Source organism: Zonotrichia leucophrys, chromosome 15 (genome assembly GCF_028769735.1).
Source record: "Zonotrichia leucophrys gambelii isolate GWCS_2022_RI chromosome 15, RI_Zleu_2.0, whole genome shotgun sequence".
NCBI lineage: Eukaryota > Metazoa > Chordata > Aves > Passeriformes > Passerellidae > Zonotrichia > Zonotrichia leucophrys.
In genome coordinates this window covers 2,439,242-2,541,165 of record NC_088185.1, presented here as the reverse complement: position 1 = coordinate 2,541,165, position 101,924 = coordinate 2,439,242, and the positions used below count along the sequence as shown (strand labels likewise).

General features: G+C 49.6%; 8 protein-coding genes across 12 annotated transcripts; 3 read left to right on the top strand and 5 right to left on the bottom strand.

Moving 5' to 3' along the window:
* Positions 1–4,213: 4,213 nt before the first annotated feature.
* Positions 4,214–12,600, bottom strand: ANAPC7 (anaphase promoting complex subunit 7). The gene is made up of 11 exons (XM_064726951.1): positions 12,375–12,600; positions 11,102–11,288; positions 10,516–10,635; positions 9,311–9,422; positions 8,900–9,053; positions 8,651–8,793; positions 8,310–8,427; positions 7,767–7,963; positions 6,935–7,159; positions 5,873–6,023; positions 4,214–5,010 (listed from the first exon to the last, which is right to left on the bottom strand). Exons 1-11 carry the CDS (start codon positions 12,473–12,475, stop codon positions 4,821–4,823), a joined length of 1,698 nt encoding a protein of 565 aa, XP_064583021.1. The 5' UTR covers positions 12,476–12,600; the 3' UTR covers positions 4,214–4,820.
* A 539-nt stretch (positions 12,601–13,139) lies between these two features.
* Positions 13,140–17,708, bottom strand: ARPC3 (actin related protein 2/3 complex subunit 3). The gene is made up of 7 exons (XM_064727067.1): positions 17,589–17,708; positions 16,518–16,617; positions 15,510–15,586; positions 15,180–15,248; positions 14,770–14,896; positions 14,394–14,488; positions 13,140–13,654 (listed from the first exon to the last, which is right to left on the bottom strand). Exons 1-7 carry the CDS (start codon positions 17,592–17,594, stop codon positions 13,592–13,594), a joined length of 537 nt encoding a protein of 178 aa, XP_064583137.1. The 5' UTR covers positions 17,595–17,708; the 3' UTR covers positions 13,140–13,591.
* A 1,321-nt stretch (positions 17,709–19,029) lies between these two features.
* Positions 19,030–23,048, bottom strand: GPN3 (GPN-loop GTPase 3). The gene is made up of 8 exons (XM_064726848.1): positions 22,911–23,048; positions 22,717–22,825; positions 21,761–21,928; positions 21,249–21,373; positions 20,507–20,622; positions 20,109–20,205; positions 19,658–19,786; positions 19,030–19,268 (listed from the first exon to the last, which is right to left on the bottom strand). The coding sequence occupies exons 1-8, from the start codon at positions 22,956–22,958 to the stop codon at positions 19,206–19,208; spliced, it is 855 nt and encodes a 284-aa protein (XP_064582918.1). The 5' UTR covers positions 22,959–23,048; the 3' UTR covers positions 19,030–19,205.
* Positions 23,049–23,173: 125 nt separating this feature from the next.
* On the top strand, positions 23,174–29,018 carry DENR (density regulated re-initiation and release factor). Of its 2 annotated transcripts, XM_064726849.1 has the most exons (9): positions 23,248–23,383; positions 23,895–23,966; positions 24,312–24,426; positions 25,126–25,145; positions 25,261–25,345; positions 25,959–26,048; positions 27,363–27,479; positions 27,955–28,094; positions 28,720–29,018. In XM_064726849.1, exons 2-9 carry the CDS (start codon positions 23,958–23,960, stop codon positions 28,762–28,764), a joined length of 621 nt encoding a protein of 206 aa, XP_064582919.1. In that variant the 5' UTR covers positions 23,248–23,383; positions 23,895–23,957; the 3' UTR covers positions 28,765–29,018. The 2 variants fall into 2 exon arrangements, with proteins under 2 accessions (XP_064582920.1, XP_064582919.1); XM_064726850.1 differs by lacking the exon at positions 23,895–23,966 and having other exon boundaries at positions 23,174–23,383.
* Positions 29,019–30,188: 1,170 nt separating this feature from the next.
* On the top strand, positions 30,189–43,677 carry CCDC62 (coiled-coil domain containing 62). 3 transcript variants are annotated; one of them, XM_064726847.1, is made up of 11 exons: positions 30,189–30,444; positions 30,728–30,920; positions 31,497–31,663; positions 31,942–32,043; positions 32,339–32,510; positions 32,596–32,697; positions 33,640–33,728; positions 34,465–34,565; positions 38,895–39,063; positions 39,697–39,816; positions 43,489–43,677. In XM_064726847.1, the coding sequence occupies exons 1-11, from the start codon at positions 30,409–30,411 to the stop codon at positions 43,516–43,518; spliced, it is 1,281 nt and encodes a 426-aa protein (XP_064582917.1). In that variant the 5' UTR covers positions 30,189–30,408; the 3' UTR covers positions 43,519–43,677. The 3 variants fall into 3 exon arrangements, with proteins under 3 accessions (XP_064582917.1, XP_064582914.1, XP_064582916.1); XM_064726844.1 differs by lacking the exons at positions 38,895–39,063; positions 39,697–39,816; positions 43,489–43,677 and adding an exon at positions 35,162–35,979 and having other exon boundaries at positions 30,288–30,444; XM_064726846.1 differs by lacking the exons at positions 31,942–32,043; positions 38,895–39,063; positions 39,697–39,816; positions 43,489–43,677 and adding an exon at positions 35,162–35,979 and having other exon boundaries at positions 30,288–30,444.
* A 1,383-nt stretch (positions 43,678–45,060) lies between these two features.
* Positions 45,061–64,290, top strand: HIP1R (huntingtin interacting protein 1 related). Its single transcript, XM_064726887.1, has 32 exons — positions 45,061–45,823; positions 50,719–50,782; positions 51,175–51,317; positions 51,614–51,670; positions 51,860–51,940; positions 52,027–52,103; positions 52,390–52,451; positions 53,504–53,644; positions 54,091–54,148; positions 54,236–54,311; positions 54,456–54,593; positions 54,667–54,725; positions 54,794–54,866; positions 55,195–55,378; positions 55,452–55,540; positions 56,125–56,241; positions 56,643–56,744; positions 56,986–57,180; positions 57,356–57,503; positions 57,776–57,862; positions 59,002–59,109; positions 59,406–59,542; positions 60,065–60,175; positions 60,293–60,351; positions 60,500–60,530; positions 60,648–60,710; positions 61,174–61,274; positions 61,888–61,993; positions 62,659–62,782; positions 62,917–62,978; positions 63,081–63,266; positions 63,357–64,290. Exons 1-32 carry the CDS (start codon positions 45,731–45,733, stop codon positions 63,360–63,362), a joined length of 3,138 nt encoding a protein of 1,045 aa, XP_064582957.1. The 5' UTR covers positions 45,061–45,730; the 3' UTR covers positions 63,363–64,290.
* Positions 64,291–68,206: 3,916 nt separating this feature from the next.
* On the bottom strand, positions 68,207–82,599 carry VPS37B (VPS37B subunit of ESCRT-I). Its single transcript, XM_064726958.1, has 4 exons — positions 82,453–82,599; positions 74,890–75,061; positions 74,223–74,305; positions 68,207–72,638 (listed from the first exon to the last, which is right to left on the bottom strand). Exons 1-4 carry the CDS (start codon positions 82,555–82,557, stop codon positions 72,177–72,179), a joined length of 822 nt encoding a protein of 273 aa, XP_064583028.1. The 5' UTR covers positions 82,558–82,599; the 3' UTR covers positions 68,207–72,176.
* Positions 82,600–88,289: 5,690 nt separating this feature from the next.
* Positions 88,290–101,672, bottom strand: ABCB9 (ATP binding cassette subfamily B member 9). Of its 2 annotated transcripts, none has more exons than XM_064726942.1 (12): positions 101,588–101,672; positions 99,478–100,168; positions 99,056–99,170; positions 98,474–98,604; positions 97,219–97,424; positions 96,626–96,823; positions 94,955–95,083; positions 93,655–93,843; positions 92,949–93,122; positions 91,406–91,565; positions 91,178–91,314; positions 88,290–90,090 (listed from the first exon to the last, which is right to left on the bottom strand). In XM_064726942.1, exons 2-12 carry the CDS (start codon positions 100,088–100,090, stop codon positions 89,731–89,733), a joined length of 2,412 nt encoding a protein of 803 aa, XP_064583012.1. In that variant the 5' UTR covers positions 100,091–100,168; positions 101,588–101,672; the 3' UTR covers positions 88,290–89,730. The 2 variants fall into 2 exon arrangements, with proteins under 2 accessions (XP_064583012.1, XP_064583013.1); XM_064726943.1 differs by having other exon boundaries at positions 99,478–100,165; positions 101,588–101,664.
* Between the last annotated feature and the right edge of the window lie 252 nt (positions 101,673–101,924).

The following is a 101,924-nucleotide window of genomic DNA, read 5'->3' as shown; positions in this document are numbered from 1 at the left end:
CGTTATCCAAACGAGGTGACAGCTCTGAGACCCTTCAAACGCAGCAGTGCGAGGTTTAAAAATACAGGGGTGGAATTCCATGGTGCAGCAGCTCTATAGGATGGTGGAGGGTGCTGCTGGCAGCTGCTTCCTACTATGGCAGCGCTGTGCGGGCAGGCTGAGCTCTCTCAGAGCCTCCCTTATCTCCCACAGCCGGATCTGGAGCGGGGCCGTGTCAGCACCGCCCCTCCCGTGCAGGGCGAGCTCGGGGCAGGAGGGGAAAGAGCCCCCCGAGCATCCCTGGCCTTCCACAGCCTCAGCCTGCCTGGGAAAGGGACGTTTCTCAGAGCTCCCTCCAGCCCAGCTGCTCTCCTGCCCCTTTGCTGCGTGTGGAACTTGTCCCCAGCACCGGGGCCAAAGGAAAGCTCAGCCCCGATGGGAGTCGTTATTCAGCACCGAGCTGCATTCCTGGGCTGGTGAGCAGCTCCTGAGCCAACTCACACCTCAAACATTGCTTTAACTGATGATCTGCAAGTTTGAGCAGAATGAGTCCCCAGCTGGAGTTCAGCCATGTGAGGAGAACGTGATGCTCAGTGGGTTGCCAAGGTGCTCAGTGCAATATGTGGTAAGAGATGCTGAAATAAACAGCTTCATCTTCCCCCTCCTCCTCCTCCTCCTCCCTGCAAAGCCCCAGCTCTAAAGCAGCACATGGATGAGCCCACTGACAGCACAGAAACCACTCCCCACAGCTCAAGCTATGAGGCATTATGGACATATTACATGAAACTCGAAATACTGAGGGCAGGCAATTCCCTATTTTTACCTCGAGGTGAAGCTGAGTGTGATTAGAGCCCACATCCACCCCCAGCAGAGTGGGTGAGAAATGAGAGAAGCTCTGAGCACCTGAAGAGGTTTTCTATAAGATCTCATCCCAACAGTTTACCCACATGGAGGTGCAGAGAACACTTTGGGCAAAAATGTATCAGGCCCCAGGATTTTACCTCATACCCCAAACCACCACCCCGTTTGCCACATTGCTGCTTTGATGGGATGATGGGTGAGGAAAAGGAATCTGATCTCCAAACTCAGCAAGTCCTTGGTCCCTCAGGAAGCTCTTGGAAAGGGAGAGGCTTGTCCAGAGTAAACATCCACTGGGGACCCACTCCCACAGCCCAGACTCTGCACAGCAAAGGCCAGCCTCAAGCCAGTAAATGAAAACAGAGATTATTCCTTCTATTTTGTTGTTCCAGGGCTTTCCTTAATACATAAATTGTTACACTGAAGTTCCCAGGTGAACATTTTATTTTTCCCTCTTTGCACCAAAATAACTGTTTTATTATCAATTTCCTCCCCAAACACCTAGTCTTATATACATCCTTGCCTCCTCTTGGCCAGCTTCCACAGGACACTTTAACCAACTAAGACTGTTTAGTTTGAAATCACAGGTTTATACTGAGTTTAAGGCCTCCTAAGGTCACTAAATTTAAGACAGATTTGGGTTTTTAAAATATATTTGGTTGTGGTGTGTTTGTGTAACTCAAAATAAGAATGGCAGCCACAGCTTTTGAGATTTCCTTACCACTGAGATCTGAGTGAGGGAGTAAGGTTTGCTGAATCAGAAATCCTGCCTGCTTCTGCCCTGCCTGGATCAGTTTCCACATCACTGAGCTCCTGAAAAGCAAGAAGGGAAGAATCACCACACAAAGAGGTTTAATGAGGGAGACAGTCACTGAAGGGGGGCAGTCCTGGTTAATCTCTCTGTAAGCAGCAGCAGCAGCACCTCAGTTCCACAGAGAACACTGATACTGGCCAGCAATCCTCAGTCCCTCCTTTGTTTCTGCTTCACAATTCCTGAATTCCCATGATCTAGAAATCTTCAGAACTGGAAACACTGCCAGTATTGCAGGTATCAGCACATGAGAGGAGTAAATGCATTATTTAGGCAATTTCTAAGCACACCATGAATGTGTGCTGCCCTCAGACTCTGGTCAGTTCTGCCTTTCAGCCCTTAGCCAAGTCCATGTACAGTCTGAAGAGATTCTGTCCCTTTCCCATCACTTCCTGTTAAAGTAGGAGAGTTAAAAGTTGGAAATGAAATATGTGGTTTAAATTCCAGGATTTCAGGCAAACAGGGGCACTCTGCCCTTACCCAGCACCTCGGACACACCAACACCTCACAGTACAACTGGATGGCAACAGATTTTCTGCCTCATGTCCAAACTGTTCCATTTCCATCACTGATCTAACACAGCCTGAACTTCAGTTCTTGCCTTTGTGATCTTTTCTTCTCGGGAGCAGAGCATGTGACTGAGGCAGGGAATGAGGTCAGCTGCTTATTAAGGGCTAATTGTTATATTCCCTGAACTAAATGCCTGTAACTGCACTGGAGAGTACCAGAGCTCTGCAGAACCAGAGATCACATTCTAAAATTAAAGCAGTAATGAAGGCTCATTAATAGGCAAGCAGAATCCCTCTAGAGTTCTGAAGTGAGGGCCAAATAAATCTTTCTTTACAATCTCAGCATGTGCAGCACCTCAGAGCTCCACAGCCACAGTGCAACTCCTAGCAAGGATCACACTCAGCCCATAATCCCATCAGGCTGCACCTGCACGCTCTCCCAACTCCCCATTCCCAGTAAGGACCCAAGTTCTCAGAAAACCAAAGCTGTGAGGATACAAATCCCTTCTGACAGCCATCTCTGGCTGTTCTGAGCTGTGCCTGGACTTGTTTGCTCAAGCTGCACCCAAGCACTCATCTTGAAGTCGTTTTAGTTTCCTGCCTGTTCCAAAAGCAGAGATGATCAGATTATCTACAAACACACTACAGAATGGTTTCAATAGAACTGTGGCTCTCCAGTTTCCTCTTCTAAATACTTCAGAGAAATGTGCAAAGCCAGTGGTTTGCACCTGAAATGAATGACCTATTCAAAGGAAACATTAGAATGAAATGGCTGAAAAATACAGCACATACCTCATACACTCCTCATCAATGAAATGTATCCTGCCTTTAGTTTAGTAACACAAACAACTCCATTTTCATTCCCAGCAGAGGTCTGGAATACAACTGGAAAGCGAATGCAGCTACCCAGCTTTCAGCTGCTGAATGCTGAGTGTGAGGAGAAAGCAAAGGGTTTTTATATAAAAACAGAAGCTTTGAATATCTTGCACGTTTTTTCTGTTATGAGACATGTGATGAGCTGAAATCCATTCACTGCATCCCACAGCAGAGATGCACAGGACCACAAGTCATCAATGAGATATTTGCTATTTGCTGTCCCTGAGATGCTCACACTGGGTGAATGTGCTCACTGCAGAGCAGGAGCAGCCCAGGCCAGCCCAAGGCCAGGACATTTTGCTTTGCTGCTCTTCCCCCAGCACCTTCAGGGAACCAGAACTCACTCGGGTGTTTTGGAAACCCTCAAGCCCACAGAATTCCAGGGAGAACAGACAAGCAGCTGTTTTCTTTGCTTAAATGGATGAACTATTGGTCTCCTCCTCTGTAGGCCATGACACACCAGAACATTTCCAAACCAGACAATAATCTGCCTCTTTTGTTGTGCATTTTTGATACAACATCACAGAGGGATCTTTTACCCTTATCTGCCTTTCAGGGAGAAGCTTCTTTTCCATGCCATGTGTTTGTAACAAAGCCATTTCTCCTCCAACTGATACTCAAAACTATTTTTTTAGCTGTCTAAAAAGTCTGGGTGCTCCAGCATACCTGTGGTAACAAAATAAATACACAAGGAATTAAACTCTCGATACAAAGATTATAAAACCACATTTTGGTAAAGACTAAGGAAATCAGAACTGTAAGAAAAATAAGTAATTCCTCTTCCCACACATCAAGCCCACAGAACTGAAACAGTTTCTAGATTACCCAAAGCAGTTCACCCTTGAAATGCTCAGGTTGGAAATTTGTACATGAAGCAAATTTGTTTTAAAAGGTGAGGGAAAAAGACATGAATTCAAAAATTACCTGACAAAGCCAGGAAGTATATAAACATGGAAAAAGCAGGACAATATGTGTATTTGCATAATTTAACATTTCTCCAGCAGTGCAAGGGAAGAGGGATTAATTCTTTTTATAGCATTTTAAATGTCAGCGCTGTACACAGAATGTAAAGTGCTTTGAGTCACTGCTGCAAAACCTTCCAGGAACATACTGAAATAAAACTAAACTGCATTTTAAAATAAATGCTCATGTACAGACTTCAAGTGATTGCAGGGTTAGTAAGGGTTGAGGAAATAACTTTAATTCTCCACCACTGGCTCAATTCTGTACACAGAGAAATCAGCTACAAAAAGTGTCCAACAAGTCCAGGTTGCCTATTGTCCCAAATGTATCCTGGACAGCACAGGTAATGCCCTAGAAAAAGACAAATGAACTCAACAAACACAGCAAAAGGAAAGTGCTGCTTTCAGCCACACTCCAGTGGCTCCCCCAGGCTCCAATGGCTGCACACACATGGGCAAGGCCTTACAAACCACTGCATTGACACCTTGCCCAAGCACTCAGCCCTGGACACAACTCAGACATTGTCTTCATCACAAACAAAAGGCTCATTACACACCTCAGATTCTGATGGTTTGAGTTCTAGCAGGAATTTTTCAAAATGGAAGTTGTAAATAGCCTTGGATGCAGTTAGTCCTGTACACTTAATAAATAAGAAGCATCAAGAATCTCCACAGTATTGAGATGCACAGAACTATTAATTGGTTTCAGAGTCTATTAAAACAAAAAAAAGTCCTTTATTACTGAAAAACCCCATAGTTTCTGCTCTTCTGAGAAGAGTGGCCCTAGTGGTGTGTTCCAGTGCCAGAAGCAGCAGCAGGAGGCTTTTACTGCATCCCAAACCACTGCTCCTGATCTGCCCACTGAGCTGCTTCACTGTCACTGCCCTCCAGGTCCCCCTCTTCTCCACTGCCCTCCATGTCATCCACGTCCTCCTCCTGGGTGGCATCTGTTGGACTTTCCTCTTTCTCCATTTTCTGCAGTCCTTCCAGTGACTTCTGATCGTTTGGATCCAAACTGAAGAAAGGAACAAAAATAAAGCATTGTCTTCAAACTTTTTTCTCTTTGTGGCCTCAGTGTAAAGAGTAACAATAAAATCTCATCCTGTTGTCTGCACTTCCTGTTTAACATCATCAGGAAGCTTATTTTAGATGATGATGCAACTTCCCCTTGAGCTGCTGTAACACTGAGTCTTAAATCTCTTTATAAAACAGTTCTGATCCCCAAGAATGCATTTATCTAAACATCCCACTCTTCCAGAAAACTTAGTCACCTCTCCCAGCAATACTAATTATAAAGTAACACGAAAGCAGTAAAAATTTAAATGACTCTGCCTAAATATAATCTAAGCAGGCAAACACCAGCTGACCCATTTAAGCTATGCAAGTTTGCAGGGGACATAAAGTGCTGGGTTTAAGGCAAATTGAAGATGTTGCAATCAAAATATGGGAATATTTTAAAAAGTAACACCCTAAAATAGCATTTAGATTATGTTAAGTTGAATCATACTATTTAAATTTATAGAACAGCTCATTTTTATATGCACCTTCTAGTGTAAAGGAATGGATCCTAAAGTCTGACTATAAAATAATTAATAACTATAAATAATTCCAGGCCTTAATCCTTTTGTTAGTCAAGGAATCACAAGCCTGGTGACATATTTAGCATTAATACAGTCCCTACATTTTGCACTTCTCAGTTTGAAATCTTAAGACCAACCAATTCACGAACAGGGTGGCATTTGTGTGGCTGTGCTATTTTAATGGAGAATGACACAAAGCCACCTCTGATTCTCACCCTGATCAATCAGCAGCTCATCTGTTTACCCAGAGGAGCTGCTGGGGGGCTGTCCCAGCCCCTGCAGGCCAGGGTGCTTTACCTCAGGGCAATGCTGTACTGGTCCATGGCCTCCTGGTACTCGTTGACGGCCACCAGGAAGTCGCCCAGGATGCGGTGCAGGACGCAGTCGCTCTGGTTGGCCAGGGCATTCCTCAGCAGGGCAATGCCATCCTCGTACTTCTGCTCTCTGCCTGGCCACAGGCAAAAACACTGCTTTAATCAACAGCTGAGACAAATCTATAGAGTCACAGTGTTATGGTCTTGCCAACACAAGGCCATCGTCCCTCCAGAGCAGTCAGTGGAGCAGGGCTCTACTTCTTGCCAGATTAACTCTAAACAATGACTTCTTGTTGCAATAGCTGTTACATTCACAACTACATCTGTTGTGGTGTGTTGCAATATCCTGTTTTACCTTCTCCCTTCCCCCTCGCCCCTCGCTGAGTGTGCCCTGTCAATCAGGCTAACATACCAGCAAGGCGTCGTGTGATAGGTGTCCCTCGTCCCTTGAGACCCTGCCCCTTCACCTGGTTGGTGGCTCACCTGTCCCCTCTCCTTCCCCTGTCCTGAGCTTAAAATGTTAATGAGACCATGCGGCCGCCATTCTGTTACCAGCAGTGGCCCAGTGCAGACATCTCTGTACCATGGAATAAACATCTGGCAACCTTCTAGCAGAATCCACTCCCTTTCTCTCCACCATCGCCAGAAGCTCTCTCTCCTGAGGTAAACGGAGTCCTGACAAGCCTGGACTTGCCCCTCTGCACTCTCCAGCAGCCAAGGTATCTCTGGGGTAAAACACCGCAGTGCTGCCTTTGGCCCAGCAGCGAAGGTCAGAACTGGCCCAGGCACCATCTAACTGGTTATATTGGGATTCATATTCCAATATACATCTACTTTGAAGCCAAAACATTTTGTTTGCAATTGCTTTAAGTGTAATAGCTGCTGGATGCAATTAATTCCTGAGATTTTTCCTTCAGGACAGAACTGCTAAACCCCTGGGCTGTACCAGCACTGTCACATCCTCCACATGGATGTGGCTCCAGAACACCTTTCCATGTACAAAGGTACCTTTAAACAAACGAACACAGGGGGAAAAGGAACTTACTGAGAAGTTCTGCTTTCTTTACCACAGCTTTAATGTAGTCAGGTCTTTGTGTGAGAGCTTTGTCCAGCAATGTTTTTGCCTTCTCCTGCGTGACTGGGTCCTCCAGGCAGACTGTGGCCAGCAGGGTGAGGGTCTGTGCGTTTGCCCCCAGGGTTTTGTACACGTTGTTTGCCATCACCATGGCCTCACGGATGCTGTTGGATGCCAGGTAACACTCGATGAGACCTGGGGGGGTCACACACAAACACTTCAGGGGCTGAGCCAGCACCACAGGCACTCAGCCTTCACTGTTATTTGCACTTAGGAGCACTCAGGTGCTGAACAGCTGACACTCCAATAAGCAAATACAAATTGCAATTGAGAAAGTGAATCTGTGCTTGTCAACATACTCATTCTACAGATAATTGACTTGGTGTTCATTAATGGTCAGGCACTGAAAAAAACCTCCAACCCTAAGTACACCTCATCTCATGTTTCTGTCCAATTCCAATACTGAGAGAATTAATACTTCACCTGGACTCTTTCCTACTTGAAGCTGCTGTTGAGATCAGCCAGATTTAAATATTTAAACAAATACACCAAAACAAAGCTCCCAGCAGAACTAACCAGCAGTTAATGTCATCATCCAAAAATGAGCTGCTGAAGAAAGTTTGTTTAACTCCAGATTAAACAACACAAAAACCAAGAAAACCCCTTTCTGAACATCATTCTTACAAACCCACACGTTCTCTTGTATTGCTCCCTGATCACACTGTAGGTTTTGGGGTAACAATGATTTCCAGAGGCAAGAACTGCTGTGCACTCCCTCGCCTCCCTCCCTGGCCAGGCTCACCCTCGTAGCAGTCCAGGCGGCAGGGTGCCAGCCTGATGGCCTCCCTGAAGTGGATGATGGCCTCCTGCACCCGGCCCATGTTCCTCAGGGCAGCTCCCTTCAGCAGCAGAGCCTGCACACTGTTGCTGTTCAGCTGGATGGCTTTGGCTCCCAGGTACAAGGCACGGGAGTAGCGTTTGCTGTAGAAACTGTGACACCTACAGAGAAAGGAGAGGGATTGTAAACACACCCAGCCTGCAGAGCCTGTGTGCACTCACGGGGTTCTGAACTTCTTGTATTTGAACTTCTTGCATTTGAAGTTAAGAAAAAAACTTCAGAAATTTTGAAAACCCTAATATAGATATTAAAACTGTTACTATTTAATATATTGTTGGTACTGCACAGGTATATAACTCTAATAGATTTAAACAGAAAAAAACCCAGTAGATATTTGCAGAGAGCTAACATAAATTACCCAGGATCAGAACAGAACACACTGTGTCAGCTGTAACCCTCCACATTCAGCAAATGGAGAGCTGAGGTGAAAAAGGAAAGAGAACTCACCCAGACACCACCCAGGGCTCTGCATGCTGGTCAGAAATGTTGAAGAGCCGGCAGCCCAAGTTCTCCACATCCTCCAGCCGACCCTCCCGTGCCAATAAATAACCATAAACATCCATTCCTAAAGAGACACGGTGGAGGATCAATCCTCAAGAAACAGAAAGTTCATTCACAAGAAAAAAGCCACAAAAACCACAAACACCTTCTTTAAACTGTGCAGTTACCTAGAAGGGCTCAAGACATGCAGCTTCTGAATGTCAATTTGAACTGAAAGCTGGATAAACAATATACAATATTCCACTGCATGTTCCTCCTCAGGTCAACCTTTCTCAGGATTTACTCACCTTTTATGAGGTAAGGATCCAGCATTTGTGCTTGTTCAAATTTCAGGATAGAGTTTTTATTATCTCCAGCTCTGAAGTACAGATCTGCTAAGCTCCCCAGCAAGTCCACATTATCCCTCAGCAATGACTTCTTCTCTAAAGAGCTTGAAGGGAAAAGAAATGCCTGTTATTTATAAATGACACTTTGAATATCATTATAGATAAGAATTTATGTATTATTTGATTGCACCATGCTCTTCCAGCTCTTACCAAATGGTGTTTATTGCTCTGGTGTTGTCTCCAGTATGCACAAAGGCGTAAGCCTTGATCCACACCGAGAGCCAGTCCAGGTTGGGAATGCTCTGGATGATGTTGATGGTCATGGAGGCCACTTCTGCTCCCTTCACTGACAGCGACAGCAAACCTGTTTAGAGGGGTTCATACATCGGTTTAGAGGGGTTCACACATCAGTCTCAGCCACCCAAAACTGCTTCTGATACAAACTGTCTGAGGGGCAGAGACTCCATCCCCTGACAAGCACAAGCAGCTGATTACAGGGCGTGCTACAACTTCTATAATGCAGGTATGACATGCAAATGCAAGACAGCTACAGAAGTGTAATTAAAATTACACTTCATTAAAATTTTACCAGGGCTGAGCACTGAGAGTGCAGACACCCACCCAGGATGGCATCCAGGGCCAAGGGACACTGCCTCAGCACCTCCTTGTAGCTCGTCACCGAGGAGCGCTCCTGGCCCGCCTTCTTGTACAGGTTTGCCAGCATCATGTTGATCTGCAGGCAGCAGAAACGTGGGGACAGCCGAGTGTGAGGGACAAAGAACCACCCAGAAAGGTCACAACTCTGTCTTCAGGCCTGCCTGCCTCTGCTCTGGGCAGAAGACAACATAACCTGCATTTCTGAGAACACTCCAAGGTACCATAGAGGACAAAATGGAAATTGTGGCTTCCCTCTGAGCACAGAAATAAAATCTACATTCTTTTGTAGGTGCACAGTGCACCTTGAAATCTGTGTTTTGCAGCAAAGAAGTCAAAAGATGGGCAAGTACACAATGCCAAGAAGGATCAGCACATCCCTTCATCAGTCCCTTCCAGGAATCTCTGTGTCCATGGAAGTGTTTGAATCAGCTCAGCAAGTCAGAGAGTTTCCATTCAGCTTCTGAATGGAGCCATGACTGACCAAAGAACAGAAATGATCTGAGCTCCTCACAACACAAGTAGCTGCTTTCTGCTGCAGCACTTCATTTATTGGCCTATATTGAGAAAAGTTTGCTTTTCTCAATCTTTTCTTCTTTTTCTGCTCTGCAAGTTGGTCAGAACACTCTGACATTAACTGGAGTTTAAGCCTGTACACTTCTAGGACAATTTAACATGAAACACAGCTGACTGATCTGATGTGTTAATCTTTTAAGCCCTTCTGAGTAACAGAGCCAGCAAGCAAAGACTCCACAGATTTGGCACTGCAGACCACAAAGGGATCTAAATATTTAACATTATCTAAACTGTTGTTGAAAAGGATTAAAAGATTTTAAAAGATGGAGCACTAGCAAACTTTGTACTTGCCAAAGTCTCCAGCCTCTCAAGGATTTGCCACTGCTCCAACTACACAAGAAGTTAATAAAAATGCACAAAACATTTAACTCCTCTCATTTTTTTCCTCAAATTCTTTCTAACAGAGGAAATACAAAATTGGTATGATTTTAATGAAAAGGGTCCAAATTTAAAATTTGGAAATTTTAAAATTAGGAAATTAAAATTAGGAAATGCTACCAAACAACATTTAACTAATGAAAAAGACATAATGCTATTAAACCTACATAATATGTTCTGCCCTAGAGATACACTGACAAAAACCTGCCAGAATTCACCTTTGGAGTTCTCTGCCTGGAAGGAATCCCATCAAGAATAGCAATGGCATCTTTATCTTGCTTCAGCATTGTGTAACATTCAGCCATTTTGTATTTCACTTCAATTTCTGACGGTAAACACTGAAACAAAAAAGAAATATTTAAATATGATGTTGGTTTAACCAGGTATGAAAATTTTAATAAGGTTTCCTCATAAATATTTATACTGTGTTGAAAAATATTTGGTGCATGTAAGTTAACAATGCAGCTCACTGCTAGCTCACAGTGTTCCTGTCTTCAAATTAAAAGCATGATGCACATATACAGAAAAATTTCATGCTGGAGACTGTTTAAAGTTTTGCATTAGAAAACACCACAGATATTACCCAACTAATTAGGTTTATTTACATGATAAATGCACAATCTGAGGTGGTTAGCAGACATGTGAAGGTGATGCTCAGGGATGTGGTCAGTGATGCACTTGGCAGGGATTCACCCTCAGGGATCTTTTCCATCTCTCAGTGATTCTGTGAATATTGAGTCAGCAACATTGACTGCAAGGGGGAATGTGATCACTTGATGCAGCACATTATCAATTCTCAAATACCTGGCTCTGGGGTGTTGATGCAGCATTCCCAGTGGAAGGCCTGACTTTGGAGGTTTTACTTAAGGCTTTTTTCTGCTGTAAGGCCATGGTGTACTTGCTGACAGCATTCCTGTACTCCTTGTCGTGGAACAGGGAGTCTGCATGGTACACAAGGAGCTGGTACTTCTGGGAGGGAGAGAACAGCTCCCTGGAAGACATGCACCCAGAAAGGCTGAGGTCAGGTGGCTGCAAAAGAATCAAAACCTTACAGAAACAAAGGGTTTGTGGCTTTGGTTTGTCTGGCTTCAACTTGCAACTGCTGCAGCCCCCTCACTGCACCACTGAGTAACAGCACTGACTCCTCACACAGGGCTTATCTCACCAATTTCTGTTATCTGTAAGCAAACAAACACAGCAGCCACTCCTGACACCTCAGCAGCAGCAGCAGCTCAATGTTTGGCTGCTTGGCCACTGCCCCCATCCCTTCTGTAACAAGCCACAGGCTGTAAACATCCATTACACTGCATCAACTTTCTCCTGGGATTATTCACCTTTTATTAGCTAAGGATCCAGCATTTAGCCTGTTCAGATTTCAGAACAGTTTTGTTTGGACTCAAGTTTAAAATTCAACCCAGCTCCTTGTACAGCTGTTCTGGTCCTAATCCCTATTCCTACATTATAAAAATCCCCCTCTATAAAACTCCTAATATCTGTGCAGACCAAATGACCCAACTGTGGCCCTCCAGGACCTGAAGGGAGCCAGCAAAAAGCATGGAGAGAGAAAATTTACAAGGGCCTGGAGTGCCAGGACAAGGAGGAATGGCTTCACACTGACAGAAGACAGCTTTAGATTGGATATTAGAAAAAATTCTTCCTTGTGAGGGTGGTGAGACCCTGGCAAAGGTTGCCCAGAGCAGCTGTGGCTGCCCCATCCCTGAAAGTGCCCAAGGCCAGGCTGGAGGGGCTTGGAGCAGCCTGGGACAGTGAAAGGTGTCCCTGCCCAAGGCAGGAGGGGTGAAACAAAACAATCCTCAAGGTCCCTTCGGTGATTCTATGATTCTCTGCCAGGACACTCATGTTGTAGGGAGCACCCCAAAGGGACGCTGAGATCCGAACAGAGGCGGGCTCCATCCCCGGCAGGGACAGAGGACAGGGACAGGGGTAGAGAAAAGGACAGGACAGACCAGGGGAAGGCGCCAGGACAGGACAGGACCAGGGACAGCCCAGGGGCGGCCCCGCTCCCTCACGTCCCTCACGGCCCGCGCCGCGCGCCCCCTGCCGGCGGGGCACTCACGGGTTGTTGCCGCTCATGGTGAGGAGCAGCCCGCTGAGCAGCCGCACGTTCGAGTGCAGCCCGGCGGCCGCCATCTCGCGCACGTGCTCCACCACACTCATGCTGCCGCCGGCAGAACGGAGGGGACGGGGGGGAACCGGGAGAGACCCCGAGCGAGGCACCGGGCACGGAACTGCCGCCGCCGCCACTCCAAAATGGCGCCACCCAGGGGTCCTCGCGCGCCACCGCCTATAGGCGGCCAAGGCGTTGCCCGCGCGGCCCGACAGGCGCGCGGAGGGCAGCCCGCGCTAAGGACCCCTCGCGGAGGCGGGGACAGCGTGAGGGCAGAGCGGTTATGGGCAGGGCCGTTTAATTAATTAATAATTAATTCGTTTCTCTGTGGGTGCTCTGGTGCGGGACACATATTCCCCGTGCCTCCATAGCTCCCGAAGCCGCCCCTTGTCCTTCTGCCAATACGCTGATGGTTGCTGCAGCTAAATGTGTCTGAGGTCTCTGAGATAACGACGCTCCTGCCTATAAAAATTGTTAAAGGAGGAAAAAGACCGTTCAAAACCTACATTTCCTCATATTTTTTCCCATAATCCAATCTAAAGCTGCCCTCTGTCAGTGTGAAGACATTCCACCTTGTCCTGGCACTCCAGGCTCTTGGTGGCTCCCCTCAAGTCCTGGACGGTGACAATTGGGTCACTCCAAAGCCTTTCACCAAGAAGAAAAAACCTTTGATTTCTCTGAAGGCTCTCCATAAGACACACAGTAGTTACCACGTTAATTACAAGCAAATTTTATTGAAAACAAGGTAAAAATCACTGCACTGGACAACACAGCGTGAGAGGTCTGTTTTCCCTGGACACACGACACCGACTCCAGCCAGCAGAGCAATGACACAGCTCCCGTGCCCCACAGCCAAGCCCATTTCTTCATTTCTTCTCTTAAATACAAGCCCTGTTTTAAATGCTGTAGCCACGATTACAAAGCAGCTTGCATCTGAAACAGCACGTTAGAAATCACTTATTAAGCACCAGCTTAATAATATTTGCTTACACAACTTATCTTTTTGCTCTCCCTCTATCACTCATTGACAGGTTTGGTTTTTTTCTTTTTTTTTTTTTTTAATTCATAAGCACTTAATTCTTTCTTGGTACAAAATGTATCCAAAACAAAGGCAAAAGACTCAAACATCTTGCTGTGGAAATGCTTAAAGTTGTTGCCACTTTGCTTCACTGCCCAGGGCCTGAGAGACTCTTGTTCATGAACTGCCTCTTCACAAAGCAGATCCACCACTGCAGAAGGAAGTACAGAGTCAGAAAATCAGAAGTGGTTCCCATTGACTTTAAAGTATTCAATCTCTGACACACAACAAATATTAAGGCTCCAGTTTTACAGATAGTTTTCCACACTTGAATTGAGGTGAACAAGACAATAGGAATGGACACAATGAGTTCATATTACAGGATTTTGAATTAATATGTGAAACTACTTTGTTCTTATTTTACTTTTGTTATATTTTATCCCAATCCAATCATAAATGAGGGATGCATCAGGAAGCTATGCCTTTGAAAGTAAATTAGCCTAAGTGATTTCAACATGAAATGCAGTCACATTTGCACATGAAACACGAACACTCAGGAGGTGACTCATTCATTGATTAGCGATTTTTTCAATCTGGACATGAGGCAAAACAATCGACTTCAAAGCAGCTCTCAAAGCAGAGCTGCCTGGGAAGAGAAACAGCAGCTCCCGTGCTTGTGAACTCCTTTTGCAACCCCAGGCACGAGCAGATGTGCAGTGCTTTGAAGAGCTGAGCCAGACCCCTCTCATTACTGCCCTGCTTTTGAAATGGCACTCACTGTCACATCACATCAGATTACATTTCCTGATAACTTGCAGCTGCCATTTCACTGTAAATTCAGTCAGGCTTGGCTGGAGTCACCCTCACCCATCATTCCCTTCTCTGCACACGAGGCTGAACAAACACCCCCAGCCTCTCCCTGACTCTGTGTGATGGCACTGAGCTCTCACCTTGCTTGGCTTGTCGCTCTGAGGATCAAACACTTTGTCACACAGGCGGAGGCCGGTTTCCTGCCTCAGCTGCTGCAGGTAGGCCCTCATCACCTCTGAAAGCAGCACAGCAAAACCAGGGTGAAGTGGGCAGCACCAACCAAACTGGGTTTAACAGGGACACCTCAGACATCACTGCTTAAAGCAGAGAAGGAGTTTCACATCTGCAGGCTGCAGCTGGCTGAGTGGATTAGCTCCATTTATCTATGGAACCAGGGGAATCCTCGAGGTCAGAAAATCCAGCTTGTGCTGCCTTCAGAAGACAGACTGCAGATTTAGAAGATTTGGGTTTAAAGTTAATGAAGTGTGACCCTCAGAGGCCCTGGGTCAGCCTTACCTTCCTCCTGCTTGTTGGCAGGTTTGGCGTAAATGGCGTTCAGAGGAAAGCCAGGCTCCCCTGGGATGGGGAAGTTGGTGATTCCCAGTGTGTACATCTCCTTCTCTCCCTGGCCTTTGGAGTTACACTGGAAGAACCAGGCAAACAATGGGTTAGCAGTTATGAACAAAAGCTGACAGAGAATTAGAATCAAATATTTTACAAATCTGGAACGGGAAAATTAATCAAGAAGAGCAACACAGCACATCCACAGCCTTGGAATATTTGAGGCTCTGACAACTGGGACTGGGGTCCATGAGAAATCTCCTTCCAGGATTATTTGTTCCCCTGGAAGGAGAATATCAGGAAATTCTTTCCTTAGAACAACCCTCAGACTGTTTCCCACCTGCACAGGAATTCAGTTTTCTTACCTTCTGCAGCTTTTTCAGGCACTCAGAAATGTAGAGGGTGACATAGATCAGTGTTCTGTCAGCCTCATTCTGCAAAACAAGAGCAGGAACTCTTAGATTACAGGACTTTATGGAACTGATAAAGCCTGAAACAGGAATGAATTCAAGCCATTTTGGGCTATAGTTTCCCCATGAGAGAGAGATTTGCAATTCATGACATTTACCCAACTTTAAAGATTAAGTGGAAGGGGAGTTTGTGATCTTCTGGAATTACTTCCTTGAAAATAAATTTATATTCACAGCACCAACCCTCCAAAGAACTAGAATATGCTCAGTATCTTAAAAAATTACCTTAATTTCATAATTTTTGAAGAAAACATTAGCTTTGAAGTAGTAGATGGCTTCATCTATAATATCTGTGTCCTTAGCTATAAGAAAGAGATACAGAGTTAAGCAGTGCACTGTTACATTACATTTGTCAGAACTTTTACTCACTGAAGTACATAAATAAGGTTTACTGCAAAAGCAAAACCGTGGTATTTACAAAAAGGAGAAGTCAGCACCACATAACAGAAACTTCTGAAACACCCTGAGTTCAGACTGTAATATTTAAGCTTCCTACTCCCTTCTCCTTCCCCTCTGTCACTTCACCAACAGCAATTCAGCAGTTCCCCGCTTTTCTACCACTTTTGAGTAACTCATCAGAGTTTTAACATCATAAAATGATAGAAAAAAGCTTTTGGAGAAAGCACAATCACTCAGATTCCATTATCCTCTTCAAATAAAGGAGGGGAGCAGAACACAGTGACAATCTGACTTTTGCTACCATCCAAGACTGCTTAAATCCAGAAACATTTCCTTTACATTTCCCTGCTCAAACTGAACCCACATTTCTGGGGAACAGCACGCCTGGAAGTTCAGGTGTTGAAGGGGAATCTGTCCTGGCTGCCTGTGGGCCCTGTTGGGGTCGGAATTTCGTTTCTGTTTTTGCAGCCCCACACCCTGAGTGCTGCTGTCCCTCAGAGCAGCCCAGAGCGTGAGCTCTCTGCAGCTAAACCTCCACTTCCTCTGACAGAGGCTTCACACCAGCTCAGCCTCCTCAAAACCCTGCTCAGAGCACAGGGGGGGTACCAGAACAGCAGCCAGAGGCTTGGGTTACTGAAACCACCAACTCAACATGGGGCACGATTATCTGTGCATAATTATTTTCTACCATTTGCACAGCTGAAGTTGTTGAAAACTTCCCCCCTTTCTGCAAAGCTTTCCATTTCCCACCAGTGACTCTTGCTGGGGCTGGCTCAGAGCAACCCCTGAGATGATGAGCTACATCCAGTAATTCAGAGATTATAATAAACTTACTTTCTCGAGGTGCTGGGCCCTTGAACTGGCTTCTGATGGGTAACAGTGCCATGTTCCCAATTAGCTTGGTGTCTGAGTCCATTAAAGTGGAGTGGTAAGCCTAGAGACAGGGAGAGCTGGTTATTGATCCTACTGAAAATAGACATTTCCATATCCAATCACGTGTCTTCATCAAGCAGGAGTCACAGCCTAGTTCATTATGATGCTTCCAGCATTTCATCCTTGCACAAACAACTGTTATTTTCTATTTAAGTCCAGATCTTGGTGCCATTCTGGTGAATACCAGGAAAGGACTGGGAGATTGGATAAAATCTGTATTGTTGGTCTGCAGGGAGAGTTCATCCCCAGGCTGCCTGACCCCACCTTGGCAGCCCCACTCATCTGCCTGAGTTTTGGGGCATTGCACTGAAAGTTAGTTGTCATTAAAAAATATGTAATTTATTTCCATGTCTGGCTATTAATAGTAGATAATTATAAATAAAGCCAGGCTTAATGTAGTAAAAAAAAATCCCAACAAAACTGATTTAAGTGAAAAACAAACCAGCTTTATGCATACAACAAATTCTTCCTGGAAAGGCGATTTTAAACAACTAATGAGTTCAGTTTTGGGCACTTTCCACGGCGCTGTGCCAGGCCACTGGGAATCCCTCATCTCCGTTTTGTGAGGGGCAGAGGAGGATGTGACTGGGAGGGGCTGGGTGTAAAAAGCAGTTTATTTCTCTGAGGGGACGGTGGTGCGAACAAAGCCAGAGCAAAGCCCGGCTGTGACCCCCGTCTGCCCCGCGGCTCGCACCCTCCGGGCCGCGGGTGGATCCCGGCAGGGGAGGAGGAAGAGGAAGAGGAGGAGGAAGAGGAAGAGAAGGAAGAAGAGGAAGGCGGTGGCCCTGCAGCAGCCTCCCATGGAGAGCCATTCCCCGCTCCCCGCAGCTGCAGCCCCCGTTTCCCCCCGCAGTGCCCCCGCAGCGAGCAGAGCCCCAGCCCCGGCCCGCATCGCCCCCGCCGCCCCCGGCCCGGCCCCGCCGCCCGCTCCCTCCCGCCCGCGCTGCCGCCGCCGGGCGCGGAGCCGCTCACCGGCATCTCGAAGGGCAGGAGGCGGCTCGGCGGAGCCGGGCGGGAGGGGAGCGGGGCGAACCGGCCAGGAAAGCGGGCACAGAGCTTCCTCCTCCGCCTACGCTGCAGGAAATGAGGCAGCGGCAGAGGCGGTGCGAGGAGGGGAAGCGGGAGCCGCGCACCGCCCTGCGGGCAGCGCACCGGGAAGGGAGCGCGGGCGGCAGCGCTGTGCCCGTGCGGGGAGCGGCCACCGAGAGGCACTGCTGACCGGGGCACTGCTCACCGGGGCACTGCTGACCGGGGCACTGCTCACCAGGGCACCGCTCACCGAGGCACCGCTCACCGGGGCACTGCTCACCGGGGCACTGCTCACCGGGGCACCGCTCACCGAGAGGCACTGCTCACCGGGGCACTGCTCACCGGGGCACTGCTCCCCAGGGCACTGCTGACCGGGGCACTGCTCACCGGGGCACCGCTCACCGGGGCACTGCTCACCGGGGCACTGCTCACCGGGGCACCGCTCACCGGGGCACTGCTCACCGGGGCACTGCTCACCGAGAGGCACTGCTCCACTAGGGCACCGCTCACCGGGGCACTGCTCCACCAGGGCACTGCTCACCGGGGCACTGCTCACCGGGGCACCGCTCACCGGGGCACTGCTCCACCAGGGCACCGCTCACCAGGGCACCGCTCCACCGGGGCACCGCTCACCGGGGCACTGCTCCACCAGGGCACTGCTCACCGGGGCACCGCTCCACCGGGGCACCGCTCACCGGGCACCGCTCCACCAGGGCACTGCTTACCGGGGCACCGCTCACCGGGGCACCGCTCACCAGGGCACCGCTCACCGGGGCACTGCTCCACCAGGGCACTGCTCACCAGGGCACTGCTCCACCAGGGCACCGCTCACCGGGGCACCGCCGGCACCGGGAGGGTTCCGAAGGGTGCCGTGATGCTTCGCTCCCAGCTGTTTCTCTCCCGTGCCTTTCCAGCCCAACCCAGCCGGCGGCTCGGGGCACTCCGTGTAAGGAACACAAGAGGGCTCCAAACGTGCTGTGTCCAGACAGATACAGCATTTTAAGGTGCACATTCCAATTGCTGTCAAACCATTACCTTCCCTGACACCCAGCGATGCTGAAATTGTCCCGTGGTATCTGACTGCCGGCTTGAGTCAGGGAGACAAAATGGGGAGGTTTGGAAACTGAGTCACAATAACTCAACTGCAGGGCTGGGGTTTATCCTTTCAACATGCCCCAAGCATGGCTCATCCCAAGGCAGTCTGGAGGTGAATTAAACCATGGTGGTTTCCCCAGCTTTCAGCCAGATCAAGACTTTTCTGAGCCCTTTTCCTCTAGATATGCAGAATTTGCAGGTCTGTTGAACCTCTTGCCCAGTTCTGGCTCTGCGTTTTTATACATACTAACACTATTCTATATATTTTATAACACACACAAGCATAATAAAAAAAAATTGTTTATTAAAGTAGTTACAAGGTCATGTAACTCACTCTCCATTATAAATATTATTTATTTTACAGATAAAGTATCAAATGTGTTTGTGTAGGGGTTGGGGTTTTTTAATTTTATTTTTATTTTTTACTAAAAACAAAATATTTTCCTCCCAGTTTGAACGTGTTTTTTACTCATCCACATGATCTTGAAAGTATTCATCCACAAGAGGAGATTTATCTTCTTCACATTCCTGTAAAAAAAACCACAGAAAAATATAAACCTTCCTGAGATGAACACAGGAATCATTAGGAGACTTTGAACAGTCATGCAGGAAAACATCTAAGTGATCTCAGTGGTCCTTTCTGGCATTTGAAGGTTAAAACTCTGTTAATTTTGAAAATCAAAGCAATACTTTTAAACAACCATTTGATCAACTTGCATATGCAAGATGATATTAAAGAATTTCATTTTTATAACTAAATGAAGATGATACAAGCATTGTCACTGAAAGACTAAACATGGCTTACTTGGAACTGTGCTAAGACAATAATTTATTAGCAAGGCAAAGAACATATTTATAGCACAACTTCTATTATGGCTACTTTTTAATTTTTCATCTTCTCACCAACAATCCCTTACCTTTGGTTCTTTAAATTCCAGATCCTCCCCGTACTGAATGGTGAAGTCGATGTGCTGCAGGACGATGTTGATGCTCTCCTCGTCAGAGCGATCCAAAGGCAGGAACCGAACCATGCCATAGTCATCAATCTGCACAAGGATTCAAGGGAAATGCAGGGAAATGCACAAAGTTCACTCTCAATCACAGCACTCAAAGCCACTCTTTTCCTGACTTCTAAAATACCATTTAGTCACACTGCAAACCAATGGCAGTTCCCTCCTCACAACACCTGAGCTCTACACAGCAGCAAATTCCCAAAATTGCCAACAGAAAAGAATTCAAAGAAAATGTATTGGCTATGATCCAGATATCAAGAATCTCATGCTAATCTGAAGAACTAAAAAACTGAGTTAACAGAGGCAAAAAGTGATAGTGAATTTTAGGGTACCAGCTCAAAAGCAATATACCTACCAATCCACATATAGATTTGGTCAGTTTTTTAAACCTTTTGCTTTTCAGTATATTTGTAGAATCTTCAATCATAGAATACATATCTGGATCCAAGTACCTGGAGAAACAAAGTCATCATCATCACTGAAAGTCTGTCATTCAGAATGACACAAAAAATCCAAGATAAGTTATTTACAGAAAAATCCTGAGATCAGTACAAACATGGAGCTATTCTTTTGACTCTGACTAAACTAAACATCTTACCCAGATGTTTAAAGATTATTGTTTGAAATAAACAAAATCCATCTTCTCCCACTCCAAAAGAGTATGTTTTAATTGTGGGAAACATTAGACTCAACTTTCAGTGAACTTTGCCTCAGTATATTGTACTACAGAGCAATTATTTTTTTGGAACTTACTTTTCTATTTCCTTCTTGGCTTTCTTGCTCAGCAAATCCATTTTGGTCATGACGTTAATCTGTGGGATCTCCAAAGAGATCATTGCACTGAGAGCTGCCAGGATTCCAGAAATAAACTTGAAGAGGATGAAAAATGATGTATTAAAGTACAGAAAAGCACAACACAAACATGCAGGACAAGCACAGGCCAAATCTGGTCAGGAATATATGGAACATGGACACAAAGCCATGTGAGGAATCATTCTCTGTGGGAAAAAGAAGATGCCAAGTACCCCCTCAATTTTTGGAGCCTCAAATATGGATCTGCCACTGAAAAGGTCATTAAGAAAACCCAAATCCTTCTTGGGACAGTTACTGCTAAATGGGGAAGTTGGCCTGCTTGTTCTTGGGATCTGAGAAAGCTCTCATGGAATCACAGAAGAATTTAGGTTGGAAGGGACTTCTGGAGGTTACCTGGCTCCTACAACTGCTCAAACAGAAGCACTTCCAGGTCAGACCGGGCTGCTCTGGGGTTTGCCCAGTCAGGTTTTGATTCTGTGAATGCCTGTCCCAGTCTGAGCACTCTCACAGTGCTGTCTGTCCATCCATCTGGGCCTGTCCTGTGCCTGAGGCAGCTGATGACAGCAACCACATCTCCCTGGACCTGGCCATTTCTTCCTCTGGGCAAACCCAGCTCCCTGAATGGCTCAGACTTGTTGTTCCTTATGAAAATGAACTTTATCAACAGATTTCAAATGGATACCTTGAAAGATTCCACCATGAACTGAGAATCCACGAGGAAAACGCCACAGACACGGAATTCCCACTGCTGCAGCTGCTCCACCAACTGCTTCATCACTGGCAGGTGTGTGTAGAGCTCGATCTGACCTGGGGCACACTCAGCATGTTAACAGGTTGGAATGGGAAGCAAAAAGGAACAGTCCACAGTTATAAGTAGACAGGGGAACTGCATTTAAATAAAAACTGGTGAGGAAAGCACCCTCTTTTCAGGCAGCTCTGTGTTTGGGTGAAATGGAAAAGAAATAAAAGGGTTTTTTTTCCTCCTTTGATCTCCAGTGAGTGTTAGTTTGCAGTTGCCACCAAACATCTGTGCAGCCACCCAGATCAGCCCAGGACCAAGTTCACTCCTGAGACACCTGACAGTGACTCTGACAACTGTTAACAGCTCAACAAAATGGGAATCGTCACAACAGTCTACACCCAAATTTTCCAATGCTTACGAAGAGTGATACCAAAACATTGCCCTGTGCTTACCTGGGCAATCAAACAAAACATAGTCATCCTCCACGTGCCCGAGGCTCTCCTCCAGCCAGCTGAAGTTATTGGCAAAGTATTCCATGCAAAACACCAAGCCACCATTGGGGCCAAACCTCAGGGACTCGTCTTCCATGACATCGTCCACTTCTATCAGCTCACGGATGTCTGTGACACACAAAGGGCACCAAAGGCAGGGAGTGAGCTCTGCAGGGAGGGAATGGGCTCTGAGGGCAGGGAATGGGCTCTGAGGGCAGGGAATGGGCTCTGCAGGGAGGGAATGGGCTCTGAGGGCAGGGAATGGGCTCTGCAGGGAGTTCAGCAGCTGAGAAAACCAACAGGATTTCATAGCAGTGCTGTGGGATCTGCCTGGCACAGCCAGGTTATGTACAACAGGTTATGTTCATGAAACTTACACAAATGCCTTAATCCCCCAAGTAAATATATGCTAAATACTTCCCACGACTTGTTTGGGGGGTTCTTTTGAGGGTTCCTGGTGATTGTCTGGAGAACATCTCATTCCCCAGATTTTCCTCTTATGCTCCCGCATCTTCTAATGAATCTCTTCTGAGAGTATCTCAGCTGTGTGGCCAGGTCAAGATGCACCTATCATCTTTGTTCAGACACAAACACTGTTGTTGTTCTCAAAGCTGAGGCATCTGCCAGTACATGGTATAGGTAAATACAGGGACTGAGCAGGAGCTGGCACAGGGCAACAGCCCCTGGTGCGGGGAGGTATCCCTGGTACTAGAGTGCGTTCATCTCTGACATCTCTGAGCACTACTTGCTACCAGACTAGAATTATTCACCGATTTAAGGATCACACGCTATTTTATTGAAACGATTTTCTCACATCTTCCCCCAGGGCTGCACGGGCTCCGTTTTGGAGGCACAGAACCGGTCCGGTCGCACGGGCAGGGCCTGGCTGGAAGCCCAGCCGTGCCCGGGCCGCTCACCTGCCATGACGGGGTAGCTGAAGAGCTCGGCCGCCGGGTCCAGGTTCACCACCTGCACGGCGCGGCCCAGCGCCTCGCAGTGCTGCACCATGGTGGAGCAGTACGTGCTCTGCAAGGCACACGCGGCCGTCAGGAGCCGTCACGGGGCTCCCGCCGCCCCCGTTTCCCGCCGCTCCCCGCCGTTCCCCGCTCACCTTCCCGCTGCCCGCCGGGCCCATCACCAGCTGCGCGTACCGGGGCATGGCTGCGGCGGCCCGGCGGGGAATGGCCGCTGCGGCGCCCCGTAGCTCGGCCGAACCCGTGACGGCTCAGCGCATGGCCCCGCCCGCCGCGGTACGGCGAGCCGGCGGGGTCAAACCGTGCACGCCCCTCTCGCGAGACGGCGGCGCTGGGGCGGGCGCACGTGCGCGCGCGGTGAGGGACCGGGACCCGCCGCGGCCCGAGGGGCCTCCGGTAACACCGACACCGCCCCCGGGCCCCCCCGCCCCGCTCCGCTCAGCCTCCGCCGGGCGGCTCCCGCACGCGCCCGCTCCCTCTCCTCCGGAGCCGCGGCGCCGCCGCCGCCCCTCGCAGGGATCCCCCCGGTGCTTGTACCGAGCATCCTCCCGGCGCCCTCCGTACCGTGAGCCCCGGCACCGCCCCGCCCTGCGAGCCCGCCCCTCCTCAGGTACCCGAACCGCATCCCCCCGGCTCCCCCCCATCCCCTCAGCTCCTCATCCCCTCAGTTCTGCCCTCACCGATCCCCCCGCTCCCCCATCCCGCCGTGTCCGTGATCCCCGCCGTGTCCGGTGTCCCAGCACCATTCCCGACCCGCCCTCACTTCTGCCCCCGGAGCACCGAGCGCCCCCCGGGCCTGTGTGGGGTCTCAGGAACACCCAGCACCTCACCTGTCCATCTGTCCCTGTCCCTCTGTCCTGAGCCCCCCTGAGCCTCGGCAATTTCCCTCAGCGTTCCTCGCTGCTCAGCACGGCCCGTACGACGCCCCAAGCTCCCTCACACAGGTCCTGTCTGTTCCCCCAGTCCTGGGGGATTTCCTGTGTGTTCCAAACTCTTTCCTTGTTGACTCCTGTCTTCTAAGTGCCTTGCTTGAAAACGTGTGTGTAAACCACTATTACATCCATTAGTGGCTTGAGTTTGCTTTCCTTGTTTTATGCTCTGTTTTTTGGTTTTTTCCCCAGTGTTCTTGGATCAGATTGTGGCTCTTCAGGCACTGATTTAAATGACCCCTTTGCTTTGCTAATATGCAAGAGGTACCTGCCCCCAAGTACCCCCACTGTTCGTGTGCCACTGATTTAACATGATACTTCACTAAATTGTCCTTAACTCAACGTGTTCTCTAATTCCATGTGGGTTTCTAAAAGATTTTTCTTCATTTTGTGGCTCTTTGGCTTCTTTCCCCTTATGTGCTAGAGCTCCAATACTGCTTGGTATCCTTTGTAGCAGTTTTCCCTATGTTTTCATTATTTTTGACTCCCATTTTCCTGTTCTTCTCTTTGACACTTGTCCCTATTTCCTCTGGGATTCTGGAGCTGGGTGGGCTGTGACTGACTCAGGCCCAGAGCCTGGGTGCTGATTGTGTCCCCTGTGTCCCCCAGGTCGGTGACATGGCCACGGATGTGGCCGAGCCCGTGGTCCCTGAGTGCAGAGGGGACGGCAGGAGCGGAGCCAGGTCCGATGCTGATTATCCCCTGAGGGTGCTCTACTGTGGAGGCAAGTGCTGGGACAGGGACAGGAATGGGACAGGACTGGGAGCACACATCCCTTCCTGCAGGAAGCCATTAGCACAGAAAAGCTCTGAGCATTAATATGATAGCAAAACATGGAATACATTAAACTGTGCTATACTGTGATTAGAAGTGTTCTTTCTGTTTGTAGTTATATGGGTGAGATTTAAAGGGAAGTAAATTGTCTTGGCAGGTGTGTTTTGGATAGGAATGTCATTTTGCTTCAGGCTGGAAAGCAGCAGGAACCAGCCCTGCACAGTTGGTTTGGCTGTCCCTGTCCCCTCTCTGGGACGTTGGCAGCTCGTGGAGAAGGGAAAGCTGACCAAACCACCTGGTGCCTTGTTCAGTGTCTCCCTTGCCTCAGGTAGAAGTGGTGTTTTGTTCTGCAGCTTTTCCCAACCTTGGGCTTCTCCTGCCCTTCCCTCAGTGACTGGCAGCTCTTGCTGTGATGGTTTTACCCTAATGCAGAGCGTGTGAGCACAGGTCTAATGAGAGAGGAATTAAAATGTGGAGTGGCAACAATAAGGAAATGTTTTTGAGTCAGTGTGTGGTTATAACCAGGAGTTATGTAAGAACCCATCCCTGACTTTGAAACACCGTTTGGAATTTAATTACAAAGGCTGTAAGTAAAAAGTAAAAAATTGCTTTTGTAATCTGTTCTTTTTTTTCCCCCTTCTTTCTCCAGTCTGTTCGTTGCCAACAGAGGTGAGTAATTTTTTGTTGTCCAAGTTTCCTTCTCTCCTATTATGTCCTATTTTGGTGTATTTCTGATGTATTTTGTCATTCCTCCACTAACAACATTCTTATATATTTTCTCTAGTACTGTGAATACATGCCTGATGTGACTAAATGCAGACAATGGTTAGAAAAGAATTTTCCAGATGAGTTTGCAAAACTTACAGTAGGTAAGAATCTTTTCTGTTTTCTAACTGATGTGTGTCCTTGGACATATTTGGAACTATCTGAGCTTGTCCAGTTCTGATCTCTTTCCTTTTCCTGCTGTATCCTGTGAAAGTTAATGCTTTGGATGCTCTGAAATAGGTTTTATGATGTCAAAAAATACTAAATAATCAATTTGTAGTTTTATTAATAATATTTGGGGTTACTTAAGGTTCCTGCCATAAACATCTATGCACTTGTTTCCCATCAGAGTTAGTTTATTGGATTTTGTGTATTTCCAGTCTACAGTGGATGGCTGGAGGAAAGGTCATTAATAATGGGGAACTTATTTGTTTGTATTTGGAATTTCAGTATTAACATTATCATTAATTTCTGTCTCTCTGTGCAAGAGCCTTTATTGGAATTGTCATTGTAGCTTGGAGCTGAGGCTTTTCTGGAGTCTTAATTTGTACAAATACTGTAATGGAGATGTAACATGCATCAGTCAAAAGGCTGCTGCACTAAGTTTAATGATTTATCAAAATATCGCTTTACTTACTCTCTGTTCCTGTAAGGCTGTGGGTGTTTGATCACTAATTTTGTTCTTCTTTCCCCTCACTCCTTTCTGCTGCATTTTAGAAAATTCACCTAAACAGGAAGCTGGGGTTGGAGAAGGCCAAGGAAATGTGGGAGGAGGAGAAGAAGAGGAGAAGAAGAAGCAAAAGAGAGGCAAGGTCTAAATGGTTGATTGTGGTACTGATTTCAAAGCAGTTTGGGGCATCCCTCTCTCACCTGCTGGGCTGGAGCAGGGCACAAATTCCTTGCATTTTGGTGTATAGGGAATATGTAGGGAATATCTCCCTCCCTGTGGTCTGTGCCAATGAAATGTTGGACAGGAGGGACAGGCACAGGCAGGGAGAGGTGCCCTGCTCCCTGTGCCCCCTGTTCCTGTCACCACTGTCACACCCAGGGAGCAGCTCCTCCCCAGCTGGCATCAGCTGGCATTTCTCCCAGCATGCTGAGCCCCGTTGAGCAGCACTTCATGGGCTGCTTGCAGAGTGGAACAAAGGCTGCTCCCCTCTGGTAATGCCTCCTGACTCTGCTCTGCCTTTGTTCCTTCCACCTCTCTGCATTCACAGAGCAGGATTTGCTTTTGTGCTTTTAAATCTGTTACCTGTGCGTCCATCAGCAGCTGTGTCTCCTCCCAGCAGTGCTAATGAAAAACACTCTCAGAACTTTGGAAGATATAAAGTTATGTGGAACAATTTAAACACACTTTTATCTTCAATCATTGGAGCTCTTTCTGCTGAATTAATTAACATGCTTTCCACCATAAATCAGAGCTCTGGAGCTGTTAATGTGTATTTTCCTGTGCAGTGTCAGTTCTGTGTAATGGTCCAGAAATTATGGCTAATACCCAGTAGTTTCATATTTTATGGCACATATATTTTTGTTTTATTTTTGGTATCTTGGTAACCAGTTTAATTTACCTTCTCAGCAGGCAATGTCTAGTGACAGCAGTAATTTATGTTCTGTAACTTGGATGCTTTTCCCAGAGATTTCAGGACATTTTATTTCAACATTAATTTGTTGTGAGGGGTGGTCTGATTAGTTTTCAGTCTGGTATTTGGTTTTAAAATAAGAATTTAAAATATTTGGTGATTTTTCTCCTAGAATCCAAAGTTCCATGAAAACTTACAGCATGGGGTTAAGTAGGATGGTGTAAGAGTGACCATAAGAGTGTGAGGGAAAACAAGCACAAACTTCATGAGACATTGCTGAAACTCACAGAAGGAAATTTGAGGCAGAAATTTACTGTCTAAAAATTATCAGACACCAGTTTATAATAAAACAGAATTGAAAGTGCTGCATGTTAGAAACAGAAACATCCACAGAACCACAACAGTGTTGGGGAGTTAACAGTTTCTTTGTTTGTAAGGGCAAAATCTGACCTTGTATGCTTTTTTCTTTGATGAACTATGACATAATTAATCATGTAACCTTTTATTAATTAATCATGTAACCTTCTGCTCTGTTTTAAAGGTGGAAGAGGTCAGATAAAACAGAAGAAGAAGACTGTACCACAGAAAGTTACGATAGCTAAAATTCCCAGAGCAAAGAAAAAATACGTCACGAGAGTGTGTGGCCTTGCCACATTTGGTGAGTTTGGGTTCTCCTGGTATTGGATGTGCCTGCCTTTACCCTCATGATAATTCTTCTGGTTGTTTTCCACTGGGGAATCTGCTTCCAGCTGTGAGATGGAAGTCCCAAGGTGCTTTTTTTTAGCAGTTCCAAAGCTAAAAGTACACTGACTTTCCACAGGGATAAATTATGAAGGTACTTATTGCCTTAAAGACAAAGAGGGTTACAGGTTTTTTTGAAACAGGGTGCAGCCTCACCTCAAGAGAACGTGTAGAGGACATTCAGCAATTTCTACCTTGAAGCATTTGTAGCTCAGCAGAGTCAGATGTTTTGGGTGTAAACAACAGACTTGGCTTTCAGTGGAAACTCTAGCAAAGCTTCAGCTGTGAAGTGCCACTACTTTTTCAAGTTAAAACAAGATTTTGGCTTTAATCTTGAGAAAATATTTTTATGACAACAACTGTACTTAAATTGTTCATTTTCCCCTGGGCAGAGATTGATCTTAAGGAAGCACAAAGGTTTTTTGCTCAGAAATTTTCCTGCGGTGCCTCAGTAACAGGAGAAGATGAAATCATCATTCAGGGGGACTTCACAGATGACATTATTGATGTCATCCAGGAGAAGTGGCCTGAGGTAATGAACCTTTCTTTCTCTCAGGTAGACACACACTTTTCCACATTAGCCTGTGATTTACCAATGATTTTGGAGAAGGGATGCATCTTTGGCAGCACAGATTGGTGCACAAAAATAAAAGAGCAGTTGTTGCATTCCCACCCTGCAGTGAGGGAGGCATGTCAGAATAAATGCAGCTGTCAAATATCTGTGCCTTCTTTGTGACCATTTCTTAACAGTGTCTAAGTATTCTTTCATTGCCATCCTATTTTTCAACACCTCGTAAAATATTGCAGAATTAAAACAAACAAAAAAGCCCCAAGCCTCACACATTTGTGCTTCAGAAGAGATCAGCCAGTGTGGGTTGGACTGAAATTTTAAGCTGAGAGTTGTATTTGCAAGGGCTTTCTCTGACTCTGCCTTGTCCTGGCATTTCCCAAGTGGAATTCTTTATGGTTTAAGTCCATAGGGCTGTCTTTATTCCCAGCCCTGCAGGCTCAGCTGTGTCCTGGCAGCACGTGTCCCTCACCCAGGGTTTACAGCAGGGGCTCTGCAATGGGGCTCTTCACTTCTTTACATTTACAGGGGTGAACATTAAAGGATGTAAAAAGAAAATACTTAATTTGTTGTTGCTGTTTCTCCCTAGGTGGATGATGACAGCATTGAAGATCTTGGAGAAGTCAAGAAGTGATAATGGAGGACTACCTTTATTTAATTATATGGTTATAAATGATATAGCAAAAGTGAGGCTTCTAAATCCATTTGCTCTGCAGTGAAACTGTGGAGAACCCATGTCCTTGGCATTCTCACTGTTCTGTATAGGCTGCTTGGTTTTCTTTTTTGTTTTTGGGGGTTTTTTTTTGTGATATTTGCCAAAGTTAAATTGGGGTTCTACCATGCTTAAGCATGAAGTAGATTTAAATAAAATTACTGTTCCTCACTGAATAGTTTCTGAGGTTTTTTACATCTGCTTTCCTCTACCTATCTTATGGGAAAATAAGAATTTAAGGCATTCAAAGTTTGTTTTTCATCTGCTGTCCTTTCTGCTGAGCTTAACTGAATAAGGCACGTGGCTGATGTTGGCACTTTTACGTCTCATTTACCTGGAGAGAATTGAATCAAATGGACAAATTCTAAATTGTTAGAATGAAGAACAGTGATCCTGAAAGTTGTTCTACACCTGCAACTGAATTAATGGAACAGAGAATTGTGAATATGACTTAGAAATTTATCCTATTTTCATAATTCCAAAGATCTCTAACCTGGGTTTGTAAGGCAATGTAATGGCTTTAATTTATCTTATTTTTCATTATTTATTATTTATTTATTTTAGTTATTTATTTTATCTTTTAACCTGCAGCTCATTCAAGAATGGTAGTAACGAACACAAATTAATAGTGAGCACTATTCCACAGGCCATGTTAGCAGAATTGGGGTGGGGTGCTAGCTCTGCTGTCTGTACTCCCACAAACAGCCTCAAGCATCGATTTGGTGCTTTTTGTTTCACTGTTCCATTTAATAACAATAAATGCTCCCTGGTGGCAGGTCCTGGAAGTGTCGTGCTCGGTCACTGCAGAACCTCAGTGAGCTGAATGCCAAGGGGGTGATGTGTCAGACACTCTGTTCCCTTCCTGTAAGGTTGCTTTTTTCAGTGATTTCTAATTATAAACCATGGGTGTGTCTGGAGAGATAACTCCATCCCTGTCAGTGGAAATAGTGTCTCTCCAGAGCTGCCTGCATTTCTACAGTCCTCCCATTTAACACTGGACAGGGAAGTTGCCTCCAGCCCTTGACATTCCAACCTGGTTCTTACTCATCCCGTATTAACAAGGTTATTAATTATCACAATTTTCTAGCAGCTCGATCCCCGGGGTGAGGCGGCGGCTGCGGGATTCGAACCCGCGGCTCCAGGAGTCGAACTGGCAGCCCCAGGATTCGAACCCGCGGCCCCTTCGCTGAGGGGGGCGGAGCTTCTTCCAACGGCGGGCGGGGCCGGGCGGTGCCGGTGTGTCGGGGGCGGCCGCGGGTAACCGGGGCTAACCGGGGGTCATGAGCGGGGCCGAAGGGCAGGGGAGGCCCATGGGCTTAGGAAGGGCCGCCCCAGCCGGGCGGGACAGTGGGGAAGCCCTGCCCGGGAGCGGGGGTCGCTCCCCGGGGGTGGCACCTCAGGGCCCCCCTCAGGCCCTGCGCCCCCGGCCCGTGCGCTCCAAGGCCGCTTATGCTCCCTCAGGGCCGTGACGGGTGTGCGGCGGGGGAGCCTCCATGCTGAACGTGACATCCTTGAAGCCTTCCCGGCTCCACGAATGCCTGGCAGAGCTCTGGCCCCCAGTCCCCTATGAGTTCATCAGTACAGCGTTCTGCTTCGCCCCAGGTAAAAGATGAAAGTGCCGTTAACAATCGGCTCTATTTTCGGTAGGAGGGTGCTCACTGTGCTGCTGCCGCGTTGAGTCATGGACCGCAGGTGGTACCACCTCGTTCTGCAAAGGGCTTCAGTCAAAGGCCACAGGTGGTACCACAAGCATAAGGAACTTCTTGGAATGGTCTCTATTTATAATAGAAACATAGCTCAACTAAAAATAAACCCCTCGAGTTTATTATGAGAGAATTTGTCACTTCCTTGTGTTGAAATGCATTCCATGTCTCACCTTTTGTAGGCATTTAGCCCCGATCACAAGAACAGCATCATTAGGAGGCAGAGACAGGAGCTCAAGCTTTTAATTTCAGAACTGAAAGATCGTGACAAGGAGCTCAATGACATGGTGGAAGTGCACGAGAGACACATCCAGGCCTGGGAAGATGATCGCCAGAAAATACTGACTTTAGCAGAACGATGCAGCGTGTTAACTAGTGAGTGCTGTGATGTAAAGAATGACATCTTGGTCTGTTAAATATCTCCAGGTGCTTCAACCCCTCAATAACAGTTTTACATCATATAAGGAACCATTTCCTACCCTTTAGCCTTAAATTTTATTGTTCTCTGGGATCTAAACTTGCACACTGGTGCTGAAGTGATCTGATCTTGAAGGGGGTCTGATGATCAGACTCTTTCTTGTCTGAATGTGTGAATTGCTTCTGTGAATTCTTTTAAAAATAATCTGATTAAATAAATGTGTGGGAAGAGGAAAAATGTGCAGCCTGCTGGTGATTACAGAGCCGTGTGCCCTGAGGCTCTGCTGCACAGCTCTGGACAAACACAAAGCACCTGGTGGCTCTGAACAGTCTCAGTTCCTGCAGTTCATGCAGTTCCTGTTCCATCTGACCTGGGCACCCAGGGAATCCTCCTTCAGAGTGTGCAACATAAGAATCCAGATCTGAATTGTGTGATTTTAAAACACTGGGTGAAATTATTTCTGAGATTTAAGAAATTGCATTATAGCCTCTGAGCTCTTTTCTCACATATAACTTTGTCTCCTTCCTTTTTAGGTGAGCTGAACGAGAGAAATGCCATTATAAAATCACTGACCAAAAAGTTAAAGTTATTAGAATCCCAGCATAATGACAGTAAGATAACACTCGAAAGCACACAACAGAAGTTTAAAGAGCTCACTCAGAAAGTCACAGATTCATCTGTTCACTGCCAGGCTCTGGAGGTAGGGGTTGAGTGATGGTCTGGTTTTGTAGTCCATGTATTTGCAGGGTGCCTGTGATGAACTGTAACATTCCAAAACTGAGACATGCAGGGTGTTAAGACCCTTGATCACAAACAAGTTGGGGAGCAATTTTTATTCCAGTCCTCTTTTCTCCAGTTTGCTCAGGATCCCACATTGCCACTCACAATGTTTCAATAACGTTGTGGACGCATTTACTGGGAAAAAATAAAAACTTTGAATCACTGAAATAATGGCTGACACTTATTTCTGTTCACTAGGAGAAAAATCAGAGTCTCCACTGCTCAGTTTTGGAACTGTCTGCTAAAACAGGCCAGCTGCAGGCCAGGGAGCAGGAGCTTCTCTCTATGCTTCAGATGAAGGTAACATCTGTAACATCTGTAACATCTGCCAGCTCCTGGGCACTGAATGTGACTGTGCCACAAGGCTTCTGTCCCTGGTGATCTCACTCATGGTTAATTCTTAGGCTTGTTTGAGAAGGGAAAAATGGTCAGCAATAAACTGCTTTGTTTTCATAAACAAGCTTGCTTCCAAGATTTAATTTGGTGGGTTTTTTCCTCAAAATCTCAGAAGGAAGTTGGGGATCACTTTACTGTTGTTTTGTCCAAACCCATCCATGATATTAAAAATTAGATTTCATTGTGTTGCCTATTTCAGGACAAGGCCTTAATTGAAACAACTGATCAGATTACTGAGGTTACCTCTAAGTTTAAAACCCTGGAGAATGCCCTGCGTACAGCAAAGCTGGATGAATTCACTCGCAACAGGGAGCACCAGGACCTCAAGGTGACACTCAACGATGTCATGAGCCAAGTAAACAAGATGAAAGGTAAATGTTTCTGCTGGGCACCTAATTTAGTGTAGGCCAGCACGATTCCTGTTCACTCTGGGAAATGCTACATTTTGTTTTGCAGACATCCTCTCTGAAAAGATGAAAGAGAGCAGCAAGAACCAGGAAGAAATCAGTCACCTGAAACAAGAAAATGGCTGCTTGAGGAGTGAGCTGATCCTGGCAGGTGAGGGTGGGCAGTTGGCCTTTCCTGCCTTGGCTTTCAGCAGCTCAGAGACTTCTGGGCGGCAATTCACTGATCTCTGTGAAGGAGGCAGCTTGTTACCTGCAGTTTAATAAAAGTACATCCCTGGCGTGCCATTCTTCTGTGGAAGCAATATCTGGGGCTTCTGCAGGGACACTTTATAAAATCTTGTCAAAGCACAAAGTCCACCAAAGTGATTACACAGGGAGGAGTGAGTGGCTCAGGGGACTCTCCTGAAAATGTTGAGACTTTCTCTTCTCTGTTGCTTTCTTTAGGTGATGGGATGGCTTTATGCAGGCCTTGGTAAACTGCATCTTACTCTCCATGATACCTTTGGTTTTGGGTGGAAGAACATCTGGTGGATAGGAAAGGTCACTGCAATATTCTTGGGGACAACCACAGAGACCTTGAAAGATTAGGTGGCCAAAGGTGTCCTCTGCTGTCAGATAATTTCCTTGCCTATCATTTTTAGTCTGCTGTTTGACCTTTGTCAGGTACTGATGCCATGTCTCATTATTTTAAAACCAATAAAATTGGGAATTGTTTTGCTGCACTTCTCTCTACGTGCATGAAGTAAAATTAATTAACTGAATTTCCTTTATGCCTTCCTCTTTTTTTTTTCCCTCTTTCCCTTTTCTCTTTTCCTTTCTGAAAATGCTAAATAAATCAGTGAGTGAAGCACAGTATTGCTGCTAGTAACATGAAGCCAGCTGCTGAGGAAAAGTCCAAGGAAAATACTTGAATTTTTGTTTTCTTGTGGGTTTTGTGCTCTTTTTATCTGCAGGGGAAACAGGTCCCATTGATTTTAAGAAAATGCTTTTGTTTTGTTTCGGTACCACCTCCTACAGACACAGCATTAGCAGTGCACTGACTTTGTGTCTGTTCACCTGAAGTAATAAAAACAATTATTATCTTTTGAAACAGTGGAAGAAGCCCAGAGGAAGGATCAACTTTTTCAGTTTGCCAAGTCGAAGCAAGTGCGGATCGAGAGGGAATTGTCCAGTTTGCGACAGGTACAGCCCCGGTTGTGCTCCTGATCAGGTCAGAGGAGCATTTGCAGGAACATCAGACCTGTGTGGAGCAGTGTAAAAAAGTTAGATCTACAGAGTATTCATTAAGGACCAAAAATCTGTTTGTGCCTTGCTGGGATCCCCGTAGAATGTTGATTTATTTCATTTGAGTGACATGAAGGGCAGCAGGATTGGGACCACACGCCTGCCCAAGGACAGCTCAGCACAGTAAGGGACACAGTGTCCTGGCAGGTCTGTTTTTCACAACCTAAACCCTGTGAGTTCACCTGCTCTCCGCTGAGGTTCTCAAACCATGTTCCATTTTTTAATTGCAAATAATTGATGGGTAGTTACCTTCTCCATTAGCTTCACAAAAAATCCCCTGCAGTCCAAGCCAAATCCCATGATCATCATCCATGTCCTGTAATTCTGTAGCTATGAACAACATTATAACAACATGTATTAAATATCAGGTAACAGTAATGATATTTTATTTATTGTTCAGTGTGGTTCCATCTTAGAAGAATATTCTAATCTTCTAATAGAAATCCTGTTTATTGCTGCAAAACATTATTTTCCTAAATATATGCAGAGACGGTCTGTTAGATTTGGAAGTCTTTGTCAATAATTTGACTACAGGCATTGGTTTATAAAAACATTTTGGGGATGTTTTTGGTACTACCTGGTGATGATTTCCTGCACCCAGACATTCACCAGTGCCCCTCACTGCCTCTGACAGGTCTGTGTGAAACAGCAGCGGGACTTGCACTTCCTCCATGTCAACTTTGATAGCTCTCAGGAATCCAGGCAAAAACATGAAAATGCATCCAGTGGAAAGAGGTAAAGACATTTTAAAATGTTTTTTTTCTTAAATACTTTGTCCTCAAAGAGAGACTTCACTGTTGAGCCCCAGCTAACATCCTAGCAGGGGTGTGTGCTGGGCCAGGATGGCTTTGCTGGACTCGACCACAAACATGCAGTGAAGCTGTCAAGTACCTTGTGTTTTATTTGGTCAGGAGAGACCATGGGCACCAGGCACAGAGCAAGTGTTGTAGCAGGCCAGACAGCTCATGATTTTTTTTAGAAAGTGAAATAGTCTGGTGGTTGGGGTGTTAACCTGGCTCCCGACTGCTTTTATTTAAAAAGCAAAGTTTATTTTAGGAAGTCAACTTAGAGAATGGGTGCACACCCTGGAGGTTCAGCCAGAATCACCATACTGTGATTAAAACACGAGGGGACTCTCAGACTGGTTTTGAAAAGTAACAGCCAAATCTGGGCAGATTTTCTGTGGGGTTTTGGCAGGGTACAGCTGCCTGGTGGTGTGTGAGCTGCTGCAGAACCCTGGCAGAGCCTGCGTTCTGTAGAGCTTTAGGAGTGCACTTGGGGATGCTCTTTACCTGCAGTGTTTCTGACTTGTTTTTGTCGTGCCGTTGTAGCTCAGGGGCCACATTCTCTGCCTCTGAAAGCCCCAGCAGCAAGACAGACAAGGGTAGGACTGAGGGCAGCCACGGGATGTGCGAGGAGTGTGGAACTGCACCAGTTCCAGCAAGTAGGGTAAAATCCACCCCTGAGATGTGTGAAGTAGATAATAGACAGTTACTGAATGCTTCAGACTTGGAAACTGCCTCAGCGTTGTTAAACCACTGTCAAAAGGCTGTGAAAGGCTTGGCCCTGCCTGTGGAAGAAGGAGAAAAGCAGGATGTTACATCAAGCTTTGATGAGCTAGACAGTGAAAAATTTCATGAGGTAAACAACACGAGGCCATTGAGAAACAGGGAAATTGGAGAGAATGAAGTGAAAAGCAGAGACCAAAAAACCTTTGAGGTGTCTTTGCCTTCATATGATCGTTGGCTTAAAATCAAATCTCGTGTAGATTTGCAAAGCACTTTAATCCAGAGCAGCACCACGTCTGACAAAACTGATAATGGAAACAAAACCTGGGAAGAGAGATCTGACACTGAGTCTGGCCAAAAAAGCACAGAGACTCCTGCCACTTGCAAGTCTGACTCTGAGTCCAGTATTAGTAACTTCATTTTAATTAAAGACACACAGTGGAAGCCACTCTCAGATCTGGAATGGCTGGAGATTTTCAAGCCCAAAAAGAGAGATGGAAATACAAGCCGTGGAAGAGATTACAGCTGTTTGGAGACTGCACAAGAGATGAAATGTACCTGCTCACAAAGGTTATGAGTTTGTTGCCTTTAAGAAATAAGCATAAGCTAGACTAAATAGAAACTTAGGTGTATAAGCTCTCAGTATTAGCTCAAGCTATGTTTAGAGTAACTGCTGTTTTAAATTTAGTTTTTCAACCTGAAAAGTAACAAATTTAAAATAAAAATAGCTCTTAAAGTATCATGATTCTATTTTTATGCATTTATTTTTTTTCTCCTCTCTTATCCCCAAGAGCTGTGTGGGCAGGATAAGCTGCAATACCATATAACTTAGCCAAATAAACTAATTGAGAAAATCTTTAAGATTTTTTGAAATCCCAGGTGTTGCTCATAACTCTGATGGGTAAAATATCTTCTGATCAGAGCTGGACTTGTACAGTGATGTTTTCTGTGAGGCAAGAAACAGATGCAGGTTTTGTGTGATGCTTTAGTGACTGTGTTACTTCTATTGAGAAATCACATCTTGGCTGGGCAGGAATGTAGGGCACAGCTCTGAGCACAGGCTGCTGCCTCTGGCAGGGCAAGAAATGAGATGGCAAGATTTAAAGGACAGCAATCTGTCCACTCTCCAGCTCGTGGGACTCTGTCCTTCTGTTTGTGCTGTGGGAGGAGAAGGACGTGGTTGGGGACGAGCAGGATGAGGTTCCTAATGCTGAGAAGTGTCACAAGAAGAGCCAGGTGCCTCAGTGATGTTGGAATGTCTCCGAGATAAAAAACCTGCTCTGCATTTACAGAAGTGCCTGCATGAGCAAAGGCATTCAGAGCTGGGACTTGCTGTGGATTTGTTCTGTTGGTTCCTCTATTTGTGTTCAAAAAATTGATTTACCCAGCTCTATTTTAGAAGGATTTCTGAAGTTTCACAGCAATTTCATAGCTGCTTTCTAGCCAGAGGAGAGGAGCCTTCCAGCTGGTGGTTTGACAAGCACAGTAAATGAACAGCTGTTTAAACCTGCTCCCAGTGTTTGCCAGCAAGCCTGCCCAGCATCCAAACAGATTAATGTTATGGAATGGAAAGATCTGATGTATGGGTGCTTTCATTCTGTGTGGCTTTTGAAACAGAAATATTGTAGGAATTGTTGCTGCAGTGAGACAGACCTGTTCAGAAACAAGGTGAATGGGCAGCCACTGAAAAAGAATGCTGGCCTGGCACATTCCCATGTGCCTTAGCTGAGCTTCACTCTCCATGTGGGCCCTCTCTAATTTCCACTGCCTATAAATCATTGGAAAGACTCCACTCCCCTTCTGCTCACCCTGACCTTCCTTATCAGCTCCCCAGCAGCACCAGTGACACACTGCCATCCCTAAATCCCTTTCGAGGCTACATCATGAAAGCTGCTTTCACTTTTTGTCTTGCCCTGTTTGTCTTGTCCTTGAGTGAATTTTAAGGGGGAAAGGAACAAATTCAACCTGGGTATCCTCCAGGTAGGGGGGAGCTGTGCTGCCCATCTGGGATTTGCTGCTGAGCTCTCCACTTTTCTTGATGCCCACATTTGGTGCTGGGGCCCTGCTAATTGGAGATGGATTGGCTCAGTGCAAATCCCTGACTGTCTGCTCTGCAGCCTCTGCTGACTCGGATTTGGCAGGCAATAAATCCTCACCCTACATGGGAGGAAGGCAGGAGCATTGCTTCTGTGAAGGGATTAATGGCACACACCAGCACAGCATTCCTCCTGGGACTTGGATCTGGATCCTCCAGTTTTCCATTGCTGCTTTCAGAGTGCTGATGATGTAGTTTGTGTTTAGGGAAGGGTGCTGGCACCTCCCTGTCATCCCAGCAAATATTTTTGCCATGAGTTCCTGAGTTCTGGAACAGCCAACAAGGAGGCTGTTAACAGTCAAATGCCTTCCCCCATGGCAGAGGGGATTGTGAAATCCCAGAGTGCAGGAATCATTTCTGTGTGCTCTGTCTGGGTGACTTCATTTATGTTGGGCCAACATTTGCTGCCTTTGGATTTTTATCTCAATTCTCATTTTACAGATGGAGCATCAGCAGGTACTTGTTGAGTCTGCCTGGGCTGGACTAAACCACCCATTCCTGAGCCATTTCCCTGCCTCACAATCCAACCTGTGTCCCCTTCCTTTCCAGCCTGAGTGTTTTCCCTGCTCATCTCATCTCCTCACATCCCTGTTCCAGGCTTGTTCCCTCACATCTCCACAGAACCTTTCCTTGTCAGAAGCACAGACATGAGCTTTTCTCTCTTAAAAGAGAGCCTGTTCTATCCCAGTGTTTTATGGGAGAAGTGAAATGGGACACAGCAGACACTCATGAGCTGGCAGCTCCCATGAGGGCTTTTTCCTAGATTGAAGGTCAGTTAAAATGCACCTATTTTTAACAGTCTTGCCAGGCATGGAATGCACTGCTACACCAAAATAATTATCTAAAGAGTATCTGCTGAAATGTCATCAATTCAAAGAGAATATTTCCTTTACAATACACATCTTTTTCATTGTTTGCCAGTCCAGGCAGGGCTAGAACTCTGCTTCTGTTGTGTTCAGGAGTTGATTAATGTGGTTTGCTCCTATATTTAAAAATAAATAAATCCAAGCCTCTTTGGGAAAGCTCTCCTGTGATCTCTGACATGAGATGACTGTAAAACTGTGAAATTCCTTTGAAAGGTACACCTACAAATACGAATTTGCCTAATGGTTGATTAGAACCAAAAGGGTTTGGGTGTGGGAGGGGAGTGAGTAGCAGAAATTGGGAAGAACAAAGTTTTGCCTTTTGGGTGCTCTTTCAAGGTTAAATACACACTCAAACACTTGGTCATGGAGCTGGTTGGGACTGGTTGAAAGTCAAACCCTCGTCCTCAGAGGATGAAAGTGATCCAGGGGAGCTGTTAAACATGGGAATGCTCTGAGGAGCAGGGTAATCTCCCAAGCTTCTTGCTTTCCTTGGCCCAGGGCCCACAGTTATTTATGTTGTGCCATGATTTCCCCTTGAAAGTTCAAAAAGGATGGTGATGCTGCTTCTGCCAATGTCTTCATTTTTTTTTAACAGTGAAGAAAGCGTGGATCTGGATTCCCTCCGCCTGGCTTCTCCTCTCTTGGCATCCTCTGAGAAGAGCAACAAGACTCAAAGCTCTGGGCAATTATCTGATTTGGATTCCCCTCTGGACATCAATGACCTGGCAGTGACCAAACCAACAAAGAGATACTGCATGAACACAGTCAGTACCTTATTGCACAATGTCCTTGACTGATTTTGAGGGGAATTATGGGCAATTATGACTGATGGTAGGAATGCAAATGTCTCCAGGCATGGAACAACTGGGGACTCCAATGGTGAGACAGCAGGCTAATGGCAAAGGTGATAACATATTTTTTTAAAAATAGCTCCTTGTTGCCTCAATATGTCTTGGACAGCATAAGTATAAATGAGTTTTTTAAAAATTAATAAGGTTTTAGAATGAAAAGCTTGAGGAAAATGCTGGCTAGTTGGTAATTCCACTTTATCTGGGTACACGTGGATGCAGTTCTCAGAAGCTATTGGACATGGTTTCTTTCCTGTTCTGCTTGGTTTTCCCTGTTTCTCATGTCTTTATTCTCCCCTTTATCCCTGAAGCACCTCTCCTGTGAGTGCTCCATATACCTGCATGTGGAAATCTGTTTGAAATGGCACTGGGAGAGAGCTCTGTGTTTATCAGAAACACCAGCAGTTAGACACAGTCTGTTACTTTGCAGCGCTTTGAACAGAAACATTTCCAAATCAAAATGCTGATTCTTGGTGCATTATCATCCCTTGAAATCCTCCAAAAAAAAAGATCCTTCCCTAACTTTGTCTCCCTGTGTGTGTCCTGCAGGACACCAGTTCCCTGTTCTGGAAGCTGGAGCGCTCGTTGGCCCAGTCCCGACAGATGCTGACTGATCTGGAGCTCAGCCTTCTCCACACAAGCATTCCCAACACCACCAACAAGAACAAGGTAAGATTGCTCTCCCAGGATGAGGGTGGGGTCTCAGGGATGCTGATTGGGAACATCCTTTCCCTTATGCTGGGCTTGCACTGCGTTAGCAGAGCACGAGGAGGATGTTGGTTATGAAGAGACACTTCCTGCACGCCTTAGTGCTTGAATTTTTTATAGGATTCTGTTTGGCTGCTCAAGGTCATGACAGGATTTGACTCCTGCATTGTGTCTGAACAGATGGAAGGCAGAAGTCATTTTGGGGCAAGCTGTAGGAGGTCTAGAAAAAAGTGAGCACTGGTTCTTTCTGACCTGAAGCAAATTAGGTGATTTCTCAGGCTCAGCACACACTCACTGCTCTGCTGTCCCAGAGACTCTCAGTCAGAACTGGTTTATTATAATATTCATGGAAAGGAGGGCAGTATAGGGAATATATAGGATACTTTGGGTGTGAATTTAAACCAGAAGCTCAGCTTAAATAAAGGCAGAGTTCTTGTGGGTTGGTAGTTTTAGCTCCTTCATTGCAGGGTCAGAGAATATATTCAGTGGTCAAAGAAAAGAACCTGTATGTAGCTGTCATAGCAGTTTATTTTATGAGCACAAGTGCTGATAAAGTTCCTGTTGAGTATTTGGGCAGCAGAAGTAATCAGAGAAAGGGTCACTTGTTTGGTGGGTAAATATCCATAAGAATTTCTACCTTGTTTGACAAGGACATTGTACCTTTTGTCCCCAGCAGTGAGCACACTTGTGCTGGTGTATATCCCAAAGGGAGGATTGAGGCTCCTGGTTTCAGAGCAGTGCTGAACCCTCACCTTCATCCTCACACGTTTCACCTCCCTCTAAAAAGTTGCACTCCTTTTAGCCTCAGATGAACCTGGCCAGAAGAACGTTGCTGTAAGGAGCAGACAAAGCCATTTTTATAACATTCACAACCATAAACCCTTCGCTGTGCTGGGCCTGACTGGAAAGGTTGTGTGCCAGCCTCTGCAGAAACTGAAAGGATATTTTGTTCAGAAGTTCCTCTGCAGGATTTCATTCAGTGGCAAAGACAGCAGCAGTTTAGTCTTTTGCAAAGCCTCCTGAGTAGGAGGATTCCTGAAAAGCTCCCTGCACACAGGGCTTGCTTGTGGCTCTTGCCCAGCCCCATCAGCTGTCTGGCTCCTGCTCCCTGCTTGGCACGTCACAGCTCAGCTCCTCTGTCTGCCCATGACTCTGCTTTAGGATCTGATGCTGCATTTTTGAGCTTGGAAATTGGCTTCTCCTTCAGCTTTAGTGGATAGAAAATGAAGCAAACTCGTGTGCAGTGGCGGGAGCAGATCCTGAGCCACATCTGTGCAACTTTGATCTCCTTTCAGAGCAGCTCTGGGCAAAAACTCGTCAAGCATGTTTGAGTTAATGTATGCAGGCCAGCTAACCTGTGCTGAAAACCAGGCTCACCTGGGGCTGTTCTAAACTGAGCTTTAGAACGGAATAAACATGAGATACAGCTTTTGGAATTGAATCGGGGGAAGTGGTACATGCTGGATTCTGTGCCCCGCTGGGGTGGGGAGGAGAAGGGGGAATTAAGAACTGTGCCCCTGCTGCTCAGCAGCTTGAACCTGGCAGCTCTGAAATTTTATTCTCCAAGTCCTTTGATTTCCATGTAGTGTTTTTACATTACAATAGAAACAACAGAACTCTTCACAGAAGCCAGTTACCTGCTGCAGAAGAAAGAGATGCTAAGTTTCTTTTTTTTTTTTGTGATGTTCCCTGAGCATGAAAGTGTTTTCAGCTTGATCTTTTTTTGTTTGCTTCCCTCTTTATAAATGCATCTGCAATATTAATACCCTTTATGGATTTTTGAGATGGGCCTAGCACAGGATTCTAAGTGCATTTCCAATAAAACTCTTGTAAGTACTGTAACAGCAAACAAATATTAAGTCAAGTAGTTCCTTTAGCCAAATAATTAAACTTTTGTGGAGGATGTTCCTTATCCTTGGGGCAGTCAGATCTCACAGCTTCATTCCCCAGTACCTGCACTCTGCTTATTGTAGTTAAAACCCTTCTGTGTGTTACAGATAACAGGATCAAGGATGTGAACATTGTTGAATGAGAGATTGGGAAGTTTTTTCCAGTGCCAAGGCCAAGGGCTGTTTTAGGATACTGTTCCTGGGCTCAGAGCCCCAAAAGTAGAATGTATTGAATAGAGCTGTTTCAGAATATCCAAAGCAGCCTTGCCCACAGCAGATTGTTTTTTTCTTTTTGAGTCAGGAAATTTCTCACTCTCTGATTATTTGTTCTCCTATTGTGGATTGGATGCTTGCAGTAGGCACCACCTTGTCTGGTTCTGAGGACAAAAGAGTAACCAGATATGGTTAAAATCCTGAACACCACATGAAACTGAATAAGAACCAGCAACAATGAGGAGAGAAACTGGCAAAAAAAAAAAAAAAGAAAAAAAAAGAAAATAAATCTCCCAGTGCTGACACAGCCCAAGCTGGTGCCTGCAAAGGGAGGTTCCCCCACAGGCAGCTGGGGTGGCACTGTGTGACAGGATCAGCCTCCACCCCGTGGGCAGCTGGTGCTCAGTTCTGGGATATCCCAGCTGCAGTCCCTGGCTGGTTGTGCCCTGGGGAGGGGACTCAGCCTGGTTTGTGTTCTGCTGGCTCTGCATTGGCCTGGAGACCCTGAGACTGCTCTGAGAGCCCTGGGACTGCAGCTGGGGGGCACCTGGGGAGGTGGGTGCTGGGCAGCTGCAATGCCAGAGCTCCCTGTGCACTCAGAGCCCTTCTGTTCCTGAGCAGAGCCCTGGGGTGAAAGCAGCCTGGGGTTCTGTAGGTGAAGCCAGCACTGGGACTTGCATCCTGAAACCACTGATGTTACAAAGCTTCAGGAGCAAATCCCCAAAAGTGCTGAGCCCCGTGCTGAGGCAGCAGAGTGGGGAGAGCACGCTGAGCCTACAGAAATAATCACATTTGCCTCAAGTGAGAAAGAGCTGGTGCAACAAACACACCACAATCCACTGTAGATCCATGACAGGCATGAGGGGCTCTCCAAGTCACTGGCTAATGCATAATTCTCATTTTCTTTCTGTGTTAAAAGGCACTGAATCACTGTGATCAGTTAGATCTGAAGCAGAGCAGGTCCAGGAATAACCAAACATTTGTGCAGTTTCATATACAGAAGTGATTGAATTGATTTCGGTTGTGTTTGTTTGGTTTTAAATTGCTCTGAAACTCATTTGAGGGCAGGTGCACTGACAAACATCAGGGCAATTTCCTCCCTAGCTGCCAATGATTTAGCCACTCTCATCAGCCAGTTGTTTTGCCTCTAGAGAGAGGTTGGGTGGGGGAGAGTGAAGAACTCAGGAGGAAAGCAGTGAGGAGAAGTCTATTTTCAGTTTTGGACACAGCACCATGTGCCAGTGCTCATAAATGGTGACTCAGTGGCTGGCCTGGGGCACAAAGATCACTCCTTTCCTGAAAGCCAACTGGAAAGGTTTTTTATTTCCCAACATCCCAGTGCTGGCCCTGAGACTGTTCCCTTTCTGTGAAGTATTTTGTTTACCTTTTCCTCTTTATATTTTACTCCATGTTCTTACTCTATTTGCAGTGTGAAAAATTTGTCCAGTAAATTCACACAAGTGTGGTTGCTTCAGATATTTCAGAGGAAATGTTCCTGCTTTTTAATAAAAATCTTTTCCATTTTCTGCAGAGGAAGAAGTTGGTTCCAACACAGAGGTAATTGTGAGGACTGAAGACATTGACCCAGCAGCTACAATGGAAAGTTACCTCATTTTTTTTTCCCTTGGTCCTCCTGAGTGTTTGAAAGACCCACAAGTGGCAAGAAGATCTGACTCTGCAGGAATGTATTTTATCTTGAAATAAAACACAGAATTACGCCAAGATTAACAGAGCTATTTTTATAGCTGAGAGCTCAGGTTAAACACCAGCTTGTTTTTTAAGAGTCTGAAGTGTGTAATTGTTACAACATCGGAACTATTTTTCTTTTTTTTTTTTATGGTGGCTCAGAAATATTTATAGAGTATGACACAGCCAAGCATTCTCCTTTTTTTTTTTTTTTTATAGCACATTGTTTTTGTTCTGGATTTTTTGCCTTGTAGAGAGAGATGAATAATGTTTATAGGAAGTTCCCAATTAGTGTTGTAAGCAGGAACTGCCTCCGATGTTGCTGAAATGGGAGAGCTGTCACCCACAAGATGGGCACCACTTTCCACACTCAGGAGCTGGTTTTTCCCAAAATGTTTATGGGATCAGGTGTGTATGGCCTCTGTTTGCACTGTGGAGGTAGCCAAGTACGATGTGACCTTTTTTTTAGCATTTCAACTAGATTTATGTTTGCTGATTGGGCAAGATGTGCTGTTATCACAACCTGAACTTGCATTTTAACGAAGAGATCAAATAAGCTGATAGAGGTGATACTTTGCTGTGTCTCTCTTGCCCATTTAACACATTTAGCATTGATTTCTGACGTTTCTCAGCACAGACACGAGTGGGCTGCCCAGCTCTGTGTGGGTTGGGAGCCCTTTGGGACACCAGTGCCCCTCCCTGTGCCAGCGTTTTTCCTGCTGGGGGAGCCAAGGGTGGGAGTTTCTGCCACCAGTTATTGCAGAGAAACACAGCACTCTGTGGATTCCCCTTGTTAACTCTTTCATTTCATTTTCTGATTTCTCTTTAATTACTCCAGTGACAGCCTTTCCTGCAGGTATTGATGGCCCAGAATGAGGTGGCCAGTTCTGATGGGAGCTGCTGCTCTCCTGACTCTCTCCCTGCCTGATCACCACTGTTACCCAGAGGGAAGCTCCAGCTCTTTCCAGGTTTCCTCAAGCCTTTACAGTGCATTTATTCCTCTACCTGCACAGAACCTTCTCAGGCTCCATCCTCACAATCTCCTGCTCTGGGTATGACAAGAATTCCCCCTAAAAAGCCAATGCTGACAATGCCATGATGCTCACCCTGAAGCTGTGCAGCAGCTACACAGAGAAATTGGTGCAACTTCCAAGCAGCAGCTGCATTTAAATGGTTTTGAGGTTATTGGATGAACTCACTGAGTTTAAACCCCTGGAGAGTTTAAAATGATGACTTTAAAATCAATATAGAAAACTGAGCTCAAGTGATGCATCAAGGATCTGCAGAGCCTGAGGATTTTGTGTCGGGGCTGCCCTGGATTTGTGGAATGGGAAGAAGGGAAATAACTGGGTTAATTTATTCAGCACTAAGTGACTTAAAACCCAGCTGCATTATTGACCACACTCTGGTGCTCAAATGGAAACGCTTCAAACTCGGTGCCTTAATTCTGGAAGCAGCTCAAATACTCCAGGGAGCCCTTTGCTATTGTATCCTTGGCTTGAATTATTATTTAAAGACAACAAAGCTTCTGTTCAGCCACGGCCTTTCCGCAGGGTGGATGCGAGCTCCGGTCATTGACTTTGGGAACGGGAATTGGTGTTGGGAGCCCCGGGGCTGAGGACGAGCTGTGTGCGAGTGCGGTGGCAGAGGGGTGAAGATGTGACCGCCGCTCCTGGCGTTTGCTGAGCTGGGGAATCACCTCGGTGCGGGGTCCGCTAAGAGACGTGTCCCCGCTCCGTGTCCTCTCTCGGTCTCCGTGTCCCCGCTTCGTGTCCCCGCTCCGTGCCCCTGCTCCGTGTCTGTGTTCCCTCCCCCGTCCCCTCTCCGTGTCCCCTTGTCCGTGTCCCCTCTCTGTGTCCGTGTCCCCTCCCGTGTCCCCGGCGCTGCCCGGTCCCACCTGCCCGCGGAGGGAGCGCAGCTCGCTGCAGTTCCCTGTGCGGCCGCCAGGGGCGGTGGCGCGCGGCGCAGTGCGCGGCCGGGAGGGGCGGGGGGGGCGGCGCCGGTCGCTCCTGCCCCGGAGCGCGGAGCCCCGAGCGCCGATACCGGAGCGCGGATACCGGAGCGCGGAGCTCCCAGCGTGGCCCACCATGAACAGCATCAAGAGCGTGCCGGCGCGGGTGCTGAGCCGCCGCGGCGGGCACAGCCTGGAAGCGGAGCGGGAGCAGTTCGACAAGAGCCAGGCAAGGACGGCGGGAGGGGGCGGTGGGGCCGCGGGACCGGCCGCGGTTACGGTCCCGGGTTTAGTCGCGGTCCTGCTACCGGCTCGGGGATGGGGTGGGCCGGCCCTTTCCGCGGGGCATCGCCTCGGGGCGCGCTGGGCTCGGGGGCTTCTCGGGCGATGGGATGAGACGGGATGGGGGGCGCGGGTCCCCGCCGGGCTCCGGGGAAGCGCCGGTGTGGCAGCGCGGCCGCCGTCCCTGTGCCCGTCCCCGTGCCCGCCCGTCCCTGTGCCCGCCCGGTGCCGGCGCCGCGCGTTCCCCCGCCCCCACCTGCGCCGCCGCTTCCTCCCGCCGCGGCCGCGGGACGGTCCCGCGTGGGCACCCGCCCGTCCGCCGCCCCCGCGCCCGTCCCGGCGGCCGCGGCCCCGCCGTTCGCCGCCGCCCCCGCGGGCAGCCGGGCCCCGCGCCGCCCCCCCGCACCTCCCGGGCCTTATCGCAGGTAAACACGGCCGGCGGCGCACCGGGAAAGTTTTACGGTGATGGCGGGAGCGCGGCCGAGCCCGGGGCTCCGCGGCGGCCCCGTAGCCCGGGAATGGGCATCTCCGCATCCCTGCCGAGCCCCGGCCCCACCGACACCGGGGCTGGATTCACCCCTGCCCCGCGGCTCCGGGTCACCCTGCGGGCATCGGGGTGTTTGGACCCACGGAGGGCGGCAAGGTGGAAACAAAGCCCAAAGGCGTTTGTGCCCATCGTGTCCGTACTCCTGTGGCCCCCACGGGGTGGGCAGTGCTCGGGCACTGGTGGGGCTGGCATGTGGCCGGTGGGAAATGAAGTACCCAGACAGCGTGGGCAGGGATGGACAGAGTGACGGGCTCGCTGCTGCCCCACCAAAAATAACAGTGCCCTCCCGCATGCCTCCTCTGACCCCTCTGCTTTTGCAGGCTGTGCTTTCATCGCAGGTGTTTTCCCCTTTGCCCCTTTGCTTTGCGGTTCCTTCCTCGGCCCCTGGGCTGGTTTGGCCCCGGAGAGCGCCGGCGAAGGCAGGTGGGAATTTCAGGCCTCGCAGGGTCACGGTGCTGGGTAGGAAACGGAGCTTGCTGGGTTTGGGGAGCACACGGGAAAACCGGCAATTCCGGTTCCCTCCGGACGCGTCTCCTTCCCTCGTCCCGCTGGGCAGCGCTGATCAACGATCGCGGCCGCAGCGCTGCCCCTGCTCCGGGGGCTGCCCGTGCCCTCCTGCCCTGCCTTTCCAGGGCATCTCGGGCTTTTCACGGGCATTTGTGCTCTGGGATCCCCGCAGCCACAGGGATGCTGTGAGCGGAGACATGGACAGGGCAGAGAGGTGGTTGCTCGCTGGCTGATGGTCACATTCACTGCCCAGAGCTGACCTTTTGTCCAGCAACTGCTAAAAACTGTCCTAAAGGATCTTTATTCTGGTGTGGTTTCCTGTAGTGGTGCTTCAGTGGGAGCAGAACTGTTCAGTGTCAGAACATGGGTATTGATCTGCCTTCTACCTCTAATTATAGCAGCTGCCCAGCCGGCTGCCAGTCGCCTCTGTGGCACCGGGTACTGGTGGCACGGCCCCTCCTCATCTCTGTGTCACAGGGGTGCTGCTGGCACGTCCCCATCTCATCTCTGTGTCACAGGGGTGCTGCTGGCATGTCCCCATCTCATCTCTGTGTCACAGGGGTGCTGCTGGCATGTCCCCATCTCATCTCTGTGTCACAGGGGTGCTGCTGGCATGTCCCCATCTCATCTCTGGCACAGGGGTGCTGCTGGCACGTCCCCTCTGGTGCCTGAGGATTCTGTCCCAGAATCCAGAGCCCCATCCCCTTTTCCCCTGTGAGGGCTCGGGTGATGTCTGTGGTTACAGACAGGAGTTGCTGCCCCTGCTGTGATCCCACGCCCTTGTGGGTGACATGAAGGTCACCTGCTTTCCCTGGAAATGCTTTTCCATGTCTTGTGTCAGGGTGATGTAGATGTCTCCCTCGGAGAAGCCGTGCGTGGGAAGTAGGAAATCACCATCCCACGGCAGGCGCTTGCTCGGCAGCCTGGCAGGAGGAAAACTTGTCCTTTTCTGCTGCCAGTTTTTGCTTTTCTTGAACAAAAAGGTTGAAAATCCAACGAGCTCTGGAACCTGCAGGATTGCATTGTGTGTGAGTGCCAAGTGGTGTTTTCCTGGTGTAATTTGGGAAGGAGCAGCGTTAGGAAGGGAGCTCTGGAGTTCATAGCTCAGCTGTTCTGACAGCTCCCGTGCTGCCTGGCCAGGGGAGGTTTCCAGCTGCCAGATAATCTCTCCTGCTGTGGCATCGTGCTGGGACCCAGCATCCACCTGCTCCAGGGAGCTGTGGGCAGGAGGATCAGCCCTAATTAAAACCAGCCAGGAATGAAAGGGTGGATGTTAAACTGCGTTAAACTGTGCTCCTTCATTTGGGCGCTTTGATCCCGGCTTTGTCACCGCCCTGGAACGTGCAGGCTGTGAGCAAAGCAGCCCTGTGGGATCGCACAGCCCAGGGCCAGGCAGGTTTTGGGGTTGGCCTCTCACCCTGGTGCCTGCCAGGGGTGGGAGCAGCCCACAGGTTGCATCAAAGCTTTGGCCAGGCTGGTCGTGCACCTGCAGTGGCAGCCAGGACCTGCCCGTCCCCGGACGTGCCAGTGGTGTCCCAGGAGGTTGGGTCAAGGGTGAATCTCCCCATTTTGGAGCTGTCCTCCCCAGCCTGGCTTTGGCAGCCAGCCAGCAGGAGCATCCTGCCAGCACAGTGTGCCAGGCTGCAGCATTGCCCCTTCCCTGCTGCCACCATCCCATTGTCCTGGATCTCCTGGCCAGGTTGATGCTTGGAGGCAGTGAAAGCACACGTGGGCTGGCAGCCCTGAGGGACTGGCATTGATTTGGTGCCACCCTGGTTTATTTGGGACCATGCTGGACCCAGCATCTCGTGGTGGTGCTGTGGGAGGGCTGGAGCTGCTCCTGCATGGGTCCAGTCCTTGTGCTGGACGTGAAATGGCTCAGTGGAACCTCTGCACTGAATCCCCAAGGATGAAACCAACCTCTCCAGCAGCTCCTGGGCTGAATTTTGGCTGGTCAGGCTATCAGTGAGACTAAGAGCAATAATTGCAATAAAACCACCACTGCCAGTGGGAATTACAGCTCTGTTTTGGGACAGTCCAGCAGCGTCCCAGCTCACTCAGCAGCTGAGGTCCTGTCTTTGGGGATAGTCCTGAGGATCTGCATGTCTCACACTTTGACCCTTCTGGCTGTGCCTCCTCCAACCCCTGTGGGGCTCAGGTTCCATGGATGGGTTGGGATGAGCATGATGGGCTGGGACAGGCCTGTCTTAGGGCAGGCAGCAAAACTCCCAGTTTGGGAGACGTGCCTGCCCTGCTCCCTCTGTGCAAAACACCTCAGGAAAGATGCAGGAAGGGTTTCCAAACCCTTCCTTGCCTGGTCCAGGATAAGCCATCCTTTCTGTCAGCATCCCCTGGGAGGTGCTGGCATCCTGAGGAGCTGTGGCACATCTCTCTGGCCAAGCTGCCATCGAGGGCACAGCCTGTGCCAGCTCCAGGCCTTTGGGTGGCTGTGAGGGCACTTTGGGAGAGGCAGCTGTGCTGCAAGTGCCTGTTCCTGGGCACTCCAGGCTCGTTAACCTTTGGGGATAAGAGGATTACAGCGAGTCACCGGCTTAACTCCAGTGCTGCTTTAGGGCCCCACATGGCGGGGTAACCCCGGGACTCTCCTGGGCACAAAGGCAAAGCCAGGCCCTCTCCCCAGCAGCTGGGCTCAGCCTTTTGGGACAGGTTCACTCTTTGGGATGATTCAGAGTCTTGCTGCTGTCATGGTCAGTTCCTGGGTAGCTGTTCTGGACTCTTTTGGGGTGGGTTTGGTGCATAGACACCTCTGACAATGCCCCTTTGGTGTTGGGTTCCTCCTGCATAAGTCAGGAGCACTCGAGAACTCGGGGTCAGGTTCCTCCTCCTACAGGAAGGTGCCTCATTTCAGAGGTGTCTCTGGACAAGCAGCCACGTGGAAGCAGGTGCTTTCCTGGGCAGGTAGATGGGATTTTTATAGGGCTTTAGGGCTGTGGAGCTGCAGGGAGGGACCGAGTTCCTCTTCCGGCACAAGTGCTGGCAACGGGGTGGCTTCCTGCCTTCCCAGCTGGGACCTTTTTCCTCTGCTGGAGACAGAGGGCCCATGGACACAGACACAGCCCAAGCACTCCTGCAAGGGTGAAGCAGCTCCTTGAGTCTGAGGAGGAGGAGGAGGAAGATCCTCATCCAACACAGCAACTTGGATTTGCAGCCCATCAACACGTGGGGGATGCGACCGACCCCGCTCTGGGGTCATCTTTTGGAATAAATTCCTAATTTAAAGTCTGCTGTGATCAAACACATCAAAATATAGATAATCCTCTTGTGATAATCACATTGCTCTGGATTTTTGCTCCATCAAGATGGGCATTGAGGCTGCCACTCCCTCCTTGCTTGGGGGCTGCTTTTCCCCACGTGCTGTTTGCACGCAGCAACATCCTCAGCAGAACCCAAACCACTCCCCCGTGGTTCAAAGGCTCCTTGTGATTACACAAACAACCCTGGAATTTGGCATCTCACTATTGTGCTTTAATGTTCCCCGGGCACGGCGCTGAGTTCAGGCTGCAAAAATGCAAAAATTGGTTTCCTGGGACAGGGACAGCCGGGAGCACCAACAGCAGTGGTCAGATCCTGCTGGGGATGGGGGCTCTAATGGATGCTTTGTTTGTGGATAAAAAGGCCTATTCTGATGTGTTGCAAATGACTTTGAGGTGACAAATGTGTTCTGAAATTCAGGGTGTTCCCCAAGAGCAGCAGCACTGCGCTTTGGGGTGTCGGGGTAGCCATGGGGTCTCACCATGTCTGACAGCCTCTCTCCCCTCCTCCTGCAGGCCATCAGCATCAGCAAAGCCATAAACACCCAGGAAGCCCCAGTGAAGGAGAAGCATGCCCGCCGTATCCTTTCCCTTGGCTCCCAGGACAGCACAGAGGAGTTGGGGCTCTGGGGGTGTCACCCCCTGGTGCTGGAGGGGATTTGGGAGACAAAGAGCCGAGGGGGCTGGCATCACCTGGGTTCATCCATCAGTGAAGAGGCAAATGAGCCGTGCAATAAAATTGCATTGCTTTGGCAGTAAAATGCAGAGGGCCCCACTGTGCCCTCAGCAGGGGGAGGTGTGCCCAGAAATGACAATTGGGGGTTTTATTTGGGGGTGCAGCGTTGTGCCAGTGATCCCTGTGCTCACGGGGCACCCAGTGTCCCCTTTTCAATGCGAGTGGAACAGGAGCAGCCCCAGCCCAGCCTGTGCCCTGCTCTGTGTGTGTCCAGTTGGCCTTGACTGCCCTGGAAGGGATCATCCTGGGCACCCACCACGAGAAGGGAGCCTTCACCTTCTGGTCCTACGCCATCGGGCTGCCCCTGCCCAGCAGTGCCATCCTCAGCTGGAAGTTCTGCCACGTCCTGCACAAGGTCCTGCGTGACGGCCACCCCAACGTGAGTGTCCCCTCTGCCCCCTCCCTCCTGCTCCTCTCCCAGCAGGAATTTCTGCCTCTTGCCAACACCCCTCTGCACAGGGAGTGGGATCCCTTCCCCACCCCAGCCACCTTTCCCAGGCACTCTGCTGTCTCACATCTTTGAAACTTCCCCGTGCAAATCCCCGACCTTTGGGTGCTGAGGGAAGGCTGGAACTGCTCCTGGAGTGGTGTAAGGGGCTGGATCCCTCCTCTTCCCCAGCATCAGGGCCAACAGCCAGCCCCACTGTGCCACATCCTTCCCTTTTGTGTCCCCAGGTTCTCCAGGACTGCCAGAGGTACCGCAGCAACATCCGAGAGACGGGAGACCTGTGGGTGAGTGGGGCAGAGTGCGGCTTGGGAGATGGCTGCTGAGGGGCATGGTGGGCACAGAGAGGGTGAAGCACAGCCTGAAACAGCCTGCTGTCCCTTTGGGTGATGGTTGTGTGCGTGGTGGAGCCCCTGGCTCTGTGGGATCTGCTGGGTCTGGTTCCTCACTCTGCATTCCCCCTCGTGTCTCTGCAGGGCCATTTGCACGACAGGTACGGGCAGCTGGTGAGCATCTACACACGGCTCCTGCTCACCAAGATCTCCTTCCACGTCAAGGTGAGACCTCTGCCACCTCCACAGCCCTGGAACGAGGGCATGTGCCTCTGATGGCAGCTGATGGCTTTTTGCTTCCTTTTACAAAGCATCCCGAGTTCCCCCCGGGCCTCGAAGTGTCGGATGAGGTGCTGGAAAAGACTGCAGGGACAGATGTGAACAACATGTGAGTGTCCTGGTGGGGTCACCAGCTCCATGAGCCCCAGCTGGCAGTGTCCTGCTGACAAACCCACCCCAGGATGGGGCAGTCACCAGGATTTTGTGAATTGTTTGGATGGTGCCCGATCCCTCCTGCACCCACAGAGCACTGTGGGGTGTAAATGCAGGGAGAAAAAGCCCCAAATTCTTGTCAGTCAGAACCCTTGCAATCATGGGGACTCTCAGTGAACACGAGCAGCTGGAGCAAAGATGTCTCTGCTGTCAAGTGATGGAGTTTTGGTTTGTTTTGGCAGCTTCCAGCTGACGGTAGAGCTGTTTGATTACCTGGACTGTGAGCTGAAGCTGTCGGAGTCAGGTGAGGAGGCGGCAGGGGCAGGTCCCTCCCCTCGCCCCGGGGCTCTTGAGCAATAGTTTCGCTCTTTGGTCGGGAATGGAGTTCCGGGAGGCCGAGGTTGGAGGCTCAGGTCCCTCCTCCTCCTCCTCCCGTGAGATTTCTGAGGTGGTTTCCCAGCTGGATTCTCCCGTTGAAGCTCTGTAGAGGCAGTTGTAGGAAAATATTTAGAGCACATGGCTGCTTTGAACCCACCTGAGCAAGGCTGAGTGTTGTTTTCAGAGCAGAGCTGCTCTGAAATACGTTTTTATTTCTTTTCTGTACAACCACATTAATCATATCCATTACACAAATCCCTTCTGTCCCTCTGAAGCAGAGGACGGGGCTGTACTTCTTTTTAAAGACTCATTTCCCCTCATTGAAATGCCTCTGGGGAGGGCTGGAGGCCCTGCTCATGTCTCTCACCTCCTCAGGAATTTTCAGATGGCTTAGAGAGGTGGCAGATTCTTCCTCTGCCGGGAGTCAGGAACACGGAGCTGCCCTGGAAAACGGCACAGCAGGAGAGGCCGAGCTCCCAACAGGCTCCTGCTTCTCCTCCTGACCCAGTTCTACAGAGAATTTATATTCATAAATACTTTAAAGCTGAGCAGGGAAGAAGCCAGGGTGGATGTGCTGCCTGGATCCCTGCCAAGGGAAGGGATCTGTTTCCGAGCAGGGGCAGGCGAGGCTGCGGTGCCGCCGGGCTTGTCCCCTACCCTGGCATCCTCTCCCAGATCCCTGCATGATTAAACAGAATGGAGCCAAACCTCTCACTTCCCCAGCTGTGTCATGCAGCAGCAGCTTTAGGGCAGCGTCCTGGGGTTAAATCCCTCCTTTTTGGGGCTGGGGTATCCAGGGCAGAGCTGAGCACCCCTTCCCTGTGCCAGCGTGGTCCCTCTGGGTGTTTGTGCTGCTCTGAGCAGGGCTGTTCTGAGCTCAGGAGCAGCCCTGGTGTTTCCCCTGCCCCACATCCGCCGTGGTTAATGATCAAACAGCTGGCAGGGCACGGGCAGCTCTGCAAACACGGCTCCCCTCAGTTTTCAGGCAGCTCAACACCTCCATGGCCGTGTCGCAGATGTCGGCGGTGCAGTGCCGCCTGGCCCCCCTCATCCAGGTCATCCAGGACTGCAGCCACCTCTACCACTACTCGGTCAAGCTGATGTTCAAGCTGCACTCCTGTGAGTCCCGGGGATGTGCTCAGTGCTGGTGTTTTCCCAGGGTGGGCTTCTGGGTCTGGGGATGAGGCTGGTGTGGATTGAGGCATCCATCACCATGTCCCTGTGTGAATTGGGCTCTAGGGGCTGCTCCATCCCACACAGACATTCCAGACAAAGGAATTATAATGAAGGACTTGTTCTTGTTTAACTCAAACCCACGTCCCCTGGCCTGCCAGCTCCCTGCATGGGCAGCACAGTGCCAGCAGCCTCGTGTGGGTATTTTGGAGTTTCCCCATCCACATCTCCCTGTGCCAGAGATGGGAACACCCCACTCCCATCCTGACCCCTCACGTCCCACTCCCTCCTGGCTTTCACCCTGCTGGCTTTTGCAGAGGAGGGGTCTGGGTGCATGTGAACACACGGGCAGGTCAGCCCCAGATCAGTCACAGCTGTCCCTCCTCACCCAGGTCTGCCGGCTGACACCCTGCAGGGCCACCGGGACCGCTTCCACGAGCAGTTCCGCAGGTAACCGGGGCCCAGGGGGATCAGTGGGGTCCCCTCCCTCCTTCCAAGCCCCCTGTCATCTCCCCTTTGTCTTTCCCTCCTCTCCAGCCTTAAAAACTTCTTTAAGAGGGCATCTGACATGCTGTACTTCAAGCGCCTCATCCAGATCCCGCGGCTGCCGGAGGTAGGGCAGGATTTGGTGCTCTGGGGACACTGCCTCTGGCCCTGTCAGCAGCACAGGGCTGGCTCCCTCCCTTCCCCTGGCACTCAGCCTGCTGCAGCTCCTGAACCTCCCCTGCAAGGCTGCAACAGCTTCTTGTCCCTCCAGAGCCCCCCAAACTTCCTGCGGGCGTCGGCGCTGGCCGAGCACGTGAAGCCGGTCGTGGTCATCCCCGAGGAGGCCCCCGAGGATGAGGAGCCAGAGAACCTCATTGAGATCAGCACAACTTCCACCACGGAGCCACAGGTGGGGGCCTGGGGCTGGGATGGGGACAGGCTCCCCTGTCCTGGCTCAGTTCAACTCCCTCTGTCCTCCCCAGATCACCTCGGATCTGTTTGAGCAAACCTTCGGGCCGCCCAACGGCGCTTGGGATGACAGGTATGGGATGGGGGCCAGCAGGGGTGAGGGCCTGCTGCCACATGGGACCAACCTGCCCTTGTCCCCAGGGATGCACAGATTGAGAGCCTGAAGAAGGAGGTGGAAACGCTCCGTGCAGAGATGGAGAAGATTAAACTGGAGGTAAAGCCTGGCTGGGGAGCAGCTGGGGTGGGGTTTGATGCCGTGCTGTGGAAACCCTGAAGGGATGCAGCAGGAGTGGGGTCCTGGCACCCAGGGTTGTGTTTTGGGACCTCTCCCAGTGCCAGGATGTGATTCCTGATGGGGTGGAGGCATGTGAGACTTGCCCCTTGCTGTCCTGATGTTATCAACAGGGACAGAGGTGCAGGGGTACCGGGCAGAGCTTTCCTGTGCATCCCATGGCTGCTTTGCCCACATTGCAGTGGGATTGCAGCTGGCTGGGGGTGTTGGGGAGGCAGGGCCGTGCCCCAGTGCCCGATGATCCCTGCAGGCACAGCGCTACATCACCCAGCTGAAGGCCCAGGTGAACAGCCTGGAGGGAGAGGTGGAGGAGCAGCGCAAGCAGAAGCAGAAGGCGCTGGTGGACAACGAGCAGCTGAGGGACGAGCTGGAGAGGCTGCAGAGGGCCAAGCAGGACAGTGACAGGTCCCAGAGACTCTGCGCCGAGGCCGAGAGTAGGTGCTTGGGTGTCCTGGGGTGCCCTGGGGTGACCTGGCTGTGGTCCCTGAGGGTCTCTGACCCCTGCAGAGAAAGCCAACGCCACCGAGATCCGCTACACGAAGCTGAAGGAGAAGCACAGCGAGCTCATCAACACCCACGCCGAGCTCCTGAGGAAGGTGAGGCTGCTGCCCTGCAGGCAGGGACTGGCACTGAGGGCAGTGTCCCCAAGTTAAATCCCTCCCTTTTGGGGTTGGGGTATCCGGGGCAGAGCTGAGCACCCTTTCCCTCTTCCATCCCTCCCATTGGGTGTTTTTGTTGTTGTTCTTTGGGGTGTTTTGCTGCTGTTTGGTCTGTTTCTGCTGGTTTCAGTGCAGCTGCTGGGATATCTCTTGTACCAGCAGTTGTTGCATGCTTGGCTCCAGTTCTGGAAGGGGGCTCTCAAGGGATGTGCTGGTGATGGGGATTCTGTGTCTCAGTTGTGCCACTCACCTGTTTCGCTTTTGCTTTTGGGTGTTTTGGTCTTGCTTTTGTCCCTTGGTCCTTCTGCCACCACTGGTGTCACTGTGCCTGCCAGTCCCCCTGTATTGGTCCCACCACCCTCTGAGCACCAGGAAGGGGTACTCCTTGAATCCATGTCCATTGTGGATGCTGTGAGAAAGGCATCTTGGATTTATCTCTGAGCTAGAATTTGGTTGCAATGAGTGTGGGGACGGTGAGGGTCCCCCTTGGAACGCCAGGTGAGCCCCATGTCCCCCCACAGAACGCTGACACTGCCAAGCAGCTGACGGTGACACAGCAGAGCCAGGAGGAGGTGGCACGTGTCAAGGAGCAGCTGGCATTTCAGGTGGAGCAGGTCAAGCGAGAGGCTGAGATGAAGGTGAGCTCTGGATCAGCCCTGAGCCCTGCCCAGCCTGGGAAATGCAGTTTGGGATCAAGGGAAAGGGGAGGTTGTTGCTGTTGGGCCCTTGTTCCAGGAGGAGTTGCCCTGGCTCCTCAGGAAGGTGTCAATATAGGACTCATTCCCTCTTGCCCGAATCTGCCTTTTCTTCCCCCAAGAAAATGCCACAATGCAAATTGATGGGTTTGAGTGCTTTCCTTCTCTGGGGGTCAAGATAGGGACTGCTCCCAAAATTCTGGCATGGGAAAAGGAAAGGAGCCCTTCCAGGAGACACCCCCAAACCCCCTCCCTGCAAAGCATGGCTGGGTTCATTCCCTGCACCCTGGCTGGTGCTGGTGCCCAGTGGGGCAGGGCTGAGCCTGGGCACTGTGTGGGCACAGCTGGAGGACCAGAGCGTGCAGATGGAGCAGCTGAGGCAGGAGCTGGACGCCCGTCGGGACGAGCTGGAGCAGGCGCAGCGCTCGCTCAGCCACGCCAAGCAGGTACAGGGCTGGGGGCAGCACGGGCCCAGGGCCCCTCAAACCCTGTCACAGGGCTGGGCCTGCCACCACTGCTGAGCCTGAGCTGCAGCAGCAGCCCAGGGAGCTGTCACGGGGCTGAGAGTGGGGCCAGCCCATCAGTGTCACGAGCTGGGCATGTCCCGAGCTCCCCTGGTTCTGTTGGGCTGCCAGCAGTGACAGGGCAGTGACAGGGTGTGACAGGGTGTCCTGGCCCCCATGGCAGGCAGGTGTGGAGCTCAGTGCCCAGCTGGATGCTCTGCACGCTGAGAAGGAGGTGCTGAGGCGGTCGGTGAGCGAGAAGGAGTGTGAGCTGCTGTCCACGCGGGGCCTCGTGCAGGAGAAGGAGCTGCAGCTGAGCCAGGAGGCTGACAGGGCCACCAGGGAGATCCGAGAGCTCCAGGGCAGGCTCCTGGAGAAGGTACGGAGCTCTGTGAAGGGCCCACTGCTCCTCCACTCACTGGGGTGAGATGTTTGGGGGTGCCAGGTGATGCAGCAGTCATGGGATGGTTGGGTCTGATCCTGGAGAGGGGCTCCAGAGGGAGATGCTGCTGATGGGGATGCTCTGCCACTCACCTGTTCCTCCTCCCTGACAGAGCAACCAGGAGCAGAGCCTGCAGCAGAAGCTGCTGGATGAGCAGTTTGGGATCCTGCAGGAGACAGTGAGAGAAGCCCAGGCCATCCTCAGTGATGCCTTGGCCAAGCTGGATGACCCCCTGCACCTCCGCTGCACCAGCTCCCCAGGTATGTCCTGCTCATGCAGGGGGCTGGAGCACCCTGTGCCTTCTCCCTCCTGGACAGAGAATGCTGCATCTCAGCTCCCCCATGGCTTTTTTTTCCATCATGCCTGAGGTGGTTGGGCTCAGAATTCCCAGGATGAATTTTTAGCTCTCATGTTCAGCACTATTTTGCTCAGATTTTAGAGCTGTTCCCCAGCCAGGGATACACCTCCACTCAGTGGTTCCCTGTGCAGGCACCCAGCACGTGCTGAGGCCGTGCAATGCAATTCCTTGCAGATTACCTGCTGAGCCGGGCGCAGGCGGCGCTGGAGTCCACGGATGCCCTGGAGAAGGGGCACGCGCAGTACGTGGCCTCCATGGCAGGTACCTGGGGCTGGGGACTGCCACTGCTCCCAGCTTGCTCCCAGCTTGCTCCTGTTCCTTTGCTCCCAGCTTGCTCCTGTTCCCTTGCACCCAGCATTGCTCCCAGCTTTTCCCAGCATTGCTCCCAGCTTGCTCCTGTTCCCTTGCTCCCAGCTTGCTCCCAGCTTGCTCCTGTTCCCTTGCACCCAGCATTGCTCCCAGCTTGCTCCTGTTCCCTTGCACCCAGCATTGCTCCCAGCTTGCTCCTGTTCCCTTGCACCCAGCTTGCTCCCAGCTTGCTCCTGTTCCCATGCTCCCAGCTTGCTCCTGTTCCCTTGCTCCCAGCTTGCTCCCAGCTTGCTCCTGTTCCCTTGCTCCCAGCATTGCTCCCAGCTTTTCCCAGCATTGCTCCCAGCTTGCTCCTGTTCCCTTGCACCCAGCATTGCTCCCAGCTTTTCCCAGCATTGCTCCCAGCTTGCTCCTGTTCCCTTGCACCCAGCATTGCTCCCAGCTTGCTCCTGTTCCCTTGCTCCCAGCATTGCTCCCAGCTTTTCCCAGCATTGCTCCCAGCTTGCTCCTGTTCCCTTGCACCCAGCATTGCACCCAACTTGCTCCTGTTCCCTTGCTCCCAGCATTGCTCCCAGCTTGCTCCTGTTCCCTTGCACCCAGCTTTTCCCAGCATTGCTCCCAGCTTGCTCCTGTTCCCATGCACCCAGCATTGCTCCCAGCTTTTCCCAGCATTGCTCCCAGCTTGCTCCTGTTCCCTTGCACCCAGCATTGCTCCCAGCTTTTCCCAGCATTGCTCCCAGCTTGCTCCTGTTCCCTTGCACCCAGCATTGCTCCCAGCTTGCTCCTGTTCCCTTGCACCCAGCTTGCTCCCAGCTTGCACCCAGCATTGCTCCCAGCTTTTCCCAGCATCGCTCCCAGCTTGCTCCTGTTCCCTTGCACCCAGCAGCCCCAGCAGCTCTGGGGCCACGGGCAAGCAGCAATGCCCTGGGGACAGAGGGACACGGGCAGGGCTGGGGGGTTCCCGTGTTTTGGAGGGGTCAGTCCCAACATCTCTGAGCCTTGCCCTGATCCTTGAGTGCCTTCAAGGAGGAGCTGCAGCCCCCAGGGCCCGGCAGGACCTGGCAGCTGCTGAGGCTGTGCTGTCTGTGCAGATGCCGCGGGGCTGGTGGGGGCTCTGGCCCTCTTTGCACACCTGGCAGGTGACACCATCGTCAATGGCAGCGCCACGGCTCACCTGGCCCCCACGGACCACGCTGACCGTGAGTGCAGGGCTGCAGGGGGGATAATTTCTATGGGCCTTTTCCTTAGGGAGGCAATGCCACAGCCCCCTCTGCCAGGGGCAGATTTTCCTAAACACAGCACATGCCCCACGCTCCCCCTCCCGACATTCCCTGCCCTCTACTGCCCCTCCCTGGGCCTGGAAATTAATTTGTAATCTCCCAGAAGGCATTTGTGGGATGCTGCTGGTGCTCAGCGGTGGCTGAGGGGAGGAGGAGGGTGAGGGTGGGCAGGGCTGGGATGAAGGGAGCCCTTGGGCAGGCTGTGCTCTCGGCAGGGCTGACGGAGACGTGCCGCGAGTGCGGCCAGAGCAGCCTGGAGTACCTGGAGCAGCTGAAGGACAGGCAGAGGCTGGGCAGTGCCCAGCTGGGCCACGTGCAGGGGGCACTGCGAGGGGTCCTGCAGCTGGCACAGGTAGGACATGGAGCCAGCACTGCCACCTTCCCACCTGGGGCTGGCAGGGTGGCTCCCAGGGAACACTTTGGGGGGTTTGCCCCCAAATCTGGTGATTTCCTTGAGCCATCACTGGGACCCTTCCTGGTGGTGCACAGAGCTGGTCAGCCTCAGATCAGCTGAAGTCTTTCAGCCCAGTAACTCCTGTGGAAGGAAACTTCAGATATTTCTCCTGGTGAAGCCCCTCTTATATTTGCTTTTACACCACTTTCAGCTCTCCAGGGCCCTCTGGAGCAGAAATTACTCCTATGATGGAGTTTTCTCACCTTGATTTGGGGCATTTCTTACCTCTGAGGTCCCATGTTTGCTGCAACCTGGTGGCACATGTGCCTTCACTGTGCAGGCTGCAGAGTGCTGCTGCTGCAGCTTTAATTTGGTGGGGGTGGGAAGGAATTGGGTATCTTGGTTTGTAGTTATTCCTTATAAATAATCCCTTCTGTTTCTCTCCCCAAAACCTCCTCATCCTGCTGCCTCCTCTGGCAGGAGCTGAGACCCAAGAGCCTGGACATCAAGCAGGAGGAGCTGGGGGACATGGTTGAGAAGGAGATGGCCTCCACCTCAGAGGCCATTGAGGATGCTGTCAGGAGGATAGAGGTGAGACAGAGCTGCAGGATGGGCCATTCTGGGGCCTTGTGGGGGCAATGTCCATCATCCTTTCACCTTTCTCATCCCAACATGGCATCCAACCCTTCCTCTTGTGTTTCCCAACAGGAGATGATGAGCCAGGCCAGGAGCGAGAGCTCTGGGGTGAAGCTGGAAGTGAATGAGCGGTGAGTTTGGAGGAGGGACGTGGGACAGGTCTGTGCCCTGCTGGGGTGTGCTCTGCTCCAAAACAGGCTGGCTGCTCTTGAAAAAAGCCCTTTTTCTGAGGCCAAAGCTTCCCTGGATGCTGAACACTTTTCCCTTGCTTCCCTTCAGGATTCTGAACTCCTGCACGGATCTAATGAAGGTCAGTGCTGCAGAAACCATCTGGGGTGCACAAAACTGTAACCTCCCACAGCAGCAGCATCAATGCTCCTCTGTGAGACCCCCATCAAACCCCAAAACCTGTTTTCCTTCCTTCCAGGCTATCAGACTTCTTGTAACAACATCTACAAACCTGCAGAAGGAGATTGTGGAAAGTGGCCGGGTGAGTCCTCCCTCACACTCATCTCTTTGTGCTGGTGAAATACAGGAGAATTTCCCCTAAATTGCAGAAACACTCTGGATTTTATGGTTTCCCATGTTAGCAGCACCCTGGCAGTCCCAGTTGCTGGAGATGGGCTGCTCAGCCCTGTGCTGTCTTCACAAATCTCTGCCACCCTTGCAAAGCCTTGTTCATCTAAAGATCACGGCTCAAATTTGTGTATTTTAAACCAAACCCAGCTCAAATTTGTAGGCTTGGGACTCTGATGTTGTTTTTCTTGATAATTATTTAAGCAGGTCAGTAAGAGCAGCATGGAGAGCACAGGAATGCTGTCACTCCCTTGATTTATGGCTTTATATATGAATTTACACATTACTACACTTTATATGGGTATTTAATACAGATTTATATGTTGTTGTGTATCAGAGAGAAGTTAATCCAGGCTGTAATATTCTGATATCAACAGGGGGCAGCAACAACTCAGGAGTTTTATGCCAAGAACTCGCGCTGGACCGAAGGGCTGATCTCTGCCTCCAAGGCCGTGGGCTGGGGAGCCACACAGCTCGTGTAGGTACCCAGGCTGGCAGCTTCCCCTGGGGCTGCCTCGTGCTTCCCTCTCACCCCACCCTCCAAAATTCCAAAATTCCCACTGCTGGATTGCTGATTCCTGGTGGAGCCTCATTGCTGGCTCCTTGTGGAGATCTCTGTTTTTATGGACCCTCAGTTTGGTTCATTGCTAATTCCTCATGGAGCATCCTGGCCTGGGTTGGTCACACGGTCATCCAGCCAGGCATGGCAGTTCCTCCCTGTCTGCACACTGGGAAATCAAACCTCCCCTGTCCCAGTTCCTGCTCAGATGGTTGTGGATGGGCTGGTTGGAATTGCCCTGTGCCAGTGCAGGAAGTGTGGGGGGGGTCTCTTGGGCAAAGCTTTAAAAATCTGATCCAAAACAAAATCCTTCCTCAGTCCAAATCACCTGGATCACGGCTTTGAATAATTGCTTTGTGTATGAGCTTGAATAACAGCTGGATCTTAGAGATCTTAGAAATCTTTTCCAACTGTAACAATTCCAGGATTCTGTAATTACAAAGCTGCTGGATCCAGCTGCTGATTTCTGAGGGTATTAGAGGAGATGAATAATCTGCACTTGCTCTGAGCCCATCTCCTTTGCCCCCTGCAGGGAGTCTGCAGACAGGGTTGTCCTGCACACGGGCAAGTACGAGGAGCTGATTGTCTGCTCGCACGAGATCGCTGCCAGCACAGCCCAGCTGGTGGCTGCCTCCAAGGTGGGTGTCCCAGCAGGACCCTCTGCCTTCTCCTCCTCCTGTCCCAGGGGTTCCCCTCCTCTCTGCCAATCCTGAGTCCCCCAGAGCAGGGAGAAGGGCAGCTCTTGCTGTTTTCCAGTCTGGGATTTGTGTGTGGATATTCCCGCACCCGAGGCTTGCCTTGGAAAGGAAGGTGTGTAAAAGCTCCCGTCCTCCTCCTGTCAGGCTGGTTATGTAAAGAAAATGTTAATAACTAACAAGAAATCCAGAGAAGCTGCTGCAGGAGCTGGAGCTGAGGAGGGTGGACTTTGGTCCTTGCCACCTTTCCTGTTGGTGTGGGTGGAAGTGAGGGGTGGAGTTTTCAGTGATGCAGGTGAGGAGAGGGGGATCCATAGGGATTTTTACACCCGATGGATTGAAAATTATGAGCACAGTTAAAAAAACAGAGCTGTGTCTTCACTGAGTGCCTGGCTCAGGTGGGAGCAGAGCTGGTTTGGTGCCCTGGGGCTGAAGGGCTTTGCAGGGATCACCTTGTCTGGCCATGATGGGATCTCTGAGGATAAACCTTCCCATCTGTCCTTCCATCCATCCATCCTTTCCACTCCCAGGTTCTCATGCCCAAAAGCTTTTTGCCTGTGCCTGGTGCTCCCTGTGGGCACCCACAGCCATTCGTGTGCTCGTTGCAGGTGAAGGCTGAGAAGAGCAGCAGGAACCTGGCCAGGCTCCAGGAGTGCTCACGCAACGTCAACGAGATGGCAGCAAACGTGGTGGCTTCCACCAAGTCGGGGCAAGAGCAGATAGAGGAGAAAGGTGAGGGTTTTTTGCAAAGGTAGAAAACCCCACCCCAAATCCCTTTCTGGCCTGGGGAACACCCCGAGGTGTCCGTCCAGCTCTGCTTTGGCATGTGAGGGGTGCACTGAGTGGGGGCCCTGCTGTCCCCACAGACACCATGGACTTCTCGGGCATGTCCCTCATCAAGCTGAAGAAGGAGGAGATGGAAACGCAGGTACGGCCCTGAGGGGGATCCAGCATGGCCGCAGACAGGCCCGGCCCCGCCCTGGGGGTCCCTGTGCCCCCAGCAGGGCTCCAGGGTGGTTTTTGGGCACAGGTGAAGGTGCTGGAGCTGGAGAAGCGGCTGGAGGGGGAGCGGGTGCGGCTGGGCGAGCTGAGGAAGCAGCACTACGGCCTGGCCGGGGGCTGCGAGGACGAGGAGGGCGAGGCCCGGCCGGCGCCGGCACCGCGGCGAGGGATCCTGAAGAAACCCCCGATAGCCCAGAAACCCGGCCTGGGCGAGGTGAGGCCGGGCTGGGGGCAGGCTGGGGCTGCAGGGGGTGCTCCTGGCACGGCTCTCACGGCCTGGGCCTCTGTGCCCTTCTCGTTGCAGCCATAGCAGCCCCCGGGCCCACCCTCCTCCTCCTCCTCCTCCTCCTCCCGCGGTGCCTTCGCGCTGCTGTGCCTTCCTCGGCGCCCGGCCTGGAACAATCCCACACTGGATCTTCTCTGAGGAACAGATTTTATTTTTTGTTTTCCCTTTTTCTGAACTCTAGAGTGGTGGGGCTGCTGCGCTCCCCCGGCACCGCTGAGTGCTCTTCTCCTTTTCCTCTTCCTCCTTCTCCTTTTCCTCTTCCTCCTCCTCCTTTTCCTCCTTCTCCTCTTCCTCCTTCTCTTCCTTCTTCTCTTCCTCCTCTTTTTCCTCCTCCTCCTCCTCTCCCTGTTTAATTTAATTTGGGGTTTGTTTGGGTTAATTTTTTTTTTTTTTAAAGGACTTTATCAGCACTAGAAGTTTTCAGTAAATGTAGCTCTACTGTACTGCTCAGACCCTTTCCAAGAACTGTGAACTGGTTTTACAGTAGGAAACTGGTGGGCTTTTCTTGCAACCATTTTTTTAAATTCTCCTTTTTCCAGCCTGAGGAATATTTGAGTTCATTTTGGCGTGGGATCAGCCCTCAGCAGGAAGGGAAACGTTTGCCTTCCCCAGCACGTGGGGCAGGGCTTTTGTTAGGGAAAAGCAGTTACTGACACACACTGGCAATAAGGATACAAACGTTTTTATTTTTTTTTTCCTTTTCTATTTTTTATTACTACAGCAATGTCAAGGGATCAGTTGCATTATGTTTTATATTTAAGATAATTAGCAGAATTAAATCCAACCGTGGCCTACGGGAGCCAGGGACTAGAGAAGTGTGCAGCAATAAGGAATTGCTGATGCGCAGAGATGCGGGGGCAGATTAAAATCCTGTCAGCTGTGTCTCCCTTGGAGCAACTACCAGGATGTAGATTATTAAAGGAGCAATATTTAAAATACTTTTGTGTTGCTTTGTTGTTGGGGAGGGGGCTGATGACAGGGCCAGGGCCGTGACAGGGTTGGTTGCAGGAAACTGGGCCTGGGCTGGGGGGAAGAGACAGGCAGTAAATATATCTGTAAATTCACATAAATATACATAGAGAGAGTCCTCTCTATGTATGTGTAGCTATATGTATCTATGGTTCTGCATTTGCCTATATATATATAAATCTAAATATATATATCTAAAAAATATTTTTAATTATATATATATATGCATTTTTTAATATTTTATGTGCCTATACTGTTATACACTATATATAAAATGTAATATATAAAAGATAATTATATTTTATATATATAAATATATTATTATAGGTGTGATAGCTAATCTAGATATATGATTTATAATATATATTTATTAGTACATACTATATACATGTTATATATATAATTATATAATATTATAATTATATATATAATTATAATATATATTATAATTATATATATAATAATTTTATATATGTTATAATTATATATATAATTATATATATAATGATATATATATTAGATAAAAAACAGGTGTATATAAATATATAAATATAAATCAATATAGATATATAATATTTAAAATAGGCAGCTGTATATGATACATAATATCATAATATCATGTAGGTGATAAGACTGAAGCATTTGGAGCTCAGCATGCCAAGGTGACCGGAACTGCCTTGTGTTTAGGTGGGGACTTGGGAGGGTCCTTGTCATGTTCAGTCAACATTTACATCCCATCCCTTGTTACCCTCAGGCCCAATTACAATCAAACTTCATAAAAGCCACAGTAAAACCCAGGGCTTTTCATCCCTGTGACTGCCAGCAGGCTGTAAAGCAGTTAACAGGAACGACAAGTGGCTGGATCTCAGGTAAACACATTTCTGAGCTGTCCCAGGGTTTATTTCAGTTACCAAACAGCCCCGTGGTGGCCGCAGCTTTCTGAGGCTGCACATCCCCGCCTGCCTGGGCGGGTTCTGGGTGTCTGGGCAGTGCCAGGCTCGGTGTGCAGTGCCCAAGGTGCTCCCTGAGCTGCTCTGACCCTGCTGGCTTTGGTCCCTGCTCTGCCCTGGGAGGCTCTGTCACACCGAGTGACAATGACACAGCGGGACAGGGCCAGCTCCCTGCTCAGTTTCGTTTCTCTCAAGGAAGTGCTTTCTGCAGTAGCTCCGGGTTTATTTATAGACAGTGATAAAGTTATATTTGCTGGGAGAGTGACGTCACCCAGCCACTCACCATCCCATTTCACCCCGGGAATATTGATTAAACAAGAACGCAAACTTTTAAACTTTTACTACCCTCAGTTCAGCCACAGTCTGTCTTAAAGGATTTGTTATATTTAAGGAATTTAAAAATAAAATGATGTGTGGCTAAATGGAACTTGTTTACCCCCACTGCTGTCACACTGATTTACTTAAAACCATCCAGGCCAGGATCATCAAAAGTCTCAAAAAGTAGCAGCACAAATAAAAATAAGCTCTATAAACCACTTGAAATGTAATCTAAGTTAATTTTTGTACAAAAAATTATTCTTATTGTCCAGTCTATTTTTTTTTTCTTCAGTCCTATACTTTTTTTGGAAAGTGTTTGCTATTTGTAGCTGACAGAAATATCAGAATGCCAAACTGTGTGTCTGCAGAGGTTTATTTTGAGATTCCATCAAGACATCCTGTTGTGCAGGATCCAATTTGCTAATGACTTTTAAATACCATTATTGTGGCTGTGGAGAGAGGAAGATGTTTGCTCCTGAGAGCAAAGTTTACTCAGTACCTGTAAGAGAGGCAGTGGAAAATAACCAAGTTGTGAAATAATCCACCAAGGTGAGTAAAGCAGTTTATTTTTTCTTGAAGCAGCTTTCAAGCAGGCTGTTATCTCAGTAGGCAAAGCTCCAGTGGGCACAGATTGCTTTGAGCACCAGCACACGAAGCAGCTGCAGCTCAGGAACAGCAAAAATCAAGTGTCGGATCACTGGGGGCAAAAAGGGCATTGAAATGAAGCTCACAAATAGAAAACAGGCTGGTGCAGCCTCTAGGAAGTCAGGTAAAGAAACCAGACCACAAAACTTCTGCTAAAGTATGTTTTTAAGAGCCCTCGAAGCCACAAAAAGCAGCCTTTTGTAAGAAAAGTTATTTTTCTGCTGTGCCCAACCAGGCATGAATTAGATGAGTTTGGGCAGCAGAGTATTTAGGGATGGCATTTCCTGAATGACCCACTCAGAAAAATGACTGGGGTAAGCCAGAAGCACCAGCTAATCAAATCATTTAACAGATGCTTCAAGGGTATGCAGAGTTCAATAAAAAAATACAAAGCTGGTCTGGATTCCCCACATACCTTGTGAGACAACACGCCCCAGGCCAAAAGGCATTTCCAGCATTTTGTGCTCAGCCAGGTGGGCTCATTCCATGCTGAGAATTTTGTCACCTCCCATCTCTGTCACTGGTTCCCTCCAGGACTAACAAACCCCTCAGAAATTAGCCCAGCCCCAGCAGTGGTTGCTGGAATAATTTGCAGTTTTAAGTGCACGTAGCAAGGTGTGGGATTATGTGGTGAGAAGGAAACATTTTGAGCTTTGAAGGAAAAAATAATTCCTACTCATCACCTACAGGAGTGCAAAAAAGGCACCTTTGAGCGGTTTGGAAATAATAAGCAGTGTTTAAAAAACAGCTTTTGGCTTCCAGCAGGGTCCAGGGTGTGCACTGGCACATCTGCAGCCTCAGCACCTGGGTTTGTGCTGCAGGTGGGGAACAATGGAGGCACAGCCTCAGAGGGCACCCCCAAAACTCCAGAGGAGACCCAGAATCCCTCAAAAACCCTCAGGCAGCACGCCCAGCTCCCGGTGACCACATCTCAGAGAGGTGAAGAGGCAAAGCTGTAAAATAATTAATGTACAACCCGAGGGGACTCAAATTACAGGAGCAAGGGCGAGGGAAGGACCTGCAGCCACCTCCAGGGAAGGGCCAAGCCAAGGCCACACGGACACTGCAGTGTCCCCAACAGGACACCTTCCATTGTGGCATTTTGCTTTTTTAGCACCCAGTGCCACCTGAGTGCCCTCCCTGGCAGGTGTGACCCTGGCAGGTGACAGCTCCTGTGCCCTGGGAACAATCCCAGCCACAACAACCCCTGGGAACCCCAAGGCCAGGGCTGGAACAGGCACAGCTCTGCCAGCCCCAAACCAGAGCACAGAGCTGAGTGAGGAGCTGCAGCTTTTACATAACACCTTCCCCTGCCCTCGCCCACCTGCACTGAGTCAGCACAGCAGCTTCTCCTCAGCTGCACTCTCCCTTTCCTGCACAAGGTTATCCAAGCTCTGCAGCCACCACAAAGGGAAGGGATCAAGAAACAATTAAAAAAGGGAATTTCTTCCCTGATCAGTTATTCTGATTTCTGTTTTGCATCACTACTGAAGTGACAGATCTCACAGAAAATTACATCAGGTCTTTTCTGCCCTCTGACTCATATTCCTAAATAACTCTGGTTGACTCATTTCTCCTAACTTGGCTGATATCTAAGATTTTCCTCTCTAAAAAAAAAGCTTTCTGCCTTCAGCCTTTCCAGGGGATTCTGAACATTCCCACTAGCTAATTGCAGGAAATGAGCAGAAAAGCAAAGGGGTTGTACCTGACAGACAGCCCACCTCCCTCCCTGCCCTGATTACAACCTGTGAAATCTGCTGTGAGCAAACCCATCCTGTAGCAGCTCCACACAAAATGGACTCGTGGTATCCAGTCACTAAAAACACAGCCAACAGATTTACCATGAATAATTAAAGCAATTTGCAATTTGATGTTCTTCATCCATTTAAAACTGTGTTTCTGTTGCTACAGAAAAAGCCCCATTAGGGTTGAAAATCATGAACAGAACTGCAGCAGGACTGAAGGGAGCCACAAGGGGACAGGACACCAAGAGATATGCTATTTTATTTAAAATCAGAACACAGTAGATAACAGAAAGACTTATAATGCAAACAACTCCACTGTATGTTCACAACTTGCTCAGCATACAAAGCTGCCCCTTGCTGAGGCAGCGCAGGGGCACACAGAGGAACTGTCCAGGCACAGGACGACTCTGCCCCCTCTGAGCTCCAGGGCAGCTCCAGGGGAGGGCACAGGAACTGCTGCTCTGAGCTCTGCATCTGCACAGGAACTGCTGCTCTGAGCTCTGCATCTCCACAGAATTGCTGCTCTGAGCTCCAGGGTAGCTCCAGGGGAGGGCACAGGAATGGCTGCTCTGAGCTCTGCATCTCCACAGGAATTGCTGCTCTGAGCTCTGCATCTCCGCAGGAATTGCTGCTCTGAGCTCCAGGGCAGCTCCAGGGGAGGGCACAGGAACTGCTGCTCTGAGCTCTGCATCTCCACAGGAATTGCTGCTCTGAGCTCTGCATCTCCACAGAATTGCTGCTCTGAGCTCTGCATCTCCACAGGAATTGCTGCTCTGAGCTCTGCATCTCCACAGGAATTGCTGCTCTGAGCTCTGCATCTCCACAGGAATTGCTGCTCTGAGCTCCAGGGGAGGGCACAGGAATTGCTGCTCTGAGCTCTGCATCTCCGAGATTCCAGTTTGGAGCGCAGAGCGGTCCCAGGAGAGGCTGAGGCCGTGGAGTTGGGGACGGGGACCTCGAGCAGGCCGGGTCCCTGCCAGGGCAGCTCCCGTTCCCTCCAGCAGCACAGGGGGACCTGCCTGGATCAGCTGTGCTGGAACAAAGCCCTGCACCTGCTTTGGGAGCAGCCCTGAGGGCAGGGAGAGCCCCGGAGCCAGAACTGCAGCCCCAGCTCAGGACTGCACACACAGACTGGCACCAACAGTGCTGCCCAAAGAGAGCATTCCCAATGCTACCAACACTCTGAAGCCCTGTTACACGTCGTAGTTAAAGGATTTTTCTCCACTCCAATTGCTTTGGGGAAGTTTATGCTATTTGTAGCAGACATCAAAAATCCTTTTTATATATATATACTTTTAATTTTTTTTTTGGCAAGCATCGTGAGCCACCCCCTCTCAAGTCTCAGCTTGCCTATGGCATTTTAATCTCACTATCTTATAAACAGTGCAAATTAGTACAATTCTAAACATCCTAGCCAGAGCAGAATTAATTTATTAGCTATAACAGAACAGGAGAAGCTGTTGAAGGGCAACAGGTTGAAAGCACTGACACAGCTCTTGCCAGGTTAGTGTTTCATCAAGTTTGTTGCTGAAAGGATTGAACAGCTTTCCACAGTCATTCTCCTTTACCCTTGAACATCACCAGCAGTCAAGTAAATATTTACAGTTTGTGTGCACACACACACACAGAATTAATGGCAAAACGTTTTCCATGAGCAGCTGGACTTCAGTTATGAGCTTGCAATAACTGAAACATCACATTAGTTACATCAGCTATGTTCAAACTCACCCATCAGTGAAGGCAACTGGAAGCTTACAAAGAGCAGAAAGAGCTGTTTTCTCTGAAGTATGAGGGTCAGTTTTTGTAAAAGTCAGTGCTCTCAAGAGCCCTTCAGTTAGAGTTAAGCAATGGCCATTCAAATGATAAAAATGCTAATATCCTAGAATTACAATCACAAGTAGTGATCCTAAGGCACATCAGCCACATGCATATGCAATAATGCATTGTTTTGCTCCCAGACAAAAAAATTGCATTAGCTTTGTCTGTATTTAGTGTGCACAAGAGGTTGTTTTTAGATAAAGTATCCCTGAAAGGTCATTGTTATCACAAAAGTTACCAAAAGACAGAAGATTTAACAAGTAGTAAAAATATTTCTGGACTACTAATACCAATAAAGTCTGATACATAAAATGCAGTGCAAATTCACCATACACTTATCCATCACCCCCATCACTTCTGAGGACTTCCAACCCTCAGAAAAAAAAAGTTGGCACCTGATAAGTGTAAAATATACCTGGTTGTTTTCATGAGATCTCAGTAAAACTGAATTGGGAGTGTTTTAGAGTTTTGTGTAGCAGGCTCAAAGTATGAATTTCTGCACCCTGGTAGCCCCCACCCACTTTAATTCTTTCTAGGACACATTTCTACACAGACTCAAGTTTAGCATCCAGATAGAACAGCTGCCACCCAAATACCAGCACTAACAGCACAGCAAAGTTACTTAGAAACGAGTCATAATTAACCATGCTTATACAAAGCTTCAGTGAGAAAATAATACCAAGAAAAGATATCACACTATTAAAAAAAACCCAAAAAAACAACCACATCCTGTACCATCACTAGATTACAGAAAAAACACACTTGGCAAACAAATCCAATGCACATTGCTTCACAAAATCCCCCATCTATAAAAACTTGCCAGACTTCCACTGGGGAGTTGGTTCAGATGCCAGTAACACTGCCCAGCCTTTGGCTGCACAAGGCAGAACAAATGACCACGGTCATACTTTCAGAATTGAGAGCTTCCTGTTATGAGCTTAATTTCAGATTAGTATTTGCTCAGCACCACACTCCAGAGGAAATGATTAAGGGACAATCCAGGTCTTACATAAAGAAAAAAAAATAGATATTCTGTTCTGACTGATGTTTGTAGTACAAACTCCCAAACAATGTGGTGCATTCCAGCACAATGATACCAAAATAACTGAAATAACCAGGGGCTTTGACAGATTGGTAACAAACCCACAGACACATTCTGTGCAAACAACAGGGGTTAAAATCTGCCTCCCCCAGAGCTGGATTAAAGCACCAGCATGTGTCTGCACCTCAGGCTTCAAGAGTCACATCAGGAGTGAAATCGGAGCTGCCCTAAAAAGCCTCTCCCGTCCAGTGGCAGAAGTCAGGAACAGATTCTGTAGGATGCAAAAAGCCACCATGGACTTCAAAAGGCTTTTCCTTTTTGCCTAGTTGCAGAGAAACATTAACTGCAAATTCCAGATAGATACACATGCCCCAAACTGAAAACTAAACCAAATGGGAAAGTTAAGAGTAGTTCTGCCAAGTGAGAGACAGAGTTAAGGGATAAAATGAAATTGTGGAAATTCAAGTGGGCAATTACATGTGAAAATCCAGTATTTGATTAAGAAAATACCCTGCCTAGATTCCTGGAATCACATGGTAGCAAAAGCTAAGCACCTGTGTAAAAAAAAAATCATTTCTGTATCCAAGGTGTGGAAAAGGAGAGAAAAACCAACCATTAGAAAGAGTCTTAATAGGCAAGGAAATAAAACTGCCTGGTAAAGTGTCTATAAAACCCTAAACTGGCTCTACAAACAGTTTAGTTTCATTTCAAGGGACCAGGACTTTGAGGGTATTGAGCTCTTCAGGAGTGGGAGTAGTGCCTACTTTGATTACACACTGTCTAAGGTAACAACTGAAATGCAGAAATGAAACTCTTGTCCTTGTCCCTGCTGTGCCAGGAGCTCCAGCCCAGCGAGCTGTGCAAGCCCCGTGCCCCTGGCTGGGGAGGGGCTGGGGGTCTGTGCACAGCCCTGCCCAGCAGGCAGGGGTCAGATATGGCTGCCACCACCCCAACAAGTGACACAATTCCTCAGAGGGACAACCAGCTGGGAGCCACACATCCCTCCAGCTGCCAGGGAACACATCCGAACACAGGAGGATGCTGATCTGCCATCACTGAGGAATTCAGAGCGTGGCTCTGTTTGTAGCTCAGCAAATCCACTGCCAGTGCCTTCCCAACTCGATGGATTTACAGAATTTAGACCTCGTCACCTTCCTGGGAAAACCTTGTCACCACTGACCTTTGCAAACAAACATCACATTTAGCAAAGCAATTGCAAACCTCTGTGCCACAGCTCGGCCTTTGTGCTCCAATTGTGCAAAGAACAGAGGCTCCCATTGCCCACAGCAAGTCTCTGATGGGGGAAAAGGAAATATAAGCACCAATACCAGAGTCAGGCGCACCCAAACATTTACTGGAGGATGAAGCCAGGATGTGGAGGAAGGCGAGGCGGTCTCTGGGGCAGCGGTGGAGGATAGGGCGGCACCAGCGGGGCCGGGCACCCCGGCGGGGGCAGCTGGCTCGGGGGCTGGGCGGCCCCGGGCCGCGGCGGGAGGGGCGGGTACGGAGCCGCTGCCGGGCCCGCCAAGGGCGCGGGGAAGCGTCCGGAGGGCGGCGGGGGCGGGATCCGCCGCGGCACCACGGCCGGAGGAGGGCTCGCATCCCGGTAGGGATCGCCGGGGGCCGCGGAGGGCTCGGCCGCCCTCGGCTGCGCCGGAGGCTGAGCCTGAGCGAGTCTCTGTCCCTTCAGCACCATCTCCTGCAGCTTCTCGATCTTCACCCGGCGCAGGTGAGCCAGCTTCCTCTTGCTCTGGTACTCGTCGATGAAGGAATCCAGCGGGATTTCACCGTCAAGGAACCTTTCTGCCATATTCTGTCAAATACAGAACATTCTCTTAGGGAACAGCCTACTGCAACAGAATCTAAATGGCTCACATCCCAAAATAGCAGCATTTTGCCTGTGATTTTCCAGCTGGCATATGGAAGATGACTGGCATACTGAAGGATTCTGGGCAGAACTTTGAGTTACTGATTACTCAGAAGCACTGAGAGTTAAATATCACTTTTGCATAAATTGATACTGAAGTAACAGCAATAAAAACATCTGAATGTGGCTCTGAGCGTTCCCCTGATCGCCAGGGATGGGAACAAACCAGGTGCAGCAGCTTCCCAGATTGCCAGCCAGGCTGAATTACAGCTCCGTGCAGAAACACTGGAACTCTGGGAGACTCAGCACTGAGATTATTGCCAAGTCAGGCTCAACACTCACCCTCACCTGTGGCTTTGGGTAAATGATGTTCAATAACTGAGAGCTGAACAAACATAAAATCACTAAATTCAGCTTGTCCTGGGAATGTCTTTTTACAATCACAACTCAAGGCTTTAATAAGCACATTTTTTCCTCCTGATTAATTACAGAAAATGCCTGCATGCAAATCTGCAAACAAATCCAAGCACTGCCATTATTGTGAAGTCACACCACCCTTCAGGCACTTGTGTGTGACCCCTGGCCCCTGCACAGACACACTGAGACCACAATGGGAAATTTCACCAGCAGCACTGCAGGAAAAGCAGCACAGGCACAGGTTGCTTTTTTTATTAGGCCACTAATTGACATTTATTATGAAGTAATACATGTACCAGGCAAACCCCATTGAAAAAAAGATTCCACATTATTTAAACTCTACAAGTCTGAAGGCAAAGCCAAGGAACTGAGAGGGTTTGCTTAAAAAGGAGCACTTTCTGTCTTGAACTTCAAAGATGTTAAGAGTAGAAAATGAGATAAAAATCAGATAAAAAAGAAATAAAATTAGATAAAATTCAGATAAAAGAAATAAAATTAGATAAAAATCAGATAAAAAGAAATAAAATTAGATAAAATTCAGATAAAAAAGAAATAAAATTAGATAAAATTCAGATAAAAAAGAAATAAAATTAGATAAAATTCAGATAAAAGAAATAAAATTAGATAAAATTCAGATAAAAAAAGAAATAAAATTAGATAAGATTCAGATAAAAGAAATAAAATTAGATAAAAATCAGATAAAAAAGAAATAAAATTAGATAAAATTCAGATAAAAAGAAATAAAATTAGATAAAATTCAGATAAAAGAAATAAAATTAGATAATATTCAGATAAAAGAAATAAAATTAGATAAAAATCAGATAAAAAAGAAATAAAATTAGATAAAATTCAGATAAAAGAAATAAAATTAGATAAAAATCAGATAAAAAAGAAATAAAATTAGATAAAATCAGAAAAAAAAGAAATAAAATTAGATAAAATTCAGATAAAAAAGAAATAAAATTAGATAAAAATCAGATAAAAAAGAAATAAAATTGCTGGAATGCAATAGCTGCTCCCTGAGGTTCAGAGCAGAGACAAGTCCTCATTCTTTCAGCTGTCACCTGCTGAGCTCAGCCATGGAAGGTTCTGGCCATGGGGCTCTGTCATTACCTCTGTGTCCTCCTCAATCTTGGCGCCCTCGGTCTGCAGCAGGGCCAGCAGGGTCTCCAGGGAAGCGTTGCTGGATTGTCTGTCTGCAAAGGGACAGAAGGACACAGAGTGACAGCGGGCTCCGGGTGACCTGGGACCACACAGCACCTCCAGGGCACACCTGCACCAGCAGCAGCTCCACACAGGGTCACGCACAGTCAGAAATATGGTAACAACTCAGGAATAGTGTCAGAGTGCTAAGAGCTGGAATTTAATTCCAATTATGTATTTATCATATTGAAAACACTTCAGCAAGTGCAGTATCAGATGTACAATATGATTCAGTATGAAAGTTAAATGTAATAGTCCATTTGATTTATAAAGAGTTACTAAAAATTCAAAGTGTTCTGCTCTTTGGCAGAGTAACTGAAGTTGATAATTTAGAGAAGAGTGGGTCAAGAACAGGTAGGTAACAGGAAGAACCCACAGTATCTGTTACTGGGTGTGACAGTCACTTAATAAATCATCACAAGTGTGATCTATTTCAGCACTACACAAGAATGACATTTCACTTTGTACCCTAATTCACACAGCTAAAAATGAGACACCAAAACCCAAACAACAAACAGGCAACAGATTTACATCACTTAAAAAACAGCAAATCATAATTGCCAGCAGCCACTGTTACCTAGTTTTGTTTTCTTTATCTGGTATGCCTCAAAAAGAACTTGCAGCTCCTGGTATTTCTCAGTTAAATTTGATTTCAGAGACTCCAACTTTGGCTGGTACAGGAGATTTCCCTCTGCCAGGCTGCGGTTGCTGGCAAGAGTCATGTCCTTGCTGTGCTGAACGTTTTGGGCCTGGATATAAAATAAAAACAACAAGAAAGTGTGTGAAATGACAGTGACATTATTAAGCAAGACAAAATGAGACTCTGAAAAGTTTTAAATAAACAACAGAAGTATGTAAGAATTAGTGCTGTGGCACTGGGCCTGCAAGTGATGAACAAATGATGAAAATTGACAGATAAAGCAACAGCTCTTGAAAAACTCTGAATTCCAGCAGTGAGACACAATGGGTGCAGAAGAATATCATCCCTTATCTTGTTAATGTGTAAAAAATAAGGATGGCATCATGACTGCTCCTTCTCCAGAATATTCTTCCCCAACTGTGTTACACCAATCCTGGATTAATGCCAAAACCTTCATTTTTTTCAGTTTAATCCTTCTGCTCAACAGTTCCCAGCCTAAAGAAAAAATGCCAATTCTCACACACCCAAGATTCAGCCAGATTCCAGCCTGCTCACACTCACACGTGCACGTGAGAGCCTCGGGAGCTCTGGGAGAGCTGAGTGTTTGGAGAAGTCTGCCCTGGGTGTCACATCAGATTCACTAAAATATTCAGACATCAAAAGGGAAAAAAAAAAATCCCAACCAAAGGATTTGATTCCAGATTCTCAGGCTGGATCAACAAGAGGAATATTCCTGCCAGGGCACCACAGACTGAGTCTATGGAGCTGCCTCCAAACCAGCAGAATTCTGGCACATTTTTGTCACCTCCTCCATCGCTCAATAGCCCCAGAAAAGGTCAGCATCCAATTCAGGTGTTTTTCCAGGCACAGCCACTGTCTTTGAGAGCAATTACTTCCTTCTGCAATATTTAAATGCTGCTTTAATTTCCTAAATTCAAAACTCAGTGTTACTTTAACACTTGTCCCCAGATATTGCTCTTCAAAACCCAAAGCTTCACTCTCACCCTGTTCTTGCCAAATCACTTAAAAACCCAACAACAACCACCAAGGATAAGGCAGAGTCCTAAATTCTCATCCATCCCAATTCTACTCCAAATTGTGAAATTCAGGAATTACACTTTCAATATTGTTTTCACTCCTCAAGCCTAAAGAAGCATCCAGCACTATGCTTGTGTTCAATGTGGATCCTTTCAAAGAATAAAAAGAAAGTTCCCTTCTTACCTTTGAGTCTAATGCAAAATAATTTAAATTAAACTGGTTTCCATTTGTTTATTCTTATATAATCTGATCCAGTTAGGACTGTTGCTTTCAGAAAGCTGAAGTCTCCCTGATTTACATTTTTAAAAAAAGAATTATTAAGGGTTTAACAGCTGAATTAGTGGCACCCAACTCTTACCATGCCAGCCCCTGCCATGCCCAGCAGCCCCGTCACTGCTGCCCCTGAACTGCCAGCCAAGGAAAACTGTGCAAGAACATTGAGGCTTCTGGTGCCTCTCTCACCTTTTTAATGAGCTCACTATTCCTCACAGCAAATTCAGAATTTGCACTGCTTGGGAGGCTGAAATTCCCCTGTCAGTCAGGAGGGAGCAGTTTAATGAGAGAACTTTGATCTCTCCTTTAGGATGAAGAAGATGTGCATTTACCCAGGGCAGAGAAAAGCCAGTGGACACAAACCTGTAAGCCTTCAAAAAGCACAAATAGCAGGAAAATGAAGCTTTTACTAGAATCATTTATAGCAAAGAGGAGGAGGTAGAAATCCAAATAAACAGAGTAAGAAAAAGCTTCCTAAAGTCAGATGGGACTTCTGTGATGCTGTCCCTGCCTCAAGTGTCAGAATATTTCTCAACAGGACCAGGCAGAAGGAAGAAGCAGCAAATTCCTAAACTTTCATAATGATCTGCTGAAAAACCTTACTTTTAAATAATTTCAGATGTGTGGAGATGAGTAAATACCACTATGACATGATGTATCTGACTTGTGAAAATAAGAAAAACGTGATTAACATGACCTGCCTGCCTCTAAGGCAGAGTGACATCCTGTCCTTTGCACCTGACATTTAATCATTATGGACTAGACAAAGCTCCAGCAAAAGTCTTAAAAATATTTGTTGTAAACTGATTAAGGTATTTGTAATTGTACTGTTAAGTTGTAGTGCTTGAAATTACACAGGACTTAATGACTAAACTCTCTCCATATTAGAACATTTCTGAGAAGGAAATATTTTTTCTAACAGAAGTTGATCAAGAATGGTAATTGACATTTAAAGATGAATTAAAATGTCACTCCTGAAGCCTCCACTTCCAGCATTGGTCTGTGACAAATTTCTTTTCACAATGCACCCTTGGAGAGATGAGAAACTTGAATCTCACCCAAAACCATGAGAAGAACCAGTTCCTCAGACACAAAGCAAACTTGGGAGTGATGTTTAATGAAGCTTAAGGAGGAGCTGGTGAAGCCCCATCCACTCGTTTCAGGACACTGAAATATTTCGTGTCACTGAGAGAATTCTGAAGTCTGTGAGTTCTGTTTCACAAACAGAACAGATACAATCCCAGAGCAATGCAACCTGAATACAGCCACAATTTATAAACCAGAATAATCTCTTCAATGATGTTAAAGTCTGTGTAAAAACCTGACAGCAACTGTTCCACTACAAACGGATGTTAATTCAAGGAATCAGAAAGCAAAGATTGTAAAGTTTGCCTAAAAATGAGCAATTTAAAACTACAAAAAAAAAAAACAAACCAGCTGCAAAATCACCCAAGCTGGAAGGCCCAGTCCAGCATGAGCAGTGCATTAAGGTTATCAGTGCAGCACAAAGCAAGCTTTCAGCATCCATTCCATTCACAGCTCCCCACAGGGCCAAGACAAAGGCTGAGGAAGGAATAAATCCAACAAAAGGTGTTTTGTTATCACGTGTGACAAAAATGTGCATTAGCAGGGAACTGCTCCTGCACTGCTTGTTCACCTGCCCACTGCAAGTGTCAGGATAAAGGTATTGAGAGATAAAAGCCAGGAGCATGGGAGTCCAGCAGAATTCCTAACAGGACTCTTGAGGTCATGAGCACTTCAACAGGCAGGAAATGTTAATCTGAAACCAGATGAAAAGACCAGTCAGAATCAGGAGACACAGTGAGACAGGACAATATTAAGGAGAAAAGGAGAATATATGAGCTTTTTCTTTTTTTTCTAACTGCTAAGCTCTCACTATGAATTCTGAATGGGACAAATGGGGCAGCCACACTGAGCTGCTTGCAAGGGGATTTTCATGGAACAAGGATTGCTCACTCCTGAGCAGAGCACTCAACACCAACCTGTGCTGCAAGGAAATGAAGCCATGGACACACAAAGGGTATTGAAAACACAAGTCAGGGTTTGTGCAGCACTGCAAAACTTCAGCTGCTTAAAAATGAATTTCTTTAATGGACATAATTTGAATAATTTTACTCAAGGATTTATTTAATGAGCATTTCCAAGAGCAGGCAGCAGCAACTGCTTTGGGAATTTAGAGTCTACTACTTTTATGAACTGCAGCTTTGTTTCATCCCACTTTTAAAAAGGGAAAAAAAAAAAAGCTGGATAAAATTAAACCAGAACTAGTACTAGCTTAGCAACACTCATTCTATAAATGTTGATCCCTTACTCCAAAAGGATGGTTTGCAGCAAGAGTTATTTGTGTAAAACGTCTCTGAGCAGCGTCACCCTGGCTCATCCCAAGCTCACTCCCAGAGGGGCTGAGCAATCCTGGCTGCCCACAAAGCCCATCAGGAGCTGCTCTAATTATCAGCCTGCTCTGGCCAGCCCCACAGAGAGGAGTCTCTGGGTACCTTCGAGAAAAAGTCTCTTAAGGAGCTATAAATAAGCAGCAGCTCTGTTTTAATTCCTTTCTGCACAGGACACATCCGTGGCAGTTTTAGGTTTCTCCAGCATCTGCCATTCCCACATTCTCTTTCACTTACACAGACTTGTAAATGAAGAAGAAAATGTGCAGTCCCACTGTGGATGTATAAAGATGCACGTTTGGAGTGTCAAATGAACCCCTGGAACAGGAGCTGGCAGGTGCAGAGCAGGAGAAGAGACTTCTTTTACAGAAGATTTAGGAGTGCTTTTCATCAAGGGCTGCTGAATAATAATACACCCCCTAACAACATCTGTTCTGTAATAAATATTAAAACATACTGCAAAGTAATTAGATTGGCTAAATTTAGCTCTTCTGATTACTTGAAAATGACAAAATGAAGCTTAGAAGGTAAGCTGCAGTTCCTAGACATTTCTTGCAGAGGGAGGACACAGCACTGCAATTTGCACCCATCACACACAGACAGGTCACTCATTTGGTGCTCAGCTAGAAGAGAAAAATCTGTACTTGTCACCAAGTCTAATTCCTAACTTTGCAACTAAATTTCATGTTTGGCCAACAAGAACATGACCACTTGCACAATGTGGTTTTAGGACAGGAGGAGGAATCCAAGAAATCTGGGCACGAATGCACAGAGTGGAACTTGGACTTTCTGCCCTGCAGGATCCGTTCAATCAGCTTCTGAGAAAAGGACTGTGCTCAAAAAATTCCTTCTGTGCTTGCCAGTGTACTCTGAAATGCTGGAATGAGAAGAAGGCAATACATTTCTGACTTCTTGATTTCACATAATTAAGGTATTGAAAAGCAAACAATTTTTGGCCATGGAACCTTAGCCAGTAACACAAGACTGCACTGCTACAGAAGTGATGCTCCAGGAGACAAAAAGAAAATTCACTTTCACAGGGAAATTCATCAAATCATCACCAGTGTCAGGTCACAAATTCTCTCATCTGAGCTTTTTAGGGTTATCTGACTGAGACTGACTTTTATAAACAAATTACTTTTATGAGCCTGCCACGGCAGGAGGTTTGGAACTAAATGATCTTCCAGGTCCCCTCCATCCCAATCCTGTGACTGCTGTTTAATGAAGATGGATGCTGTGAATGCACTGCAGAGACCAACCTGAGAGATGACAAAAAAAGCCCTCCCCAGTCTGAGAGGGCTGGGAGCAGCAGACAAGCAGCTTCCTTCCTTTTTCTGGCAGAGCAGAGTTGGTTGTTCAGGCTCAGACAGGAAAAGCAGCAGCTCAGCTCTGCTGCCACAGCGTCACACACCTGGGGACACTGCAGGACATGGTGCCAGCACATCACCCCTGGGCACACACACACACACACAAACACAGATCTGCTCAAATGCCACACAGGACACATCCCCTCCAAGGCTGTGAGTGCCTATTTTTAGCTGTCAGCAAGAAAGCCGAGTGGTTTCTCCAAATCCTCCTCCTCCTCTGTGAACAACACATTGGGGTTTGAGCTGGGTTTGAGCTGGGTTTCCCTTGCAACAAGGAGAACAAAGGGGTTTTTTTCAATTGTGGAATAATCAGCTTTAACCAACTTTGCCACTGAAAATACAAGTGACCTCAGAGAAGTGACTCGAGAATCGTGATTTAATTGGAATGTCACAGTGAAATCAGGAATGCAAGGACTTTGGAACAACCCCTGGATACACACGGACTGACAGCACTGAGGTCACCGTGGTGCCTCCTCAATGCTCAGGATTTCCTTCTCTCCCTCTTCCTGCCACACACTCCCAGTGAAAACCCAGGTCTCACATGCAACAAACAATTCAGTGAAGGCAAAAACAGGAGGAGGAAGGAATATTCAAGCATGGCCAATTCCCTCCAAGATGGGTAAACACATTTCCAGCTGAACAGACTCCAGTAAAAGCCTCCACATCCAATAAAAGAGGATTACAGCAGCACAGCCCTGTTTCCACACAGCCCGAGCACCTCCAAACCTGGCCACGCTTCCCAAACACCACAAAATAAATATTCCCTCGGGCCCACAGAATTCACTCTGCAATTTGAAAGCCTTAAGATGCCAACGAGAGAGGAAAACCTGAGGGTCAATATGGGCTGGTTGTGTATACTGAGGAATGATTTTTTCTACTGAGGTCATGAGGTTTTCTGCTACTTCTGACCTACAGTCTTAAGTTCACACTGAGAAATAAATTATAATAAAGAGCCCATGTTCCTTGGCAGGAGTCACTCTGGAAGCAGCAGCAGCAGCTCCACCGTTCACATCCTCACCAAGTTAAGCCCATTATAACCTGCTGGGTTTCCTTAAATAGGTTTTGTTCAGCAGGGTGCTCCTGCCCCCAGCAAGCCAAGAGCTCTCTGCATGTTCTACTTTCCACAGCACCGCCTGCTCCTTCCAAGTTCTCAAAATATAGGCTGGCACAAAAAGTTGTTATGGCGGCCCCACTCTCAGAAATCTATTGGCACAAAGTTCAAAATCTGAATTGTTGCATAATACAGCAAATAAATTCCCCAGGACACCTCATCAATACAACAAATAACACAGCAAATAAATTCCCCAGGACACCTCATCAGCTCAGCCCCAGCCTGCAGTGGGCCTGTCCATGGGCAATACTCTGATAATTTGGCTCAGGGTGATCCAGAACAATTTCCTCAGAAGCACCAAAAGGGCCAGAATCTCAGTTTGAGAGAACACAATTGTAATTGATTTTACTTTATAAACTTAAGTTTCTTTCTCAAGAACACGTTGCCACCGTTGTTCTTCTGCTGAGGCTTTTGTCCTCTAATTTAAGACAACAAAAAAAACCCCAATAAATACAGGACCCAGAGAAGCAGAGTACATTTTTTTCTTTTCAAGTTTTCATACATATAGTTTCATCTTATTTGCTCTTATCTGACTAAGAGTAAGATTCTTTCAGGGACATCTGTGGCCAAATAAACCCAGAACAGTCTCATATCTGAACTGTAGCACCCAGTGTCCACTGGCACATAGAGAAACCAGTTAAAGACAAGCACAGCCAGAGGAAGAAAACAGGCTCCTGTTTTGTTTTAAGAATCACAGATCCAAAAGCAGGACTTCGAGCCTGATGCACTGACAAAGACACTTCAAATAGGCAAAACAAGCAGCAGAGAAGGCTGACAGCCCTGGCTGCGCCCAGCATACCAACCGAGGCACACAGAAATCTCTTTCACATTGTTTTCAATTCACCCTGGCAAAATCCTTCCCCACGGCCGAGGCGCAGAACGAGCGCTGTGCGAACGGAAAAGCTGATCCCACCTCCGGGCCGTCACTGTCTCCTAATTCAGCGCTTGGATTCATTGAATTTCGCGTTTCCAGCCCGCCGAGCCCTCACCCCTCGCAGGGCACCCAGCGGGCACCGATCCCCGCCGCGGGCCGGCGAACAAAGGCCGGGAGGGCCGGGCCGGGCCAGCGGGGCCGGGGGCGGCAGCGCAGGGGGAGCGACGACGGGACCGGCAGCGCTCCCCGCAGCCCCGGGGGCTCCTCACGCACCGACAGCTCCGCGGCGGGGCCGGGACCGCCCGGCGGCTCCGGGGAGCGGCGAGTCCCGAGCCCCCCAGCACCCGAGCGGCACCGGGCACCCGGCGGGCTGAGGGGGCGGCCCGAGGAGAGGCCGCGGCCGGGGAGTGCGAGGCAGCCCCTCACCTCTTCCATCTCGCGGGCCATGTCCTGGAGCTGCTCCTCGTCGTCCAGCAGCGCGCTGAGCTCCTGCAGGCTCAGCGCCTCCAGGCGCCGCGCGTCCAGCGCCATCCCGGCCCCGCCGCCGTTCCCGCCCCGGCCCCGCACCGGAAGTGCCGCCGCGCTCTCGCCCCGGCCCGGCGGGCACCGCCCTCAGCGCCCCCTGCCGGGGGGGCGTGCCGGGGCGTACCACGGGGGCTGCGCGGCGGGAGGGGGGCGCTGCTGGACCGAACCAAAGGGGCCTGGGGAGGGGGGCCGCGGTGCCTGAGCGGGCCCGGGCTCAGGGGAGCCTCTGTGAGGGGGGAGTGAAGCCCCTGTGAGGGGTCCGTGAGGGGAGCCCCTGTGAACGGGTGAAGCCCCTGTGAGGGGAGCCTCTGTGCGGAGTGAAGCCCCTGTGAGCGGGTGAAGCCCCTCCGTGGGCACAGCGCCGGGCAGAGCCCCGCACAGAGCGAGCTTTGTGCGCTGCGCTCACGTGAGGCGCTCGGAGTCCCGAGGGATCGGTCATTGAGGTTGGAAAAGACCTCTGAGATCATCGAGTGCAGCTTGTGACCGATCACCTCCTTCTCCACCACACCGCAGCCATGAGTGCTACGTCCAGTCGTTCCTTACACAGTTCCTGGAGTGGGGACTCCTGGGCAGCCCTTTCCACAGCCCTTTCTCCAGGCTGAGCCCCCTCACAGCTCCCTCAGCCCCTCCTGGGGCTCCAGCCCCTTCTCAGCTCCTTTCCCTTCCCTGTACACGCTCCTCAATTCATCCATGGAAGCCCCTGAAGTCCTGAGCCCTCAGGACTTCAGGTATGTCCCCAGAGATGTGACTTTGGGACACTCAGAGGTCGGGCAGGTCCCTGGATGGCTCAGACCGTGCCCTGTGTCCTGCTGGACGGAGCTGGGCTCCCAGAGAGCCTTCGAGCCCCACCAGCACACACTCGTGGCCTCCTTTGTTTAAAATTCCCCAGCTGTAAATTCGGAAGGAAAATCAGTTAGATTTAACTCGCATTTCCTTATCCAGGCTGGAACTTGGCTGGAGTAAATCTCAAAAGAGTGATTGCATTATTTTTCTCAAACCTAGGCTGAATACTTATTTAGGTTAAAAATAGCTAAAAATCATATCTGGCCAAGCTTTGGTGCTAGGCCATTCATCCGTCTTAAACTCTTTCTTCTTCAACAGTAAAGGTCAATAAATAATCTGTCAAAGATCTGTTTCATGGTAAATTTAAATACTTTTGAAATGCAATGTAGTAAAAACTACGTCAATTAAACCACCATATATTTTGTTCTTCTGATTTTTATCAGTCATGTCACCAGCACTGGAGTAGGCAGTGTGTGGTAACCCTTAGGAGCAGCAGCTCCCCAATTACTGCTGCTGTTAGCAGAGCTGATAAAGACAATTATGCCTGGAAACAATTAATTGTGTTAAAAGAGCCTCAGTTATATGCATCACTTGGCATGCAGCACCTTCCTGGCCTGCTTTTGTCCCTGTGTGGGTGTGGGTGTGTGTATTATTTCCGTGTGTGTAACTGGAGAGAGAGCCAAAAGGAGCCAGGAGCCAAGGGAACAGGAGAGGGAATGGCCACGTGGTCCTTGTCCTTTGGAGTTGATATTTTTAATCTAACTGGGAAGAATAAAAAAAAAAAAAAATCTATACAGTGACCGAATACAATTCTGATGCAATGAAGTTGCAGTCACACTCAGGAAGTGACCCAGCAGCTCCTGGCAGGACACTGTGATGACGGGACAGCTTTATCTTTATGCTTGTTCTTTTGTCCTATAACTAAACTCAGCTCCCCACACCTCCCACCTTCCAAAAGCCCTCTTTGTCATTGTTATCCACAGGGAATAAGGAGCAGCAAGGTGACCCAGCCCTGCTGGCAGCCCGGTGCAGATCCAAGGTGCGCTCTTGGGGAGGCGAGGCCGCGGTGTTTGCGCAGCAGGAAGCTGAGCCCAGGGTGGGGAGAAGGTGCTCAGTGGCACAGGAATGTCCCAGCAGCACAGCTCTCACCAGCCCAGCGCACCTGCCCGCTGCAGGGATGTGCTGTGTGCCAGGTGAGTCAGCAGCCGTGCCCTGGGCACTGGCAGGGCTTTGCGCAGTCACACAGCCCTGCCTTGCTGTTTAAATCCAGCAGATAGTCACCCTGCCAACACCATTCCTGTGTTTGCACAGGCCCAGCAGACAGGGTTACAGCCACGGGTTAAACCTGCTGGAAATCTGCTCATGCAAACACACGTACACATATACACACATGCAAACAGAGGAATTAGCTGAGGGATTAGGAAAAGCCCTTTCTTCCCAAGAACGTTGCTAATTTGAACTTCATACCATAACTAAATAAATGGTTGGAGGGGGGAGTGTGGTTCAGAAGAGTCTGACTCAGCTTCATGTTGCAAATCTAGTTCTACCACTGCCTCGCTGTGTGATCCTGAGTGGAGTTCTCAGATTCCCTCAACCATGGTGCCTTTTGCTGAAAAAAGGAGATAATAAGAACTGCTCAGTCACAGGTGAGAACATAACTCATTTGTGCTCAAGTACAACATACATTGAATATTGCTTCTCCCTGGGGGGGTAATTTGGGTTCTGGTGATGGTGGAGAGGAGCCTGCATTAAACATCTGGGTTGTTTTTGAGTACTTTGGTCAGCACCTGCATGTAATTGAGCTCTCCAGTTGTCCAGAAACGCAGCTGAGGCTGAGACACAAGATAGAAGTCAACTGCTTTTGTGTAATTATATTTTCTATTTGGACAGGTAGGAGGGTGCCTTCCCGTTCTGCAGCCTTCATGGAAGATAAAGGTTTTGTGACAGCACATCACTGGGACAGGATATGAAGGATTGCAGATAAACCAGGATTTTGGGCTACAGGGTTTATCAAATATTGCAGTGCTGCAGGCTGGGATTTATCATCGCCCCAGGCTTGGTTCCTATTTGCCTTTGCTGAAATCCTTTTGAAGGGTGACAGCATTCAAGTACATTAGAACTGTAAGCAGGCAAAGTACAGAAGTCAGGATTTCTTATTACAGGAGAAATGGAATAAAAAATTTTTGAAGATTACAGGGGAAACCATGTCATGGTGAATAAGAAGTCAAGCTCCAATCTTGAAGAGAACTGGCATCTAGACTAGTTTAAATAAGATGTTAGGTATTTTTTTCTATTTAAACTTGATCTTGAATTTCCTCCTGGTACCTCATATCCTTTTACGGTCAGTAGCACTGGCCTCATGCATATTTATTAGATTTTGACATATTTTGCAAGTCACCTTCACATCTTATTTTCTTTTCCTGGACAAACAGGTTGGTTATGTACACATTGAATTTGCAAATCTCATCTCTGGTGTACATTAACCCCTATTAGTCTGGTTGCTTAATGTGCAGATAAGTTTTGGGACTTATTTGCACTTTAACTTCCTTCTGTATAAAGCACGGCCCATACTTCTGTTTAGTTTTCACAACCCAGATTCCTTCACAAATGGAAATGACCTGCATATCCAGCACCCTGGCAGAGAATCAGCCCTTCTGTTTGAGGGATCAGTGCCCCTGCTGTGTGAGAGAGAGCAGGAATTGGGTGTTTGTAAGGTGCTCCTTCCTTTCAGGGAGCTGCAGGTGTCAGAAGAGCGGCAGGTTTATTTACCTGCACTTATTTTCTTTGCCTTAAGCTCACAGTGAAGCTGGAATAGCAGAGGCAGATTATATTTTTCCTCCCCAGACTAAACCACATCTCTGAACCTGAGCTAGAAGCACTTTCTATTTGCTTGTGGCACTTCCAGAGCTGCTGAAGGCCTAGAAAGTGCAGCCACCAGAACACACACAGCTGGTTTTTGAGGCAGAGGTTGGTGAGGCAGGAGACAAGTTGTTGGAATAAACACAGCTGTGTTTTTTCCATCACTGCCTGCTCATTTTCTGGGTCAGTCAGCCACAGACCCTGGCTGTGCAGAGGCACAGGGTAAATCCCTGTCCCTGGGGAAGCTCCGGGACTGTAGGATCCACTCTCAGATTTCACCTTGCATGGGGTTCACTGTTGTTTGAATCAAATAAAGCTGTGGTTGTACCTATTACAGGGAATGGTTAGAGCTTATTAATAGCGAGGCAAACAACCTGCCATGGGATATACAGTCAATTTGCAATCAGTTGTGCTTTCAAATGCTTAATTGCTTACAGTTCTGCCAGGACAGTCTTCAGTGCCCCCAGGTTAAGGTTTCAGATGAACCCCTCTGAGTTCCCTGTGAGGAATTTCCCCTTTGAAGAAAAGGAACTTTTTATCTCCATCACTCTATCAGAGAAGCTCTGAAACTGATTCTGTTCATGTTCCCAGCTCTGGGCAAAGCCACAGCCACACAATTCTACAGTCCAGGGTTTCAGAGGGAACAGTGGCCTTGTTTCCAGGAGAACAGCCTGAAACACAGACTGGCCCCAGGCAGCCAGGCCCGAGGGACTGGGCAGGAAGCAGCTCCTGTTCCAGCACTGGAGCAGTTCCCACTGCTGCTCTGGGTGAAGCACAGCTTTACTGCCAGGCTGAGCCTGCCTAATGGGCACAGCTGACCCTGATTTTCACTTCAAAAAGAAGCTGTAGTTGGAATGATTTAGAAAGGCAGGATTTTCTATGCAGTCCCAGGGTTGGTGCAGGCAAAAAGATCTGCATTAGATTAATTCTGCTGGATCCCTGATGCTGTGTGGAGCTCCCACCCATCTTCCAGGGCATAGAAAACCCTCCCAGCTTTAGCACACAAGCAGTGCCACTTGTCACACATGCCAACAGCACAATAAAAGGGCCTGTTCAAGCCACAAGATGAGAGGCTCAGGGGAAAAGTAGCCTTGAGTTATCTGGATGCAGAAGAGAGAATTCAGCACCTGTGGCAATGAACAAAGTCAGGCCCTGTTATCAGCTTGGACTGGTGCCACCAGCAGAGACAATCTGCTGTTTCCAGAGTGCCATTTCAGTCGAAGCTGTTTGGACCCAGCCTGGGAATACAATGCTGGGATTATCATCACAGCAGCCTTGGGAAACAGGCTTCCCTTCCTGAAATTCAGTGCAGCATTTTTGCAATAAAACTGATCTAATTGCATCCTCCAGTTCCCTTTTTGCAGTCATGCCTGCGAGGGACACACAGGACACAATCAAATTCTCTTTCCTGGCATCTCATGTTACTAATGACCATTGTCCTACCAGTACTTTGCAGGGTGAGTTGGCTTCCCTAGTTCCCAACCAGCCCAGTTTGGGTTTTCCCCCAGTTTTTTAATTAAGCAGAAATCAATTCCACTTCTATGAGCCGGTGGCCACATTCTGCTCCCAGGTACTCATGAAAATGCAGAATTAATCACTTGCCCGTCAGCATTGGGTGGAACCCCAACCTCCTCATACCCACAGAGCAAATTTTCCTCAAGCAGGAACTCCTGGCCATTTACTGAAGGATGATTGAGGAGCTCAGAGCACCACACACAAACTCCCTAAGCGGAGGGAGGGAAAACAAAAAGAGATCTTGTTCTCCTTCTGGGGCACGGATTGTTATCATATCACAAAAGCCAGCAGCTGAAGAGATTCCAGCCAGGAAGCACCACGCTCTGAGAACAGGTTAGACTGCCTGTCCTTCCCTGGGAGATTGACACCCAACGGGATCAGGATGGAAATGAGTTCTCCTGACTGCTGGGCTCACAGCCATTATCAGATGCTGGAGTGTTTTACATACCTCCTTCTCTGTGGGCTCCTCTTGGCGTTCCCCAGAACACGTGCAGGAGCAGCTGCATTCAGCTGTGGTGCCAGATGAACGTTACCTGGAAAACCCAGAAAGCAAAAAACACCCCCAACCAGAGCGGCTCGACTTGAGTGGCAGAGGTAGTATTTTATTTTTTTTTGAGCATCCCTCCCTCAAGGACACTAAATTTAGAGTTTGTAAAACATCACTAAATGAAAACAAAACATTGCCAATAACAAAAATGCAAACCTGCTGGAAAGGAAAATGCAGCAGCATTCAAGTATCAGAAAACATGAGAGCTAAAGTGCTTGAGAGAATTTCCTAACTATGCAGAGTCTGAAGTCAGTGTTCCCTTAGAAATGCTATTTTTAAAACAGCACTTGCCTGGCTGCATAGGATTTTTCATCAATCTATAGCAGGATAACACTACTAAGCCAGAGCCATTACCCCAAAGGGCTAGGAGCAACACATTTCTTTCTGTCCCTCATACTAAAATAAATGATATTCAAAGAAACACATTATAAAGTTCAGGCAGCTGAAGCTGGACTTCAAGGAACGTGACAGAACGGATTTCCCATGCAGTGAAGTCGCTAGCATGGCCTGAAGCTGAACAAAGCTTTGGTGGGATTTATAAAGTGCTGTTTTTTAGTGTTTTTTGCCTGTCTTTAGTAGTGGTTTTTTTCACACCAGCACCGGGGTTGTGAGTTAAAAAAAATTCTGAAGTAACAGACCAATTTTCAGTGGATGCTGGCGCCAGACAGACATTGCACAGTGCACACAAATAACGTTAAAAAACTACAAACAAATCGAACAAAAAAAAACCCCAAGCCCCAAAACCTAACCCAGATATGGTAAAACGTTTCATCCTTAAAAACAAACACCCACCAAGCACCAAGAGCAAACCAGAAAGTAACATCTGCCTCCCGGTCCCCTGGCTTGTCCCAGCAAGGATGGATACTACGTAATACAAGCTCAGCAGCAATGGTTGAGAGCCTGAGCCTGCAGGCACTCAGTGCAAAACTCTCCCGCGTTCAGCTCCATGGGAGTGATCCAGTTTTCACCAAAGCCAAAGGGAACTCCCTACAGGCTTCAGCCAACTTTGGATTAGCCCCATAGACTGACAGAGGGAGCAGGACCTTGCTTTACAGTCAGTTTTTCTATCCAGCCACAAAAGCCACCCCCTGAAATTCCTGGAGGGGTTTTCAACCGTCCCCCCCCCCACGCATGCATTTAACATCCATTACAGTTAATAGCAGTTACACATGCAGATCGATGGGCGAAAAGTCCCAGTCGAGAGGAGTTACTGGAAGTAAGAAAAGAAACCCAGTAGAAATGCTGAGAATTGCTAAGGATTCCCTCGAGTGAATCCCTGCTTTGCTGGCTGGCAGGCGTCCTGCAGGAAGCTCTATGGTGTGTGTTGGGGTGTGCAGGGTGTGTGACGTGGGGCGAGCCAGCGGCGCCGTTCTGCCACCTCCATATCCCAGCTGATCTTTCTGCCACCTCCATATCCCAGCTGTTCCTTCTGCCACCTCCATCCATCCCAGGGAGCGTCCGAGCGCCGGCCGCCCTCACTTGGGCGCAGCAGCGCTGGTGAAATCGTCCTGTGCCATGGCGGCGGCCGGCAGGGAATGGGGATGGGAATGGTCTATCCTGAACTCCTCCTCCAGCCCCCCGGGCGCCTTGGCCGCGTCCCCCCGGGCTGCGGGCTGGCCACTGTCCGTGCCGCCCCCCTCCAGCCCCAGGATCTGTCTCTGCACCAGCTTGGAATAAAGGCCTCCTTCTTCCATCAGCTCCTTGTGCGAGCCCTGCTGCACCACGCGGCCCTTGTCCAGCACAATGATGTTGTGTGCCCTCTCCACAGTGCTCAGCCTGTGAGCTATGACAAGCACCGTGTGGTTCTGCAAGTCGCCGTAAATCGCCTGCTGAATCTGCGGGGAAAAAAGGCGTTAGTGCCCGGCCGCTGGGACAGCAGCAGCTTTGTGGGCTCTGGCCAGCAAGCTCTGCACAGGGGATGGGTTCTGCTCTGCTCCCTGCAGCACTGCCAGCACCAGCATGTCCAGCCCAGCTCCCAGCTGCAGCCCAAAGATCATCTCAGTCCAGCCAGGTGAGCTACGAGCACAGGTCTGGTCCTGCAAGATGGGGACTTGTTACAGCTGGGCCCCAAATTTGGAGGCCACATGGTGCTGGCAGAGACCGCAGGAAGCCAATATCTGGTGAAAGCAGCTGCTGAGTAAAGCAGGATTTTTTCCTCAGTATATCAAGGTAAGGCAAGAGAAGGTTTTTTCCAGTCAAGACACAATAGCACTGACGTCTAAAGGCAGGCAGGTGGCCATCAGGCAAAGGTCACATTGACACCCCTGGGTAGCCAAAACCAGCCCTGGGCTGGCATCAGGTACCACACCCGTGACTGAGGGCCTGTGAGGCAGCAAGCTGCTCCAAGGTCAGACACTTGTGCTGCCCCAGCAGGATTTGTCCTCTGGGATTGGAGGCACATCCTCAAATCCCAACCTTGAACAGCCTTTCCCTTGTGTCATTGCATCAGGGAGGCCAAACTTCCAGACAGATAAACCAGTTCACAGGATGCTCAAGGCTTTTCCTGCAAGTGTGACTTCCTTTGTGCCTTGGCTGGGATTTGAGCTCAGTCACTCCTACTCTCCTTGCTGCAGCACCATTTTATAGGCTCTTCCTCTGTATCCTGTCCTAAAAGGCTGCACAGAGTCTGTATGCCAATTAACACCTTCCACATTGGAAAAAAAAAAATCAGCAAAGATCCCTACCTCATCAGGTTTGTCAGGCATTGGCTGCTGTGAGCATGGAAATATTTCCTTTTCAGAATAAAATGCCTGCTACGGAATTAGCGCTTCACTCAACCCTCTGATGGCACATATCAAGAATAAGTTTGTCCACTGGCTGGAAACTGAGGCTTCAGTCTATCCTCCAAGCCCTCTTTGTGCCAAACACCAGGGCACCCTCCCAGCCCTCTCTGTCCCAAACACAGGGCCCCAGAGCACTCACCGCGTGCTCGCTCTCCGCATCCAGCGCGCTCGTGGCCTCGTCCAGGATGAGGATGGGAGGGGCTCGGATCAGGGCCCTGGCAATGGCCACCCTCTGCTTCTGCCCCCCTGACAGCTGAGCTCCTTTTTCCCCCGCCTCTGTTGGGTCAAGGAGAGAGGAAGGGGTCAGAATGGAATCCCAGAGCTGGCAGGACGTGCAGCTGGCAGCCCCAGCAGCAGCGGGTGGTACCTGTGTGGTAGCCGTCCTGCAGCTCGGTGATGAAGTTGTGGGCGTTGGCCTTCTGGGCAGCCTGGACCACGGACTCGAAGGAGGCTGAGGCCAAGCCATAGGAAATATTGTCTGCAATAGAGCGGGCAAACAGCACGGGCTCCTGGCTCACCAGGGAGATCTGCAGGAGCAAAGGGAGAGCAGGGCTCAGAGCAGATGCACTGCATGGTATCTCTGACCATTGATACTTGTTCCTGCTATAGATATAATATACAGATATAGAAATCTCATTAACCAAGATAGAGAAGTGCTCATGGTGAGCTTCCAGTGGGGATGCCAATGTCAGTGTGCCCAGTTTGCACCTTCTGCTGGAAAGAAACCTGATGCAATGCTGGGATGTTGGCATCTGGGATGGGCTTCCCCCTCCTAAAGCCTGCTGTGGTTTTGCTCCAGGTCTGTTATTGCCATCACTGTTTGCTTTTCCCAGAATGGAAAACCAGTTGCTGGGAGAAGTCAAGCTGGAGAGACCCTCTCCCAGGCCCTTGCTGATTTTCCTTTCAAGGCCAAAAGGGCTCATTCACACTTGGGCCATGTGAATGAGCCCTCTTGCATCTTTTAATCCCAAATGAGCAAGTTAGGGAGGTAACTGCTGCAATTCCTTAATTGCTTAGCAACAGTCTCCCTGTCCTGCCTTACAGCCATGGCTGTTCACTGCCACGTTCAGCTGCTTTATCAAACCCTTGATATTGGAATAAATCAAACCTTTCAAAGTAGTACTCAGAATTGTGCAGGAGAGAGCCAGGGAGACACGGTCATATTTTAATTGATTTCTCCCCATGCCCCTAACACCACACCAGGCTTTCTAAACTGAAAGATTTGCTTGGCCTTTGATTTTCGCTCTGTACGGGCAGGGAATGTAAATTAGTCACAGTGACTTTGGCTTTCCTGCCTGTCTCTGATCAATTGTTTTCAGGTTTTCCTGCTGACTGCTGAGGCCATTTGCTCTGGGGGCAAACAAAGGAGGCAGTTACTTGCGGAGATGAAGGCTGATCTGTGCTGACACACAGATGAGAGCTGAGGGGCCCAGACCCCTCTCCTAGGCAAAGCACCAGCCCTTCTGGTGCTCCAGCTGCTGCCAGGATCCTGAGAGGTTTAACTCCCCATTAGCTGAGAATTACTGTAAGATCTTAAGGCAGAAATTGCTGGAGGAATACAAAACTCTTTTTCCAAACCCAATTTAGATGATAATTAATCCAACAGCCAAAAACATATCTCTACTGTGTTGGCCAAAAAATACCAAACAAAAGATGTTTTTTGTTCTGTTTTTGGAAGGCTTCCCCTTCCCCTTGAAACCACCCTCCATCCCCTTCCTTTCCGCCCCCACAAATTATCCAAATTCATTTCTTGGACCACTTCCAGCCTCCAGCTTTCTGGACATTTGTGCCAGATGAAACCCAAAGCAACGTGCAGCAGTGCCATGCATCCCCTCAGAGCCCTGCAGGTGGCAGGTGGGCCAAGCAGAGCTCAGGCATCCCCAGCAGAATACAGTATCAGTGGCTCGTACCACGGAGTGCAGGTACTTGTGATCGTACATGTTAATGGGACGCCCATCCAGCAGCACCTGCCCGTCCTGCAGCGGGTAGAAGTTCTCCAGGATGTTGACACAGGAGCTCTTCCCACTCCCTGAAGGGCCCACCAGCGCTGTCACTTTGCCAGGGTGCAGGGTGAAGGACACGTCCTGCAACAGGGATGGCAGAGCGTGCTCAGCTCCAGGCTTTTCTCAACGTCCTGGGGCACTACACAAGAGAAGGAGCCAGAATCTGGCCAGAGTGCCCCTCTGCCTTGGTGATGTGCCACATCAGCCATTTCTCCTGGCTCTGAGGAAGCAAAAAGCCTCCAAATTGCTTCAGATTTGCCTGCTGATGTAGCAGGTCCTCTAAAAAGCAAACTGACCTCTTTGCCTCTTCCCCCTGTCTCATGATCCCAGCCCCTCTCCCACGGAAGCAGTCTGAGGCAGCTTGGCACAAAGCCCTGTACCACGCTGACATGTTTAATGCCTGAGCAGGGAACAAGGCTTTTATTAATAAATCTCATTCCTTGTAAGGAAGGCCGGCCCTAAACACCCGCTGCTCCTTTTAATCTGTTTTCCAGCAAGCACTGAGGCTGCCTGTACCCATCTCTGACAGGCAGCTGACCTCCCCACGGCTGGGCTTTGCTCCTGGCAGGAAGGAGCAGCAGCACCTGGTGCTGGCAGTGCCCACGGGGCTCACCTGGAGGACCTGGGTGGCAGAGCGAGTGCGGTAGGAGAAGCTGACATTCCTGAACTCCACCTTGCCCTCCACGTGATCCGGGGCCAGGGAGCCGTCGTGCACCATGGTGGGCTGGCGGTCAATGAACTCAAAAACCTTCTCAGCAGCTCCCACGCCCTGCATGAGGCCGCTGTACACGGAGCCGATGGACTGCAAGGGAAGAGGCAGCGGTGAGACCCTGCCAGGAGATGGGGAATCAGCCAGTGCCACTCCAAAGGGGATGGCTGAGGCACTCCCAAGTCTCCCATCGCCTGATGCTGGCTGCAGGCATCAGACACAGGGAAGGAAAACTCTCCCTCCTCTGTTGGGTATGGAAGGGATACATGGACAGCCCAAGGGAAGGGTGCTTTTCAATATAAAACCCAGAGCTGCAGAACAGTTTGTACTTTAACTGCCCCTCCCACCAGGAGGGGGAAAACCCCCTCAAACCAAACTGAATCCACACCAAAACCACAGCCTGGGAACCCCAGCAGAGGCTGCAGTGATCTGAGCAGATGGTGAGAGCCAGGCAAGCTGCCTCCAGCTCTGCTCTGCCCCTGCACAGAGGCTGAAGCACCACCAAAACCACACTTGGCTGTGAGGAAACCTCGACTGGATCATTCCTGCCTGGATTAGCCAAGTTTTTGCCTCTGCAAGGGGAAGGCAGCCCTGGGTGGGCTCCACCATCCCACCCACAATCCCATCTTGCTAATGTGCTGCCAACGCAGCAGCTTGCAGCCTATTCCAGGGAAAGGGAAAAAAAAAAGTAATATAATTAAGTTTTTAATGAAGCCTGAAATTTAACAGGCAGCTTTGTAATCCCTTCATTCTTCAGGCCAGGAAATGTGCTTGGCAGGCAGCCAGGGCTCTGCCCTTCAGCAGGGCCAGCCTGACCCCTCTGCTCCCAGCTGCCTTTTTGGGGGACAAGCTGCTTCAGGAACATGAGGGTTGTGAGACCACAGCAGGGGAGGAATGGGGAGCAGAGGAGAGAATCTGCTACAGCACCAAAGAAATGAGTGATGGGAAAGTCAGCACTGGATCCATCCCTGGGACCTTCTGGGAGATAGAAGGGGTAGCCCAGAGCATGGGGAGGCCCTGGCACAGGATGCCCAGAGAAGCTTCCACACCCATGGAAGTGTCCAAGGCCGGGTTGGATGAGGCTTGGAGCAGCCTGGGAAGGTGTGGAAGGTGTCCCTGCACAGGCAGGGAGCTGGAATGAGATGGGCTTTAAGGTGCCTTCCAACACAACCCATTCTGGGGTTCCCTGCTAAAACTGACTCACCTCCATGCAGTCCCCCAGGACAAACTCATAAATGATGAAGGATATCAGGTTTCCACTCGTCATTTGCCCAGAGATCACGAGGTGCCCTCCGTAGTAAAGGATGCTGACCTGGACCACCAGCAGGGTCAGCTGAAAGCAAGAAAACACCCCAGAATCAGCAAGGACAAACGGATATTTTGGTGCATTTGTCATTATTCATACAACAGCCCAAACTTCATGTGCTGACATTTATTCTTTGAGCCCTGAGCTGAGGATCCCTGACAGAGCAGCTGACAGCCCTAGGAGCGAGCATGGAAATGAGAAAAACAACTCAAGTACATGGGCTGATTTAAGGAGCTGGGCAGATATCTTTCAACAAAACAAGTCCCGAGGGACAGCAGCCAAGGAGGCAGAATTTATCTGAAATAACAGAGCATCTCATGAACTCTCTTGGACTGAGATCTTCAAGCATAATAATCTATGTTCAAATTACCCAAGGCATGCAGTCACCTCACCACTAAAATAAACTTTCCGCTATACGAGTGTGACACATTTTAATTTAGAACACAAAAATCAAGCCAGGAGTTAATGCAGAATATCCTCCTTGCCTGTACAAGTCCCTGAAGCATAACCCCAGCTGTCACCTCAAGTCTGTGGGGGGTACCACCTACTCCAGAAAGGAGACAGATCAGCTCTGATGTGACAAAAATACCAGCTCCTTTTATTCAGCTGGTTTTGTTCCATGCTGCCCAGGTGCTCCAAAAAGCAGCGATGCCCTGGTGCCCTGTGGGACCAGAAGAGGTTGTAAATTCACACAGACAAAAATACAGGAGGAAAAAATGCCTCCTCTATAGCTCTGCCATGATCTGACCTTAAGCTCCTGCGTTCCCTCCAAGACCCTACCAGGGCTGAGCTGTATCCATTGCCTTCTTTCTACGTGAGCCCTGCAGGAGCAGTTTTTGAGGGCTTTTGCCTTCTCAGATTTGTCAGGATCAGTGTCAACCCAGCTCATGCTCCAGCTTCACCTGGGAGCTCAGAAACCATGCTAATAATGCTCCCATTTTGTTTCCAGACTTGGGAAGCCATGAAGTCCCTCACAGCTGCATGAAGGCACCGTAACTCACAGACCCTTCACCAGCGACTGCCTCCATCCCTGAACGCGCAGAGACAAGGGCAGCCTTGCATGAGGGTTTTGCCCTGGAGAAATCCCAAACCATCTGGTGTTAAACGATGAAAAAGCATTTTGCAGTGCGGGGGGGGAAAAATAATAAAAAAGCCCAAAGGCAGAGCCCAGCAGCCTCCCCCTGCCACCACCCACACACAGAAGATCTCCGTTGCCGAGCAGAAGCTGTTCCCAGCCGGAGCCCTGGCACAGGCAGGCACTGCAGCACCACGCAGCCATGGGCTGCTCCACCACCTTCAGCTCCTGTCAGTTATTGCCCCATCTGAACTGGAAGCACGGAAAACAGGCAGCTCCATGGAACGACACAATGCTGCCTTGGAGGGTATTTTTATCCATGCCTTTTGATGGATAAATGGATAAAAATAACAAATGATTGAGAGCCTGGGGATCACCGGCAGCAGAAAGCAGAGTTCCCTGGGAGCAGAGGAGAACCACGTGTGCTTTGGGATATGGAGAGACCCCCCTGCCCACCCCAGCCCCACACAGGGAGCCCCAGGGCCATCACCTACCCCACTGGACCAGACATAGTAGGTGTAAGCCATGGCCTCCCGCTTGTTGAGCTTGTACACCTGCTGCAGCTTCTGCCAGTACACGTTGGCCTCCGTCTCCTCGTTGGCGAAGCTGCGGACGGTCTTCATGGCCGAGATGGTTTCCTCAGCCGTGTTGTTGGCCTTGGCCAGAGCGCTCTGCACATCCTTGGAGAGCTTCTGCAGGGAGCAGGGGGAGGCAGAGGGAGCTCAGCGGGTGCCAGGCTGCCCATGGCACATCTCCCCACTCACCCCAGGCTCTGGGACCCCACCAGTGACTCCAAAGTGGAAGGAGAGATGGCACAAGGACAGGCAGATCTACACAGGACATTGCACAGCCCAGCCACCTCTTCTATCAGACATGAGATGCTTCCACTCCTGAGCAGGAAGCAAGGTAAGAGCCCAGGCTACACCTGTCTGCCCTCACAGATTTAATGTCACCTTCCTGCCCCCACTGCTGGCAGCAAAACACTCCAGCATCACTCCCACCGGCTCCAAGGCCACCCACAAGCTCCTTGATGGCTTCACAGGGAGACCAGCCCAGCACTGTGGCAATGCCAGCTGCTCCTGCCTACCTGGTAGTACTTCCCATAGACATCAGACACCAGCATGATGATGGGGAAGCCCATGAAGGTGACCAGGGAGAGCTTCCAGGAGAGGCTGAACATGAAGAAGATGACGCCCGTGGCCTTGACCACGTTGCGCAGGAAGATGTTGATGTTCTGGGAGACCAGGTCGCTCACGATGGTCGTGTCCGACGTCAGGCGGGAGATGACGTCCCCTGCAGCAACGAGGGGTCGGGGAAGGGGAGAGCAGGGATGTGTCACCACGGCAGGTCACTGCCCAACCGTGTCCCACATCCCATGCCAGGGGCCAGATGGAGCTGCCCATCCAACCAGCTGGGGGTCTGAGGGGTGGCGTGGGAGGGGAGCAACTCTCCACCGCTGTGGATGCAAAGCAAAACAGAGGAGCTTGGATTGCTGCATGCACGAGGAGCAGGAGGTGGCACCTGCAGGCACGAGCTACATCCCTGGGTCACCAAGGGTGGCTGTAGGACAGCAAAGTGGCAGCTGCTCATGTGGCAGCATCCTGTGCTGGAGGGCAGCCCACAGGCCACACACAGCCCACAGCCTGGAGCTGGCCCGAGGGACCTGGGGACATGGGACAGCTACTGAGGGATGAAGCTCTGGCGGTGCCTTTTGGTGGAGCTGAGTGTTACAGCCAGCAAACACCACTCTGAGCTCCTGAATCCTTGGCTTGTGTTTGAGTCCAGCTGAATTCCCAAGCTTTTGTGCAAGTCCAGGGTTACCCATATCCCACTTGCAGTAACATCTCTGCTGCCCTCAGCTACCAAGGCACTGTGCAGTGACTGCTAAATACAGCAACAGCCTCAAAGCTAAAAATACCACTGGGACAAAATTAAATGTGTGCAAGTTACACCAGAGTGGCACACACGGGCTGGGACTGGGACAGGACTGAACTGGAAGCAGGGAAAGCAACAAGCACACCCAGCAAGCCTCACACATCCGAGGTTTCAGGGACAGGAGCAGAGCTGGAGAGCAGCCCACCAATAGGCACTGATGGGAGGAAGGAAATGGGAGTTCTGGGGGTGGGACTTCTGGGTGCCAGGCTGATGGGTGGCAATGGGACATCCCCACGGTGGGAGGCAACAGAAAGGGAAGAACTTTCTGCCCCTATTTCTAACCACGAGCAGTGGGTGCCGCCTCTGGCTGCCCCCAGTGTGCTGCATGACAGTAGAGCAAGCCACGGGGAAAAAAATCTGGGATGGGATAGAGGGTTAGAGCAAATCCAGGGGAGAGAGGAACCAACCTGTGCGATTCTCATCAAAAAAACTCATCTCCTGAGACACCAGGGACCTGAAGAGGCAGTTCCGAAGGCGGATGTTCAGCCGGGCAAAGATGAGCGTAAAAACGCCGCCCCGGATACCTGCGGCAAATGAGCTAATTGCAGATAAGAAACGTTATAGAGCCATGGACACGAAACCCTCTCAGCCACACCAACACCCCCACGCCTGGCCCAGGGCCTGGGCAGTGCTGACACCACTTATCACCAGCCCACACCTCTCCTGGTGCCACCAGCACAGTGGTGGTTGGTCCTAACCACGGTAGGCACAAGTTTTGGGAAGGAACGCAGCGCTGCTGGAACAGCACTCCCCAGGGATCCCATTCCCTGTGTCCATTCCTGCTGCCATCACCTCCAGCAGACGGACATGAAGGGCCACACAAAGGCCTCATGACTGCCAGCCACGGCCTCTCTGCTCAGAGAATTCACAGCACATCCCTGGGGCCTGGCAGCAAACTGGTGCAGTGGGTGCCTGTGCCCACCATCACCACGAGCTCCTGTGGGAAAACCCCAAACTCCTTGCCAGGGCCAGATCAGCCCCTGCATTACCTTCCTATGGCGAGCAGCGACATGACCAGCACTGCTGTGGAGAAGCGATCCATGCTCTTCTGCACCACGATGCCATCGATGGCCAGCCCTGTGTAATAGGGCAGGAAGGTCTCTCCTGCAGGACAAGCACAGGACATGGGGGTTCAGCCCCACTGCTTCCCAACTTTGACAGCCTGTGGACATCCCCACCCCAGAGATACTCGGCCATCACACAATGGGGACATTGCACTCCCAGTGTATTTTATCCCCAATTGCATTTGCTGTTGCCCCATTGCATTTTTTACCCTCCCCATGCAGCACGTGCCACCCAGCACCCCCAAAAAAGCAATCCTAGGGAGCTTCCATGCCCCATCATCGAGGCTCCTCCATCCCTCCTGGTGGGGATGGGAGCACACCACGGCCTGCCTGGTCCCTTCACTCACCCAGGGCGGCCACCAGGAGGAAGAAGGAGGCAATGCCCAGGAAGAAGGCATCTGGCTTGGTGTAGGACAGCAGTTTATGGATGGTGGGACCTGCTGCCTCCTCCCTCTTGTCCCTCGGGGTGCCCCCATCACAGCTCTCCTCCACCTCGGCGCGGGACTCGGAGCTGGGCCCCAGCGCCTCGCGGGACGAGGTGACGCAGGCCAGCAGCTGCCACAGCCCGAAGGTGGCCGCCAGCGCCACGTAGGTCCAGGCAAAGAGCCCCCAGAACCAGGGGTCCCTGATGGTCTTCCGCACCTCCGAGTAGAGCAGCAGCTTCACCATCATGTAGATGCCCATGAGGAGGCAGACGACGGCGATGAAGGTGCGCGAGGCCCGGAGGCGCCGGGGCCCGTAGGCCGTGTTGGTGGCCACGCCGATGGCGGCGCCCAGCAGCACGCAGCTGCGGTACAGGCAGCCCCCCCAGATGTCCAGCAGCGAGTTGAAGATGTTGAAGTGCCGCAGGTCCTGCAGGACATTCCGGCCGCCCTGGCCGTGCGTGTAGAGCAGCGTGGTGACCACGACATCGGCCCCGCTGAGCGCCAGCGTGCTGGCCACCGCCTTCCAGGCCCGCATCGTCACCGTGGGGCTGGGGTCACTGACGTGGGGAGGGGCAGCCCTAACACAGCAAGGACGGGCTCATGTCGGCCTCTGCTGTGGGGTGAGAGAGGGGGACGAGGTTATTTACCTCAGAGAGGAGGCAGGAAAAGGGAAGGACACGGGAGGACAACTATGCCAGCTCCCCACCAACCCATCCTGACCCCAGACACCATTACCTGCACCTGCCTCCCCTCCCCTGCTGCACGCGGTATTTCATTAAATGAGCGGCACAAAGGAAGACAAACTCTCCTCCCGGATGCCTTCACCCATCCTGAATCCCAAAGCAGAAATCTGCCCATCCCGATGGGAATCTGGCTGTGGTGGCTGCCATCACATCCGTGCAGCCACGTGTCCTGTGCTGCGGAGCCGTGGAGGTGTTAAACTTGGACAGTCATGATCCCAGAGTCCCTGCCCACCTTTCCCAGGACAAAGCTGAAACCAAGCAGCCAAAACCGTAGGAACGCAGACAGGGGAGCAGCTCAGCTCTACAACGGATCCCGCCCATCAAAATAAGACTAAACCATATGTACCGCAGCTTGCCACACCTTACTGTCCCCAGCCCTCCTGGATATTAACTCGGGGTAGCACTGAACCCACTGTGCAGTCAGCGCGCAGTTCAATGACACAACAAAAATCCCGAGAGGAAATTAAAAAGGGATTGGAATTCCAGGGCGGCGTCCCGCGGGACAGGAAGGCGCCGGACGGGCCCTCGCTGCCGCCCGGTCTGCGATGGCGGGGCAGGCTCCGAACGGAGCCGGCAAAGGGCGCAAAGCCCGACCTGCTCCGAGCCGCTCACCTGCGCCGGTGCCGTGCCCTGAGGAGCCACGCGTTGGCAAGAGGGAGGTGCCCGATCCCGAAATTTGTGCTGGCTCAGCAGCTGGTGACGGTGCACAGTGCGGGAGGCACCGCGCTAAGGGAGCCATGTGTCCGCCACACTCCGGCCTGTGCGACCGCAGCGCCCCAAAACCGAACCAAGGGACCAAGGGCAGCCCTGGCACCGGGCAAGCTGCGCCCTTGGGCGAGAGCCGCTCGGGTAAATGGGATAAAAAGCTAAAAAGCGCAGGAAAACAGGGCAGAGGCTGCAATGTGGGGAAGCACGGGGGTTTACGGGGTGGGTGGGGAAGGAGGGATGGACGCAAAGCAGAGCAGCGGTGCCAGGGAGGAGCAGCACACGCTTCCCAGGGTGCTCGCTGCTGCCATCCGCTGCAAAGCTGCGCGGATCCGGCCCACGGAGAAGGAGAAGGAGGAGGAGGAGGCGGCAGCCACGCTCCCCACCACCCGCAGCAGTGTCCCCAGCCCCGAGCTGGAGCCACCCAAGGTCCCCACTCGCATCCCGCCTTCCCCGCGCAGGAGAACGTCCCGAGGCGGGGGAGACACCCAGGAAGGGCCGAGCCCGCCATAGCCCGGCCGGACCCCCACGCACGGCTCCCCCTCCCGAGCAGCTCAGCCCCGGCCCGCCCGGACGGCTCTTACCGGCGGCGGCTCGGGGATCGGCGGGATCAGCGCGCTCCGAGCGGCGGCGGCGCGTCCCGGGAACAAGGTCGGTGCTGGGCGTGGCTCTGTCGTGGCCCCGCCCTCGGCCCCGCCCTCTCCTGCGGCGCGCGCCCGGCCCCGCCCACGGCCGGACCGAGCAGCGGCACCGGGGACCCCCCCGAACCCCGAATTTGGGGGTCCCCGCTGCCCCCGCTCCGGTAAACCCCGCCCCGACGCGGCAAAGGCAGCCCCGGAGTTTCTCCCCTCCCTCAGGAGGTTTTTTATCCTCCCCAAATACACGTTTTTAAATTTTTTAAATTATTTTATTGATTATACC

What these genes read in the sequence shown, in the direction of transcription:
- ANAPC7 (XM_064726951.1), bottom strand. Translation starts at nt 12,475, where the DNA reads ATGAGTGTGGTGGAGCACGTGCGCGAGATGGCGGCCGCCGGGCTGCAC. An exon ending in CCAGGCAGAGAACTCCAAAG is followed by an intron (nt 9,423 to 10,515) that starts GTGAATTCTGGC and finishes TGCTGCCTGCAG; the next exon opens with ATCAACATGATGCTGGCAAA. An exon ending in AAAGAAAGCAGAACTTCTCA is followed by an intron (nt 6,024 to 6,934) that starts GTAAGTTCCTTT and finishes GCCTGTGGCCAG; the next exon opens with GCAGAGAGCAGAAGTACGAG.
- ARPC3 (XM_064727067.1), bottom strand. An exon ending in TCAAAAATTATGAAATTAAG is followed by an intron (nt 15,249 to 15,509) that starts GTAATTTTTTAA and finishes CTTGTTTTGCAG; the next exon opens with AATGAGGCTGACAGAACACT. An exon ending in AGAGCGACAAGCCAAGCAAG is followed by an intron (nt 13,655 to 14,393) that starts GTGAGAGCTCAG and finishes TTCCTTCTGCAG; the next exon opens with TGGTGGATCTGCTTTGTGAA.
- GPN3 (XM_064726848.1), bottom strand. Translation starts at nt 22,958, where the DNA reads ATGCCCCGGTACGCGCAGCTGGTGATGGGCCCGGCGGGCAGCGGGAAG. An exon ending in GCCCGGCGGGCAGCGGGAAG is followed by an intron (nt 22,826 to 22,910) that starts GTGAGCGGGGAA and finishes TGTGCCTTGCAG; the next exon opens with AGCACGTACTGCTCCACCAT. An exon ending in CAGCTACCCCGTCATGGCAG is followed by an intron (nt 21,929 to 22,716) that starts GTGAGCGGCCCG and finishes TGTGTGTCACAG; the next exon opens with ACATCCGTGAGCTGATAGAA.
- DENR (XM_064726849.1), top strand. An exon ending in GAGGGTGCTCTACTGTGGAG is followed by an intron (nt 24,427 to 25,125) that starts GCAAGTGCTGGG and finishes TTCTTTCTCCAG; the next exon opens with TCTGTTCGTTGCCAACAGAG. An exon ending in TCCAGGAGAAGTGGCCTGAG is followed by an intron (nt 28,095 to 28,719) that starts GTAATGAACCTT and finishes GTTTCTCCCTAG; the next exon opens with GTGGATGATGACAGCATTGA.
- CCDC62 (XM_064726844.1), top strand. Translation starts at nt 30,409, where the DNA reads ATGAGTTCATCAGTACAGCGTTCTGCTTCGCCCCAG. An exon ending in TTCACTGCCAGGCTCTGGAG is followed by an intron (nt 31,664 to 31,941) that starts GTAGGGGTTGAG and finishes TCTGTTCACTAG; the next exon opens with GAGAAAAATCAGAGTCTCCA. An exon ending in AATTGTCCAGTTTGCGACAG is followed by an intron (nt 33,729 to 34,464) that starts GTACAGCCCCGG and finishes TGCCTCTGACAG; the next exon opens with GTCTGTGTGAAACAGCAGCG.
- HIP1R (XM_064726887.1), top strand. Translation starts at nt 45,731, where the DNA reads ATGAACAGCATCAAGAGCGTGCCGGCGCGGGTGCTGAGCCGCCGCGGC. An exon ending in CCCCACGGACCACGCTGACC is followed by an intron (nt 59,110 to 59,405) that starts GTGAGTGCAGGG and finishes TGCTCTCGGCAG; the next exon opens with GGCTGACGGAGACGTGCCGC. An exon ending in AAGCTGGAAGTGAATGAGCG is followed by an intron (nt 60,352 to 60,499) that starts GTGAGTTTGGAG and finishes GCTTCCCTTCAG; the next exon opens with GATTCTGAACTCCTGCACGG.
- VPS37B (XM_064726958.1), bottom strand. Translation starts at nt 82,557, where the DNA reads ATGGCGCTGGACGCGCGGCGCCTGGAGGCGCTGAGCCTGCAGGAGCTC. An exon ending in TGGCCCGCGAGATGGAAGAG is followed by an intron (nt 75,062 to 82,452) that starts GTGAGGGGCTGC and finishes TTTTATATCCAG; the next exon opens with GCCCAAAACGTTCAGCACAG. An exon ending in AGATTGAGGAGGACACAGAG is followed by an intron (nt 72,639 to 74,222) that starts GTAATGACAGAG and finishes TGTATTTGACAG; the next exon opens with AATATGGCAGAAAGGTTCCT.
- ABCB9 (XM_064726942.1), bottom strand. Translation starts at nt 100,090, where the DNA reads ATGCGGGCCTGGAAGGCGGTGGCCAGCACGCTGGCGCTCAGCGGGGCC. An exon ending in CTGCCACCCAGGTCCTCCAG is followed by an intron (nt 93,123 to 93,654) that starts GTGAGCCCCGTG and finishes TCCCTGTTGCAG; the next exon opens with GACGTGTCCTTCACCCTGCA. An exon ending in GCAGGACGGCTACCACACAG is followed by an intron (nt 91,315 to 91,405) that starts GTACCACCCGCT and finishes TTGACCCAACAG; the next exon opens with AGGCGGGGGAAAAAGGAGCT.